Source organism: Emys orbicularis, chromosome 2, assembly GCF_028017835.1.
Source record: "Emys orbicularis isolate rEmyOrb1 chromosome 2, rEmyOrb1.hap1, whole genome shotgun sequence".
Lineage (NCBI taxonomy): Eukaryota > Metazoa > Chordata > Testudines > Emydidae > Emys > Emys orbicularis.
In genome coordinates, this window is record NC_088684.1 from 217,746,884 (window position 1) to 217,879,796 (window position 132,913).

General features: G+C 42.0%; 1 protein-coding gene across 1 annotated transcript; it reads right to left on the minus strand.

Moving 5' to 3' along the window:
* Positions 1 to 27,291: 27,291 nt before the first annotated feature.
* On the minus strand, positions 27,292 to 120,728 carry LOC135873280 (collagen alpha-6(VI) chain-like). The gene is made up of 39 exons (XM_065397679.1): positions 120,662 to 120,728; positions 118,566 to 119,171; positions 117,559 to 118,146; positions 114,720 to 115,325; positions 113,328 to 113,951; positions 111,468 to 112,019; positions 109,841 to 110,398; positions 108,801 to 109,385; positions 104,839 to 105,414; positions 99,328 to 99,677; positions 96,793 to 96,871; positions 94,628 to 94,773; positions 94,445 to 94,537; positions 89,358 to 89,411; positions 86,545 to 86,616; positions 85,999 to 86,025; positions 83,004 to 83,048; positions 82,863 to 82,916; positions 82,498 to 82,560; positions 80,454 to 80,519; positions 79,065 to 79,118; positions 78,057 to 78,092; positions 69,236 to 69,298; positions 68,989 to 69,051; positions 68,011 to 68,073; positions 66,732 to 66,794; positions 65,948 to 65,998; positions 62,320 to 62,355; positions 62,141 to 62,203; positions 61,701 to 61,763; positions 58,198 to 58,233; positions 56,910 to 56,946; positions 54,340 to 54,351; positions 53,751 to 54,244; positions 39,665 to 39,755; positions 38,338 to 39,009; positions 29,756 to 29,849; positions 29,259 to 29,521; positions 27,292 to 27,464 (listed from the first exon to the last, which is right to left on the minus strand). The coding sequence occupies exons 1-39, from the start codon at positions 120,726 to 120,728 to the stop codon at positions 27,292 to 27,294; spliced, it is 8,238 nt and encodes a 2,745-aa protein (XP_065253751.1).
* Between the last annotated feature and the right edge of the window lie 12,185 nt (positions 120,729 to 132,913).

Sequence of the window (132,913 nt, forward strand, 5' to 3'; positions counted from 1 at the left end):
GGCCATTTCCTGAGTGCTTTGGTGGGAAACTCGTTTCTTTTCTCTGACTATTGGTAGCAAACGCAGTAAGTTTGGCCGTTGGTTTGCAAGAAATTAGATTTGCATAAGGGAAAGGAATGAAAGAGCAATCCAAGAACGATGGGCAGCTGGACTAGAAAAAAAAATCACGTAGTTAATAATGCAATCTGAGCCCCTGCATCTCTGCACCATCAAACAAGCAGCCCATTTACGTCCCCAAATCACCTTCACAGGGTCCTTGCCACTGGGCCACCTAATCGATCTGTCACTCAGAACAGCACTGAAAAAACTGATGATTAGAAGCATGTGAAGGAATTAATACAGACAAGAGAGAAAAACATCAGCACCCTTCCTAAAAGCCACTGAGAGCAAAACCTTGCCAGGGGTTGCTACCCGGCTATAAGCTGCAGAGTTTGTGTGATACTAATTTTTCTCTAAAGTCTATTGGACTGGTTTGGCTTTTATCCTTCTCTCTGTGTATTATGCAATGCATACATGTACACAAGTTTAATTGAGAACACCCACACACAAATACATGTATACACAGACATATATACTATTCATTCAGAATATCAAAAGGTGATGGTCTGCAAATGAAGGTAATATATAGACACATACACAAAGACTTGATCTGCCTGATATTTCACAAGCTCCAGCATTTAGAATTTATTTTTTTAACAAATTGACTTAACATAGGAGATGAAAAATATCCATTAAGATTATTTTTTATATTCTATGCTTTTTAATATTTATGCTTACTACTTGAGACCTGGTGGTAATGAAAACCTGGGCAACTATTTCACTAAAAAATAGAAATATGTAAAACAAATGTAATGGAAGGTTATTTCAACCTCTTGTGACAAACAGATATGTTTTAGCTGTGTGACTGTGAAAAACAGGGATTACTTGGCTTCTCAACTGCAGTAGGACCTGATAGGCAGTGACAAGTGCTTCAGTTTTCAAGATGCTTGGAGTAGCCCTAAGTAAATACATATTGTGAGCCTAAAAATAAAAAATGTTGCTGGAAAGCAATTAATTTAGATCAACCACATGCAGTGGAATACAGGTGAAGATAGGAAGGCACCTCTTTCATTACAAATTAAGCACTAGTCACCTGCAACTGAACTGCACTCCCTAAGCAGGAGGTTTGGATGCCATATCCTAGTGAAAAGAGAGAAAGAGGGTGGGGCACAGGTATTTTGCTTGGTGGTGTGGGCTCTGCCTATGAGACCTACCCCTCTCTCCTGTTTAGAGATAGAGCTGATTAGGCTCCATAGAGAGTCTTTTTTTTTTTTAATGACCACTAGAGCTGAAATCACTGATAATCAGATCTAAGTGCTTAGACCTGCTGTGGGACAGTGTTTCTGTGGAAGAGACAGCCCAGTCTGCACTAGCACTGAGGTTCCCCCATTGAGAGCTGAAATCACTGAGAGCTGGGTGGAACCTCGAGAGACCGACTCGCAGAGGTCACAGTGGCAGGTGGCAGCAGAAGGTGACAGTGCAGGGCCATTGGGGACAGAGTGGTAGAGTGAACAGTGGCATGACAAACAACAGCGGTCAGAGCATTGGACTATGTTTTAGTGACTTCGCTACAGAATGCTAGATTTGTGACTGGGAAATTATATAAATATATGTTTCCTAGTAGGCCAAGATTTTTAAAATGCATTATTTGCCAAGGTCATTATCTTACATTATCGCTATCTCAAGAGGTCATTAACTTGGGGAGTTTCTTTACTAAACTTTTTTTTATTATAATTATTTTAATGTAAGAATGGCCATATTGGGTCAGACCAATGGTACATCTATCCCAGTTACCTGTCTTTCGACAGTGACTATTCCAGGTGCTCCAGAGGGAATGAACAGAACATGGAATCATTGAGTGATCCATCCCCTGTCGTTCATTCCCAGCTACTGTTGAAACCACTTGGGTCATTAAACAATGTCATCCAGGCATCTGCTGCAACAGTAGTAGATCTTTGTCCAGCAATAGAAGCTACCCTTGAATCAATCAAAGATATCCATTGAAAATGTACTGGAAGAAGCAAAGACTTCAGTCAAGAAGTTGACTAATGAAAGTACTTAGATTGACTCCTTAAGTGAGGAGGACAAGAAGTGTTTGTTAATCCAGCTAAAAAAATACAGACTTGATTCTTACAAATCTACAATAGCTATTTCTCGATTCTGCTCAACCTCCACGTAGCTTTCACAGATGCCTGTCTTATAAAACACCTATAGTTGAGTGGAGTGAGGCACTACCAGCAACAAGGCTGCTATGTGATCAGGACAGAGTAGAGAATTTTGAACACAGAGTGGAATATCAGACGACGAACGAATGAAGATTTAACTTCAACTTCTTAATCATCACTAGTGGTTCGACCCAATCTTTTTGCTATGTTTCCCGGGATGAAAGAAGTAGGAATTCATCTCTTGCTACTCCCAGTCACAACAGCTACAGTTGAGCGTTCTTTTTCCTCATTGAATAGAATTTTGTGATCTGAAAGAAGTGGCCTTCTGCCTGATCATGAGCATATCATGAAGAACTGGAAGTAATGAACACACAAGAAAACACCAATGAGTGTAAAATTACAAGAAACCAAGAAGGATGTAGATGTAGTGCTTCATAGTAGGCTTGAGAAGCCAACTTTAATTTTTGTGATGATTTTAAAACATGAGTTAAATCTAATAAAATGGTCATGAAATATTTTTCAATTTTTACTATGGTGCCATACAGCCCACCTTTGCCCTCATGGTCTCAATCCTCGTCGGCCCTCACCCTCCCCTGAATATTCCAACGCTTCCTCCCCCCCACCCCACCCCACCCTTCAATTTCAATTCCTGGGGGAAACACTGCTCCCACTTCTAATAGTGGAATTATATTGGTCTAACCAAGAGCATAATTTGCCCTGGGAAGGATAAACTTTAAGGAACAGGCAGAACCTGTTGAAAAGTGAGGTTTGAGACTTCGTTGTGCTAAATAGGGCAAACAGCATGAAGTTTATAGTCATTCTGAAAAAACAACTCCACCCAAGTGCTCAATGTGCTTTAGGAGTCTAAACAGTTTGTTCTATTCTGGATGACCCTTCTTCATTCAACTATCTTGTTCAAGCACATTTCATATAGCTTTATGTCTTTCATCTTGGACTCTTATATGAATGCAGCCCTATTTAAAGGGCTTAGATAGTAAGCCTTATATTGGCCCCCTGTACAGGAGATAAAGGATCACATTCTAAAATCAATGCAAATTGGATAGGGAGAATTTACCCTGCAAGTCTATGATGTTCCTTCTCTCTCTCAAACTTTGGATTATAGATTATAAACTAATTTTGACTACCTCTAAGTTTCTAGTGACTTGATACACAAACAAGGCAAAATATTAGAGAAAAGGTTCTGAAGAGAACGAGCTCTCTGCATCCTGACAAGTTATAAAAACAAAAATTAAACAGCATCTTACCCCAACGGAACTGAATCTCCTTCAAAACCCAAACCAAGATATTCCCCTCCCCCATACAGATTGAACCCACTTAAATAGATACACCTGACCTTGCAGCAAGCCCTGAAGGCCAACAGCTCAGGGCTATTTGAGGCCAAGTGGTGAAGCTTGTTTCAGAACACAGGGCTCTGAAAGGAGATTGCTCTATCACCAGCCGTCTCTCCTTTAAAGTGCTTGGGATACAGCTGAAGTGTCATCTCTGTGTGCAGCTGTGACCGTGTGGCATAATGAGAGGCTGTCTTCCAAATAGGAAGGTCTCAAGCCCTTGAGTGCTTTATAGGCCAACATTAACACTTTAAATTCAATCCTGAAAACAGGCAACCAGTGCCAGTCTTGAAGTCCAGTTTTGGTTCATTTCTTGATGAGGCTCTCCTCTGATTTATTGATTAAGTGTAACACCCTTTAAGGCTATCAAAGTGGCAGCAGGAAAATAATCAACAGGGGACAGAGAAGGGATGTGTGACAAGGGAAATAATCACGAGCCATCAGGTTGAAGGAAAATGTGTTTCCTGAATGTCAGGCACAGGCTCTCTGTTCATTAAACTAAGGCTATGTCTACATTGCCCTGCAGTTTGTAGAGGACTAAGGGTACGTCTACACTTACCTCCGGGTCCGACGGCAGGCAATCGATGTTCTGGGATCGATCCCGGAAGTGCTCGCCGTCGACACTGGTACTCCAGCTCAGCGAGAGGAGTACGCGGCATCGACGGGGGAGCCTTCCTGCCGCATCTGGACCCGCAGTAAGTTCGGACTAAGGTACTTCGAATTCAGCTACGTTATTAACGTAGCTGAATTTGCGTACCTTAGTCCGAAGTGGGGGGGGGGGGTAGTGTGGACCAGGCCTATGTTAACATGAACTAGGAACCCTTTAGTTCATGCCCTCAGTTTCCTCACGGGGGAGTTCCAGTGCAGCACTCTGGTGTGCATTGCTACTCACACCTCCATATTCCAAACTGCAGACAGTATAGACAAGCCATGACTGCTGCCAGTCCACTTGTTTCTGACCACAGCATCTGTTTGATCTCCCTAGCAAAATATTTAGTAATGATGATATTTTTTCTAGTAAGACCTAACCTCCCCTATTCAAATGTGAACTCTCCTTGGCTATTTTTCATCTTCAGCCAGCCCAATATATCGGCAATTCACTCCAGTGCAGAGGAAGCTCATGAGATCTATGCAATACTCAAAATAGGGTTTAAATGATGCCTAGGCCTTGTGCATGGGTTGAATTTCACCCTCGGAGTAACATTTTGATGAGCAGGGTTCCTTTGTCATTAAAACTTTTGTCAAACTTGGGTTATGGAGCCAGATACTGAAACAAAGTCCGGAAAACACACATGGGTCAGTCAACCTGATATGTTCTACCCCGCAACTGTGCAGTGCTATTCCCTCCATTCTGGCCTCATTAAAATTAATGGGATATGTATAATTTACTTTAATGACCCCATTATTTAGGGCTTGTCTACACTTACATTTTATAGCGCTCTAACTTGCTGGCTCAGGGGTGTGAAAAATCACCCCCCTTAGCGCAGCAAGTCTGAGCACTTTAAAGTGCTAGTGTAAACAGGTTCCGAGTGCTGGGAGCTAATCCCCTCGTGGAGGTGGATTACCGGGAGCGCTGAGAGAGCTCTCTCCCAGCGCTCGCACATGACCACACTCGCACTTCAAAGTGCTGCCGCGGAGCGTTCCCGCGGGAGCGCTTTGAAGTTTCCAGTGTAGCCATGCCCTTAGTGACATGCCTCTTAATCCAGGAATATGTGACTTGTTTATGTTTCCACGTTTCTTTTTAATCCAGAACATTTAACTTTTTCTCTTTTGGTCAGTGGCACCTGGTTACAGTGCTTTGATTCGAGCTGTAATTGTTCAGTTCCAGAGAAAGATGCTTCACAAGTTCACTGGTCCTAATCATAGTTAGATGAATATCGAAATTTGGGTTCACATGACCACATTGGCATAGGCCTGCTCTACACACACTTTTGCATGGATTAAACTAAAGGTAAACTTTTGTGGGTTTAAACCTCAGAGTATTTACACAGGGGTGGGATTGGTTTACCTAAAGTGGCTTTTAAATAGTTTTGGTTTTTTTTAAACTGGCGTAACTTCTGCATTTAGACACGCCCACATATATGTCCCCAAATGTAATTTACCAAGGTTTCATATTTCAAATATGCTTCTTATTCCAGCATGAATTTTTAAGTTTACTTTATAAATCTTCCTCAGATGAGGCTAATATGCTTTTGCCCACAATACCACTAGGGTCCTTGCAGAAGGAGCATTGCCTCCTTCATAAATATTTTCCAGATGCCTAACATGCCAACTGGTACAGGATTTTAACATCTTGCCTACAGCAACTTTAAAGCCCTAAGGCCCTGGCATTTCTCATAGCAAGAGATGAACAGGGTACAACTGATGTGTGTACACCATCAGCTTGAGATATATCTTTAGAGCAGTGGTTCTTAACCTGTTTAAGATTTCCAAAAGGATCCATACCTCCGGTTCAAATTTTAAGGGTCCACAAATGAAAAAAGGTTGAGAACCACTGCTTTAAAGTATTAGGAATGCCTGTTTAAGCCACAACCATCCAAAGGAGTGCTAAGGATTTCTGGACCTAAAAGGATAACTTTTTCCTCCCAAGCAGAGCAGTATGGTTCATATATATATATATATATATATATATATATATATATATATATGCACACACACAGCGGTACTAATTACAAAACCTGTCTTTCAGAGATAATGGTAGTTAGAAAAGTCAGTCATAGGAATGTCTAATATGGCCCTTCTTATGAATTGACACCTGATAATACTCAGATGGGGAGACCAGGGTGCCTCCGTAGGGAACAATGGTAAGGCTGGTTGTAGAACCCCAAACAACCATCCAGGAGAAATTCTAGCACAGCTGAGATTACCAGAACTCTGCATTATGGTAGCATCTAGAGGCCAAGCCCCCATTGTGCTAGGCTTTATACAAACATAAAGGCAGTGCCTGCTCAGAAGAGCTTGCTGTTTCCCCTCATACCAGAAATTAACCTTTTGACCGGATCGAAGAATGAAGTTTTCCAGCTGAGTTCTACTGGTACCAAAATGCCTCACTTAGGCTAGCAGAGGACTCCTGCCAAACTACACTTCTTTTTTTGATATCCAGGCTGTTAACTATAGGTGGTTCAGAATCTGCTTTGGGTCAGGATTCAAACTTGGGTCTCCCCCAGGAGAGGTGTGTGTGCCTTAACCACTGGGCTAAGGGTGATAAGCAGAATGGTGGTGCTAGAGGGGGCAGTGGTGGTGATGCCCCTGCTCACCGTTTTGTAAATATCCAAAACTACTAGTATTCAATTTGTATAGTTGAGTCAACTGAAACTGCTCTTCAACAAACTATTCAAAAAAATTCACCTGCCTCTACTCAAACAAGTGTTGTTGTTGCTTTTTAACACCACCTGCTCCTGAATGGTATGAATTACTCCCTTGAGACGGGACTGCCTGCTTTTAGCTGTTTGGGACCCAGAGCTTCTGGAGTTCACAAGTCTTATCCCTGAACAGGCAGGCTGTGAAGCGTTCTCATCTCCTTGGGAATCCTCATGCTCTTGATTGAGTGTGTGTGTTCCCCCCCCCCCCCCCCCCAGTGGAATTGCAGCTTCAAGGAGGCAGGAGAGTGTAACGCTATGTGCCTGTCCAACTCAAAGCCCAAGGCAAGGGTTAGTGGCTTATGGCAGCATGTTACAGCTTGCCTTTGAGGCTCCTGAAAAGCTGCTTGCAGGACATTGCTGCTGCTGTGGTGGAAGGCAGAGGGAGCGCCTCGAGAGGCCATGGAACAGAAGGTTAGTATCTCAACGCTTCCTCAGATGAGGAAAGGGAGAGTGGAGCTAGAAGTTGATATGAAGTTGCAACTGCACAAAAAACATGGGTATACAAAATTGGAGAGGTGGGGGGGTGCCCTTAGGGCCTCACCCCCAAAAATATTAAGGGTTGCCTTAATCAAGGAAACACTGATTTTGGAACAGAAGCTTGTTTCTCACTTTATTAAAGGTGTACACATTCAGTCATGGTACAAAACTACTCATTAGAGCATCACTTTTTAAACCTGAGTAAACGGAATGACTTACAAATCTTGAAAAGGTTCCGTACAATGATCTTCACCCTGGTTTTCTTGAACTGAATTCTCCTGCTACATCTGTAAGTCATCAGTTTTGTCCTTGTGTACATGTGAAATCATACACCAGTTGAGCTGTGACCATCCCATTATGGATCAAAGCCATGTTCTAATACCATGTAGACCACTTAAACTGCACTCACTTACAGCATTAGTTTCTGGTACTACCAAAATCATCTGTTTCACCACTTTGGCAAACAGCTGATGTTTTGTTTGGCTGTGCAAACTGTGACACATTTCTGAACTGACTTCAACATATGCTTCGGGTGCATGGTTCCAATTTCAGTCATGATTGCCTGATTATTCAGCTTCATCTGTTACAAGTCAATTTTCAATTATCTTTCAGTAAACTGACCTCACACTTGTTTCATAACTCCAAATGTAAGTTTCAAGATTTTGAATAATTGTGTAACCGCTCTGGTTAAATCTTAGTTGAATATTGACACTGTAAAAATCAATTACTTCCAAGAAGATATACTTAAAAAAATTACCTTGCTAAATTTTGGTAGCTAGGTACACGTCACTATTTGCATTTTCTTGGGAACCTCTCTTGCTTGGAAGCTAAGGCATTCAGACCATCTTCAGTCTGAAACTTAGTTCAGTGTGCAAATCTAACAAGAAAATTGTAGCTTTTATCTGACCAGATGGGCTGAAGTGAAGTCAACCAAAACTAGGTGTTCACTAATTTGTGTCAAGTTTGCGGAATAGCTTTGACTGAACTGAAAAAATCAAAATGTTTCAAAAATGTTGAAATGAACCAGTGCAGCTGCTATGCTTATAAAGCTTCTGGCCCGATGGCTAGGCACTCAACTGGGATGTGGGAAACCCAGATTCATTTCCTCCTGATGTGGAGAGAGGATTTCAACTTGAGGTTCCCACATTGCAAATGAGTACACCTGGCTTTGCTGATCTGGGACTCCCCTCTTGAAGCTTTTCTACTATGCTATTTAACGTGCTAAGGAAATAACGGAATAACAAAAGAACCTGAGTATAATAGTAAGCCATGTTGTAAGTCAGTTTAAAACCAGGCAGAACCAAGGTCAGCTGCTACCAGCTGCAAGGGTTGATTCTCACAGATTAAGGTAACGTATATCCCTTTCTGTTATGCACTGATTAACAGATGTTAATTAATAATTGTTTAATAAATCCAGTCAAGCTGACTTATCTGAGGTCTGTGTTTAATAAATTTGAACCAATCAAATATCACTAATTAGATAAGACCGACATATAAATATCCGTCGTTAAATCCATTGTGTGCAGTGTAGCTGTAGCCATGTCAGTCCCAAGATATTAGAGAGACAAAGCGGGTGATATATCTTTTATTGGACCAACTTCTGTTGGTGAGAGAGACTTCTGAAGGCCTTTCTCTTTCACCAACAAAAGTTGCTCCAATAAAAGATATTCTCTCCCCCATCTTGTCTTTATCATTAAATCATTGATTACTGATGTTAGGTTATTGACTGTTACTGCAGACCCTGGTGAACAGTGCCTTAATCACCAGGATATAGTCTCTCTCTTCCCTCTGCCCCCCTATTCATGGTGACAATTCATAATGACAGTGAACAGTTGTTAGGACCCAGAAAATGCCTGGGTTCAGTTTCTTATAAGAAGGCATTCAAGGAGCTGTCTGAGACAGGCAAACTAATGAATATTCAGAATCTTAAATTCAAATGGGCTTTTTTGTTTCTTGGTTTCTTGGTTTACCAATGTTAGATTGTTTAAGTTATTCCTGGAAAGAAAACAATCTGGTGTTTAACAAGAGATGCTATTACTATCTTAAATTATAATAGCAGGTCAATATCCCATTAAAATCATTACAGGAATAATTTAAATCGAATTCTTTGGCAGATTTCCTCTCCCCATGGGGCTGAACAAACAGTGCTGAACTGGAAAGTTGCTTCTTGATGCTGTTTCACTGCTTCTTTCTTCTTAGCTGTGCTGTTGTTGGATGCTTGCACAGGTGTCTTAAAAGGCTGAGCTGAGAGTGCTGCATGGATTAAGCTACTGATGAGTGTTGCCTGCCAAAGCGGAGATGTGAGCAGAGAGTTTGCTTATTGCTCTCTTAATTCAGAGAGTTTTATACCCCTTCCTTCCTACAGCTCGGGGTGGCCAAACTTACTGACCCTCTGAGCCACATAGGACAATCTTAAAAGTTCAAGAGTGGGGGTGCACCTGCTGGGGTTTGGGGCTTCAGCCTTGAGCTCCAGCAAGTACACCCCCTGGGGCTGAAGCCCCGAGACCCCCCTCCCCACTGCCAGAGGCGATACCTGGGGGAGGCACATGGGGTCACATGTCCCCCCAGATTTTTGCCAGGGTTTGCTGGCCCCACTCAGTCACATGGTGCTGCTGGGCCCGGCCAGCTGGGAGCTGTGGCGGTGAGGCGAGGCAGCAGCAAACAGCTGGGAGCTGCAGGGAGGGGCCACTGAAGGTAAGGTGGGGCTGAACCTTTAAATTGTGCCCCCCTGCTCTCCGGCACCAGTTGTCTCTGGCAGAAGCCCCTAGCCCCACCACCCCGCTGCAGGGCAGAAGCCCCGAGCTCCCCCCACCCCTCCCGCCTCCAAGTCTGGTAGGCAGAGAATGGGGAGATGTGGGTGGCTCTGTAAGCCACACTTTAACTGTAAAAGAGCTGCAGTTTGGCCACCCCCGCTATGGAGCTTTTGAAGGCGGAAGGCACACCTATTTCAGGACCTGGCTCGATTAAAAATTGACTGCTGTCATTGTTTTATTGGCTCAGTGCCTTCAAAGGTTGACGCAAGGGCATGTCTACATAGGAAATAGTCTGGAATAGCAAATTCCACAGTAGCTCCCCATGGACACTTTTATTCTGCACTAAAGAATGCCTTTTTGTGGTTTACCTTAATCCACATCCCAACTTGTGCTTTAAATTCACAATTTCTTCCCCATGTAGACAAGACCTTAGTAACACCTTCGTTCATGAATATGTAATTTACTACTTGACAGACAGTAATGTTCTAATTCTTTGTTCACGTGGTTTGAACTTTTCAGAGCATCTTTAAAGTTAGTTTTAACTTTTTTCTGAAATACCCTTTTGGTTCCATTAGGGTTTAAGAGGAGCTGAAATTCTGTTTTTAAACACACTTACCTTCTATACAGGTCTTTTAGCTTTAAAATGGTCTTTTAAAAAAGAATCTCTTTAAATCATGTAAATTTTTTAACTTAATTAGTCCTCAGTAAGGAGACAATGCCTTCTTTAACAACTCTTGGAGAGCTGGTTCTTGTATGTTTTTTGAATTTATCAATGAAATTGCATAAGCACTGCCAGAACCCTAGTCAATCCCCCAGTTCATATAAACATTCTGTATTTACAATGGCTTTTTATACTAGTAACCAGTTACAATAGCAAATGACCTTGCTATAGGTGAACATTACATTGTCGTGGCTAGTAAAATGTGTATCAGGAAGTTTATATGAAGACTTGTATTTAGATATAAAACATTTGCACATAAACATTTCAAAAGAAGCTTTAAGACATTTTAAGTATCTAAGGGATAAAAGGTTTTCTACAAAACTTTTCCCAATTATACATGTTTTCCTTAAAGTTAAATCAAGGCTTTAGAATGTTTTTATAAAAGAAACAAACTTCATTGGTGATAATTCTGGAATTTCTTATGTGGTTTTAAATGGATGTTTTACATTCTTGTGTGGATGGAGGGGTGATAAGAGGCGCCTGGCCTAGCTTTTGTGGTCTTGATAACCCAAGTGCTACACATTGCTTCTTTTTGTAATCCTAGAAAAATATTTTTGTATTTCTTATCAGGGGACAAGTGTCTTGTTCTTTGAGATGACACTCCTGTTGGGTGTTTGCCTTTTAACCAGTTCCCAAGCTTACAACCTACAGTAGCTTCACCCCAAATTCACAATTAAAAACTTCAGTCAAATACTCAATTAAAAAAATCACAGTAACTACTATTCAATAACTCTTAACATCACATAAAATAACCTATATAGAATATAACAAAATAGAAGTTATAAAAGTCTATTCCAGAGTCTGCAATTGGAGCTGGACGTAATTGGTAAAGATTTATGGATAGATAGAAATCTCTGTCACTTATTGGGAGAAAGCAGAAATCTCCTGGAAGTTTTTTATTGGCTTGAATATTTCATTTAATAAAATAACCAAAAAATTAGCATAGGAGCTATTATTCTCCAAGTCCCACATGTATGACAGTAATACTTATAAAATTCAGTGAAAGCAAAGGATTTTTATAATCTAAAATTACCACAATATATCATTTATTAATCATTTTTGCATCAATATTGTGACTTAGCCCCCCCCACACACACTTAATAGAGAATACTAACCTTTCTATTGCAGATACTTCTCAATTAAATTCAATAAGATAGTGCAGGAGTCGGCAACCTTTCAGAAGTGGTGTGCCAAGTCATTATTTATTCACTCTAATTTAAGGTTTCGCGTGCCGGTAATACATTTTAACATTTTTAGAAGGTCTCTCTCTATGTCTATATTAAAGAACTAAACTATTGTTGTATGTAAAGTAAACAAGGTTTTTAAAATGTTTAAGAAGCATCATTTAAAATTAAATTAAAATGCAGATCTTATCAGTTTAGTGCAAGTGGTTCTTAACCTGGGGTGCACGAACTCCCTGGGGGTGAGAGATGCCCTTTCTGGGGGTGTAAGACATGCCACATTTTTTTAGAAGGTAAATCATCGAAGACACAAATTAAGCACAGGCACATAAATACAACTATTTTGTTTCATGAAACCTATGTATTTATTAACATTATACATGTTTTAACGATTACTCTAATATACAAAGTTTTTAAGTTTTTAAGATAATTGTAGTGTAATTTTTTATAAGGGCTGCAGAGCGCTGGGACCAGGCCAGGAGCAGAGCCCTGGGCTGGCTGCCAGTACCCCAGGCTGGCAGGAGGGCTGAGCAGGGCCGGAGGCCCGGACCCCAGATGGCAGGGGGCCGGGCGGCTGGATCCCCAGACCAGCAGCGAGTTGAGCGGGGCCGGAAGCTGAGTGGGGCCAATGGCCAGGACCCCAGCTGGCAAGGGGCCGGCAGCTGGAACCCCAGACCGGCAGCAGGCTAAGTGGCTCAGCCCACTGCTGGTCTGGGGTTCTGTCCGCCAGCTCCTGCCAGCCGGGGTGCTGGCCGCCGGCCCCACTCAGCCCACTGCTGGTCTGGGGTTCCGTCCACCGGCTCCTGCCAGCCAGGGTGCTGGCCACCGGCCCCGCTCAGCCTGCTGCCGGCCAGGGGTTCCATTCACCCAAGTCGGCAGTGGGCTGAGCAGGACCGGCAGCCGGGATCCCAGCTGGCAGCAGCATGGCAGTAAAAATCGGTTTGCGTGCCACCTTTTGGCACGCGTGCCGCAGGTTGCCGACCCCTAGGATAGTGTGAGGTCTCTAGAATAGATGTTTTAGAAGTAGCTTCATATTCTTTCTATTTAGTAATAATTTTGAAGAGTGGTTTGTTATTGTATATATTTGTTAATGGTGATATAAATTATAATAGAAATGGACCTGCCCCTTTAAGAATAAGGTGGGGGCACACTGAGTGAGGTACTGCAGGGGCTAGAGCAGTGGTTCCCAACCTTTTCTCTGCCACAGCACATCTTGATACCTTGAATTATTTTGAGGCATGCCACAATATTGTCTCCAAATGTACTCATGAATATTCATGAGCCAATCCAGAATGAGGCTAATAGGGTTAAAATCAAAACAACCGTGGAGGCTAACATTAGATTGTGATCTGTCTTTTGTGCCAGAATTAACATTTTCAACAGTGGAAACTAACATTAAAGCTAAATATAAGAATTCTGGACAAAAGCATGCTCAGTGGAGAAAGTGACGCACCTGAGAAGAAGAAGAATAAATAATTTCTTCTCACTGACAAAATAGTCTTCCCAAATGTGGGTAACTTTTTTTTTTAAATGCAATATAATTGTCCCACTCAGTCTTGCCAACCTCAAAAGAGCAACAAATGAGTCCGACCCAACGGATCAGGAGCTTAGGTCCCAAAATATGTGGTTATTCACACAGATGATTGGTGAAGTGCCTCTGCCCAGAGAGAGAGTGTTAGTGCTGCCTGGGCTCCCAAATGTACTGGGTATGAGGATTTTGACCCTCTGCTGCAGGAGTTCTCAGCCTCACATCTACCCATCCCCTGCACAGCAATGAATTCTGCCCCCAAGCTCCAAATCATAGAATCATAGAATATCAGGGTTGGAAGGGACCTCAGGAGGTCATTTAGTCCAACCTCCTGCTCAAAGCAGGATCAATTCCCAACTAAATCATCCCAGCCAGGGCTTTGTCAAGCCTGACCTTAAAAACCTCTAAAGAAGGAGATTCCACCACATCCCTAGGTAACCCATTCCAGTGCTTCAGCACCCTCCTAGTGAAAAAGTTTTTCCTAATATCCAACCTAAACCTCCCCCACTGCAACTTGAGACCATTACTCCTTGTTCTGTCATCTGGTTTCACTGAGAACAGTCTAGATCCATCCTCTTTGGAACCCCCTGCTAGCCGATCTGCTGGCAATGCCCCTATATACAGCCCAAAATGCCGTTAGCCTTTTTGGCAACAAGGGCACACTGTTGACTCATATCCAGCTTCTCGTCCACCGTAACCCCTAGGTCCTAGCCATTCGGTCCCTAGTCTGTAACAGTGAATGGGATTCTTTCATCCTAAGTGCAGGACTCTGCACTTGTCCTTGTTGAACCTCATCAGGTTTCTTTTGGCCCAATCCTCTAATTTGTCTAGGTCCCTCTGTATCCTATCCCTACCCTCCAGCGTATCTACCACTCCTCCCAGTTTAGTGTCATCTGCAAACTTGCTGAGAGTGCAGTCCACGCCATCCTCCAGATCATTAAATGAAGATATTGAACAAAACCGGCCCCAGGACCGACCCTTGGGGCACTCCGCTTGATACTGGCTGCCAACTAGACATGGAGCCATTGATCACTACCCGTTGAGTCCGACGATCTAGCCAGCTTTATATCCACCTTATAGTCCATTCATCCAGACCATACTTCTTTAACTTGCTGGCAAGAATACTGTGGGAGACCGTATCAAAAGCTTTGCTAAAGTCAAGGAATAACACATCCACTGCTTTCCCCTCATCCACAGACCCAGTTATCTCCTCATAGAAGGCAGTTAGGTTAGTCAGGCATGACTTGCCCTTGGTGAATCCATGCTGACTGTTCCTGATCACTTTCCTCTCCTCTAAGTGCTTCAGAATTGATTCCTTGAGGACCTGCTCCATGATTTTTCCAGGGACTGAGGTGAGGCTGACTGGCCTGTAGTTCCCCAGATCAATTCTGTGCTCCTAGTCTCCAAATCAGTTCTGCTCCCAGCTCCCATCAGTTCTGTCCTCACCATCCACCAGTCCAGTCTCTCACCAATTCTACTCCCCCAACTCCCCTCCCCCCACCTCACCTCTGCTTCTTCTAAGGTTTCCCCCCCCTCCCAACTCTGGGAGTACTGCAGCAGGGTCCCTGTTCCCTTCCAGGCTGGTGGGGAACCTCCCCATATGCTCTTCCCCCTGCCTCTGGCCAGTGGCTACAGGTGAGGTGGGTGGCACAGCAGCCAACTTGTTGCTCACAGAAGGGGAGGGGGAGAAGGAGATTGAGCTCTGATTGGTTGCTCTGCCCTGGAGTGTTGGACCATATCAGGGAATTTCTGTATTAGAACCATAAAGTGTATGTGTATAACAAGTCTGAGGCCAACAGAGACAAGGGGTAAGATTGAATTCCCTACAGCTTAAACTTCAAGATATTGGTAACAGAACAGGCCTCTTTTTCATTTCTGTGTCTCTCCCTCTCTGTGAGAAACATGCAAATAGAAACTGCTAATTGTGTTAACACATCCTAAGACAGAAAGTCTGTTCTCAAAGAGTGATAAGGCTTTGTAAAAACAACTGTGCTCTGGAATTGGTCTTGCAGAAATCCCTTACCCCCTTCGTTTATTATCCTGATTGTTTTCTACTATTGTATCAAAGAAGCTAAATAGATCGATGAAAGTCTGTCACATCTGGAGAACAGAATTGTAAAATAAGGATGTCAGGAAGAGGAGGTAGTAAAACATAAGTGCAAGATGTGACTTAAAGATAAAGAATGAATGTGAATGAATGCGTGTGATGCAAATAAATAATTAGCAAATCAAAGGTGCCAGCCTAAGAGTCATAACTGTGATCTCCCATGGCCGAAGAATGCGTAGCACGGAGATAACCGGATAACCCTGCAGGGCAAGTCGGAATCCACCCAAGTACCCCTCCCCTCCCACACCCCCCCCAATGGAGGGCTGAAGACTCCGAAGAACAAGATAACACTCAGCCGTCAGGGATGTGCCACCTGCTGATTGATAATCAGTTCAAACAAACATCAGCATGATGAAGTGATTCCCACAGACTTGTATAAGGATAAAATCCTATAAGAACAGAACCAAAAACTCAGGGACTTTGAGTCTGGTTCTGCAACCACCCTCCAGGAGCATCGGATGCGCATCTGACAAGGACTCGGCTCCACCCTCATGTGCAGGCTACCTGGCCAGTACTCTGCCACGAGCAACCTCTAGGCTGGTAACTATAACAACTCTGCAGAACTTGTATGAATGAGTGTGTGAATAAATAAGGAGTGGTAGTGAAATAATATTGAACTGCATATCCTGATTTCTCTCTTTCTCTGTATTTACAATAAACCTGGCATTTTGCCTCATCCCTCTTATAAGATCCTGTTGGTATTATTTTATTAGTGTAACAGGAGGAGGCGGAGCAGTGAGCAGTGAGATGACCAATCAGAAGGCAGCTTCCTCCTCCTGTTCCCATTCTGCAGGACTCAAATTTGCTCTCTGAACCTCGCTTTAGGGAATGGAATGTGACACATGTATAATATTTGAAAGGGGCCTCGTCCAGGAGAGCAAAAGTACCGACTGCGATCCGGCTCTGATACTAATTAAAACAAAGGAAGGGTTTTTGTGCTCACATGGAGTTTTTCCAAAAAATTCCGCAGCAACCTGTTTGGGCCGACGGCACACGGGTTGGAAAACACGGGGCTAGAGCGTCCTCAGAACCCCTGCCATTGCTGCAAGAGAAGGCTGGCCTGTAGCTGGATGGTGAGGAAGTCTCTCCTTTAGGAGCCTCTTGCAGACATAAGGTTTGAACTTCCAGAACAATGTTCTCTCTGAAAGCTGAGTCTTTTGATTAAGAATGTTAATATCATAAAAATATTATGGAAAGGTTATTTCACTATAGGTCTAAGAATAGCTTATATAGAATCCTAGTGGTTGCATATAGAATAGGTAGAATAGCTACAGAACATTTCTTTAAGTGTTCCATTGAAGTCAATGGGCGTTTAAACAAAGGACTTAGAATATGGTCTTGTGATTACAGGACAGCAGCCACACAGCGTGGAACTTCTTGGGTTACTTTTTACAGAGTCAGAGTAGGTTATTATGCTCATAGACTCATAGACTTTAAGGTCAGAAGGGACCAATATGGTCATCTAGTCTGACCTCCCGCATGATGCAGGCCACAAAAGCTGACCCACCCACAACAGAATCTTCCAGCCTGCGACCCCTGCCCTATGCTGCAGAGGAAGGCGAAAAACCTCCAGGGCCTCTGCCAATCTACCCTGGAGGAAAATTCCTTCCCGACCCCAAAAATGGCGATCAGCAGAACCCCGAGCATACAGGCAAGATTCTACAGCCGGACCCTCATTTTACCCGCGATGGCCCGTTAATGCCTAATTGACTAAAATCACATTATCCCATCAAACCATTCCCTCCATAAACTTATCAAGCCTAATCTTGAAGCCAGAGAGGTCCTTCGCCCCCACCGTTTCCCTCGGAAGGCTGTTCCAAAATTTTACCCCTCTGACGGTTAGAAACCTTCGTCTAATTTCAAGCCTAAACTTCCCCACGGCCAGTTTATATCCATTCGTTCTCGTATCCACATTACTACTAAGCTGAAATAATTCCTCTCCCTCCTTGGTATTAATCCCTTTGATATATTTAAAGAGAGCAATCATATCCCCCCTCAGCCTTCTTTTGGTTAGGCTAAACAAACCGAGCTCCTCGAGTCTCCTTTCATAGGAAAGGTTTTCCATTCCTCGGATCATTCTAGTGGCCCTTCTCTGTACCCGTTCCAGTTTGAGTTCATCCTTTTTAAACATAGGAGACCAGAACTGCACACAGTACTCCAAATGAGGTCTCACCAGCGCCTTGTATAACGGAAGCAGCACCTCCCTGTCCCTACTAGAAATACCTCGCCTAACGCATCCCAAGATCGCATTAGCTTTTTTCACAGCCACGTCACATTGCCGACTCATAGTCATCCTGCGATCAACCAGGACTCCGAGGTCCTTCTCCTCCTCCGTCACTTCCAACCTATGCGTCCCTAACTTATAACTAAAATTCTTGTTAGTCATCCCTAAATGCATCACCTTACACTTCCCACTATTAAATCTCATCCTATTATTGTTACTCCAATTTACAAGGTCATCCAAGTCTCCCTGCAAAATATCCCGATCCTTCTCCGAATTGGCAATACCTCCCAACTTTGTGTCATCCGCAAACTTTATCAGCCCACTCCTACATTCGGTTCCGAGGTCAGTAACGAATAGATTAAATAAAATCGGACCCAAAACCGAACCTTGAGGAACCCCACTGGTGACCTCCCTCCAACCCGACAGTTCCCCTTTCAGTACTACCCGTTGCAGTCTCCCCTTTAACCAGTTCTTTATCCACCTCTGGATTTTCATATCGATCCCCATCTTTTCTAATTTAACCAGTAATTCCTCGTGCGGCACAGTATCAAACGCTTTACTAAAATCAAGGTAAATTAGATCCACCGCATTTCCTTTATCTAGAAGGTCTGTTACTTTCTCAAAAAAGGAGATCAAGTTGGTTTGGCACGATCTTCCTTTCGTAAACCCATGTTGTAATTTGTCCCAATTGCCATTCACCTCAAGGTCCTTAACTACTTTTTCCTTCAAAATTTTTTCCAAGACCTTGCATACTACAGAAGTTAAACTAACAGGCCTGTAGTTACCCGGGTCACTTTTTATCCCCTTCTTGAAAATAGGAACCACATTAGCTATTTTCCAGTCCATCGGTACCACCCCTGAGTTTACAGATTTATTAAAAATTATCGCCAAGGGGCTTGCAATTTCTCGCGCCAGCTCCTTCAATATTCTAGGATGAAGATCATCCGGTCCACCCGATTTAGTCCCATTTAGCTGGTCAAGTTTGGCTTCCACCTCTGATACTTTAATGTCAATTGCCCCTCCTTTATTCCCCTCTGTCCCGCTCCCTCTATTCCTAAGCCCTTCATTAGCCTTATTAAAGACCGATGCAAAATATTCATTTAGATATTGTGCCATGCTTAGATTGTCCTTAATCTCCACTCCATCTGCAAGCTTCAGTGGCCCCACTTCCTCTTTCTTTGTTTTCTTCCTATTTATATGGCTATAAAACCTCTTACTATTGGATTTAATTCCCCTCGCGAGGTCCAACTCTACACGGCTTTTGGCCTTTCTCACCGCATCCCTACATGCTCTGACCTCAATAAGGTAGGTTTCTTTGCCGATCTCTCCTCTCTTCCATTCTTTGTACGCTTTCTGTTTTTTTCTTAATCGCCCCTTTGAGACGCCCGCTCATCCAGCTGGGTCTAATTCCCCTGCCTACTGACCGTTTCCCCTTTCTCGGGATACAGGCCTCGGACAGCTCGTGCAACTTCAGCTTGAAATAATCCCAGGCCTCATCTGCCTTTAGCTCTCTAAGTATGTTAGCCCAATCCACTTCCCTAAGTAGTTGCCTTAATTTATTAAAGTTGGCCTTTTTTAAATCGTAAACCTTAGTCACAGTCATAGTTTTATTTCTGTTAACCCTTCCATTTAGTTTAAACCAAATTAGCTCATGGTCACTCGAGCCAAGGTTGTCCCCTACAACCATTTCCTCAACGAGGTCCTCACTACTCACCAGCACCAAATCTAAAATGGCATCCCCCCTCGTCGGTTCAGCTACTACTTGATGAAGGAATTCATCTGCTAGCACGTCTAGAAACATCTGAGCCCTATTATTGTTACTAGCATTTGTTCCCCAATCTATGTCTGGGAAGTTAAAGTCCCCCATGATCACACAGCTCTTATTAGTTTTTACTTCCTTAAAAACATTAAATAGTTCTCTGTCCGCATCCAGGCTAGATCCCGGCGGTCTATAGCACACCCCAAGCAGTATCTCAGGGGAGGCTCTAGTAGTTCTTTTACCCAGTGTAATTGTTGCCCAGACAGACTCCGTCTTATCCATTCCATCACTTATTATTTCTTTACATTTTAGCTCATTATTGACATACAATGCCACACCCCCACCTTTACCTTTTTTCCGGTCATTCCTAAACAGCCCATACCCTTCCATACCTGTACTCCAGTCATGACTACCATTCCACCACGTTTCGGTTATTCCTACGATATCAGGTTTCATTTCTTGGACCAGGAGCTCCAATTCCTCCATTTTGTTACCTAGGCTTCTCGCATTTGTGTATAAACATCTTACCGTATGCTGTCTATCCTTTCTCCCATTAGTTATGCACTTTGGTACGGACCCCGTAGTGTCCATCTGCCCCCTCCTTCTTATGTCCAATTCCCTACCCCTACCTATATCTGTGCTTTTCTCCTCGCCCTCTTTTTCAGTGTTGGAATCTGGCGTGGAGATCAACTGGACATCTCCCAACCGTCTCCCCCAAGTTCCTAGTTTAAAGCCCTTTTGATGAGATGAGCCAGCCTCCCTCCCAGAAGTCTATTTCCTTCCCTACTCAGGTGAAGTCCATCCCGCGAGAACAGCTGTCTGTCCCCGAAAGCCTCCCAGTGGCCATACATCCCAAAGCCCTCCTTATAGCACCACTCCCTTAGCCAGCTATTTATCCTCACAATCCTGTCTGCCCTTTGCTGTCCTTCTCTAGGAACAGGGAGAATCCCACTGAAGATAATCTGAGCCTCGACTTCCTTAAGCGTCTTCCCCAGCCTGGCATAATCTCCCTTGATTCTCTCTAGCGAGAACCTAGCCGTGTCATTCGTTCCTACATGAAGGACGATCAAGGGGTTCTTACCCGCTCCTTTTAGGATCCTTTTCAACCGCAGGTCCACATCCCGTATCTTAGCGCCCGGCAGACAGCACACCCTTCTGTTTTCTGGGTCCGCCCTGGTCACAGGCCTGTCTAACCTCCTCAGTAAGGAGTCCCCAATCACATAAACCTGCCTTTGCCTGGGGGCAGCGCAATCTACCAATCTATCCCCTGTTCCCTGCGGCCGTAACTCCTGTCTGTCTCTATTTTCCCTTATAGTCCCCCTATTGCCATCCTGTATCCTCCCGGGGCCAAGTGTTGATGCTACTTCCATCAACTCCTCCCCCCTGTGTATTGGACTAGCTGCCCTTCTTTTCTTCCTCTGCCTCCCACCATCAGGTACCACCTGCTGCGTCCCCTCCTCGTTAGCCAAACACCCAAACCTGTTCCTGAGTTCTATTTCCCCCTCACTAGCCCTCCTTTTCCTTGGCCTGCTTCTCACGGTCACATGCTTCCACTGCTCTTGTTCTCCCCCCGACATTCCCCCCTCACAGACCATAGCCCCCGCTTCCATCTGCACCCCTGAGCATGCCCCTTCAGCCACCCCTTGCCTTTGCTCCATTAGCTGCTCAAACCCCCTTCTAAACTCTACCAGGGTCTCTACCTGCATCTCCAACCCCCGAACCTTTTCCTCTAACAGGGCAAGTAGGCGGCATTTCATACAGACATACCTCTGATCAGGTGCACCTGCTAGGACCATATACATACCGCAGCTGCTACATGCTTTCATCTGCATTGTGTCCCCTGCTGCTTGGCTCATGGCTGCTGTGGTCTCTGCCTGCAGCCTCTGAGGGACCAAAGCACACCGGCCACCGCGCCCGCCTGCCTCCCCTTCCACCTCCCCCTGTAAACTCCCACTTAAACTCCCCTGTTAGCAGCCCTGTTGGCCGGCTCCTGGGGGCCGCTGCTCGCTGCTGTTTTCTAATTGAATGATACTCTAGGGTTTGCAGTGGGACACCCTGCTGATGGTGCTGATGTCACTTGAATTTGGTCTTATGCCTAGCTATGCAACTAGGGTGAGATCTTTCATGTGTCTTAACGTTTGGTGCCCAACCGCCTTAGGCACTTTTGAAAACTTTGCCTCTTCTGGCTTGTATGTACCTCACAACAGTCACATATCGTATTGATATGTTACATACCAAACTGTGGTAAGTGTATGCAGTGAATTGACGGAACATTTTTTTTTAAGTAGGTGGTAAGTGAACCAATGAAGTTTGGGAACTGCTAGATTACACAAGTCTTTTGAGAAGTTTATATCACTATCAATGAATTAACTGGAGAACCATAAACTGCAGCTTGTAAATTATATTGTGTTTGCATTGCAGCACTCGATCAACATACAAACACTCCCCACACCCATGCATCTGCCCTTTGTCAACAGGAATTCTATTGGGTTGTAGATTTTCAAACAGGTGAGGGGGAACCACTAAATTAAACGTGGGTAACTCTTGTGGAATTTTTGTGACAATATATCTAGTAATCAGATCATTAACTTTCAGCCTATTGCATAATATAAAGAAAATCTGCAATGAAATACACACAGCTAGATGGAAAGTGAAAGGTTATCATTGGCAGGGTATGATGAGCCTCTGTTTGGATGGAGTCATACCTGATGGATGACTCAGGCCCTTGTGCAAGAATGGGCGATAGTGGAATCACGGATGTACTGTCCCCCATGTTAAGGCCCATCGTCCCAGGAAAGGTTAGTGTTCAGAAGAAGCAGCCCTGTTAGCTCACTAATAATAGAGCAATTTGCTGAGAGTGTCAATATCCTCTGCATCGTCCTCTGTGAAATACTCCTCCTCAAAATCATATTTTTCTTTTGTCCGACATCTACAGGTTCCTGAGTGGCTTCTGTAATATCCATATGTTGCATATGAGCACCTCTATCCCATCAGTCAGTATACATAGAATTGTTTCCAATGAATTTGGAAACTAGCACAAAGTGCCTTTATCTATCAGAGGTAATAACATGGCAAACTGTGAGCGTGCATTTTGTAAACTCTGTTAGAACCTGTGTCAGGGCCAAATCTGGAGAAATCAGTGGGGAAAACTTCCAGGATCAAGCTCACAGTAAATATAGTAGACTGCTGTTCAGTAACAATAGAGGAGAATAATATAAGGGGTTTTTTTTTAATTCTTTATTTTTAGGAAGGTTTTGGTATATTTTCCTGGTTATTACACTTCAAGACATTTTCTGCTATCAGTTATATCAATACAATTCCACTGTTCCTTTTATATTCAAGTTCTTATGCCACATCAGTTGCTGTATTATCTGAGCCCATCCGTTTCAGTGCAGTTGCACTTAAGTAACTGATATCAGAGTTTGGCTCTGTGTGTTAACCAGATTTAGTCAAATCTAAGCACAAAAGGATAATAGCCAATTCAAAGAGAATGCTGGCACCCTGATATTAACTGAGGAACTGCACATAACATTGCCAGAATCTTCTAAGAGAACTTGCACCAAAGTTTTCCAGTTTAAATATATCTGTAGACATTGCATGTAAATATATAACTTGGAGGAAACTGTCTGATTTGTCTCCTTCTCTCATCACCTACATTTCAAGCTTTCAAGTGGCAGTGTTTTTATACTGAAACTGTTATTGCTGATTTTAAGATGGGGAAAAGAGCCAGCGAACTGGATACTTCTGCAGAGAGACACACATGGCCAATTTATTTGCCAGCATAAGCAAACAACTATTTTGAGTTCAGTGGACATGACAGCAATCTCTGGAATTAAACTCTACTGAAACCAACCCATGAACCCAATTTGAATCAACTGAGTTGCATTCTTTTATGCTAGTGTTTAACTTGGCTCCTAAACTAGATCATGTTTCTGACACTGTTTGGTCCCGTCAGCACTGGTTGGCCAATTTATGCTAAAAAATTTTTTAGCAATCTATGTATGTGAGATGTTAGTCATAGGTTGATAATGCCTATGTAACCCCTACCACCACCAAACTGACAGTCTCAGAAAGGCCCAGGGGTGATTTAACTGCCTTTTTACCTCACAAGATAACTCTCCAGAAACTGATTCTTAGCATAACAGGGAGTACCATGTATGACTGTTTACACTGGCATTTCTTGTAATGGATACAGAACTTAATTTCCCAATCTGTCAGTTTGGTACATATCACAAGTATTACATTAATTAAATAAAAAGGATTGTTAAAATATGTACTTCAGTTCTCACAGTCAAAGGAAACAGAAAGATTGTGTGGCTTCTTTGTGCTTGGACAGCTTGGTAACACATGCACATTTATTTTTATTCTACAAACTAAATTCCAGTTCTGCAAATGAACATTTGTAGTGGTTTCAGGCTCCCATCTGTACTATTAACATTTAATAGTAAGTAATGTTTAATAGTAAAATCTTTCACTGAGGGTTTGATGCTGATCCCACTTTTATAAGGGTAGTCTTGGCAGAATTCAATCTGTATTGTTCTGTAATATGATGGATCTGTCTAAGCATTTTTCCCCAATTTTTTATTTAAATATTCATAATAAATGGGGTGGGGTCAGGCAATTATTTCATGAGACATTGAGATTCAAAAAGTCAAAGCTGCACACCTGTTAAAACATGGTCAACACCACCTGTCAAGATATACAAAGTAAATATCCTTAAATCAAACTCTAGTTCTCAAGTAGCATTTTTCTTGCTTATCTGTAAACTTTGATTATTACCAGTGGAAATATTTTTTTCATCTGTTTGTGTGCATGTTGAAACTGACATTTACTAATTTAAAATCAAATCTTTCCAAGCCTACATGGGGTAACTCCTTTGACATCAATGAACATACATATGACTCACACCATTTTCAGGGGGGAAATCAGGCTCTTTAGACCCCAATCCTTGCTTGGGGTTTGCTACCATGGATTTCTGGCTGCCTTACTGGAAGGTCTGCTTTAACCAAACAAGATAGGGATTCAGTTATACACAATTACTGGGCTTAATACAGGGTAGTCTGGGTGAAAGTGAATGGCCTGTGATATACAGACGGTCAGACTAGATGATCTACTGTTCCCTTCTCACCTTGAACTCTATGAATATCCTGCTGCAACCCTGACCCATTTCAGTGGCCTTACTGACTTTCACCATAGGAGATCAGGAGGCCTTGAGGCTTTAAGATAGGCCTGAATCTTTCAGCGGGGTAGGCTTTAGAATATGTTTGCATCAGGTTTTTAAATAGAGAAATAGTTTGTTGATTTCTTAATCAACACAGAGTATCAGGCCCCCTCCCCCCACACAGAGTATCAGGTCCCCTCCCCCCACACACAATCCAATCCCACAATCCAATACTCTCCAGCTGCAGACAAATGGATACCATTTGGTGGGTGATATCACTGTGCCACCTCCTCCAGGAGGGAGACTAGATTGCATAATAAGTGCTATATGGCCACCACTGATGTGGGGCAAGCTACATACTGTCTCAAATAGGATGCTACGGGCAAGAGCCACAAAAAGTGGATTTAGGCTTTGTGTTGCCTCACTTTCTTGCAGGTGCCTTGCTGCCTAATGAAAGTCAGCCTCAAACTGAGCGCCCAGACTCCCAATACACTGCAAGGGGAGAGTTAGGCACCGAAGAATAGGATGCATGCTGAGTGGGGAGCCACCTAAGCTAGCCAAGAGGAAATGCTGAGCAGAGGAGTGTGGCCTACACCCAGCCCCTCAAAGACCTGATTCCTTTCCTAGAGTTGGGCGCCTAAGCCCTTTCTTGCAAAAAAATGGTGGTGGTATTGCCACTGCCTCTCCCCACCCCTTAACCTTTAGCCCGGTGGCTAAAGCACTCACTGAGGATATGGAAAATCAAGGTGCAGATCCCCTTCTGCCTGATATGGAGCAAGGATTGGAACCCACCTCTCCAGAGAGTGCCAATACCACTAGGATATAGGGTATTCTGGGTCAGGTCTCTCTCTGTCTGTCCTGTTGAAGCTGTTCCACTTTGTGTAAGTAATTAAATATCCATTGGGCCAGAAAAAGAGTGCGAGTGACTCTATAGCCCAATGGCTAGGATGCTCACCTGGGATGTCAGAGACTCAAATCCAATGACCATTTATTTAATTATTTACACAACATGGCACCACTTGAGCAGGAGGGATTGGAAGAGCCCCACCCAAGAATTTTCCGTAGTCCAGCGGTTAGGGCACACTCCTGCCAGGTGGAAGATAGGGATTCCAATCCCTGCTCCAAATCAGGCAAAGGGATGATTTGAACCTGGGGCTCCCACATTCTGGGGAGTGCTCTACCCACTGCATTAAAGGTCATAAGGGAACCATATCTTCCTCTGATATTTTGTGCATGGCCTGATCTGTTAGGTGTCCTCTGAGAACACCGACCTGATTAGGCCCCACAGGTGAGCCTGACAGGAAATTCCCTGTCTGAGCATCCTGCTGGGCCTTAGGTATGAGCCGGGTGTCCAGGTGTCGGGACAGTGGCACTGTGTGCATGCTGAATGGCAAAATTTAAGGTGCCTAAGGACCTTGTCACCTGTCCTTGAAGGTGTCTAGTGAGTTAGGGTTTTGAGGACCTAAATTCTGGATTTAGGAGGCTAAAATGGCAGTTAGGCACATAAATCCCTTTGTGCATCTAGCACCTATAGCTGCAAAGCCACATCGTTCCACTGGGCAATAAAACTCAGTGCCAGGTAGCATCATGAACAGGCTCTAAAAGTCGTAGCATGTGCACTTAAAAACCAAAAACAAACCCTACCTGAAATTCTTTGTACTTTAAAGAAAAATACATGGCTTTCACAGCAGTACCAAACACTAATGACCTAACTCTTCTGTACTTGTCCTACACAATCATTGGCATTTCATCTGTGTATTGATCCCTCAGTGAAAGGAATTTGAGCTATGCTGATTTATATGCGCTGAGAAGCCAATCTACAAGGCTGTCAAAATCAATTTTAACAAACACAGTGGCACACACCTTAATATTTTAGGCAGAATGAATTTATTCATATTGGGTTCTTTAAAAAAAGGCTAAGAATGAGGCTACATTAGACACAGACCAGAGAGACCAGTCATAGTTCTACATCTTTTGAGAGCTAAAATGTTGGTTTGGTCCATTCTTTAAGTAAGATAAATTCATACCAATGAACCAAAACACTTTGACATCAACAACTCACCTCCAGTATTATTTTATAAAAATGTCTGAAGTATTGATTTATTTTCTTCAGTACATTTAAAAAGTGCACATTTTGGTGATATGGAGCAATATCAAGTGTTAGTATTAATTTTTACCTTACCCTTTTAAATAATGCACTGTTGGCTAAGAAAATAATATTTCCTAGATCAGTTCTTCCTAAATCAGGCCAACTGAACAATTTTTGTAACTCCATTTTCATTATTCAGTTAGCAGGTAAGAAACAAGTAAAAATGCCCTCTTGCCACATGGATTTTAATAAGGATGTATTTGTTTTACCTGAAATTTAGAAGCAGTATTGTTAACTTAGAGCTTTTTCTTTTAATCTCTTTTCCCCCATTGTCCTTACAGCATAGTTGAAGTGAAGTGGTTTGACTGTCTCCACTCTAGGAAGATGCTATGCACAAGGCTTCACATTCCTCTTGAGTTTCAAATCTGTTTTTGTTGCCTCCACAGCCGCCATACCAGAATGGACTGCAGACTTTCTGCTCTTTGTCATAATACCACTTCAGATCGTAATCTTGACACTCTCCTCCATCATGATCCACTGCACAAGCATCTAAAAAAGGCAAATAAAGGTTATGGTTAAAGTTTGTGAGGGAGAGAACCAAAATCATCAGAGCTGGTACTTCAGAGGCAAAGAATATTCTATTCAAGCTGGCAGACAAAAGAATTAGTAAGCTTTCTCGGGTCTTACTAGAGAACATGTTGTCTCTCTAGAACATGGTTGGTTGGAGGGGACACGATTCTACTCTCACTTCAACTAATGAGGTTTTGAAATGAGCGGAGCTAGGAAAACAGAAGTGAAGGGAGAAAAGTAAGGCCAAATGGTTTTAGTGTCTAGGCTGGTTTATACTTGGTCTATAGTGATCAGGCAAATCATGTTAGCATGAACTGTCTTAACTATGTAAAAACTGTTCTTATTTTATCCTATTGTAGATGTGTTCATAAAGAGGTGTTACCAACACATCTTCCTTCCAGAAAAGGACACTAAAGGCCATGCTTAACAGGAGAAATCCATGAAAGTCTCTGATCCAAGTTCAGTGGTGATAAGTTAGATTGGGTATACGCTGTTCAGAAAATAGGTATAAGTAGTGTAACCTGCAGCAATTTAGTATGCAGCAGACCAGTTTTTGATCACATTTACACCAGTGTAAATTCAGACTCACTCGGCTGAAGTCAAAGGAGTGACTCCAAATTTTCACAAGTCATGAAATTAGAATCTGGCACAGCAGGAAAGCCAGGTATGAGGAAAGCAAACAGGAGGATGTAAAATAGTGTGGGACAATAACTTTATCTCATACTCTCCATCCTACCTTTCTTCCTCATCAGCATGGATATGTTGAATTGCAAATCAGTGCCAGGTACAGCTCCTTACAGCAGGGAATCCCAAACTGTGGTAAGTGTATGCAATGAATTGACGGAACATTTTTTTTTAAGTAGGTGGTAAGTGAACCAATGAAGTTTGGGAACTGCTAGATTACACAAGTCTTTTGAGAAGTTTATATCACTATCAATGAATTAACTGGAGAACCATAAACTGCAGCTTGTAAATTATATTGTATTTGCATTGCAGCACTCGATCAACATACAAACACTCCCCACACCCATGCATCTGCCCTTTGTCAACAGGAATTCTATTGGGTTGTAGATTTTCAAACAGGTGAGGGGGAACCACTAAATTAAACGTGGGTAACTCTTGTGGAATTTTTGTGACAATATATCTAGTAATCAGATCATTAACTTTCAGCCTATTGCATAATATAAAGAAAATCTGCAATGAAATACACACAGCTAGATGGAAAGTGAAAGGTTATCATTGGCAGGGTATGATGAGCCTCTGTTTGGATGGAGTCATACCTGATGGATGACTCAAGCCCTTGTGCAAGAATGGGCGATAGTGGAATCACGGATGTACTGTCCCCCATGTTAAGGCCCGTCGTCCCAGGAAAGGTTAGTGTTCAGAAGAAGCAGCCCTGTTAGCTCACTAATAATAGAGCAATTTGCTGAGAGTGTCAATATCCTAGCAGGCTTTGAGGATTCAGTTTAATCTGGACTGACAAGAATTAGCTGCCAGTTTATTTTGTTTTACTAGAACTGCAGTTTTATTTCTCTAATAAAACATTCTAGATCCAAGTTAAAGACTAAATGACAGCACCAGTTCTGCCCTCTGTTACACACATGGAAATTGCACAAAGCAAATTAGGCTGTGTTTCATTTGTATGGCCAACAAAAAGCTTAAGAAGCCAGGGAACTGACTAAATACTATGAGTCTGAGCCAAAGCCCATTGCAAGCAACAGCAGTCTTTCCACTGACTTCAAAGGGCTTTGCCTCAGGACCTAGAAACCATACCATAGTTAGCATATGCAGCTCCAGTTTCTATTGTCTCCTCTAAGTTTTCTTCATTCTTTTCTGGGGCTTCTCCATATTCCTCTAGCTTGGCCTCTTCAGCATTGTCCTCTGTGAAATACTCCTCCTCAAAATCATATTTTTCTTCTTGTCCGACGTCTACAGGTTCCTGAGTGGCTTCTGTAATTTCTTCTATCACTCTGATTTTCATTAGCTCTTCCAAATTCCCACCACCGTCAATTCCACCAAATCCAGGGAAAGGCATCCTGCGGGGGAAATACCCCACTTTAGCAATAGTTTGTATGTGAAGAAGGTGCAAAAGGTTCATTCACTCAAGTTATTGCTAATGGAGAACTTTGGGCCTGAACCTGTTTCCATGAAAGCTAATGGGAATTTTGCCATTGCCTTCAAGGGGACAGGTCCTTTATTAGGAGAACAGGCTGTACATATGCAATTGTACTCCCCACACCACTGCAACAATTCAGAAGGAGTTACCCTACCTCTCTAGAACAGCTACTTGCTGTTGTGCATCTCCTCGATTTAAGGTTTTACACTCTCCTTGCAGTTCTGGAGAAGGATAACTGTTCAGTCCCCCTGTAGGAAGAGCAGAGGTAGCAAAGTCTAAGGAAATGCATGAAATTATTCTTGTGAATTCAAGTAAGCACCTTCCAATAAATAAGCATAGCACAACTAGAGAGACTGCAACCAAAAAACAGGACAAAGAGGAAATAAGTCCACAGAAAATAGCACTGGAGATCACCCATATAGCCTGTCCAATAACAGAGGCTCAGGAGACTCCAGATTCACCTTGTGTAGATGCATCTGATTCTCTAATATACTGAATATCTTTTTATAGAAGCTGGAGCTTCTATTACATGTATTCCTGGTGTGGCTTGAAATTATACTTGGTGCTTCTATATTGCTTATCTCAAAATGCTTATGAACATTAATAAATTATTCCTCATATCTGTGAAAATCGGGAAGTATTATCCCCACTTCACAGAGGTGGGGAGGAAATGAGATAGAGAGTAAGTGATTTGCCAATAGTCACAGAGGAAGTCTGTGGTAAAACCAGGAATAGAACTTAGTTCTTCCTTGACTGCACACCTGATCCTCTTCTTTAGGGAAGAGGGAAGTCAAGGGGATTGCATGTGTAAAAATGTACCTCAGAATTTGACCCAAGACATCATTAGAATGTAATGTTTTGTATTATAGGTATTTCTATGGTGCTCATCACTATAGTATCAGAATGGAGTTTACCTTCTTTTGTATACTAAGTGTAGTGCCCCTTCTCCACCCAGTTACCTTCTTTAATGCCAATCTGTTTACAGGTTTTGATAGACAGGTCTGGGTTCTTTTTGATCTCGCCACCCACTCAGCAGAGTGTATCTTCTTTATTTTTTCCTATGAATTTATTTGGCAGTGCCTCCACCCCTCTCGTTCCTTCCTGGCAGGGTCACTAGGGCAGCTTGGGAGGAAAATTCTAACCACAGGGTAATTCCCACTTACTTGCCAGATAGCTGGAGACTTCCAAGAAATAACACAAACACATAGAATATATTCAACACAATAATTAAACAGGAGACAAATATAACATAACAGGGTAAAACACTATTGTTAGGTTCACCGGTGCCCACGCTGCTAATACCTGGGACTTTCCGCAGTCACATGACTTGATGTAGCAAATGTAAGATCAGTGTCCCATTGGTATGCGTACTTTGTTGGGGACCTTGATGACCTATGACCACAAAATTCTTCTCTGCAGTGGTTTAGCAATGTGGCTGACTGGGTTCAGTACAGCCCAAAGGACTCACAAAGGGGAGAAGGTGGTAAATCCAACCACAGGTTTAATATGCAGCAGGTTATAAAATCCCCAAACCCTCACTCCCTGGCTTGAGGACACAGTTCAGGGAGTAGGGAGTTCCCAAAACAAATTCCCTGACTGACTAACTCAAAGATGGTGCACTCACAAACTCCACGAATGATCCTCAGGTTCAGAGATGACTCTGGACTCCTCAGTCACTGCAGAGAGGCTGATCTCTGCTGGCAGGGATCCTCTTCAGGCAGGAATCAGGCTGCTTCGGTCCCAGGATTTCCCCTCACCACAAAGGGGTGCAGGGCTCAAGGTGTAGATTACACAACCGTACTAAAATCCAAACTGTAGTCTCCTAGCCCAGTATCCAGACACACACATAGCAGGCAACAGTCCTGAACTAGCAGACAGAGCAGAGCTGACCATGTGGTGACTGGTCTCACCTAGGGAGCTGGAGGGCTAAGTCAGCCTGGCTGGGGGAGTTTCCCAGTAAAACTCTACAAACTGGGAAACATCAGTGGAGAAGGAAAAGCCCAGCTGAGGGATTTTGCTTTCAGGTCCCTAGAGGCCAGTTCTCAGGGGGAACCCTGCATGTAGGCCTGGGACTTACTTAGGGTGACCAGACGCCCCGATAAAATCGGGACTGTCCCAATTTTGAGGTGTTTGTCCCACGTCCCGACCGAAGTACGGTAGGGACGCCATGTGTCCCGATATTTTGTTTCGGGGTTTTTTTTTGTTTTGTTTTTTTTACACTCACCCGTCCAGTGGCAATTCGGTGGAGGGTCCTTCAGTCACTGACGGTCTTCAGCAGCATTTCGGCGGCGGGGGCTTCTGTCTTTGGCGGCTTATTACTCGCCGCCGAAATGCCACCGAAGACCGTCAGCGACTGAAGGACCCTCTGCTGAATTACAGCCAAAGACCCGGACGGGTGCGTAACAATTAAAAAGGCGCCCCCCCCCCCCCCCCCGCAGCGGTCCCGATATTTTCCACTTAGCATCTGGTCACCCTAGACTTACTAGTTCCCCACACAGACAGTCCTGCCCTTGCCCTGGCTGGCTGCAGACTGACTCAAAAATGGCTTCTTCCCTTTCCTGAACTCCCTGGGAGGGACATCTCACTCCCTATTGGTTGCCGGGCAGACTCTGAGTTTGCCTTGGCTTCCCCTCCCTACCAGGGACAGTGTGCCTTTCCCTGAGCTGCCAGCAGGCAGAGCCCCAGGAATCCAGGTAATCTCCTTGGGGGTTACATAAGTGTAGTAAGATGAGGCATAAACCCTTGTATCAGAGGCCTGAGGCCTTAACTAAAGAAATGGTCAAGACTTTGCTAATGTAAAGCAAAGTTAAACTGTGAGCCAGAGGCAGGCCCTGCTCACAGAAGTTGGCAAGAAGAAGGCTGCTAATTGCACATATACACATATCTAAAAGGTATCAAGTACTAGTAGGATGAACATGTGCCAGGATGGCACCAGAACATTCTGGTACGAACACATTCCACAGAGATAATGAGGAACAGGCTGACCCATCCTAAAGACAGGGTCCAAAGGATAATATGATGGATAGAGTTGTTTGTTCGAACCAACGTGTACCAGGAGAGAGGCAGCACCCCAACACGCAGAGGGGTTGTACCTCAATGCGTCAGGAGTGATGTGTAACTTGTTTGTACCTGTGTATAAGAATGCATCCCTGAGTGGATATCTTTGTCTGGCCTAGGGGGCAGTGGAGAGTCCCGCCACTGACTGAGCCGGTCCATTGTCGGGGGCACATATTCGTAGTATGTCCTGTAGAGTCTGTGGGAAACTATTACTGTGCTTCATTTGACAATAAACCTGGCTGGGTGCCTTCGTACCTTATCAGAGTCTGTGGTCATTGGGGGTTCTCTCAGGTCTGCTGTGTCAGCTATCTGCGCAGAGCCAGGACAGCACACAGAGGGAACACACACACGCAGCCGACTGTTATCAACATTGAACAGAGCAGAGCACCACACTGGTGACGTCTGACGACATTGGTGACCCCGACCGCTGATCTGGTGAGTAAGCGAGTTGTCCGCTATGGGAATCGTGATCTAACCACAAGCTAGGGAGCCCCCTTAATCCCTCCCTGCAAATCCCCACAGAGTTTAAAAAATATAATGGGGAAGAAACATGTAATGTAAGTTGTAAGGCTAGGGCAGAGACTATAGCCTTAAAATATAAAATACTGCAAACTATAACCATGGCTGTTAAATGGTTAAAGCAGCACGCCACAAAATTGGTGGGGCAAGTAACAGTAACAAAGAAAGAGTTACAAGAATCAAAATAAGCTACAAAGCCCTGGAATGCTCCCACCCCCCTTACAGGGAGGCAAGCAGCCCAGAGACAACCAGCACAGGAACAGAATAAAACATTGGAAACAGCTGCAAGGAACCTACAAAAAATACATGTGCCGTCCCCTGTTATAAATATTGATGGTAAACAGCAGGCTTCAGATAGCTACCATGTGCCTGAAGAATGGGGAGAGAAGTGGAAAAAGGTGGCCCTAGTAAAATTAAAAGATGAAACAGGGTCCACTGCAGTACAACCACTACCTTATGATAAAAGCCAGGTTCTGGTAAAACATAAACCGGGACCTAGACTCGTGCACAAATGGAAAAAGTAGCACACAATACTTTCACTGAATTGGTAAATCAAATGAAGGAAAAAATGGAACAGTTCACAGAGCACATTACAAGACAGGAGCTGCGACTCACTCGCAGGGGAGTGAATAAAAAGGAATTTCAAAGTCAAAAACCAAAATTGAGCAGGTTAACACCTAAAATTGATGCATTAACATATGGAGTTGCCCAACAACAGTTAACTGCAGGAAAAAAAGGGCATTCCTTCAATCTGTTTGGCATGCAGACAAAAGCAACAGCCACTGGGGGAACAAATTCAGGTTTTACAAGAGCAGATAATTACCCCCACTCTCATCTCAGAACCAGGATAAAAAGCCAAAGTGCAGTTTCCCAACTGCTTTCACACACGGAACCACACTCCACACTCAGCTAAAAATATAACCTGCTTTCTCAAATATTTTTACATATCAGTATGTTTTCTTTTATATCCTTTATCAGTTTGCTACACTTGCTGCTGCTGCCTGTACCTTAAGAGTTAATCTCTCTTGGCTCAAGTCTCACTACCTTCCTAGGTAGCTCTTCACCCCCCCACCCCCTCTTTTTCCCTGCCTCTCCTTACTTCGACTCTTTCTCTGTGTTAAAAGTTATAGTTTTTACAGAAACCTCAAAAAGATAAAGCAATTGAAAACAGAAGAAAACAAGAAATACAAAGAAAACGATAAAAACTTTACTTTAAATAAATCCAGTAAATTAATTATTTTAACCCTTCAGGAATGCAACAGCTGGAATTATTCCTAACTTTCTTGAAGATATGGTTGCCAAGCAACAGAAATGGACATTGCTTCTAATCCTAGCCACTCACTAATATTTGAAACATGGGCTTTTCTTATTTCCATATAGCAGAGTTTTAAAATAATGTAAAATATGAAGTAATGCAAAATTCCTTGTTACCAAATTAATACAATACATTTGGCAAATATTAATATATTTTTATCAGTTTCTGTTAAAAGTTTTAAATGAAGTAATAACTTGTATATTCAAATGTTTAACCATTTTTATTTTTGTTTGCCTTATTTTGTATAGTTATGAATAGAATTCTGGCGCCATTTGTTTTTAATTTAAGTTTGTCGTGTATATCATGTGTGTTCTCCTGTGTTGTATGTTGTGTGTGTCACGTGATTTTTTTTATTTTTATTTTGTTGCAACAAAAGTCAATTTTATTCCATTTTAAAAATATATGTATATGTGGTACTACACTATTATAAGATCATGGTTGGGGTATAATCATAGTATTATTAACACCAATTTTTTTTTGCAAATTTCAAAAAGGTTTCAGTTACAAATATATGTACATATATTTCTGCCTCAACAAATAATGCAATTGCAAACAAAAATAATTATTTTATTAATCACATTTTTGTTTTGGTTTTAAAGTTTTTTTTATTTGTTATTCAAAGAAAAAATGAAGGGGAAACCTCAACATTAAGGTAAAGATAATATTAACAAAATGTCAATTTCTTGTTTGGGTTTTTATAAACTTGTTTGCACTTTTAAATATAGTTATAAGAATGTGATAGCAAAAATGTTTAAAAATAACAATTTATGCATAAAGCTAACCAAACAATTTCAACAGGTTTCCACATTTTCAACAGGTTTCCACCTTTGGCTCCTAAACACAACAAGCATCATGAAAGTTTAATACCCTCAAAGTATTTGCATGGACCTGTATTTAAAATTTATTTTGGTTTAATGTTATAGTTGGTTTAATTTTATACGCTTTTCTTTTGTTATGTTATGTTAATGGGAAGCCGTGGTTGTTAAAGTTTGTGCTTCTAAACAGTTAACAAGAGTGAAATTGGTATCACAAGCAAATTAACTCCAAAAAGCTTGGTGAAAATTATGTTATTAACTCTTTTACTAACACAGAATGTTCAGCAGGAAAAAAAGCAATACACCTTCTCACAGAAGATTGTGAGCATTTATTTTAGCAGTTAAGCATTACATTTAGTATAAAATATTAGTAATGCAGCTCAAATGAAAATGAATGTCTACACAACAATTGCAAAAGTATAGCTTGTGTTATAAAAGACTCGGTCCCTATTACATAGTTTGTTTACAATGTAATATGGACAAAGTTAAACTTTGTATTAAGTTTGGATTACTGAAAACAAAAACAAACAAAAAACTTTACTATGTTAACTAACAAAAGTTGTTGCATCCCATAGACCAAAGACACCAGAAAATATCACAACCTGAAGACACCAGAAAATATTAGTATACAGTGAAGAAACCCCCAAGCATCAAGAAAAGAAAAATGAAGTGCTGCATAAATAAGAGACTGGTCAAATACACCTCTATCTACCATATATGAACAATTAAGTTAACAATCAGCTAAAAACCACTTGCTGGACCGGGATAAACTGTCATTTAATTTCAACTTGGTTACTGGGTAAAAACAACTATATTATCGTTGTACTGTTGTATTATTGCTGTACAACATTTACAATGTGCATAACCTTGCTAAACTGTTGAACCAACACACAGGTAAAAATCAACAAAGGAATGGCAGCAAACAACATGAAGGCCAGGAGAAACAAATTGGTTAAAAAAAATTGTTACACAGTAACTACAAATGAGGTATATAAAATTCCCCGTTAGTACTGGTCACAATTTGGGATCAGTAACACTGCATCCTAACTGAGGCACATGTTATTCAAAACAATTTTGTTCAGTGTCTGGGTACCAATACTACATCCTGACAAAGCAATATTTGAGGAATTGGTTATTGTCCACTCAGTAGGTTTTCTGAAAAACAACATCCATAAAAATAACTGGATCTACGTCAACTACTGGTGTACCACAGGGCAATGCAATCCGTGGAACAGAGGAGCTAGCCATTCCTGCTTCCTGCCCAGCAAAGCTTACCAGAGGGTGACAACCAGCAGTAAGTTAAACCCATAATATGAATGCACAGTACTGGGTAGAAACTAATTACAGGACATTTATATATAAAGGCCTCATTTGTAGTGTCACTACTCCAAATTTCTGTTTTACTTCTCATATACATAATACTGTGGAACACATATAACAATGCCTATTTCAAAAACACTCAGCCTACTATAGGGTGACCAGATGTCCCGATTTTATAGGGACAGTCCTGATTTTTGGGTCTTTTTCTTATATAGGCTCCTATTACCCCCCACCCCCGTCCTGATTTTTCACATTTACTGTCTGGTTACCCTAGCCTACTACTAATGATGATACAGGTGATAACTGCAATTACCCTAATAGGAGTGTGTTTCTATCTGTGTCACCAAAGTAAAAGGGATAGAGTACAACACCAGACTGGAAAAACATGGTTATGCTTGGATATAAGGCGGTGTCATATGTACACATACATAGTATACATATATACCCATATATGCTACAAATATATATGCCATATCCATATTACTCATATATATTAATTATTTGGAATTACCTCTAAGGCTCAATCATACTACTACATTCCTCAGTCATGGTCTCGGGCCTAATATTCCCATGCCCACTATAAGGGACTACAATCAATTGGAAAATAAAATCTGTCCATCAGTTGTACGAGGGAATGTGCAGTCTAAAGACAGGTGGGGCATGAGTGTATGGATGGTAAAATAAGGTAACCACATAACAGTGTTTAGCCCACTGGGTTATCCTGAGTCCATGCATTATGCTTTTCTGGGACAATGGGTAAACATCCTCCCCATAAAAAGACAAAAAGTGGGGGAATGTAGTAAGATGAGGCCCTGAAACATAAACCCTTGTATCGGAGGCCTGGTATGAGGCCTGAGGCCTGAACTAAAGTAATGGTCAAGACTTTGCTAATGTAAAGCAAAGTTAAGCTGTGAGCCAGAGGCAGGCCCTGCTCACAGAAGTTGGCAATAGGAAGGCTGCTAATTGCACATATACACATATCTAAAAGGTATCAAGTACTAGTAGGATGAACATGTGCCAGGATGGCACCAGAACATTCTGGTACGAACACATTCCACAGAGATAATGAGGAACAGGCTGACCCATCCTAAAGACAGGGTCCAAAGGATAATATGATGGATAGAGTTGTTTGTTCGAACCAACGTGTACCAGGAGAGAGGCAGCACCCCAACAGGCAGAGGGGTTGTACCTCGATGCGTCAGGAGTGATGTATAACTTGTTTGTACCGGTGTATAAGAATGCATCCCTGAGTGGGTATCTTTGTCTGGCCTAGGGGGCAGTGGAGAGTCCCGCCACTGACTGAGCCGGTCCATTGTCGGGGGCACATATTCGTAGTATGTCCTGTAGAGTCTGCGGGAAACTATTACTGTGCTTCATTTGACAATAAACCTGGCTGGGTGCCTTCGTACCTTATCAGAGTCTGTGGTCATTGGGGGTTCTCTCAGGTCTGCTGTGTCAGCTATCTGCACAGAGCCAGGACAGCACACAGAGGGAACACACATACGCAGCCGACTGTTATCAACATTGAACAGAGCAGAGCACCACACTGTGATGTCTGACGACACTAAGCATGACACTATAAAAGCTCAAAAACTTCTTTTACTAGAAATTCTTGCGCTTCTCATGACTGATGGTGAATGTGCATGACTAATAGTGAAGCATTTCTCACTGCTTCAGTAACAGAAGTAAGTTGGATTGTGTGCTACTTACGTTTTAGGAGGTTTAGGAAGACACGACTAAACTTCTGAGCGTATGCCATTTCAAGTTTCAGAACCCTGCCCAGCTGCACTAGATGTTGTTCTGCTGGGAAGCTCGAAAGCTCTGTCAGCTCGCTGCTGGTAATATCATTTCCAAGTGCTAGGGTGAACATGATGAATCCTTGGCACTTGGCTTGCAGTGAGACCTCTCTCAGTTTCTGTCTGTCCCACGAACTCGTCTTACTTCCAAGTATTGTAAATATGACCCTGTGTTGTCTCGGATTGGGGGCTTTGAAAAATATATTGTCAATTGTCCATTGCAGAGCATGACCAATGGCAGATGGCCCTTCCAGCTGGTGAGCAGATTCTTGGATATGTCTCTTCATCAAATTTTTACCACTGTACGTGATCAGATCAAACTCTTTGTTCACTGGGCTTGTGTTTCTGTTGGAGATAAAGCTTCGAGGAGCCTGCTGCACCAGTGCCACCCTCGCCCCTTCATCCGATCCCCTCGGCTGTGAGGTGATAACAAAGTGATCGAGCATGGTACTCACAAAGTCTTTGGCTCTCTCAAACTCATCACTGTCAATGCTGTCAGAGCTGTCCATGACATAAGTGATGTCCATGTTCACCATGACTGGTGGGGGAATGGTCACTTCACAGTTTGTATCTGGTTTGCATTTATCTAGGCAGGAAGCATTGAACTATAAGCTATTTTACAGTGTAACAAAAGCAATCACTTTAAAACTGAAGTGAGACTATCTTTTATTTCATTTAAAACGTTTGTCTTAAAAATTATTTTGAAAGCTCTTATAAATTGGTCTGATAAACTATACTGACGGACTCCCTCTAAATTATGTTCTGAGATCTCATGGGACATAACACAGCAGTGGTAAAAGAAAATAGCCAACATGTGTTGAAGAACTCATCTGTTTTTTCTTTCCTTGAAACCTAAACAAAATAAACGATACTGGAGCAAACTCTATTTTTTAATCTGACTGTTGGCTGTCATTCCTAAATATATCTGTCCATCAACTCCCTCTTCCTTCTCCCTGCTTGAAATGTGGAAGTTACAGTAAACGAGCCTCCTTTCCCAGAAGCATAACTCTATTTTGAGTAACTTCCACTAGAAGGAAAATGCCAAATTTAATCATTTCTTTCACCACGCAGAGGACAACTAAACAGCATTTTTCTTCTTATCTCTAATTCTTACTATCTATCTTGGCTAGAAAATTATTGCACTAATATCCGGAGGATTTGTTGCTGTGAACATCAGCGCATGGATACAACAACAGGCACAACTAGCACTGATTTTGGTTAAGTGAAATGAGCAGCCTTACCATAGCAGAGTGTGCAATATGTGATGCTTTCCAAGCGCTCATCCTGCTGCCTTTCCCAAATAAGCAGTTGAAATCTTCTAGTGTCATCCATCTGTTTTAAAGCAAACATGTAAGTAGCTTAAACAAGAAGAACTGCACTCAAAGACTAGATCGCTTTTCTGAACTAAGGGTATTTCTCTGCTGCAACAAACGCCGTCCATAACTGAACGGGTTAATGGTTATAACACTGAACAGGCCCAAGCGAGAAATTGCATAACTTCTTGGGTGCTGTGCCAGTTGCCCATAAGCCCCTGCAGTTGCTGTCCATAGTTAGGACAATTAACATCTGGAGGAGACAAAACACTCAGAATGGAAGGAAAAGTTAGCAAAAAATAACAAAAATCAACCCCCACTCTGATAAAGTACATCTGAAATAAAACTTTATATAAATACTGGATCCAAGTAAGAAGGTCTTGTAGGTAAAGTGTTGTACTAAGATTCAAGATCAGCTTTCAGTTCTGGCTCTGCCACAGTCATTCTATGTGACTTTAGGCAAGTTGCTAAACCTCTCTGTGCTAAGTTCCTGTCTGCAAAATGGAGATAATAATGCTTCATTTCTCCAACATTTTGTCTGCCTTGTCTAGATCTTTAGGGCAGGTACTGACTTCTCACTCTGCATTTGCAGAGCACTAGGCAAAACAGGCTTCAGATCGTGGTTGGGACTGTTAGGTGCTACTGCAAACAAATAACATAGTTAAACACCACAGAATCTGATACCATGCTAACTTGTGGAGAACTAAAAGAATTCTTCCACTGTCTCCGCCTCAAAGAATTCTTTCACAAGAATGATGACACCACTCACAATTGCCATGTCCTCACCGACAATTTAAGAAAAAAGAATCTTCTGACTGGATAGCTCAGAGTGCAGAAACCCACACTCTTGATCATTACAGTGATTGCTTCAGGAAAAAAAATTAACTGCAAAATCCTTGACAAACATCACATCCTCCATAATCTCTCCACCCACCAAAAGAACAGCCATACAGTACCCAAAATCTGAGCACCAGATAGTGATCAAACTGGCAAACAAAAAGTGCGCCACTGTAGTCCTCAACCATGAGGTCAACTGACAACTCTCCTACACCACCTACTATAAAGACCCCACACCACAATTTACTCAGGAATTTAAGGATACCATCAAATCTTCTCCATACAACTCCAAGAGAAACTCCACAATCTCACCCACCCACCCAAGCAACCTTCTACATGCTTCCAAGATACACAAACAAGGGAACCCAGGAAGACCCATCATATCTGGCCACAGCACCCTTAGTGAAGGAATATCGGGACTCATAAAACCCATCCTCAAATCACTCATCACACAAAGGGCCAGCTTCATCCAGGACACAACTGACTTCCTCCACAAAGTCCGCAACATTAACAGCCTCCCTCAGAACACCAGCCTCGTCATCATGGATGTCACTTCCTTATACACCAACATCCCTCACAATGATGGCATAGTTGCCTACCTCAAATATTTAGAAGACAATGGACAGTCCTCAGATATCCATTCCAAACACATTATCAAACTCATCCATTTCATCCTCACTCATAACAATTTTGCATTCAATAACAAACATTTTGTTCAAACCATGGGAACAGCCATGGGTACTAGGATGGCTCCCCAATATGCCAATCTCTTCATGGGCCACCTTTGAAGAACTACTGCTGGACCAATGCACCATGAAACCAATAATACATCAATGATATTTTTCATCCTCTGGACAGACAGCTTAAACTCCCTAATAGATTTTCACCAAAACTTCAACAACCACCACCCACCCATTAAACTCTCTCTGGAACACTCCCATGCTAGCATCAACTTCCTGGACACCACAATCAGTTTCAACAATGGAACCCTACAGACAACCATGTACAAGAAACCCCCAGATCACCACACCTACTCTTCATAGATCCAGTAACCACCCCAAACACACCAATAAATCTGTTATCTACAGCCAGGCACTCAGATACCACAGAATACGCTCCAAGGAGAAAGTTCAGGATATATAGTTTAATACACTTAAAATTGCCTTCGCCAAACAAGGACACTGCACCAGAGAAGTAAATTGTGTCATGGAACCTGCCGCCCAAATGCCCCCAAGAGAACCTGCTTCAATTCAGAAATAAACCCCCCTCTGACTGCACACCCATAGCTGTCACCTACCACCCCACACTGGAACTCATACAGGATATCAAACTACCACCCATATTCAATTGGGACCCCATCCTTAAAACAATCTTTCCTGAACCTCCCAATCCTGACCTTCAAACAACGTCCCCCCCAACATCACAAGCTCATCATCAGGAGCAAGCTCCCCACAGACCAGGACACACCAACTCAAAGTGGCACCTGACCCTGCCAGAACAACAGATGCAAAACCGGAAGACATATCTCCACTGCTACAATGAGCAACACCCCCCACAACACACCTTTCAAGATCTATGGATCGTACGCAGGCCTATCACAACATGTGGTATGTCTCATCCAGTGCACTAAATGCCCCAATAACAAATATGTGGGTGAAACCAGACCCTCGCTATGCTCTCAAATGAACTCACACAGGAAAATGATAGATAAAAACAACCTATTACCTATGGGTGAACACTTTTCAGAAAGCACTCACTCTATATCTGACCTATCTGTCCTCATCCTCAAAGAAACCTGCACAACACTTTCAAAAGATGAGCCTGAGTGCTTAAATTCATAACTTTCCTAGACACTAAAAATCTGGACATAAGAACGGCCATACTGGGTCAGACCAATGGTCCATCTAGCCCAGTATCCTGTCTTCCAACGCTGGCCAATGCCAGGTGCTTCCTAGGGATAGGCAATCATCGAGTGATCCATCCCCTGTTGTCCACTCCCAGCTTCTGGCAATCAGAGGCTAGGGATACTCAGAACATAGGGTTGCATCCCTGATCATCTTGCATCTTGGCCAATGGCCATTGATGGACCTAACCTCCATTAGTTCTTTTTTTAACCCTGTTACAGTTTTGGCCTTCACAACATCCCGACAATGAGTTCCATTGTATTGTGTGAAGAAGTACTTCCTTGTGTGTGTTTTTAAACCTGCCGCGTATTAATTTTATTGGGTGACCCCTGGTTCTTGTGTTTAGCTGAAGGAGTAAATAACACTTTCCATATTCACTTTCTCTACACCAGTCACGATTTTATTTACTTCTATGATATCTCTCTGAGTCGTCTCTTTTCCAAGCTGAAAAGTCCCAGTCTTTTTAATGTCTCCTCATACAGAAGCTGTTCCATGCCCCTAATCATCCTCCCCCCCCCCCGCCTTCTCAGTAGCTGTTCCAGTTCTAATAGATCTTTTTTGTGATGGGGCGATTTTGTTCCCCAGTCACCCAGTTCTGTGAGATCCCATTGTAACTCTTTGCAGTCAGCTTTGGAGAAGGCAGCATGGACCAGGGGAGCTGAGGGTTGTGGGGGAGATGGGGGGGAATACAAGAGCAGTTCCCCTGAAACTGTGACAATATTTTATTTCATTTTTTCTAGAGGCCCTACTCTAGCACAGTACTTAAACATGCTTAAGTTCAAGCACTTGAGCAGTTGCACTGATTTCAATGGGACTACTCAGATGCTTATAAGTGAGCATATGATTAAGAGTTTGCTGGATTGGGGCCTCAAAGACAGAATATATTTAATCAGAACTGGAAAGTCACACTGTTAAACTTTATAATGTTAATAGCAAAAGTGGGACAGTTGTGAGGCTTCCATCCAAATTCAAGTTTCTAAACTTCAGATCCAAACCCAAGCCACATCACAAGAGTGTTGGGATTCGGAATTCTGAACTGGCCATTCATAAAAATAAACTTGAGCTGTGAAGGTGAAATCTGGGCCTAGATCTGATCTTCCTCATGTTTCTGAGTTGTTTGGATTCTGTGTCCTAGTTTTTGGTCCATCTCTAGTTAAAAGTGAACTGTAAAGAAAAAATGGAATGGCAGGCAAGCTGAGAAATGTGACTTGACCATCCCTGCTAACTGGGCTGGGCACAGGAGATTGAGCACAGAAATCCGTTTTAATTTACTTTCCAAAAATTCTTTCAAATCACTATCCTCCTGCCATGAAATCTGTTTTTACAGGTTTGCTAATGATGCCCCATATTCATCATTCTGTGATACTACAGATACCAGAAGAGTCAGATGTCAGATGAGACCTTATAGCCACCAGGAGGGTTAGCATGAGATTTCTGGTAATTGTGGTGCCAAAGAGAGCCAATGTGTCTCCTTGTAAACCCAGAAGAGAGCAGATTTAAATGGTGAGGGGAAATAATTGTATATGGTTACACTAGAACTGATTCCTGACATAATTATTGGGTGCTGATATTATCACAAGAGCTTTAAAAGATCACATCAAAGGACTGGTTTACAAATATCTCTGTTCTTCATATCAGTGGTTCTCAACCTTTCCAGACTACTTTACCCCTATCAGGAGTTTGATTTTAGCCCCGAGTGGCGGGGCTCGGGCTTTGACTTAAGCATGTATATCTTAGCTTCGCAGGGGCCCTGCTTGCCACCCCCTAATGCTGGCCCTGCACTTGCAACTCCCCCACTCAAACCCATCCCACAACCCCATGGGGGTCACCAACACCCAGATTGAGAAATACCGATCTAGTATATAGAGCAGTATAAACACATCAATGTCTGTATGAAATTACAGTTTGTACTGATTTTGCTAGTGCTTTTTACGTAGCCTGTTGTAAAACTAGGCAAATATCTAGATGAGTTGAAAACTAGGCAAATATCTAGAGGGTCTATCCCATGGAAGACGTCTACGTACATCCAGGGGTACGTGTATCCCTGGTTGAGAACCACTGCTTCCAATTGATAAAATACATTGTAGTAAAAAGAGGCCCTGAGACATAAACCCTTGGTATCAGAGGCCCGGTATGAGGCCTGAACTGAAGTAATAGTCAAGGCATTGCTAACATAAAGCAAAGTTAGGCTGTGAGTCAGAGGCAGGCCCTGCTCACAGAAGTTGGCAAGAGGAAGGCTGCTAAAAGCATGTATACACATATAAGCAATAATAAGATGAACGTATGCCAGGATGGCATCAGAACAGCCTGGTATGAACATTTCCCACACAGATAACAAGGAACAGGCAGACCCAGCCTAAAGACAGTATAAAAGGATAATATGATGGATAGGCAATAAGAAAGGACAATACGATGGATAGACAATATGAAAGGACGATATGATGGATAGACAGCATGTTTAATAGACTTATTTGGTCGAACCAACCTGTACCAGGAGAAAGGCAACACTCTAATGCATAGAAGGGCTGTACCTCAGTGCCTTCAATGATGCGTAACCTGTTTGTACCTGGGTATAAGAATGCATCCCTGAGTGGACGTCTTTGTCTGGCCTAGGGGGTAGTGGCAAATCCCGCGACTGACTGAGCCAGTACATTGTCAGGGCACACATATGTACTAGCAGAACTGTAGACATCTGATCCGGGGAGCTAGAGACTGTGTTTCGTTTGACAGTAAACCTGGCCGGGTGCCTTCGTACCTTATCAGAGTCTGTGGTCATTGGGGATTCTCTCGGGGTCTGCTGTGTCAGCAATCTGCAGAGCCAGGGCAGCACACAGAGGGAACACATGCATGCAGCCGACTGATATCAACATTGAACAGAGCAAAGCACCAAACCGGTGACGTCTGACGACATTGGTGACCCCGACCGCTGATCTGGTGAGTAAGCGAGCTGTCCACTGTAGGAATCATGATCTAACATGACAGAAAACCACGAGCTAGGGAACCCCTTTAGCCCTTTCCTGCAAATCCCCACAGAGTTTAAAAAATATAATAGGGAAGAAACATGTAATGTAATTTGTAAGGCCAGGGCAGAGACTGTAGCCTTAAAATGTAAAATATTGCAAACTATAACCATGGCTGTTAAATGGTTAATACAGCATACCACAAAATTGGTGGGGCAAATAACAGTAACAAAGAAAGAGTTACAAGAATCAAAAGAAGCTATAAAGCCCTGGAATGCTCCCACCCCCCTTGCAGGGAGGCAAGCAGCCCAGAGACAACCAGCACAGGAACAGAATAAAACATTGGAAACAGCTGCAAGGAACCTACAAAAAATACATGTCCCGTCCCCTGTTATAAATATTTGTGGTCAACAGCAGGCTTCAGGTAGCTACATGAAGAATGGGGACAGAAGAATGTGCCTGAAGAATGGGGACAGAAGTGGAAAAAGGTGGCCCTAGTAAAATTAAAAGATGAAAGGGGGTCCACTGCAGTGCAACCACTACCTTATGATAAAAGCAGGTTCTGGTACAACCTAGACTGGTGCCTGTCAGATCGGGACAAGTAAGTGCACAGATGGAAAAAGTAGCACACAATACTTTCACTGAATTGGTAAATCAAATGAAGGGAAATATGGAACAGTTCACAGATCACATTAGGAGACAGGAGCTGTGACTCGATCGCAGGGGAGTGAATAAAAAGGAATTTCAAAGAAAAAAAACCAAAATTAAGCAGGTTAACACCTAGAATTGATGTATTAACACATGGAGTTGCCCCAAAACAGTTAACTGCAGCAAAAAAAGGGCACTCCCACCATCCATTTGGCATGCAGACAAAAGCAACAGGCACTGGAGGAACAAATTCAGGTCTTACAAGAGCAGGTAACTACCCCCACTCTCCTCTCAAAGCCAGGATAAAAACCAGGAGCGCAGTTCCCAACCATGCAGGTTCCCAACTGCTTTGACCCACGGAACCACACTCTGCACTCTTATCTAAAAATATAACCTGCTTTCTCAAATATTTTTCCATGCCGGTTAAGTTTTTTCCTTTATATGCTTTCTCAGTTTGCTAAACTCGCCGCCGCTGCTGCCCGTACTTTCAAATACTTTGATAGAGTTAATCTGTCTTGGCTCAGGTCTCACTACCTTCCTAGTTGCTCTTCACCCCCCACTTTTTCCCCAGCTCTCCTCACTTTGGCTCTCTCTCTTTGTTTAAAAGTTAAACGTTATAGTTTTTACAGAAACCTCCAAAAGATAAAGTAATTGAAAACAGAACAAAACAAACTAAAAGAAAACAAGGTAAAAACTTTAAATAAATCCAGTAAATTAATTATTTTAACCTTCAGGAATGCAACAGCTGGGATTATTCCTAACTTTCTTGAAGATATGGTTGCCAAGCAACAGAAATGCACACTCTGCTTCTAATTCTAACCACTAACTAATATTTGAAACATGGGCTTTTCTTTTTTCCATATAGCAGAGTTTTAAAATAATGCTAAATATAAAATAATGCAAAATTCCTTGTTACCAAATTAATACAATAAATTTGGCAAATATTAATATATTTTTATCAATTTTTGTTAAAAGTTTTAAATAAGGTAATAACTTGTTTATTCAAATGTTTAACCCTTTTAATTTTTTGTTTTTGTTTGTCTTATTTTGTATAGTTATGAATAGAATTCTGGCGCCATTTGTTTTTAATTGTAAGTTTGTCCTGTATGTCATGTGTGTTGTCCTGTGTTGTATGTTGTATGTGTCACATGACTATTTATTATTTTTATTTTGTTGCAACAAAAGTCAATTTTATACCCTTTTAAAATATATGTATATGTGGTACCACACTATTTTAATATTATGGTTGGTGTATAACCATCATATTATTATTATTACCATTTTTTCCCCCAACGTTCAACAAGGTCTCAGTTATAAATATATGTACATAGATTTCTGCCTCAACAAATAATGAAATTGCAAACAAAAATAATTCTCTTTTATTAATCACAGTTTTGTTTTGTTTTTTAAGGGTTTTTTTTATTTTTTATTCAAAGAAAAAATGTAAGGGAAAACCTCAACATTAAGGTAAAGATAATATTAACAAAAGGTCAATTTCTTGTTTGGGTTTTTATAAACTAGTTTGGTTTTTTTTTTAAAACTTGTTTGCACTTTTAAATATAGTTATAAGAATGCGATAGCAAAAATGTTTTAAAATAACAATTTATGCATAATGCTAACCAAACAATTTCAACAGGTTTCCATGTTTTCAACAGGTTTTCACCTTCGGCTCCCAAACATAACAAAGCATCATGAAAGTTTAATATCCTCAAAGTATTTTCATGGACCTGTATTTAAAATTTATTTTGGTTTAATTTTATAGTTGGTTTAATTTTATACACTTTTCTTCTATTATGTTATGTTAATGGGAAGCAGTGGTTGTTAAAGTTTGTGCTTCTAAACAGTTAACAAGAGTGAAGTTGGTATCACAAGCAAAGTAACTCTAAAAAACTTGTTAAAATTATGTTACTAACTCTATTGCTGAAACAAAGTGTTCAGCAAGGGAAAGCAATACACCTTCTCATGGAAGATTGTGAGCATCTATTTTAGCCATTAAGCATTACATTTAGTATGAAATATTAGTAATGCACCTCAAGTGAAAATGAATGTCTATACAACAATTGCAAAAGTATAGCTTGTGTATAAAAGACTTGGTCTGTATTACATTGTAAACACTAAATTAATCTGTGTATTAAATTTGGGTTACTAAAAACAAGAGAAATGTAAAAACAAACAAACAAAAACTTTATTATATTAACTAACTTAAGAACAAAGACACCAGAAGATATCTGTATACAGTGAAGAAATCCCGAAGCATCAAGAAAAGAAAAATGAAGTGCTGCATAAATAAGAGACTGGTCAAATACACTTCTATCTACCCTATATGGACAATTAATTTAACATTCAGCTAAAAACCACTAGCTGGACCAGGATAAACTGTCATTTAATTTCAACTTGGTTACTGTGTAAAAACAACTGCATTATTGCTGCGCTACTATATTATCATTGTACTATTGCTGTATTGTATTATTGCTATACAACATTTACAATGTGCATAACTTTGCTAAACTGTTTAACCAACACACAGGTAAAAATCAACAAATGAATGGCGGCAAACAACATGAAGGCAAGGAAAAAAACAAATTGGTAAAGAAATTAAGTTACACAGTAACTACAATTGGGTAAACAAAGGGAACACACGCACGCAGACTGTTATCAACATTGAACAGAGCAGAGAACCACACCGGTGGCATCTGACGACATACATCAGTGCAATCGAGAGCTTTTTCATGTGTAGCTCTCTTTTAGAACAGTCTCCATGTGCTATTACATAGTATCATAAAATATGACATCAAAAGCAGCTCTAGAAATCATAACTCCTTTGTCTCTTGAGTACTTGCCCTAAATGCTGCTGCATACCATCAGCACCTTTAAATTGTGCCCCCCCCCCCCACTATCAGCAGTTACCAGTCGCCTCTTGTTTGAACTTTCAAGAAATGTCAAGAACCCTCCAGGCAAGAAAATGAATTTGCAACCCGGGGAATAAATAACAAGACTGAAATGTAGACAATAAATTAAAGTAAATCTGAGGCTTCACAATAGTCTTATTTTGTTTGGATTACAGTTCTGTATGGTCTTGCCCTTTGGAAAGCATTTGTTAGAGCAAGAATAAAATATATGGTCCTGAAATGTGTTGCTTTAGCTTGCTAGTGTGACCTTCCTCTGTGGTGGCCAGACATATGGCTTTTATTCATCCCGTTGATTTTAATATATTGCTACATAGCAGGCTGATTAGCTGTGTTTAACAATGGAAAACAGAATCTGATCCTTAATTTCCTAATGGCAAAATTCCTTGTGGCGCTGGTGGTAATAAGGACTGCCTCTTAAAATGTACTGTGAATACATGTAACATGGTGTTCATTATGAGATTTTTGTTACTGCAGTTATCTGGTGTTGTTAACTTCACTTACAGTGCTAGGGTACACAAGCTGTTTATGCCAGAAGGTAGATATCTGTGCTTCTGTTTTTTTTTCCCCCTTGCATAATTTGAGGCAACAGTGGGATAAACCCTACAGTCTTATTTTGAATCTATATTTTATTTATCAATTTTGTTTTGAATCTGTGTTTATGACACCAGTGGGACTTTTGCTTGAGTAAAGAATGCAAGATTTGGCCCTATACATTCTAGTTGAGAGGAAAGAGGATGAGGAGCCCTGGTTAACATTATTTTCTAATTACTGCAAATAGATGATTTATTCTATTCAGGTTCTTATACTACATGTATTACTCTGGTACCTGAGCACTAATTGGTTGTTTCACTTTGCACCTCTCCAAGTTGGGGCCAGAGTGATTTCAGAGTCACAGTACTTGAGCCAGTTCTGGGAATTTATAGACTAGAAACAAATCTCAGGTTGTCCTGTTTATTTTTTTTATATCCATGTAATATAAAAGAAAACTGATAAAGATACAAGGCCTAATTCTCCTCTCAGGGGTTGCACAGGTGCAATTGGAGAATTTGGTCCATTTTCTTTAGCCATAAAAATAAGAAGAAAACAAGGAGAGAAGAAGTGGAACCACTAAGCATTGAGGTTGAGGTGGAGATTAAAGATAATCTAGGTATGGACTAACACCTAAATGAATACTTTGCCTCAGTTTTTAATGAGGAGGTTGGGGGCAGTAGCAGGGTGGCTAATGGGAACAAGGATATGGAAGTAGAAACTACCACATCCAAGGTGGAAGCCAGACTCAAACATTTTAATGGGATAAATCAGGGGTCCTGGCTAATCTTTATCCAAGAATATTAAAGGAACTGGCACATGAAATTGCAAGCCCAATAGTGAGTGATTTTCATGAATCTGTGGACTCGGGTTGTAACCTAGGAAAGGAGAATTGCGCATATCGAGTACCTATATTTAAGAAAGAAATAAAAGAGATCTGGGAAACTGCAGACCCGTTAGTTGGACCACAAGTGAATCAAAGGTCTTAAAACAAATTTTGAAAGAGAGAGTAGTTAAGGATATCGAGATAAATGGTAATTGGGATAAAATACAACATGGTTTTACAAAAGGTTGATCATGCCAGACCAACCTGATCTTTCTTTGAGAAGATAACCAATTTTTTAAACAAAGGAAATGCATTAGATCTAACATACCCGGATTTCAGTAAAGCATTTGATACAGTTCCACATGGGAAATTATTAGTTAAATTGGAGAAGAGGGGGATGAATAAGAGAATTGAAAGGTGGGTATGGAACTGGTTAAAGGGGAGACTACAGAGGGTCATACTGAAAGGTGAACTGGCAAGCTGGAGGGAAGTTACTAATGCAGCTCCTCAAAGACCAGTCTTATTTAATGACCTTGGCACAAAAAGTGGGAGTGTGCTAATAAAATCTGCAGATGACACGAAGTTGGAAGATATTCCCAATATGGAGGAGGACCGGAATACCATACAAGAAGATTTGGACAACCTTGAAAACTGGAGTAATGGAAATGGGATGAAATTTAATTGTGCTAAGTGTAGTGTCATAGATTTAAGGACTAACAACAAGAATTTTGCTATAAATTATGGATGTATCAGCTGGAAGCAACAGAGGAGGAGACAGATCTGGGCGTATACGTCAATCACACAATAACTATGAACCGCCAACATGATGAGGCCATGAAAAAAGCTAATGCAAATCTAGGATGCATGAGGCAAGGAATTTCCAGTAGAGATAGGGAAGTGTTATTACCATTATACAAGGCACTGGTAAGATCTCATCTGGAACACTGTATGCAATTCTGGTCTCCCTTGTTTAAGAAAGATTAATTCAAATTGGAACAGGTGCAGAGAAGGGCTACTAGGATGATCAGATAAATGGCAAACCTACCTTACAAGACTTACAGAGCTTGGCTTGCTTAGCCTAACAAGTACAAAGGCTGAGGGGAGATATGATTGCTCTTTATAAATACATCAGAAGGATAAACACCTGGAAGGAAGAGGAGTTATTTAAGTTAAGGGCCAATTTTGGCACAAGAACAAATGAATATAAACTGGCCATCAATAAGTTTAAGCTTGAAATTAGATGAAGGTTTCTAACCATCCGAGGTGTGAAGTTCTGGAACAGCCTTCCAAGGGGAGTAGTGGTGGCAAAAAGACCCAACTTGTTTAAAGACTGAGCTTGATAATTTATGGAGGATGGCATGATGAGATTGCCTAGAATGGTATCTGGCCTATCCGCGACTGCTATTAGCAAATATCTCTAACAACTGGCGATGGGACATTAGATGGGGAGGACTCTGAGTTACTACAGAGAATTCTTTTCCAGGTGTCTGGCTGGTGGGTCTTCCTGAGCTGCTCCGGGTCTAACTGATTGCCATGTTTGGGATCGGGATGGAATTTTTCCCCAGGTCAGAGACTCTAGGTTGTTGTTGTTGTTGTTGTTGTTGTTGTTTTGCCTTCCTCTGCAGGGTGGGGCACAGGGTCATTTACTGGTTTGAACAAGAATAAATAAATAGTGGAGTCTCTGTAACTTTAAATCAAGTCTTGAAAGCATGATTTGAGGACTTCAGTAACTCAGTTTAGAGGTTATGGGTCCCCTACTACCAGAGTGGGTGGATGGGGTTCTGTGGCCTGCAGTGTGCAGGAGGTCAGACTAGATGATCATGATAGTTCCCTTCTGGCCTTTGAGTTTGAGACTTTGGCCTACTAGGGCCCCATAAGACTGGTGGGTGACTGCTGGTATGGTTAGTGTGTGTTTAAATCTGTTTAATTTGTTTTTAATATGTTTTGGGAATGCTTTGACCTTAAGAATAAATATGCCTGTCTAGAAATTGCTGTGTGGTAACTTGTAACTGCTGGCAGTACACTGTTCATAGCCCTCGAAGAGAAAGCAGCACACAGGCAGGCACGGGCCATTAGGCAGATTGGCTTGCTGGGGATATCACAGTATGTGGCAGGGAGCTGTGCAGCTTTAAAACCCCCTGGGCAGAACTTCAGAAGGGTCAAGTGATGGCTGGAGAGCTGAGACCCAACTGGGCATTTCTGGAGTCGACCACAGAGGAGGGGATAGAGGTGCAGTTACCCTGAAACTGTGACAGTAGCTAAGGCAGCATTTAGCCTCAAAGCCTGCTATTGCTGATGATACAGAAGGAGGAGAGAACTCAGCTTGCATCTTAGGTTGAATTTGAAGGGCTGGCAACAAGAAAAAACTTTTTTGTTTAACTTAAAACTGAGCACAGTTGATATAGAAATTATTCACAGATAAGGAATACGGAACCCCTGGTCCCATTTGTGGAGGGTTTCTTTGCAGAGCAGAACCAAAAACTTTAAACAACCCCTGAAATGTTTCCTTTAAGGTTTGGTAGCTTATGGTATGCAATATTTATTTTTCTATTTACTGTCCTTTAGTCTAAAATCATATTTTAAGACAAAAGCTTTCTTCTCTGTTGTAGCTAATGGCAATGCATTTATTAAAATGTTTCACTGAATTCAGTTTTCTTTGGGGAAAATAGAGTGGTTTTTCCGAAGTCTTCTGCATTTGAATTCTCCAGAAAATATGGCCCCAGGTTTGTACATAAACCAAGCTGTATGTGTTCCCTGACAAATGCTTAGCAAATGTCAATGTTAGAATGGAACATTCTATGAAACAGCAAGTGAAAGGAGCATGGTGTAATCTGGATTTACACCATGACAGACAATAACAGAAGTGAGTCAGTTGTTTGTTATTCATGGTCATGAAATAAATCAGGATTAATTTTAATTCAGCTGTCACTAAAATATTCCCTTCTTAAAAGCTGTTATGATCTAAACCAGCGGTTCTCAAACTGTGGGTCGGGACCCCAAAGTGGGTCGGGACCACATTTTAATGGGGTCGCCACGACTGGCTTAGACTTGCTGGGCATGGGGACCAAAGCCAGAAGGCTTCAGCCCTGGGCAGTGGGACTCAGGTTACAGGCCTCCTGCCTGGGGCTGAGGCCCTTGGGCTTCAGCTTTGCCCCCTCCCCATCCACTAGGAGCTCGGGCTGGCTCAGGATTTTTTCCCCCTCCTGGGGTTGCGTAGTAATTTTTATTGCCCAAAGGGGGTCACAGTGCAATGAAGTTTGAGAACCCCTGATCTAAACCTTCCTTTTATAAGTTATTAACTTGAGTGCATAAATATTCTCATGAATTAGCAAAGCAACTGTTAATCAAAAGGATGATCACTTCTCACTGAGATTTCCCATTTGCTGTAGGCAGCCAGCTTACCGAGAAGGCACGTCTGACATTAGGGACTTCGCTGAAGGCAATCACCACAGGAGTGATATCCAAGGCACCGAACTCCAGCACTGCTGTGTTGATGGAGGTAGCATCCTGTGATGGGCCACTGGTGAAAAATATGGCAACTTTTCTTACGAGAACACCCTGACGAACCCGCTTGAACACATTCCTTTCAATGAATCTCATGGCCGCTCCAATATTGCGTCTGCCCGAGGACCTCTCCAGCGGTATTCTCTGGACTGCTTCCAGCAGCAAGTTGTGCCTCTGGAATTCCGAGAATCGGATGAGGTACCTTGTGTTGGTATTGTATGAAACTATGGAGATGCGGGCACCAGTCGGACAGTTGCTTTCGCTGAGCTTGATGACCCGCAGCAAAGATATCACAATATCCCTCATTCTTTCAAATGCTGCTAGGGTAACATCTTCAGACATATCGAGGGCAAACACCAATTCAGTGGGATATACTGGACATTTGGCTGTACCTTGAAATAAACGTACTGTGTGAAAGGGTATCCATAAACCAATGTTGTCATAGTTTCTACAGTCTAAGGAAGAAACTGAGTATAAAGCTATTTACCTGATAAGCAAGCTAGAAGGGAGAGATGGGAGAGGAAAAAAAAAGAGAATTATTTTATTTTACAATTACCTTGATTCGATTGTATCCATTCATACAGTGGCTAGAAATTACTATAAGGTGGGTGCACAACTGGTTGAAGGACCAAACTCAAAGAATAGTTATCAATGATTTGCTGTCACATTGGGAGGACATATCTAGGCATCCTGCAAGGGTCAGTCCAGAGCTATTTAATGTTTTCATTAATGACTTGGATAATGGAGTAGAGCATATGCTTATAAAATTTGTATATGACACCAGGCTGGGAGGGGTTGCAAGCATTTTGGAGAACAGATTTAAAATTCAAAATGACCTTGACAAATTGGAGAATTGATATGAAATCAACAAGATGAAATTCAATAAAGACAAGTGCAAAGTACTACAGTTAGGGGAAAAAATCAAATGCACAACTACAAAATGGGGAATAACTATCTAGGTGGTAGTACTGCTGAAGAGGAACCTGGGGGTTATAGTGGACTACAGACTGAATGTGTCGTCAATGTGATACAGCTGCAAAAAAAGCCTCACATGATTCTGGAGTGTATTAACAGAAGTGTTGTATGTAAGACACAGGAGGTAATTGTCCCGCTCTATTTGGCACTGCTGAGGCCCCACTTGGAGTACTGTGTCCAATTCTGGGTGCCACAATTTATCTTAGAAAGATGTGGACAAATTGGAAAGAGTCCAGAGAAGAGCAACAAAAATGATAAAAAGCTTAGAAAACCTGCCCTATGAGGAAAAGTTAAAAAAACTGGACATGTTTAGTCTTGAGAAAAGAAGACTGAGGGGGGACCTGAGAACAGTCTTCCAATATGTTAAGGGCTGTTATAAAGAGGACAGTGATCAACTGTTATCCATGACCACTGAAGGTAGGACAAGTAATGGGCTCAATCTGCAGCAAGGGAGATTTAGGTTAGATATTAGGAAAAAATTTAAACCTATAAGGGTAGTTAAGCTCTGGAATAGGCTTCCAAGTGAGGTCATAGAGTCCCCATCATTGGAAGCTTTTAAAAACAAACTGGACAAGCTGGTCAGGGATGCTCTAGGTTTACTTGGTCCTGCTGCAGCACAGCAGGCTGGACTTGATGACTTCTTGAGGTCCCTTCCAGCCCTATATTTCTATGATTCTATGTTCTACTCTTGCTTTGAATAAAGCGCCTGATTCAAAGCTGCTTGAACCTTTGGATGAGCCCCAGAATCTATATTATTTGCTTCTGTCATCAAGGGGGAAATTCTCCTATCCACTGGTGCAGAGGACCCTACAGCAGTCAAACGGGTGCAGTTCTGCTGAGTAGAATTTAAGGAGGCCATGCTTAGGGTATTTACCTCCTACATGGCCCGGAGCCCAGAGGTGTGGAGGTTGTGTGTGTTCTATTGCACAGGAGGGTGGGGGCTCCATGGCTGAGGGGCAGGGGATAGGAAGGTACTTTCCCCTCTCCAGCACAGAGTTCCTCAGTACCCAGTTGAGTTACTTGGGCAAGGTGCTTTGGAGAGCAGGTTAGCCCAAATGAGAAGACACACAAAGAGGAAGGAAATATTAATGAGAGCCAGTTAAGGGACAGCTTGTGCTTTCAAGCCAGTACAGCTTGCAAAGTCAAAAGTTCAGCCACTGTAGAGGGGTGATCACCTGCCACTACCACTAACATAAGCGTAGCGGTGGCCGCTAGTGAGAATGGGGGTTTGGTTTTTATACAAAGGAAATGAATGTTGGGCTTGCAGGTAAAATTGAACATAAGAACAGCCATACTGGGTCAGACCAAAGGTCTATCTAGCCCAGTATCCTGTCTTCCAACAGTGGCCAAGGCCAGGTGCCCCAGAGGGAATGAACAGAGAACTATCCCATGTTGCCAATTCCCAGTTTCAAAAGTGGGTGGGACACGACATGAATATATATATATATATTTTTTTTCAAAGGCATAGTTGAAATGATACATTTCTATAGCTTTACTTTTTCCCTGATGAGTTTGACAGTGTTATCAAATGTAAAACGGATGGGCTGAAATCTATATTGACGCTGTGTGTATCTCATTTATATTTTTAAAATGAGTATAGTACATGCAAGTGCAAGGTAGCCCTGGAGACTAATGCATTGTATTTATCCATGGAATGGGTACAGCACAGGCAGTGGCAGTGCAAGATTCCCTGAACTGTCCATCAAGGTGACCCAGCCTGTACCTGGGAGGGTCAGCTCTCTGGGGGAGATGGTAGCTCAGTTTCCACAGCGTATTCAGTCCATGGCCTCTATGCTGAGTTTACCAACAAGGTTGCTCATTAACGAGGACTGTGACCGTGGTTAATGATTCAGACACAGAAAAAATAAACAGGGAATACAAATTTGTTTCTCATACATTGCTGAATAGCCACCAGAGGTAACAACTTTCAGTCACTACCAGCTTGTGCCAGACTGATACCAGCCACCTAGAGACGTCAAAGCCTCAGATCCATCCCGAGCCATTGACTTGCCAGTATGTTTCCATTTAAAAAATATGGCTACGCAAATTCCAATGGGGAAAAGAAATAAACCCAGTACTTACGGCAGTTTTCCCGTGTGAAATTAACAAGTCTACAAGGCTGCGGAGGGAAAAATGAAAAGATGGTTAAGGGCCAAGAGCCAGAGCCAGCTCCCACTGGAAAATCCATGGGACTCTTTCCATTGACTCCCGTGGGAACTGGATCAGGTCCCAAGTCCTGAGCTAACTTAATCCTGCATAAATCCAAAGTAACAATCTTACAGTCCGTGCAGTTACTCATGATGTACACTGGTGTACTTGACAGCAGGATCTTACCCTAACATTATAGTAGAAGTTGCCTATGTTTCATTGGACACTTAACCTTTCTCAAATGTCTGAAATAGATACATTCTGAACTGTTCATTTTGTATAATGTATCTGTGCATTAAGATCTATAAGATCATGGGACAGTCATTGGCCTGGCCAGTGCTGCTGGAGGAATGGAGAGGGTGACAGGGGGGAAACCTGATAGTCTCGGCAGGATTCTACAAGATGAGGAGAGCACTATTCTGTGAAGGGCATATTTCTGCACCTTGGAAAAGGAGCAGCAGGTGCCTCCTAGTTAGCTCATGCTATTGACTGCTGAGTGACCTTGCCTGAGTTGGACATGTGAATGTGTCACAGACTTGTGACAGACCTGCAATAATTCCATAAGCTTTGTCCAGGTTAAGATAAACATTATTGATTTAAGTTTAATAATTTGAGGGTCCATTGTATTAAAAAGGTAATTGTGTATGTGTTGTTGTGAAATTGTATGTAACTGCTCCAGGAGACGGACTAGTGCAATCTCTGGAAAGTATTAGGAACGTCAAAGGGCTTTGTGGGAATAATATGTGTGAGGTCGATTTTCTAGCCAGTACTTGGGAGGAAGGAAATGCAAAGGGAGGGGAGAATTTGCATTTCCCTCCTCCCAAGTTACTTTGCTGTTTACCCTGGAAAAGTGTGTGTTTGGGTCAAGGCTCCTTTTACCCTCTTTCCTCAGTCTAGCACACCCATATAAGAGGGCAGGGTCTAGCCCTAAGTCCCTTTTGAGGTTCTGTAAACTAGTCCAAATCACATAACTGAGAAAAGAGTTTTAATGTTTAAATTGTTTGCAAAACTTTTGCCTGGTTTTTAAAAAATGTTTCTAAGTCCTTGGTTATTTATTTCACACAGGACTGTAATTGTTATACTGCAACAAGTACATGAAGGAAGCTTTCCTTCAATGGCTATTAGAAAACTCTGTACAGTCAATGCTTCTTAAATGGAAAAAACTGAAACTGTTAACTACATGTAGCATGCACTTAGTTTTAGAGATGAGATGATTGCATACCGCCATGGCTATGGTGCCCATTGGTCCTTTGGTGCCCTGGAACAAATTTAACAGCGAGTTAGAAAATCACTCTCATGTTAAGAGCAGGAACATATTTAATATATATTTAATGATGACAAAGGCCATAGAAAAAAATCAGGCATTTCTGTGTTAGTGCACACGTGTTGTTTTCTTGACAACTATTTATGACTTTCCAATGTGATTGTCCAGACTATTTCCCGAAATGGATGTCTGTAGACTGTTGCATAGTTGAGATGAAGACTGACACTTTGACGTACTTTCTCCAAAGAGTTTTTCCTGCATGTTACCTAAATTCAGCATTTGCTGCTGCTGTGAAGTGGCATCACTGAGGATTATATTAATTTCCAAAGTTCTTGCTAGAAGAGGGTGTCACGGTTTAGATATAACTGCACATTTGACCTCTCTCGGTATCCGAGTGCAACCCCGCCAGGTGACAGACCTCGTGCCTTCGCCTCTCTGGGGTGGAATCCCATGATTCTCCCCTTCTCAGACCGGGTGCTGGGGTACAGCACCTTGTGTACCAATCCTGATTGTTCAGCAGGCCCAACTGTATTTTGCTGCCCTGCAAGACTCCCCTTGGGGAACTCTGACTAGTGTGTGAAATAGGGACCCAAACAGCCTTTTCAAAACAAAGTATTGTTTAATCTTATCTGTAGGAACGCAGCATAATAAGAAAAAGGATTTAACAGAACAGTCTGCATGCTTCTGTCTTACCTAAAGTGTAGGCAGGCCTACATATCCAAACATTCCTATCTCTGGGACTGGGTGGACAGTCTGTATCCCTGCAGTCTCTGCCTCTCTTTCTCCTCATTTTCAGGGGCTCATATTTTTCTCCACTCTGAAGTTCTTTGTTTCAACATCTGAATGGAATTCCCCCTCCTCTGTGTCAAGCCAAGAGTGTTGAACCCAGCATGTCAGAAGTAATCTTTAATGGGATCAACACCTGTATTGTCTCTAAGTATCAGTGAATGTGTAGCTATCAGCAATGTTTGCCCACTTTCCTGTCTAACTAACCCATGCCTCAATTTACCCATAAGTAATTATATAGCAAACACCATAGGACAGTGTTTCTCAAACTGGGGTCGCCGCTTGTGTAGGGAAAGCCCCTGGCGGGCCGGGCCGGTTTGTTTACCTGTTATGTCGGCAGGTCCGGCCGATCGCAGCTCCCACTGGCCATGGTTCGCTGCTCCAGGCCAATGAGGGCTGCTGGAAGCGGCGCAGGCCAAGGGACATACTGGCTGCCGCTTCCAGCAGCTCCCATTGGCCTACAGCGGCGAACCGCGGCCAGTGGGAACTGAGATCGGCCGGACCTGCAGACGCAGCAGGTAAACAAACCGGCCCAGCCCACCAGGGGCTTTCCCTACACAAGCGGCGACCCCAGTTTGAGAAACACTGCATAGGAACTATAAAACTAGCAGATGGAACATATAATATTCAGAAAATATTACAGGCAGCTCCCTTCCTTCATAGAGGGACCCCCCTGTCCTGGGTCCCCACAAGGATCCTGCTCCAGTGTGAGGCAGCAGACTTCCCTTAAGGACAAAGCAGGGAGGACTGATTGAAATAAAAGTGATTTAAGTCACCAATTTTAGTCATTATCTGAAATCATCAAGGAGGAAACCTTAACTTAAATAACTGATTTAAAGCAAACTGGATTTGCAACTGTATTTAAAGAAAGGTTCATTTAGTTGGTTGGTAACCATTACAACATGTTGCTTTGCAACTCAGGATAGCCTTTACACTACATTTGGTACTTCCCTTTGCTCACCAGGAGGATACACAATTGCTACACACATTTTTAAGCAATTATACTGATTAACATACATTTATTCAGATCTTTAATTTTTGCATTTCTCATTATTTTTTAAAATGGTGAATGATAGAATTCTTAGTTCCTAAAGTAAATTAATTCTTTCTTTAGGGAGGCACTGTGGGGTAGTGACGAGAGCACCAGACTAGGACTCAAGAAACCTGTGTTCTATTCCTAGCTCAGCAACTCGTCCTGCTGGGTGACCTCCAGGTCTCAGTCCCCTCAGTGACGTTGCACTTCATATGTTTTATGGAAATATGCTTATGAGTGTGAATAGGATGTAACTGGAATATGCTTTATGCAAAAGGCCTCTTGTAAGGTATCATTACAAAGCTTATAATCTACTGAGTGTGTTCATCCTATTTGTATGAATGTATCTAAAACAAAAAATATGAAATATTACTCTGAGGTCCTATTGTAATTATGCAACGTGTGGGCCATTAATGGTGGCTTAGGATCTTGATGGCTCCCATTAACTAGAACAATTGGTTGTAAATGGCTCTGTTTACTTGTAAGCCTTCCTGTGTCCCTGTAAGCCAGGCTGGAAAGAATGGAGGCTTGAGGTCTCACAGGACATGTGACCATGTCACCTGGTACTGGAATCCATCTTAAACCTGGTGCTTTTCCATTTAGAAGGAGGGGTGGGGACCCAGAGAGACAAAAGATTCCTGCCGTGTGCCAAAGCTATAAAAGGGGGTGGAACAGAACAAAGGGGGCTGCAGTCATGAGAAATCCCCTAGGTACCACCTGAGCTGGAACTAATAAGAACTGTACCAGGGGAAAGGATTGGGCCCAGACTAAGAAGGAGTCTAGTCTGTGAAAGATGCTTATTGGAACATCTCTGAGGGTGAGATTTACCTGTATTCAGTTTCTTTAATGTATTAGGCTTAGACTTGCATGTTTTCTTTTATTTTGCTTGGTAACTTACCTTGTTCTGTCTGTTATTACTTTAAACCACTTAAATCCTACTTTTTATACTTATCAAAATATTTTACATGTAAACTAATAGAGTTATTACACAAAGGTGGTATTAATTTAGTCAGTAAATTCACAGATTGATTTGGGTTATCACAGACCAGATTTTCAAAGGTATTTAGGTGCTTAAAGATGCAGATAGTCACTTTTGAAAATCCCACTAGACACCTAAGGAGATTATAATATTCATAAAATATTACAGACGGTAAAGAGCTAATTAAGTACCTAACTCCCATTGAAATCAATGATATTCCCCCCAATTGTGTAGATAATTAAAAAAGCAGCACTCTTTAATATTTGAGGTGGCCTCATTGATGCCGCATTGTATGTATTTATTTAAACAATTTCAGTAGACTATAGTAAATTTTGGCCTTAACACAAGTTGTCATAATTTCAAATTTAATTTTAAACAGGTTTGTTTTTAAAAAGAAAAATGTATTTAAATTAAATAAAAATCCAATTTTGAAAATTTTTAAATCAATTTTTATCTTCCCTGGGAGAGAAAAGAATGGGGAAGGTACAATTCTCTCCTCAGTTAAACCCATGCCATTCCAGGTTTTCTTGGGCATAGCTGAGGGCAGGATACATCTGTCTATGCATGCCTGATTAGTGAACTACATTTTATTGTAAGCAGCATTGTCAAATGCATGATTAATCCCAAATCCCAAGGTTAATATTCAGTTTTTAAATGTGGTACCTGTGGTCCTGGTGGCCCTCGGTCCCCTGGATTTCCCTTTGAACCTGGAAAGCCAGCACTGCCCTAAAAATAGAAACTCAAGAATAGTTACCAAGTCAAATTTTCAGTTTTTTGATTCAGTGTTTATAAGGACAGACATGGGAGCAGATCCATCACTGACGAAAATCTCCATAGCTTCATTGAACTCCAGTTGAGGAGCTGGCTACTGCAATTTAAATAAAGATAGAGTAATATACAATATAGAACAGCCCTCATAAGTAATGGAAATCAGTGAAGAATATTAATGACTGAGATCATCATACCTCTGAGACCTTGAAGCAATAAAGTAATGAGACTGATTTTCAATCCTTTTCTGACTAGGGACTAAACTCTAGAAACTTTATTCAAGGCCCCCTTCACATGTACTTATCAGAAAGAGTAAGAGTGTTTATTATTCTTACCCTTTGTCCTCTAATTCCTTTGGACCCTCTATCTCCTTGACTACCTGGATCACCATCTTCTCCCTACAAGTTAATCAAAACCAGAATCTCTGTAGTGAAGGACACGCACACAAAAAATATAGACACACACAGTGCAAAGCAATATATACCAAAAGCAGAAAATATCCATTTTATTGTACCTGTGGACCAGGGTATGCTGGTAATCCAGATTCTCCCTGGTATTGGGGAAAAAGAGAAACAGACCTTAAAATTTTATTAACCTTTTCACTGCTCCTTATTTGAAGAAGATATTTTGTTTTTAATCAGAAAAAATGTAAGGATTTCTTAGTTACAGTCAATTTAAGTTACAGCAGCCATTTCTCAGCCTCAAATGGCACCATTCCATTCTGCCCATTTAAAGCTACAGCAATTTAAATATTTCCAACAGTTTTTATTTCTCTTCTAAATACTATTTTATTAAATTTGTTTCCTTTTTAGTGAAATAAAGTGGAATTCTATTTTAGTGATCATGTGACCATAGTATATGGTTCAAAGCTCACTTTCCAGGAGTTGTTTCCTAATGGTACCAATGTGTTGGCCCCTCCCTTATATCAATCAATGGGGCATTCAGGTTCAAGTGTTAGATCGGAAGTAGGGTTGTGTTGTTGTCGTGTTTATGTTTTTTCAAAGGAAGGAAATTATTTCACAATCTTTTGTGTGCTATTTGGCTGCAGGTAAGAAATGTTAATAGCTTCTGTGAGTACCAGTCAGAGCTAAAGTACATCCTTTCCCGACAAAGAAACTAGCAGAATTCGCTCTGTGTCTTTGTAAGATTGTCCCATGCATGTGTCTGATTTAGGAAGCTCACTCTTCTGAATCTGAACATAGTGATTGTTCTCACACAACCATCAAAATGAGATTGTGTGAGAACAAGAGATCTTTCAAACATGATTCTACCATAATGATTTATTCCCATTTGCATGGTAGGCTTGTTTTCCTAGGACATTGCATTTAATGAAGTGTAAGTTAGCTAGTGAACCTATACAATTTATAGTAACCTTTGTAGATGACTATATTTAAGGTTGTTCCCTTTGTTGTTAGGAGGATCCCAACCTTTTTTGGATTAGATTCTGCCTCAGCTTTGGCCAGGCACATTGTGAGGGAGAAGGGAAATAAGGAACCTTGTATGGCTCACATAAGGCTTAGAACTGGCCAAGCTCACCTAGCAATTAGGCAGATTGCTATCCATTTACTCTCCCAAAGGGTGGGAAAGGGTAGGGAGTGGATGGAGCCCTGGGTCCCCCTTCTGCTGTGGAACTCATGGCCACAGGAAGTTGTTGAGGGCAAGAACTGTTCAAAAAGGGACTGGATATTTACACGGGTAACAAGAATATCCGGAGTTAACATATTTAATAACATTTTTGCAAGGGATATTAAACCTCATGCTTCAGAACTAATCTCTAGTGCTTAGAGAAATGGATATGATGTATGGGCAGATTACCTCACTTCTGCCTACTGCAGGGCTTAAACCAGTGGTTCTCAAACTTTTTTACTGGTGACCCATTTCACATAGCAAGCCTCTGAGTGCGACCCCCCCCCCCTTCTAAATTACGTTTTTATATATTTAACACCATTATAAATGCTGGAGGCAAAGCGGGGTTTGGGGTGGATGCTGACAGGTTGCGACCCCCCATTTAATAGCCTCGTGACCCCCTGAGGGGTCCCGACCCCCAGTTTGAGAGCCCCTGGCTTAAACTTTCCTATGGAGCATTTGGTGCTGGTCACAGTCAGGGATAGGACACTGGACTAGATGGACCTTGGGTCTGATCCAGTCTGGCAATTCCTCTATTCCTTGTTTCATGTACAGCATGCTGGGTCATAACATGAAAGGATTCCATGCTTGTAAAAACTACACTGGCTCTTTATTAAGAGAACTGTTTACAGTGATATTGCAACTGCAGCTAGAATTCTAGCCATGAGCACAGCAACTGACTTCCAGTGCCTCCTCCAAACTCTTCCCTCCCGCAACCTGTGCTCCTCCCTCCAAGCAGGTTGCTATTTTACTGACGAAAGCTAAATTGCAATAAGCATGTCCACATGAGGTTTTGAACCAGTTTAAATCTTTTTAAAACAGATTTAAGTTCAATAACAGAGATTCTCATATAGACAAGGCCCAAGGTAGCTATCAAGGGGTTAAGTGATTTAACCAATAGAAATGTATTCAGAACATCCAGGGAGCAATTTCTATTGAAGCTGCCATTATCACCCTTAAGAGAGCTCAGGCTAACTGCAGCAGTCTGGTAAAAACAGGTAAGTATCAATATTAACAGCTAACGTGGGTATGCTTGCAGGTTCTTTCTATATTTTTGAAAAACTTCCTTCCATTTGTCCTTCCTTTTGTCTCTTTTTTGCTTATGACCTTTAAATAGAACAGTTGTTGGGGATTAACTAGAGAAAATTTTTACACAGAAGACAGCAGATGCAGTGGAGCAAGTTCTGAGATTGACACTCATCTATTCCCCTCAGATTTATTTTTGGAAAAGATTTTTATAATATTGTCTGTTGATAGACTCTCTTATTTCTTAAATCCAGTTTTCAGTGGATGGTGTCCAGAAATCTTTTATGATCATTTGTTGTATGCAGGGTTTTCTCTTTATTCCGAGTGATAAATATTCAAAATGATTGGGATGAATATTATGGGATTTTTGAATTATTATTGTTGTAAAATTTTATGGTTGGATTATTTTTCAAATGGTTCCTTGCAATGTGTTACACATTTTTTGTTAGCAAATCAATGCTATCTCTCCGTTTACTCAGGAAAGGGAATTGAGCGAGAGCGTCACAAGCTGTTTTTGCTCAAATGTCCCCCTTCCTGTGTCCACACCCAAAACAAAACAAAAACACAACTACTAAATACAAATATCTGGGGAAAAGTTCACAGATTAGAGGGCCGGATCCTCAACTAGTGGAGAGGAGTTATCCATTGATTCCAATGGAGCTACACAGAATTATACCAACTTTGGACTTGGCCCTTACTTTGGATCTTTTATTGTAAATGCTTTCTATATTTTTAGAAGAGATTATTTAATTATTTTTGTAAATAAATATTAACTTAGGGCTAGATGGTCCCTACTCTTCCTTGCTGAGCATAAGCGCATGGGGATGTAAGTTCCCTCTCCCTCTCTGCTCTGATACCCTTGCTCAACCAAGTAATGGCTCCTCAGATAGCTACTGCTCTCCGGCCACCACAGACAGGGAAGCAGCTTCACCAGTACTTCCCTCAATGAACAAATCAGTTGGATGGGGCAGGAAATGGGAAGACCTTTGGCTCTGCCCTCCACATACCAGCTAGAGTAGCTGGTTGGGTGCACTTGGGGGAGGGGAAATAAGCTGTATCCCCAAAGTCAGTACAATAAACTGAATCCCCCACTTTACCTCCACAACAAGGAAGGAATGGCACCTCTTTGAGCAACAGTTCCCTCCCAGGACTCCTCCTGCAGGGACACAGATACATGCCACCACTTACTTGGGGCTGAGAGACAGCTCTCCTTCTAACCCTTACTGACTGCTGGAGTCTGTGAATGGTGTCTGCACCAAGGCAATGTCCCAGGAGCCACTGAGCCAGAACTGGAGGTAACTACCACTACTGCAGCTCCAAATTCAGAAAGCCTGATACACAGGTACACACAACCGGGGATGGGATTAGCTTCTCACATTCTGGGGAGGGACTCGGACAGTGTCTGAAATTTCCTTGGTCACGACAAACAAATCTGACTGGTATCTTATTAGGCGTGACATTCCATGACTGAGACCTCTGCTTGATCTCACCTTTGCTCCTTTGCTTCCTGCAGGACCATAGCCATCATTGCCATCTGGGCCCTGCATGGGTTGGAAAAGATACTGTCGGTTAGTTTCAAATGTAGAATTAGCTGTACATTCAATACTCCACTGGCCTAAAGGAGCGCTCATGATTTTGGCCCCTTAGCAGCTCTGGCTGATTATGTAGTGGAGGGTGTCACAGACACAGTCTAGCAGCTATGGCAAAAGCCATCAAGAGAGGATACAGCCTAAAGCCAATATCCTCTTCTCCAATCTACAGGGCACCTCACTTATATTTTCTCTCTTCCTCCAGGGGTCTGAGGGCAAAATTCTTCTCTCCAATCCATGACGAGAGAAATTTTCCCTGGAGCTCTTGAAAGGAGAAGAGGATAGGTCCTGTACAGAGAAGGCATCTTGACTGGCATATTCATTTGCCTGGACTCCATAACAAATAAATATGATTGTAAGATAGTGGCTTGAAGGTGAGAATAAGTTGTTCTGCTCTTCTGTCTGATGGGTGGCTGAAAAAGCACAAGTGTCTTCCTTGCAACAAACTAAAGATACATAGACACTAAGACCAGAACACACCACTGATGATCATCTAGTCTGACCTCCAGCATAACACAGGCAAGAGGGCTGTGATGTTAGTGGGAAGACTGAAAACTGAGCAAAAAGATTTTAAAATATCCCAAATGGACAAAAATAGAATGAAAAAGAAAATGAGATGAACTGCAAGGCCTCATAACTCACAGCAGTTAACACAGAGAACCCGAATTGGAAGAGCAAAACTTACAGGCACGCCTCTTGGGCCAGTGGGTCCCAGCAGACCCGTCTCACCAGGATCTCCAGGTTCACCCTATTATAATTTAAATACAAAAGATATTACACTTTTTATATTTGGCTTACCAGGGAGCATTTTGTTTTTAGTACAAGGGGTTTGGTCACTGAGGTAAGAGTTGCGCTTGCATTTTCTGCAGATTAAAAGATGCAAGTCATAAAAGTTCAATAGCAGACCAGACTCAAAGCTTTTACAGGGGCTTTGTATCATAGTAACTGGAAGGCAATGCTGTGTGGACACGTGCAGCCAAATCCCACAGGCCTTACTCTGGCAAAATTCCCATTGTTACCAAACTGAGGAGACTGAGTGTGGCACAGAACTTCTTAGATGGTGACTTATTCCGGTAGGAATCAGCATTATCTGGTGGCTACAGGCTGGAGACAGGGAGTTAAAATTCCTAGGTTTTATTCCCAGCTTTGGTCTTCTCACTTCCACTATCTTTACCTCAGTCTACCTCTGTACACATTGAGTTTAACAGTACCTACTTCAGAGAAGTTGGGAGGCTGAGTTAAGTAATATTGGTAAAGCACTTTGAAATCCTTGGATGAAACACCATGTATAAATGATACTGTTGCTTTTCTTTAATAGATTTAGACTACATATCAAAGATACTACCACAGGTAATTCAGTGAAAGAAAAGGAGGGGCTAAAAAAGTCTTACAAAGAAACAAATCATAAATCAAAACCTCCTAACGTGATATCAGACCAAAAATGTGGATTTCAACCCATTTGATCTAATATCCGCTTGACCTAATCATCCCCACAGTACGCATGCTTGGTGGATTCCGATGTGATGGCCACTGTCTTGCTTGATTGGGCACAGAGGGAGAACTGTAACACACTCATCTATGGGTTACACCTGCACCCCAGCACGCAGGAGCTTTTTGTGAGTGACCCAGGCCAGGATGGGAACCAAGGTATCTAGTGATTAGAACAAGAAATGGGAAGTCAGGTTCCACATGTATCATCCTACTGTAGCTCTGCCACTGATTGGGGAACCTCGAATAAGTCACTTAGGCCCTGATCCTCAAAGACGTTTAGGTACCTAACTCCTATTGAAATCAGAGAGTTAAGTACCTAAATACACTGGGCCTAAGCTTCACTGCCCGTATTTATCCATATGTAAACTATAATAATACTTACCTTTATCAGAGGGGTTTTGTGTTTGTAAGTTCAATGAGATCACTGAATGAAAGGTGCTGCAGAAGTGCAATGTACTTCTTAAAATGCTTACCTTTGGTCCTCTAGGCCCTGGATTCCCAGGAGAGCCTGCTGCACCTGGTGCTCCTGGATTAACCTACAATCAGAACACAAATTAAAGGGTGCATTAGAGAAAAGCTAATGTTCACCAGAGCTTGGAATGGCTCTAGAAGTATTCATTACATTTGGCCCATCTAGTGGCATTTCTCAGAGCTTCCAGGAACCACAGTAATAGTGATGTGCAAAAGATAACCATGCAAATTCTTTTCTCTTTTCCATGTAAACACTTTGAGATTTCCAATATTCCTAAGATATTATTTGTTAAAGCATCATAGAGGCTATACATACACAAAGTAACTGGATCTGAAAGCACGAGTCTCATCACACAATTGAAGTTTATGCCTAAATCTTGATATATTGGTCCAGATCCTGACTGAGTTACACTGGTGTAACTCCACAGTAACACTGTTGAAGTCAATGGTGTTACACCAGTGTAAGCGAGAACAGAATTCAGCCCACAGCATCTATGCTGTCCCCGATTCTTTCATCAGATTCCAGGCTTGACTCTCATGGGCAAGTCTCTATAGCCACTCCCAAACGAAAACTCTTACTAACTAAGGGTCAGATTCTGCCTTTAGTTACACTGGTGTATGCCCAGAGCAAGCAATGGAGTTACTCCAGTATACACCAGTATAACTGAGAGCAGAATCTGGACGTAAGTGTTTACACTGTAACCATGAAAGAGCTCAGTAACACAAAGTTTCACTTCTCTCCTGATTTACAAACCAACATTTGCTTTTCAAGTCCATTATTTTGGCACCATATAATCAAGGTCTAAAATGACTAGTGTAACTCTCTCATTTGGATGTTCATTACTAGGCGTTATAGCGAAAAAATCCGCCACTTACATAGCCCTTATTTACAAAGGTCCAAATATAATTTTGAAAATCCACACTGTCGAGAAGTTGACAAGCAAAAGGTGCAAAATAAGGATATATTCTTTAAAACTAACCTGAGGGCCTGGTATTCCTTGTGGTCCTGGAGGGCCTCTGACCCCTTGTGGTCCTCTTAGACCCTGGTGGATAAAGGACATTTTAAAAAAAATTATAATGTTGCTAATGTGCCAGAGCAGAATTTCACCCAGGATATTTGAAATTGGTGTGAACAAAATATTCCAAAAGGAAAATAGAAAATTGAACCTAACGGCATGCTTTCTCCATACATGTCATGTAAAATAACTCAGCCTTTCTTTCTGCTACCTGTGAGCCTTGTAGGCCAGGATCTCCTGGATAACCGGGTTCACCACGATCTCCTTGCCCACCCTGCAAGAAAGTGAGAGAAAAAAACCACTTTACTTCATGACACGTTTACATCTACAAATAAACTGATCAAGCAATATTGCTGCCATTTCCAGAAGGCTACAGTGATTTGCAAGCAGCAACCACCACTGAAGAAACATCAGCTGTTTGGGGGTCTGAGATGGATGGAGGAGAGGGAGTGGGAAAGGCTAGTTGTATTTGCTTCACATGGTGATGAATTCATTTCAACAGTGTCAATGTCTGCACTAATCTAGTGGAGCCCACTCAGTCAGTGCAAGAATTATCACTAGCCACAGTATAGAGGTGACAAGGGTGGTGGGAGTGGAGAGTTTCTTGAGCCTTCTTCCCTCTCCACATGCACACCTATATCAGACTGCTCATTATCTAGCCCAGCACTGAGAGTTTTCCCAGAGATGGACACCGGTATATGCCTCCCATTTTAATTCCGGCTGCTCAGAAAACTGCACCCCAAATCTTTGTGGAAAAATTAAGTTGTTAGTTTTTAAGATCAGCAGCAGAGTATCACTCACACAAAGCTGTCATCTGCACATGAGTCAGTCCAACTGACATCCGTGAGAAAGATCTCTTCATATTGTCTCTGTTGGACTGAGTCAAATGTATGAATTAGCTCTAGGCAGTTCTGGGGAACACTGGGGGTGTTCTTTCATTGGGGAAATTATAAACACATGTCCAAGGATTCTTTGGAACTCAGGCAATTCCAAAAAACAAAGTCATGGGGAAAATTGGATTTAAAATACTATATTCCTCAGTTCTGAAGAATTCTGCCCTCTTCGTACTATGATTGAACTGGGACAGAAATCAAATGAAAAGAAAAAGAAAAAACACACATAGATTTGAACAAACCTAGCGGTAGCCAAAGTTAAGATACTGCAACATTGGACATCTGTTACAATGCCGGCTGTAGAAAAATGTATGTCTCTCTATATTTTGCAGTATATGTGATTTTCTCATACAAGGCTGCCTTGTATGAGAAAAGGCACATTGGAGTTGGACCCAAAGCCCATTGAAATCAATGGGAGTCTCTCTCTGACTTCAGTGGGCTTTGGATCAGGCCCAGAGATAACTCTCTTTTTCTTATGTGTTTCCCTTTTTTCTTTATTTCTCTTTTCTTCCTTACCACTTTCTCTTTTCCTTTGCAACCTTACCTAAAACTGGTAGTGTTGTTCATGTGTACAATACACACTTCTTCTCCTAGGCTCTAGCAGTCTTTCTGCCCAGTGGTTATCCCTGTCTCAGAATTGCTGCCTTTTGTACTTCTTGTATTCAAAAAGTCATTGTCACAGAGTATTTAAAGTCTGCCTTTTTTGTTTTCATGGAACGCAGAAGCTGATTGGAGGTGAAACTCCAAAACGTTTTCCTTTTCAGAAAATAGAAAAAAAAAGTGCCATGTTGCTGCTGCATGGCAAAGTACTTTATTTTTTTGTACCACTTTAACTCTAGTGTTGTCAGTTTAGCACCTTCTATAAGCCATTAAAAATAGTAAAACTGCATGGACATTAGTGAGTCGAGTTTTGGCCCTCTCTGTGCAATTAAAAGACATCAGAAGTTCTTTGTCAGCCCTGATCACAAAACACTAATATCTGTCTTCATTTGAACGGCATTGGTTTTTTGTTTGTTTGTTTTAAACACAAAATCCTCCAGGCTGCCTGATCTAGTAGGAGCCAAATCCTGTGGTCTAAAGAAGGGCTGCTGAAGACACTAGATGCGGAGGAGGCCAGGCGGTTCTGCTTGCTGTGTAGCGGGGACAGCATGTGGGTCCCCCAGCACTAGTGTGCGGTGGAGCTGTGTTCTCTGCATCCCGGCACACAGATGCTGTCTGGGGTGAGACGAGGCCAGTGGATCTATGACTACATAGAACCAGCAGCCAAACCTGCTGCGTAGGAGTGCAGCAGTCAGAGGGCTGCTGCTACCCTACAGTTGCAATGGCGCGCAAGGAGCATCTCCACTGTTGCTGGAAGCTGAGTCCAGGCAGAGGCCTTAGCCCTGAATGCCCATTAATTCACGCAGATGGCTATTCTATTTTGAAAAGCTGGGATGTAAGTAATTAAGAGGAATTTATGCCATTGTAATTCGTGTGGAAAGTTCTCAGTTGTGGGCCCAGCTTTGCCCCCTGACTTTCTGAAGGGATGGCCGTGCATTAGGGACCACTGCCCTAAAAGGACTTGTCCGTTTCTGCACCCAATGATTTTATGAAGGAAGGTCAACATTTTCTCTGACAACCACCTCAGAACTCCATTGCTTACTAGCACCACATACCACATAGTACAGCCAGACAAATGACAACTCCCCTGACCCCCCCGCCCCAACATTCTCCAGATCTGTGATGTGTAATGGTCTTAAAACTGGCCTGTTAATCTCACAGAGCATCAATTACTACTTTTTGGCTGAAGCCCTAGAGCAAGATGCAGTCCTAAATCGCTTAGATTTCCTGCAGTGACACCACCCCCACCCTACAAGTAGACATACCTGCCCTAGCTTGAACAATAGCATTGAAGCTGCAGCAGCATGGGCTAAGCCACTCAAGTACATCCCAGGATCCTGAGCGGGTTTGTACAGCCTGTACTGCTGCCCGTCTTATTCAGATCAAAGCTAGCTCAGGTATGTCTGCCCATGAGGCAGTCAGTGTAGACGTAGCCTTAGCGGGTAGGCAGACAAGATGGATGGAAATAGAAAGTGCAAATGAACGAACTCAGACGAGGGGTGGTGGCAGGAGCAGTAGCAAAGACCAGTGACAGCAATGAAAGGTAGAACTGATTAAGTGAGCAGCCTCAGGATGCATTGTAGGTAGATAAGTGACCATATCAGTAAGTACAGAGGAAAGGTCATGAAAGACAGAGAGAGAGGAGCCTTCAACACAACAAGGGAAAAGGGCTTAGAAGCTGGAAAAGATAGGGGACCCCAGAACCAAGGAGAAAAAAAAAGAGTAATGTAGAGCAAAAAATTGACCCTGAAAATGAAAAGAAAGGAATACTGTGGCACAGAGACCCCTTGGCAAAGAGTCCCCTGTTCTTAGCAAATAATTCTCACCTCAGATCTGACAAACTCACTACACCAAGCACATCTTACAGGATATTTATCCATAAAGCATAACATGTAAGGTATCTACAGAAGGCTTTCACTACATGCGTCTGACGAAGTGGGTATTCACCCATGAAAGCTTATGCTCCAATATGTCTGTTAAGTCTATAAGGTGCTTTTTACAGATCCAGACTAACACGGCTACCCCTCTGATACAGATGGTTTGTAACTTTTCAAGATTTATAATCATTGCAAGATGTGTGTACGGGTAATAGTTAAAGAATACTGTGTTTATATTGAAAATATGCTTTAGAGACTTGGAGTAAAAGTTGGTCACCAGGGGATAATGTGGCTGAGCGATGGCCCCATTGGGGCTGTCATCCCATCCTGTTTAGCTGGTGATGTAATGCAAAGCTCTATTGTTTAGCCTTTCACAATACTAAGACTTGCAATGTGAAATCATCAGAGGCAAAGCGTCAAAACCACTTAACGGTAAAAAAAAAACCATTATAACAAGACAGGGCTTTGCCCTGTCTGTGAATAGAAACAAAAGGCTGTTTTCAGTGTAACACGGGAGGGAGAAGCAGTCTATCCATTCACTGAGGACAACCCCATGTGGAGCTGGGATGTTTTCGTGAATGTTTGGGGCCTGCTTTTTGTGGAACCAGCCAGCTCTGCAACAGATTGAACTTTGGGAGATGGGGCAGGGGATAGGAAAGGTAACAATTAATAAGGGTAGAGTCAGGTTTGCATTTTATGATTTTGTTTTGTATTGTAGCCATTTCCATCACTGTCTCTCATTTCTAGTTAAGTCTTTACCCTTCTTAAATAGACCTATTTTTGTTTCATTATAACTGCTCAAAAGTGCTGTGTAGTTTACAGGAGCTGTAATTTAAGGTAACACTGGTAAACTGGGGACACTGCCTTTGGGAGCAGAAGATCTGGGATTTCTGTGAGTAGCTCGTGTCAGAGGCTGGATATCCAGGGAAATGATTCAAAGGGACTTAGGGACTGGGGTGCACTTACTTTTAACCTACAAAGTGAAGACAGAGCTGGCATAGCCCAGAGGAAAGTTCTCAAGTAGCTGAAGGGCTGGTGGTGTTACAGAGCTGACATCCAGCCAGGCACAAGAAAGACTCTCTCATGCTGGAGGTGAGGGCTATCAAGGTGTCTCACCGTTCTGGGTGCCCCAAGAACTGTCACAAACACATAGGATCAGATTCAACTCTGGTAATGAAAAAGGGCTGGACAGTGGCTGGATCTGGAATTGGATCCATGGCATACATCAGCTCCCATAATCAGCTCCTGTGCCACTCCCTCCAACCTACCCTGTAGGGGGTACATGCTGAGGGTGAGCAGGGCCAGTGCAAGGATGTTTCGCGCCCTAGGCGAAACTTCCACCTTGCACCCCCAACCCCCCCCCCGAGCCCTGCGGCAGCTCCCCACCCTCCCTGCACCATCACTGGAGACCAGACTGTAGCTGTCATTTTCCATTGGATACTGAATTTGAATCAGACAGCCCCTGATGTCACAAACTCGTGATGCCTCACAATAGCTCATAGCAAGCCAAAGATCAATGCAGAGCGTGAGATCCATCTCCACCAACAAAGAGACCCCATAAGCTACTGGGAAGTGCAGAAGGACAAAAACTCAATAGGACTGTATATCTATTCAAAGACTGGTTGGCTGAAGAAAGTGATATGCCAGTGAAGAGACTCTTCTGTAGCCTACATTTTCTTTGCATAAATTAATGTTTTATTCAATTTTGGATGCTATTGTTATTTATTAAGTTTCTCTTTGTGCTTGGCACTCAGTTTACATTTATTCATAGCATTCTTTTCCTTGTGTTGGAGAAACCCTGCAGCCGTTAGTCCTTTATCATGCTCCCTAATGGAAATGCTGCCAGAATAAGAAGGAAGTAAGCATTTCAGTGCATATCCTGTGCACATGGGGGGAAATGTGACAAACTCATGTACAACTCAGCAGCTATTTCCAGGTGAACTGCAATGGATTTTTGAGGGGCTAACTCCACACACACACACACACACACACACACACAACCTGAAGAAAAGCTATAGTGCTGTGGAACAATTGCTACTTGAGCCCAACGGCTGGAAGTGTGCTAACTGCTAACTGCCCCCCCACACCAAACCCACCTTCATGCAGTTCCCAATCACTGGAACCACATCTGCATGAATTGGAATGAAGGGGATTGCCCAGAATGTAAATCAGGAAAGAACCTGGCTCTTACCATTTTGTAAGAGATAGCAGCCATGTATAGCATCATGTATTCAATAAGGTGGTGGAGCTCTGCTCTCTCCCGCACTGTAGGGCAGGGCCCTAAAAGCACAATCTTAGCCTGAAGATAGTACCATAGAGCCAGAGGCAAAAGTGCAAAGCTTCTCTACATTTAATTTTTGTTAAGGCAAACAAGCGAACAGCTCTGGGAAATTGCTTAGTGAGATCTAGAGAAAGATGCAGACTAGTAAAAGGAGAAATGAAAAATCAGAAAAATTAATATTATCCAAAACATATGAAGAATCAGAACACATCAAGACATGCTTATTGAGGCACTATATTTTACCAAGTGACTGGTCATACATCACCAACATCATTATTTGTACTGAAGGAGCACCTAGAGGTCAACCAAGAACGGGACCTTACTGTGCTAGGTGCTCTACAGAGTAATATGATGTCTGCCCTTAAGAGCATAAAACCTAAGCAGACAAGACAGAAGACGGGTAGGGTAAAGGGATATAACACACAAGCAGAATAAGCAAAGTCCTGCTTTATAAACATCATCACAGGCCCACCATATTTTCTTAAGGTACAAGGGAGAGGGTTTGTTTCCCGGCTTTTAAAAATCACAGAACCTTCTTGAATTTCTTCAATGTTATTTTACTTTTGCCAGCTCATTATTGGATCCATCTGCTTTCAGATTTTCTTTGGTAACTGCATTGTTGAAGTGACTCCTGAGACAAACAATTCTTTTTCCAGTACACTACCTAAAACTTAACCGGCGATAAAATGGAGACAGAAACATCTTCATCAGTTAAATCTCTCTACAGTGTTTCTCTTCTTTGTTGCATCGCAGGGGTTAAACAGTGCAGTTCTTTCCCGGCACCTCCAATCAGTAGTAATTACTGTGGTACAATTGTGTTCAATCTATTCCTGTAACATGTCTGGGCCCAATAGTTTGGAAGTTATTTTTTCCCATAAATGCCACTAGTTCTGGAATTCTCTGAGTGTTGTAATTCACAGAATTCTATATTCAATATCTTGGAGCTGATTTGCTAGTTCTGTTTGCAATCAGAACACAGCTGTTGGTTTTGGGGTCAGGGGATATTTTTGTTTGTTTGTTAGTTTTAAATGAAGCTGCCTTAAAAACTAACAACCAGTTTGAAGAACAAATTATTATAAACTTGCCCTGAATCAATTTAGGCTGGAAATCAGAAAAAGGTTTCTAACCATCAGAGGAATGAGGTTCTGGAACAACCTTCCAATAGAAGTAGTGGGGTCAAACAACCTACCTAGCTTTAAGATGAAGCTTGATAAATTTACGAATGGGATTGTATGATGGGTCACCTGTGATAGCAGTGGACTGGACTCAGTGACCCAGGTGGTCCATTCCCGTCCTATATTTTTGTGTCTCAGATGCATATCTACTATCCCTAATCAAGACCATCAGCGTTCCAGCACTTGCAATTTCTCTTCCTGGGCCGACTACAATCCTGTGTGTTATTTTTGTGAGAGCCAGAAGCAGTTCATGTGTTGCTGGTGCTAGAGCTGGATGAAATTTGGAATTCTCAGTTCATGGGGAAATTCTGCCATTTCAAAATTTCCTGCAAACTGGAGAGTCCAAACATTTCCATTTTGGAAACACAGTCTTTCCAAAATCAAATATGCTCCCCAGATTCCACTGTCCCCCAGCTCCAGGGCAGACCACAGGGCCCAGTGGGCTTCCAAACTCCCAGGCCAGCTGTCTGCCCAACTTCTGCAGCTTGGGCAGCAAGCTGACCCGAGAGTCAGGCAGCCTGGGGAACCAGCTGGCCCAGGTGTCTTGCTCTGTGGCTGGGAGTCTGGAACCCTGAGAGCCACAGCTTGAGTCAGGCCTCTTACTGCTTCCAGGCTCTCTGATGCAATGCCAGGTACCTAGACCCTGAGAGCCAGGGCTTGAGCTGGGGCTCACAAGGCTCCCTGGGCTGCTACACTCCTGGTTCCAGTGGCAGGAACCTGGAACCCACACTGAGCTCGGAGCCAGGGCTCCCAGGGCTTTCAGGTTCCCAGCTCAGCAGGAGAGAGCCTGGATGTCCTGAGAGCTGACATTTTCAGGACTTCCAGGCCACAGAGCTAGAAGACAAGCCACAGTCAGAACCAAGGCTCCCAGGGTTTCCAGGCTCCTCATTCTGATACTGGGAGCCGGGAAACCTTGGGGTCCCTGGCCCCGGGGCAGACTGTCCCCAACAGCCCACTAGGTGAGCTGGCAAGGAAATAACAGGGTTCTGTTGGAACTCTGCTTGTGACTCAATGAAACTTCATTTAACCTAAAGTGTTGTCACAAAACTTCTCAGGTTTGACTCATTGCCATTTTGCAACAAAACTCTGTTCTGTTGGAAAATTTCCAATCAGGTCTCATTGTTGGTATCCCTGTAGTGGAAGAAGAGGGAGCCCTGGTTGTGCGTGTGTGTGTGTGTGTATACGCGCGCGCACACACACACACACCTGGCAGACATAGAAGGCTTGAAGGAATCACTCACCTGTCTTGCCTTGTCAACTGTAGTGCAGATATTTATGAACCTTCAGCCGAGTTTTGTGTTGGTTTTAAGGAGGCTTAATATACTGGATCTGCACCAGCCTGCCTCCCTCCTTCTCAGTGGTCAGCTCTTGCCCTTCACTAACCTTTTAATTTTTAAATGGTTGAAAAATATGTGTAAGCCTTAGAGGCTAGACAATTCTCACATTCTTATCTAGCAGTGATTATAGCCCCATTATTTGATAGCAATGGCACGAGTCCCTTGGCTTAGCACCAGAGGCAAAATTCTGACTTTGGCTATCCATATGCAAATTTCATCAGTTCAAATGGAAGTTCCACTTGCATATCCCAATGGGAAATTTGGAGATCTACTTTCTGGTTTGATTCTGAAACCAGAGCCAACCTAAGCATTTGTTAAGCAAGCCTGCAAGATGGCATTTTGTTGCTTTACACCAAACATGACCAATCCCAGTTCTCTGTTATCACATCGCTATACACAGGGCTGGCGTAAGGATTCTTTGGACATACCCCACATTTAATGAGGTTATTTTACGTAGAAGTCTGTGTTTTCAGGTAAGGACTGGAGAGAAAATCATCAGGTCCCTCAGCCTTGTGTTGCAGGAATGAGCCCAGCTGCTCACTCCTTATAACCTAATTAATTGACTTACCTCAGCTGATGTCAGTTTGACAAGGCTACCGTCGCAAAAAAATGAGCTAGAAACAGACTTTTATTTCAGGGAAAGCTAAGATTCTCCTTTACATTTTTGGCCCCTCCAAATCAAAAAGACCTCTGGTCGGGTGTTTCCTGGGACCTAAAGGCTGAGTAGGCTTGCAATGGACTTCCTGATTATTAAATACTTGTGTTCAGTTTCTGTGGTATCACTGAAAATATCCCCTCTAAGACAGGCAAAAGCTCAGACTTGAGAGATAGCTATGTACACACAGCATATACTAGTAATCATCACTGACCTTTAATCCCTGGGGGCCTCGCCGACCTCCTGCACCCTAAGAGGGAAAGACAAGTGCAATTTATCCAGAACTATGACCAGTAAATGAAAAATAATGGCCCTGGAGCCAAACATGGTACATTAATGGGGAGGAAATGGCTATTCCCAGACAAAAAACCTTGGTTAAGGTGAAATTGAGGTTGAGTGTTCGTATCAGTAAATTAAGGGTAGAAACTTTACAAGAGTATTACATTTATCAAAATACAGTCATTAGAACGGTAGGAAATTCAGAAGGAAGGTATCTAAACTGCCTTCTCCAGGATGACTTTCCCATTCCCCATCCCCACTGCTAAGGTCAGCAGAAGGAGAGTCCTGGTTCCATGCATGTTAGGCAGTGGGGACTGTGTTACTCCCCTAAGTACTCTGCTCTCCCTAGCTTCCTTCATGACCATAGTGACACTGTTAAACATCATGCAGGCCTTTTGGGAGCTAACCCAAGTCCAGGATAGGAGGGACCAGTAAGCAGTCCATTCCTGAGCATTAGCAGGGCCATTGCCTTCATTTCCTGGGAGACGAAGGAGGTTCAGCAAATGTCCCCTCAGCCTTAATAGGCTCCTCCGACTCCAATGAGTCAAAATAGGCTTGTCAGCTCCCAGTGAGCTTATATAGGCTTGTGGGGGAGTAAGAAGCTTACTAAGGCTTATGGGTTGGCGGGGAGGGATTAGGCTTGTCTTTGGTGACTTTCCCAAGTTTCTAAGGCTCATGGAGGGTCCAAGGTCCCCAATGAGCACAAGGCTCAAGGGTGGTCATAAATCAGGAATTCCTTGTATGATATATTTAAAATTTGGTAGAAAACTGTTACCTCCATCACAGACCGACCCTTCCAAACTTAAGGCCAATATTCCTTTGGTGTAGATTTTTTGTGGGGATAAAAAGGTGGGGAGCAAAATTGGGCTTATAAATGGGAACATCATTGCATCCTCAGCTATGGATCAGCTACTTCCAGTCCATAAGGGATAACTGCTCTTACATCAGTGCCCTCTGCACCCGACTCTCCTGGCACTCCATCTGTTCCTGGTTCTCCCTGCAAAACGAAAAGTCAGCCTTTTTTTAAAAGATATCAAGTACACGTGTTTCTTTTTATAGCCCTTCTTTGATATTTTTCCTGGAAAATGTTTTCTTCTAATTGCATTGAAATCATTCAAACCACAGCATGTGTTAGACCTAGTTCTGTGAAAAGTGTGTTTAATTAAAAGTATCTAGCCAGAAGGAACTGGTCTGCTTTTGGGTTCCAACCCTTCAACCATAACCATCTGAGATTAGATAAAGGCTTTTGTGGGATCTTTTTTCTGTCTCTGTCTTCCAAAGAAAGCAGATGGTGGGGATTCTGAGGAAAGATTAATCAGAAAGCAGTGACTTTTGTTGCCAGAAATTCATTAAAGTCCAGCTTTTCTCTGAAAAGCAATTATGCAAAAAGGGCAACTTCTTAAGGTCTGGGGCCTGATCCAAAGCCCACTGAAGTTAACAGGGGGGTTTCCATTGATTTTAATGGTATTTGGATTAGAACCTAGATATATTTTTACACAGTCGGTCAATCAGCTTCCTGTAGACAAAGGAGTTTTTGAGATGTGACCAGATTTCATATGGATATGCCTATACCCACTGTACTCTAACTTTGGTATTTGAGTAGAACGTAGATAAACCCTTCCTTACAGCTTGGAAATCAAGAAATGAGGAAATATGGGCAGAGCTCCTTTGGTTACTGCCGATCAGGATCAGCTCCACTGTACACACATATACTAAGTTTCAAGTTCCTGCCCCATGCGCTTACAGCAAATCTAATTTAACCAGAAAGGATTCAGAAGACATTTTGTACGCATGTATCCAAATCTGAAGAGACAGGTCAGAAAGGAGTTCAGTCTACTCTTAAGGAATAAATATTTTTTAGCAAGCTGACAAGGATGTTTTTGGTATTCAGAATGCTGGATTTATTTTTTTTTCTAAGCAATGTAGTACGAGAAATCCATGGTATTTCATTGATTAGAGGCCTATGAGAAATGAAGTTGGTGGTCTCAATCCACCCTGAGAAGTCTTCTGTAGAAATATATTCATGCTAAATCCAGGTAACAAATTACAAATGATCTTCCTTCTGGTCAAACTGCATTCGACATCCATCAGCAAGCACAAAAATATTACCAGCTGTAGGCACAGCGTGGCATTTCTATGGATTGATACAATAAGAAAAAAGGGGCACACCTCTCCAAAGCCCTACGTGCTGCAGACACAGGTTATAAAGCAAAATATAAAATTAAATAGCAGCTCACCCCCAAAAACTGATAGAACTCAACCCTCTAAGAAACACACCGTTTTCCTCCCTACATAGCCCTGTTAGCCCTTAATAGTGCAAAGCTGTGTTTACCTGCTGCCCTGGCTTTCCTTTTTCACCCTCTGGACCAGAGACATTATTGTTAATTCCAGGATCCCCCTGAAAAAGTCAAGATGACGTTAACCATTTTTGGTCATTTACTCTTTGCTAGTGTAGCTGCAAAGGCAGGATATGGAAATAGGAGCAGAGTAATAATAATTTAAAAAAGGATTAATTCAGAAGATGATGGTGGCAAGAGGCCTCTGCAGATGCAGTTCCACAATCAAAAACTAAGAGCTCTTTGCCCAAAGAGATGAAAAGAAAGTATCTGGATGGGCAATGAATTCAAGCTTGTAATTAAATGGTTGATCTGTCTGTTTAGGTATAATTACCCAGGGTCTATATAATAAGATTCCAGGATTGTCACTCTGTGTGTCACTCTGAAGCCTAAAATGCCTATTGAGTCAGTGGGAAGTGATGGAAACAGCTACATGCATGGCTGAGAGCTCTTTTTTGTTAAGAATATCATCATGTTCATTCATCACTGGGATTCACAGTCTGTTACCACACAATTTGTAAGTTCTCAGCCATTTTGCCTTTAAAAACAACACCTGTGCAGTGTACAGCTACAGTAGCTCAGTGTCTATGACATGCCAAGAGTCCCAGACCATTGTGATATAAGAGGTAACTCAACCAATCTTACCATTACCCTACAGCTAATTTGGATGCAACAGTTTCATTGGTTACATAAGGGAGACTGCTCAGATGGTGGATTAACTGGCCCAACAGCCAAACCCATGCAAAAGCAGGGGTTTACATGTGCTGGTAAGAACATAATCAGTGATCTTCAGCAAGATTTTATCCTGAAATGAATTGAATTATGCATGGATATTGTCCTCTTTGAATACAATACAGTTGGACTCAGGGAATGAAATCCTGACCCACTGAACTCATGACAATGGCTAAATTCTTATTTGCTTCAATGGGGCCAGGACACCTGATTGTTACTAGGACACCTGACAGTGTTAACTGAGCATTAGAAACTAGCAGGAGCCACATGATACCCTTTGCTATTTGGAGAAAAGGGCTGCAAAATGCACCTGAAAAGGTCCTTAACCAATGGTGTGGAGAGAGCAGAGCCTCCACTGCATTCTAACTTCTGGTCCTCAGATGCTGCTGAAGCCCCGCCATAAGATTAGGGTTCTGCAGTTCATAACAAGGAGGGGTGGAGTCAAAAAGCAGCTGCTCTCTCCATCGTTGTCCATTTCCAACCAGACATCAGCCCCCGAGTTTCTTCTAATGGAATCAGCAGTAACTCCTCCAGATGGCTGCAAATCTTTTTAGAGGATGGGGTTCAGTTCAGCCAGCAGTAGGGATTGCATGCCAGAATGGTTCCAGAAAGGGCTGTGTTACCATGGATAAGGAACCAGTGAGGCCTGTGCTGCTGCCCCTCTCTGGTATTATTAAGATGGGTATGTATCTTGGGACATCCATAGATTTCAGGTGCCAAACCTCCAGCCATTAATGAGAGGGGAACTCTCAAAATTCCCTTTCAGAGACAGGCAGGAAATAGTTTTCCCATCCAGCAAAAATCCCATCAGAGAGAGAAAGAGAGAGACCCCTCCCCCCCTGGAATAGCCAGAAGTCCCCGCTCTGTCTGAGTCATAGCAAGGAACTAAACCTGCGTCTTCCGCATCCCAACTGAGTTCCCTAACCACAGGTCTGTTGGAAATTCTGGCGTGGGGATTTCTCTCTCTGACCAGAAATTCCACCCTAGACCTGAGAAACTGATACATTTCCACAAAATGTTTCAGTTTTATCAAACTGGCATTTTCCAACCAGAAGCCATTTAATCATAAAAATTCCTGACCAGTTCTATTCCCGATTTCCTCGGCAGGGTAGTGCATGGTCCAGGATTATTAGGATGCCCTCAAACATTACAACAAAATTGACATTTGAGGCAACTTCATCACAAAATCTGGACATTATATGACAAATCTGGATTCAAAGATGAAGATTAAAAGCTCTATTGCTATTCACTTCACTGAAAGTCTTTTCAGTCTGTCAAAAGTTAAAAGATACCATAGACTTTACTTACATGGTTTCCTCTTAGACCAGGCTCTCCACGCTCACCCAGTTCTCCTCTAGGTCCTTTTTTACCCTTAAGTCATGAAGAAAGCACATACAATTAGAATACAGGTAGAAAGCTACAGTATTAATGTCATCGTTAGAGCTTTAGGGCCAGATCCTCACTGCCATAAATTTGCATAACTCTATTAAGTCAATGGAGCTATGCTGATTTACACCAGCTGAGAATCTGGCTTTTACAGTTTAATTATATCTACCCAGTTTATATCAAATAATTCAAGAATGTGCAGCTGTTAAGAGGTCACAGAGGTTGCAGATTTGGCAGTAAAGTCGGAAAGGTGACAGAAGCTTCCGTCAGGGCTAAATACACTTTACCCGTCTTCCTGCGCTGCCTTTTTCTCCAGAAGATCCAGGAGATCCTTGTTTTCCCTAGAAAAATAAAAATACAAACAAACAATGTTCTTTCTTTCAGGTGAACCTCATTAATTTAATTCAGTACATGTGAATAAAGGTTACCTCTGCTCCATCAATCCCATCAATTCCATTTTCACCGCCTTTGCCCTGTTGGTAGAAATAAAAATCCACATTAGCACACTAGTGAGCATTTTGGGGCAAGGAATCTGTCTTTCTATATGTACCGTAAAGCACCTAACATGCTTTTGAATACTTTCAAAAGTAAGAATAATAGTTATTAAAAATATGAACTTCAAGAATAAGAACTCTCTTTACTTTGCCATCAGTCATTTTTTCACATCTCCTTTACCACCGGCAGCATCCTTAAAATCTCTCAGCTTCCAGGATATAATCAGTTCGCATTTGATCTAGCATTTAGGTTCTCTTGTATTTTTGGTGCTCAATTGTTTTACTTATTTACAGTGTACTGGGTTCTTTTTAGGGCATTTTATATTGTGGTTGTTATACTTAACAGCTGGTAATAATTCATAGATTTATGGATTCAAAGGCCAGAAAGAACCTAGGCTGACCTCCTGTATAACACAGACTAGGAAACTTCCCAAAAATAATTCCTAGAGCATCTCTCTTAGAAAAACATTGCTTTACTGGAAGTAGAAGTAACTATGTAAGAGTTTTGTAGACTTTGGGACAAATAAAGGCACAGAACCATTATTTTAATGGATTGTTTTAATAGAATTGTGCTTATTGGCATCAGGGTGGATTTTGATACTTTGACTCTAAACCAGCTTCACTCAAAACTGTGAATATCTCCATGTTGTGTTAAAGATGTCATTTATTCAAACATTCTTAGAGCCAATCTGATGGGTGCGTAATTAGTGTTGAGACACCTGCTTTTGATTACTCCTTTCCCAGGTAGCAAGAGCTAAGAGCTCTGAGAGGGTGACCTAGTCAGCTCCAGGGGAAAGCCAATGATTTCTCTGGTTGATCTAGAAAAAGGGTTAATGGGATCTGAAAGTAGTCCATTCAGTCCTTCATAACTGAAATTCTTCAACCAGGTTTTTGGGTTTTGTTTTGGTGTTTTTTTTACAGAACTGGTAGGACTAATACATTACACCATCTACAGTCTCCTTTTTGTATTGCAGCTGAGATCATATCACTAAAAAAATCAGAACAAATATCAGCCATTTCTGGAAGACAATGTCTTATAAAATAGCAACCCAAATCTCAAAAGCTTGTAATGTGAATTTGCTGTTCAGATGAAGAATGTGACTTTTGAATGTAATTGTCCTGAAGATTTACAGCTACAAGACATTAATTTCAGTGAGGGAACTCCTGAAATGTTTTAGAATTGCCCAAGTAGTTTTCTTTTAATTGAAAACTAAATGGTACTTGGAGTGCTCGTCTTTTCCTTTTGTTTACCCTTTACAAAAAGAAGGAATTTACTCTGATGCTCAGCTGGAATAAAGAAAGAGATGAAAAGGGACCATACATTGTTTTGTTACCTTGAGAATTGAAATGGGTAATACACAAATACCTTGAAAGTGACTTTAAGGGCCTCTTCTAAAGACCACTGAAGTCAATGGGACTCATAATCTGATAGCTTTCATATCTTTGTAAATGGTTGTTAGCTTGGTCTTGGCAGTAATTAACACTATATATTACATGCTTATGAGGCAAATTGCATTAGTTAGTGAAGGAGAAAAAAGTAGACTGTTCCAAATCTATTAGTTCACAAATCAGTGTTTACTGTATAAATATTCCACAGCCACATCCTAAGAGATCACCACTTTTGCTTTTGCGTTTTTTTTATTTTTCTTTCCTGTGTTAACAGATTTGAGCCCAAGTTTATAGTATCATATACTAAGTACTGCTGTTTCTGAATAACTGTCTCTAAATGGCTTGCATGAGACCAAAGTTCTGATTCTCTTGAGCTTACTGAGTTACCAGTATTGAATCCTTTCTTTGGAGTGGAGAGTTTCATTTTTAAATAACTTAAGTGGACACAATGAGCAGAGTGACTGAAGCATGTGTTATGGCTGAGTTGGAGATGCACATCCCAGAAGACAATGTTAGCAATGAAAGATATATGCTCTCCAAATGAAGTTTCGTAATGGTAGCCAAAAAAGGTGAAGGAGTCTTTGTTTATCAACAGGGTGGGCTTTGATTCAAGGACTGCACTAGTTTTTAGACTGCACTTTGTCTACGGAGCACACATTAAAGCTGACATGTTCCTAAGGCAATTAGACACTCTACTATCATTGAATTTCAGTGTGATTTGGATACCTAACTCCACTAGGCTCTTCTGAAAATCCCACCTTAGATTTCAATCTATTTGAGCCAAAATCAGCAATGGTTTTTAAATCAATCGTCAGGGCTGAATTGACTCTTCTTTTACTGTCATGGGTTTTAGATCTTTAGAAAAAGAGAAAGGTAAAGGAATTCAGGAAACAGACTTACCCACTCCTGGCACCTTTGCATTACCTCCTAGAACCAGCTAACCAGAGCTAGGGGAAGTTCTGGCAACCCTCTCTTTTGCCCCCAATAGCCATAATTTGGCCCTTGGAATAGTGTCACATTGGTAACTAGTATCAGAGGGGTAGCCATGTTTGTTGCTTTTTACAGATCCAGACTAAGAGTCCTGTGGCACCTTATGGACTAACAGACGTATTGGAGCATAAGCTTTCGTGGGTGAATACCCACTTCATCACATGCGTCTGACGAAGTGGGTATTCACCCACGAAAGCTTATATTCCAATACGTCTGTTAGTCTATAAGGTGCCACAGGACTCTTTGTTGCTTTTTATTGGTAACTAGTGCTGACTTTTTCACTGTGAGCAATTTAGGTCAAATTTCTGCAGTCGTTCAGTTCAAATGAATCACACGTCCATTGTCTCTTAATAGTCTAGGAGCAGTTCCCAACCCAGCATACATTATATTGCAAATCCACACAATGTTTTTAAACTCAATTTTTGATACCCTTTGCCTTTGCTCTTTAGCTAGCTTTCATACTTTCATCCTACAACATGAAGTAAAGATGACAGGATTGTGTATAACCAAGAGCGGTTTTACTGGAAGAAACTATAGAAAGAACACATACCCGGCTTCCTCGATAGCCTCTTGCTCCCTGAAATTAAAAATAAGTTGTGTTAAAATTTAAACTATACCAAAAAGCAGCGGAAGTGTTTTCTAGAGCTGGTGCAGGAGCAAGAAGCAGCTTGCTGAATTGATCACAGGCAGATACCAATGAGGGATCGAGTTTCAGAATCTACACCATGAAAGCTCCTTGGTGCCCCAGGGCAGATTGACATTTCTGTTCCTGTCCTAGCAATCAGGTTGGTTCAACTTTAACTCCTCACTAGGGCTCTGTAGCAGTTCCGCGGGTGGGAGATTCATTGGAGAGCTGCTGAATCAGCAGACTCTCCAGCCACCATTGCAATGCTCCTGTCCTGGCCAGAGCCACTAAGACTAGATACAAGCCCAGCACACCCAAAAGCTACAGGGTCACTCTGGTATTCTGAAAACAGGGCATAGCCATCCACAAGTCCTTAAAGAATGCACAGAAGGGAATTCTTCTAGGTGCAAAATAGGTATATGGAAAGTAAAAATAAAAGGGGGGGGGATAAAGAATGCTTCTAACACTTGCCTTAGGACCTCTAATGCCTGGGCATCCTCCTTCTCCTTGAGTTCCATTGAAGCCCATTCGACCTCTCTCCCCCTACAAAGCAAGGCAGAGTGTTAAAATTCATGCATTAAAAATTGGTCACTGGTTATTTAAAAATCTACAGTTAAAGCAAGCCAGGGTTCTTTAACTATCACCATCCACTGCATTAGGGACCTGACTAGGGCCCACTGAAGTCAATGGGAAGCCAAAGGGCTTTGAGTCAGTCCCTGCAAAGTTTGGGCTGTATCACTGTTCTAAGCATTTACTGTCATGTTATGTTTTGTCCCCACACCACCACACAGAAAAAACTTCCTGACTCTGAAATCTTGATATTGGAAGATTGATTCTTTTTATAACTTGTCCTGAACTGAATACCCCTTTCCTCTCATATGGACATCTAGTCCTGGAAGGATTATTCTACGGGTCTCTTAGGGATGACATGTAGACTGAAAAGACACAGATATTTTGATTGCAGTGTTGTTGTAGCCGTGTTGGGCCCAGGGTATTAGAGAGACTAGGTGAGTGAGATAATATCTTGTATTGGACCAACTTCTGTTGGTGAAAGAGACAAGCTTTTAAGCTTACACAGAGCTCTTCTTCAGGTCTGGGAAAGAAACTCAGAGTGTCACAGCTAAATACAAGGTGGAAGAATCTTTAGCAACAATCTTGTCTGAGAGATCATATCTGCAATCTTTGAAAAAACTGGAGACAACTTTAGGAGCATCCAGGAGCGGCCGCCAAAGACAGCAGCAAAATCTTTCACCAAGACTCTTTAGAATATTGTATTAATAAAAAAATCAAATTCAGGGTAAGAGAGAGAGAGATCATTTTGGGTCTGATTGTGAGAGACAGTTGCAAAGACATATAAGGGAGGAGGAGGGCACAAGGAGCCTTGTACCTCTTGTGCAATCCCTGGGCCCTCTTCTCCACCAGTGTAATTACTCCAGATTTACACTAGTGCAAATGGGATCAGAATCTGGTTCCAAGTATAAAGTAGTGATATACTGGCACAACACTATATAAAAGTGTGTTGTAGAAAGATTTCTGGGCCTAAACTTAGATTGGATCAGGTAGGCCTATATTTTGGCTTGGGCCTGAACATTAGTCGAGTTAACTGAAAAAGAGGGGGTTTTTGAAGAAAAGGGGCTTTTTGAAGGCAGGGTGAAGGAAAAGTACAGAAGAGGAACTACCTGTAATCACAAGGCTGGTGATTCATAACTGCCCACTGTTAGTTTTTAGGGAAGCATGTAACCGCAAAGGGCAAACTAAGAATAACAGGAAAGCTTGCTATGCTATATTCCCTTTTAAGGATATTGAATTCCAAATATGGCAATAATGTTGATAAGAAAGTACGTATTACTAATTGTGGTTTTATCCTATATAAGCTCTCGTATTTTATCTGTCAGGCAGGTGTTCGGCTGCCTTAGCTGACTCCCCCGTGCATGCATGTTTAATTAATCAATAAAGGAGCCTCAGGCTGTCTGATCCAAAATCAACCGTGTGGTCAATTTTCCACAACAAGTGCAAGGGCAATAATGCAGCTGCATTCTGGGCCTTACGCATAGCCCCATGTCCTATTTGACACATTACACCTAAATTATGAGCTGGGTATCATGGAATAATAAAGCAGGGAGCCTGTAGTTATGTGGTACTGCCCTTCAAGTTCTCCCCTCCTCAATGCACCACCCACCTCAGTCCAATACAGTATAATCAGCACAGTATACCTTGTGTTCGTTATTTTATTACATTCAATTGTTTTGGCTTCCTCAAATTCTCAATGTGCTGCAGATTTTTATATTGAAGTCAGGAAAAGCTGGAGGGCTTAGCAGCTAATAGGGGAAAGTGGGGGCATGGGAGTTGCTTTTAGGTTATAGCATCCACAAGACAATGAGGAATTGATGGATCTCCTTTTTCTCTCCCCCTTCTGGGCAGGAATGGAGGTGACCTGAAATTTGGGAAAGTTGATTTCTTCCATCTATCTGCTGCTTAACGTGAGTCATGGCCTCTGGGGTTGGAGGGCACAGCAACAGAGAGTGCTTTCTCCACAATCCCAGTTCGGAGGCGTTCTCTCTCACTGCCGGCTCCACCCGGGCTGTCTTCTGGCCAGCCCCAGACAGCATCTCCAGCGGCAAGGTCAAGCTAGCCAAGCACACGCCGAGAGCAGAAATTACTCCAATGGGGCTTGCATGCTTGTATATAGTTATCTCAGAATGGGTTTTTGGTGTGCAGCCTTCCTGCCATCAATAAAGTCTTTTAGGAGAGATGTCCAAGTGACAGGGCTGCAACACTATAAAACTAGTTCTGTGTTTATACTGGTAAAGAAATTAATTTTTGTTGGCCTTCTCTGGGTGATGTCTCGACAGAATTTATGATTTTAAAAGTGGGGGGGAAGAACATTTCTAGCCTTGTGTATGTTATGCTGAAGTCTACAGCAGTAATAAATAACTCATTGCAAAGCCGTTGGTAAATGCACCAAAAATAATAATCTTATGCTGCTTTATACTTACGATTGGCTTTTCTTATGATATGCTGGCTTATGCTGAGAGGGAAAGGATGGGCTTGTGTGAGAGGCACATGACTGTAAATCAGGAGATCTGAGTTCTACTCCGAGTTCCGCAACAACCACCCTGTGATGTTGGCAAATCATTTGGTGCTACATTCACCAAAAACTAAGTGCAGTAGAAGTCGTAGGCAATCCCCTTTCTGTGTACAAGCAGTGGTGGTACATTTTCCAAGGTCTGTGGGGGGTTCCCAACATCCCCCTTAAAATGAAGGCAGGCAAAATGTTTACTTACAATTCCACCTTCCTCACCAGGATGGCCAGGAGATCCCCTGAAGCCTACACCTCCCTGAAAGAAACAAATGAATAAGATAAAACTGTCTCAGATTTCCTTTTCCTCAACAGAGTGCTCCTTCACATTTGATTACACTGGTCTACAATTTTTGAGAAGTCGTCTGCTTCAGAGATAAAATGTGCTATTTATTATGTATTTTGATGTGCTGAATTCAAATATGACAATTAAAACAACTGATTGGCTACTGTTTCTAAGATATTTAAGTTTTTACATTTTTGTCTATGTATATTGTGTAGATAGTAGAGTTTTAATCATAAATTGTAAACCTAGGTCTTTTCATGTGTTTATGGTTGCTTTACATGATAATATTTCACCTGTCCTGTTTATGTAACACTTTAAAAATCAGCAAAAGGGTTATATAAATACAATTTATTATGAAACAAAAGGCAAAAAACTATTATGTACATAGTTTAGTCCTATTCAGTGTCTACTCGGCGCTTCTTGGCTTGTCTCTTGTATTCATTAAATGGAGCATCTCTTGTCACTGTCCAGCAATAGTCTGCAAGCATTGATGAGCTCCATTTGCCCTGATAGCGTTTCTCCATTGTTGCAATGTCCTGGTGAAATCGCTCGCCGTGCTCGTCGCTCACTGCTCTGCAGTTTGGTGGAAAAAAATCTAGATGAGAGTGCAAAAAATGTATCTTTAGTGACATGTTGCAACCAAGGCTTTTGTATGCCTTGAGGAGGTTTTCCACCAACAACCTGTAGTTGTCTGCCTTGTTGTTTCCGAGAAAATTTATTGCCACTAACTGGAAGGCTTTCCATGCCGTCTTTTCCTTGCCGCGCAGTGCATGGTCAAATGCATCATCTCGAAGAAGTTCACGAATCTGAGGACCAATAAAGACACCTTCCTTTATCTTAGCTTCACTTAACCTTGGAAATTTTCCACGGAGGTACTTGAAAGCTGCTTGTGTTTTGTCAATGGCCTTGACAAAGTTCTTCATCAGACCCAGCTTGATGTGTAAGGGTGGTAACAAAATCTTCCTTGATTCAACAAGTGGTGGATGCTGAACACTTTTCTTCCCAGGCTCCAATGACTGTCGGAGTGGCCAATCTTTCTTGATTTAGTGGGAATCTCTTGCACGACTATCCCATTCGCAGAGAAAACAGCAGTATTTTGTGTATCCAGTCTGCAGACCAAGCAAGAGAGCAACAACCTTCAAATCGCCACAAAGCTGCCACTGATGTTGGTCATAGTTTATGCACCTCAAAAGTTGTTTCATGTTGTCATAGGTTTCCTTCATATGGACTGCATGACCAACTGGAATTGATGGCAAAACATTGCCATTATGCAGTAAAACAGCTTTAAGACTCGTCTTCGATGAATCAATGAACCATCTCCACTCATCTGGATCGTGAACCATGTTGAGGGCTGCCATCACACCATCGATGTTGTTGCAGGCTACAAGATCACCTTCCATGAAGAAGAATGGGACAAGATCCTTTTGACGGTCATGGAACATGGAAACCCTAACATCACCTGCCAGGAGATTCCACTGCTGTAGTCTGGAGCCCAACAGCTCTGCCTTACTCTTGGGTAGTTCCAAATCCCTGACAAGGTCATTCAGTTCACCTTGTGTTATGAGGTGTGGTTCAGAGGAGGAGGATGGGAGAAAATGTGGGTCCTGTGACATTGATGGTTCAGGACCAGAAGTTTCATCCTCTTCCTCTTCCTCGTCTGACTCAAGTGAGAATGATTCTGGTGCATCAGGAACCGGCAGTCCTTCTCTGTGGGGTACTGGGCGTATAGCTGATGGAATGTTTGGATAATGCACAGTCCACTTTTTCTTCTTTGACACACCTTTCCCAACTGGAGGCACCATGCAGAAGTAACAATTGCTGGTATGATCTGTTGGCTCTCTCCAAATCATTGGCACTGCAAAAGGCATAGATTTCCTTTTCCTGTTCAACCACTGGCGAAGATTTGTTGCACAAGTGTTGCAGCATATGTGTGGGGCCCACCTCTTGTCCTGATCTCCAATTTTGCAGCCAAAAGAAAGGTGATAGGCTTTCTTAACCATAGTGGTTATACTGCGCTTTTGCAAAAGTCACTTCACCACAAACATAGCAGAAGTTATCTGCACTGTTCACACAAGTACGAGGCATCTCTGCTCACTTTGGCTAAACAGAAATGTGTCCCTTTGCAAAATCAAACACTGACAAATAAGAGAGTACGACACTATGATTTCTAGAGCTGATATAGGGCAATTTGTTCAGCAGAGTGATGTAAGCTTCGTTATGATTGCATCATCCATGACTTCTAGGAATAACATGATGCAATTCATATCATGTGTGATGCAATACCAGCTTCAGATTGCATCATTCATTGTTTTGCCTAAAAAGCAAGTACTGTCCAAACCCAGTCATAGATTTATTCATAGATCCAGTCAAAGATGTATTTTAGTCATTTCTGGTTTAAATTGAGATCCCTTCCCTTTATAACTCACTTATCCTCCGCCATTCCCAAGTCAAGGGTCGTATATACTGACCCAATAGCATATCTTGAAAACTAGAGCCAATCAACAATTTTAAGCATCATTTTCATTCTCAGTGACCCAGAATTAGTAAAGTTTGACTACATTTATTTCAGAAGCATTTTGGCTGTAGAGCAGTGGGAGGGTGGCTGCAAAACTCTGCATGTGCAGAGAGAAAACATACCTTTCAAACCAGAGTCGATTATAAAGGGGAGAAAAAAAGCTGCATCTTGGAATTTCCACAGCCACTACTAAAAGTCGTATAAACTTGAGAAATAATAATTAGAACAGTGTTCAGTATACAGTTTCAGGATAAGCCTTTGGTGTGCTCTCTGGCTGTCACCAGAGAGATCAATGGTAGGTTTCATTTTATTCAATATCTTCATTAATCATCTGGAATAGGAAATAATAAGCATGCTAACAAAGTTCACAGAGGGTACTATATTGTAAGGAGTTAAATACTATTGAGAACAGAGAAATAATATATTACAAAGAGACCCAGAGATATTAAAGATATATGCAAAGACTAAATTTATATTTGATTTGGAATGATGAAAAACTCATCCTCTCTTGGGAAAAATAACCCAAAATGCAAACATTCCGTGTGCAGGAGAAGCCTGGAAAACCAAAATGCTGAAAAAGAACTAGGAATGGCAGTGGACAGGCAATTAGTCATGAATTCTCAATATAATACGGCACCAACGTTTGCTTGAATGATTGTCGGCTGCAGTTTCAAAGGCTTCATGTCACAGGACAAGGAATGTCTACACAGGCCTGCTGAAAGTGTGTCTTGCATATTGCTTTTATCATCTGGGCACCATATTGCTAGAAAGAAATTGACAAAATAGAGGGATTCATAGAAGAGCAGCAAAAATAAACAAGGAGCTGACAGGAGTGATTTATGAGGAAAAATAAGAACTGCGTATATACATATTGCCTAAGTGAGGACTAAGATGGGATATGATAACAGTGAACAGATATCTGAAGAGGGTGTTTAAATTTTCTGTGACTATTAAAAATAAGCCAAGAAACTGTCTTTCAGAAACCCTGGCTGTTTGCCATAAAAGAGTGGTTTTTACATCTGTCTTTCCTTTCCTTCCTACAAAGTCTACACTGTCAAGATGATGACTTATTTATAGGAAATAGTTAATTAACCTCTTTGGATGGCAAATTATCCATGAACAGGCTAATTTTGTCTGCTACTGGAAATTGTTTGACCATTATACAGGAGCATATTCCAACATATGGGTTATTTACAAATTATTTGCTTCAACTATTCATTATTTGTGATGTCAGACAATTCACTCTAATCACATGATAAAGTTTCACCTTCCTGAGTGGATGACAATTTTTTTATAAACAGCAAAACGGAAAACAAATCCAGATCAAACAGATTGACCAGTGCACAGATTTGCACAAAAGTCTTTGGTTTCTAAGAATATACTTGTAACTAAAAGAATGTTAGCCTAGAATGAAAGAAAAGGGTTGTGAATGTCAAAGATAATTCATGGCCCTTGTTTGAATCAATGTTTGCAAATACTTCCCCCTCCCTCCTCTCCAGTCCATATTCATTCAGCAATAGTGTATTATAATCAATTTTTGTCTCTCTTCTAAGTGAGACATATTTTTCACTCTGCGTTTTATTAAAGAAGCAGATAGAATGGAGTGGGACAGATCCTTCCATGCTCTGTGACCAGAAAAAGAAAGAAGGCCAGAGCTGAAATATCTGGAACTTAATCTCTGGGCCTCAGTTTACTCATATGTAAAATGGTTAGAACAACAATACAGGGGTATTACAAAGCAAAGCTTAATTTATTTAATTAATTAATAACAAGTATCTCAGATAAATGGCACTATAGCAACTCAAAGTATTATTATTAAATATTATACAAGAAAAATGGCTACAGTTTGTTTTATAAACCAGCATTTGTGTGGGGTGGCTGGCATGCTCCATGTTATAGCACCATTCCAAGTGGGAAAACTTCAACCAATAGAGCCCCCCATAACCCAATCTGATGGATTTCAGGAAAATATCCGAGAAAGCAACATGAGTAACAAGATTTTTTTTAAACAGGAAGTTTTGGAAGGACAGGTGTGGCAACTCCTGCATGTGGATGCAGAGGTGGGATGAGAAAGAAGAACAAGAAAGCACAAGAGAGGGGTGATGTTGGTGACTGGTGGGAAGACGGCTAGCGTTCAAATTGCTAATACAGCAGCAGTAAGCTACCAAAGGCAATTAGCCATAATTGTCATGGTCAAGTGAGGAAGGGACAGGGTTACTTCCGATTACTGAATTGGCCCAAGGAGTGTGTCCAATGGCCATTAGTGTCAAAAGTCACCAAGGCCACCTATTTTTCTGTGTGTTTTACTGGTCTATATTTTTATAAGAAAAACTTATACTAGAATAAAATTTACACTAGAGAAATGATCAAGCTTTTGTTTCCTGTTGTACTGGCAAGATTTGCAGGTATTTTATGTGTATAGCACTGAACTACTTTAAAAAAAGACTGGCAAAACAAAATAACTAACCAGTAGACACTTTTGTAGACTTACCTTCCTCCCAGGAGGTCCAGTTACACCACGAAAACCATGTTCGCCAACACACTTAGCAAGAACATTGCAGCATTTTCTTTCAGCAACCATTTCCTGCAAAACAATTCGTGATATACTAGCTTATCTATCAGATTGTCAAAATATGATGGGTTTTGTCTTTGTTCATATCACAAAGGGACTTACAAGTTCTTTCCGTAAGATGTTTGGAAGTTCTGGAAATCCAATGCTCAGAGGTTGCTTGTATCCAAATCCTCTGCCAAACTCTATTTCCTGAAGTTCATTCAAATCCTGCATATTTTCCAGGCCAACCATTAAAAGCGCATCAAGGCCTTAAAAAAGAAATATGTTAAAACTGTTGTTTATCTGATCTGCTTTAATAATTAGAATAATGACCGTAAATGATTTGGTTTTTGAAGTGACCCATAGATAGAGCTGGTCAGGAATTTTTCAATTAATCTGTTTTGTCAAAAAAATGTGGATTCGTCAAAACCGAAACCATTTGCAGAACAGGGTTGGGTTCGACAAATTTACCGACTCAAAAAAATGTTGAGGAAAGGATTTTGAAAATGTCCGTTTCATTTTGATATTTTCAAAATGAAAAGTGCTGCTTTTCCTGTTCATAATGACTTTTTGTTTCAAAATTTGAGCTAACTGGAGATTAAAAAAGAAAGAAGGTCGAAACCAAAATGAAACATTTCAAAAGGTTTCATCTGACCTGAAATGAAAAATGTCGACTTGAATATTTTCAAGATCAGACAGCTACTTTCTGGAGTAGAATTCCTTCCAAAGTTATGTTGCCTCCTGAAATGCAGTGTCTTAGGCAGCCATCTATTTACTCTGTGCTTACATCTACTCCTTGCTATTACAGCAAGGTGAGAGATCATCATACAGTCTCTGCTCTTAGACTTAGAAAGGAAAATAGAGGAATCTGGACATTTAAATCACACTAAAAGTGGCAGAAACAAAAACAGTCAGCCCTCTTGGTTTAATAAAAAGATTATTGTTAGGATATAGATATTCAAGCCTGTCTGTAAAGGCCTATACTTTAAGAATTTAGGTATATGTTTATCATTTAGCTAGTTATAGAGGTATAAAAGAAAGAATCTGTGTAAGGGCCTTCTCTCACTGTGACAATCTGAGGCCCTGTTCTTAGGCCAATGCCTTTGGCTAAGAGGCAGCCATATGCTGGGAAGTGTGTGGTCACATCCTCACATTCCAAACTAGCCATATTGAAATAAGGCAATCTGGGGCTGTTAGGAAGGTGATCTGATCTATCACCTCCAGAGAAAGGGAAAAGCCTAGAAGATGTAAAAGGAAATTTAGTTTCATAGTTTTCTGTCTGGTAAGAACTCACTTATCAATAGACACAGCTGGGAAATCCTTATGTCTGTATAGATGTAGTTGTAAAATCCTCACTTCTGTATTGTTTTGTCATTATAGTTCCCACTTTGCTATGTTTATTTGCATGGTCTCTGTCTGGTTCTGTGATTGTTTCTGTCTGCTGTATAATTAATTTTGCTGGGTGTAAACTAATTAAGGTGGTGGGATATAATTGGTTAGCTAATCATGTTACAATATGTTAGGATTGGTTAGGTAAATTTCAGTAGAATGATTGGTTAAGGTATAGCTGTGAATATTACTATATAAATTAGGGGCAAACCGGAAGTAAATTGGGATTCGAAAATAAAGAAAAAGGGACTTGGATTTAAGCTTGCTGGAAGTTCACCCCAATAAACATCGAATTGTTTGCACCTTTGGACTTCGGGTATTGTTGCTTTCTGTTCATGCGAGAAGGACCAGGGAAGTGGGAGAGTGAAGGAATAAGCTCTCTAACAATTATTATCCTAGAGTGAAAATGGAGCTGGTGGCGGAAACCCTCATGATCATACTGGGAGAGGTAAAGTCTACAAATCATTCAGGGAATTGAGAGCCCTGGCTCACCCAGAGAAGGGAGGGTGCTCACCAAGAATTCTCGGGCAGATCAGCATGAGTATGTGGAAGGTCTGCAGTGGGAGAGGAATGTAGCACTCTTTGGGTATGTCTACATTGCAAAATAAACCAAAAAACCCACAGCAGCAAATCTCAGAGTCCAGGTTGACTTACTCAAGCTTGCAGAGGTAAAAATAGCAATGTAAACATTTCCTTTTGGGCTGGAGCTCAGCCTCTGAAACCCAGCAAAAGGTGTGCGTCTCAGAGCCTAAGCGAGAACGTCTACACTGCTATTTTTGGCCCCATTATGTGGGCCTGAGTCAGTTGACCCAGGCTCTGAGACTCAATGCTTGTGAGGCTCTTTTCGCATTGTAGCTTTATCTTCTGATGCAATGCTGGACCGTCATAACAGGCCATACCTTTAATGCGAAGGGAGTCTGCTGTTGTTCTGAGCATTTCTATAGTATCATCCAGCCCATCTGTAAACACTAAGAGAACCTATGAACAAAACACTGAATTACCAAGGTGGTTGGCAGAAAATATGAAAAAACAACCATAATAATACCACCCCCCGCTTTCCCTGGTAGTTCTCAAAGTGCTGTGCAATCTTTGATGAGTTTATATTCCAGGTTAACTTAAAAATTACAATTTAGTATTGAAAATTGGTGACAATGTAGCTTAAAAAGGACAGAGTCGTGGTAATTAAGCCCCAAAATATCTCTAGTTTGACAGTGGCTCCATTTGGAAGGATTTACCTTGTAGACTGCAACTTTTATTAGTACAACCAGTTCAGTTAAGTACCCAGGTGTGCTGGGCAAGGGGCCAATTCTATTCTTGTTTACAATTTGAAGGACTTTCACTGAAATCAGTGGAGTTCTCCAGATTGACCCTGGTGTAACTGAGAGAATTTAGAACAAGCAGTGTTTTTCCTTTGGGTGATGGCAGTCCAGGACTGGATTTGTCAGACTAACAACATAACAATGGTGGGCTGGGTTCCCTGGTCCATTCTGCCTACTTGATGCTTGATTCAGCCATAGGTGGACAGCAGAGAATTCCCCTAGCACACGGGAACTCTCCACTGGTGTAAGGCTGGCATAGGCGGCTAAGTCAGCTCCTGCGCCAGCCACTCCACAGCCCCAGGGTAGGAGGAGAGAGAGGGCATGTTGACACCAAGACAGCGGGTATGGTGAAGCAAAGCTTCACTACCCCATCCTCCAGTGGTATAAAGTCTCCAGTGGCATAAGTTAGATCAGGCCCCCCATCTGCCCTAGTGGAGCTCAGATGCAGTGGCAAATTGAGCCTCTGCTGTGCAAATAATCGATCACAAAGTGTTGGAAAGTACCTTTCTGTTCCCACTCTAAGCATGGTGGGATCAGTTTTTGATTGGAATAAATCCGAGCCTTGCTCAGTTAATGACTTCAAGATTGGGTCCAGTATTCCATACTCAAACATAACAACAAACAACAGATGAACGGCAAACCACAAAGAACCAGAATCTTTGTGTCTCATCCAACTAATGAGCAAAAATGTGTTGCTGTTCAGTGACCTATGAAAAATGAATTCATGATCTTAGTCCTATTCTAAGTAAATAGTCAGATGTTTAGGTCACGCACACAAGTGCCAGAACAAAGGGTAATAACGGGTGCCCTTTTGGCTGTCTCAGCAGTGTGGCCAAGAATTAAATGGGTTTGAAGTTTGAGCTACCTTCCGATTCCTAGAATGGTGATGGCAGTGGAGTTGTACAGATGTAGCTAAGAGCAGCATTAGATCTGCAGAATCTTTGTTACTGGTGATGATGCATTAGGAGGGAAGAACTCAGCTCAACTCTCAGATTCCACATTGCATTAGTAGAGTTGGCAGTTAGAAAAATAACATTTTTATATGTAAACTGAGCAAATTTGTTCAGAAATCATTGAGATGCAGTACAAGTGGGTCCTCATGATGCCATTTTATAGTCATCATTCAGAGAAGACCTGCACTTTACAGATTTTAACAGAAAAAGAAAAAAAAACCCAAAACATTAGATATGCACCACTCCATGCACCTATGTTGAGAAGAAAGAATTCTACAAATGCTGAATATGGAGTTTATATTCTTACCTGCCAGCATGGGGATTTGTGTCTGCTCCTCAGAATGGAAGTGAGAATACACTTTTCAGTGAGCACTCTAAATTAAGACCATTCTAAACTACCAATACTTTGTAAGAATTAAAATAAGCTCTCTCTAGAAGATACAGTTTATATCTTAGAGGGATGTTTTTCTGAATCAGTGCCTTAGTATGTAAAAAGTCTTTCCAGAACTAGTTTCTTAATCAGAAAAAAACATAAAAGGCACTGAATCTGAAATCCTAGGAGGTGTCTAATTTCTGTTCAAGTCAATGGAAAGGTTCCCCTTGACTTCAATAGGGATTGGATCAGCCCTTTAGATCTTTGCTTTCTCTTGGTCTCATTTCAACCTGGATGAACTATTTGCAGTGGACATGTTAGTCTACAAATATAGACACTTTTCTCTGTTTGTAAATTATCCACGGACAGACCTCGACTTTACTCATTTGTTATTTGAAAGTATTTAATGAGTGGTTTCTGTGAATATGTTTCTGCCATGAAACATTTGCGATGATGTTTGCTTTGAGTCATTACTACTCGGGTTGTGTGATTAGCCATCTATTACAGAGTACTGTTCTGCTCCTTAACCTACTAACTGCCTCCAAAATGGACATGTGAAAACTTCACATGTAAATACTTGTGAGCATATGGATTTGCCCAAGTATTGGAATTCCAGGAGCAAAAATTCACTTACACAATTGTTTGCAGCAAGGGGTCATGAATGCTGTCAAAATGAATCCAAGGATTTATCTAAAAGAACATTCATGAAGTCTTTATTTCCCATGCAATGTTCACCAGCACTAGACTTAATATACTTTGAAACAATATAATTTATTCAGTTTTATTTACCTTCACTTTAGCAGAGGCCGGTCTGAGGGATTTCTCCCAAAATGACTCTAAGAAGTCTGCATTCAGATAGGTGTCTACAATGGTCTGTACAACTAAGAATTTCTGGAGGATCTCTTCGTCATAGGCTTCAAAATCGGAGTCAAACAAGGACTGGCCGTTCTGTGCAAACACTTGGTACTTGAACCTGATGTTGATTTGAGACTCAACAGTACAACTGATTTTAGTCAAGGACTCCATCCGGTGCAGAAGTTTGGGCAGGTACTTTTGCAGTTTCTGCTTCTCGTTCAGTGCAGATATAGACTTCATGCGCCTCGAAATATCAATTCCTACAGAAACATCTATGTTGCAATCTGAGAAGGGGGCAAGGAAGAAAATCAGTCATCAAATCCAAGCACTATTTTATGATCTTGTTTTCTATCTGCACCAGTGACAAAACATGCTTAATTTAAAATTAGAAGAATTAGAGAGCCAGATCTTCAACTGGTGTAAATTGGTGTCACTCCATTGACTTGCACGGGGCTACGTCAATTTATCCCAGCTGAGGAGCTGGCTTATATTACTGCACATAGTTTCTCTCTCTCTCACACACACACACCCCTACCTCTAACTGGATGTAACTTTTGCGTCACCAAAAGCATAGCTAAAAAAATGAATTGATCATCAATATTATGTATTTAGTACCCTAAACATGAGGGGCACTTAACAGAACAAATGATAGAGATTGTCTCAGCTCCCGATTAGAATTTAAGGGCCTGATCCTGCAAACACTTACCACTGAGTGTTGGGCTTCCTGCTGTGAGTAGTGCAATTGGCTCCAATGCAATGTGGTTGGCAGTAATTATTCACAGAATCGAATTATACATTAGACATCAAACAGTGAGTAAGAGAAACACTCAGAAGGTGGGAAAGGAAGAGGGAAGGGAGGACATGGGAAATACATCTCCACAGTGAGTGATTAGTACTGTAAAGTATGGCATATACTGGTTATGGAAGAGTTCCTACAAAGTGTGATAAAAAATGGCCAATATTTTGTGATTTGGCTACTTTTTCCCAGCCATACCACCTGACGTATTGTTCTTTGTATCTTGTTGATCCCTTGATCCCTATATTGAAGTTTGTTCTGTCTCTCCTGACCACACTATCCACCTGTAGTTAAGTTTCCACTGTAGCCCACTTGTCAACAATTTCTACCTGATGCAATTATATCTTTAAAACAAAAGACCCCATTTCTTTTGTTTCCTCTCCAATTGTGACTCTCTGAAATGTTTTTAGAGGACAATGCGGTTGCCTAGTTTGCTATGAATGCATCCTGATGGGCTAAAGTCATTAACTATAATTGTTCCATTTAATCCCTTCCCTGCTCCTTCACGTTCCCTTTTCTCCTACGCTTTCACTCATTTGTGAAAGAAACTGCGGAGATGGGATAATGAGGTGGTTGGGGATGTCAGAGTACAGAGAATAGAATAGAAATTAAGAATGTTTGGGTTGAGGCATTCAGCTAGTCTTTACTCACCACCGATACAGAAAGCCAGGCACCAGAAAGTTGAGTTTGTGCTGTGTCACTTGTCACTTAAAAAAGTAAGTCAATTATACTGGGGTAGATGCTCCAGCAAACTGTTGCCTCATCCTTTTAAGGGTTAATAATAATTTTATTGATTGCCAATTGATACTAACTTCCTCACTCTCATAATAGTGGGGTGCACATATCCTGTAGTTAACAAAATACATTGCAGGCTTCTGGTGATTTCACTCCACTTGGCTATTATCCTTTATACCATTAAGGTTCAGTACTTCCTTTTAAAGTACAAAATGCCCTCTGGAGGAAACTATTTGTTACTAAGCTGAATTACAATCTTTTGGCTACGCATGCTGAATCAGAGTTTTAAAAGCTAGGAAATAGCACCAGCACTCAAGCCTATAAAACTATTTCTATGTGATATTATTTACTGCCGCATTTGTTCTTCTGGCAATGAAAAAACAACTTTCTCCAAAACAGCTAAATACACACACACTAACTCAGATTCTGAAATTACAGTCACAATATCAATGAATAATGCTAGATTTACAGTACACTTGTGTGCCAGAGAACGGCACAAGGCCATAGAACTGTGATTTAGTACTTCCATAAAATGTTTCTGATTAAACAGTTCCATGAAGAGATCACTTGTCTGATTCTAGTATGTGGTCCTTCCTAGCATACAGGATGCATGTTTTCATCAGGAGCTTTTTTCTGAGGCCTGACCTGAACTTGGACCACACTACTTGAAAAGAATTCAGGGGGCAGATCCTCAGTTGGTGTCAACTAGCATAGCCCAATTTATTTCAATAACAATTTACCCCATGCCCATGCAGCGCTTGTGGATTTCAATGAGAAGTCCACGGAAACTGAGCACATGTATCTGAGGGCATCTTTGTACTTGGGTCCAAGGATGGCACAGCATGTTACAGACATCAGTTAATCTTCACCAGATTCATGTGAGGTTGACAAGTATTTTACTGGTAGGGAAACAGTACGGAGAGGTAAAGTGGCTTGACTGAGTTCATACAATGAAGACATGAAGACTGAATTTTCACGACTGAAGTGAAAAGTAGCTCCCAAAGTGCCCACTAACAGTAAGTGACAATGTGAAGCACAGTGGAGTATTTTAGCTACCCCTTCCTTCCTGATGAGGTTCCTAAGGCCTGGCCTACACACAGTTTTTTACCAGCATAATGAAGAGGGTCAGGGGTTGGATTTTTTTACCGAACTAGCTATGCCAGTCAAACTCCTAATGTGGGCACAACTATACCAGTATAAAGGTGCCTTAAACAGCTATAGCTTATCCTCCTTATCCCCCTTCTCACGTGGGAATAAGCTATACCAGAATAAGCACCTTTATATGGCCTGGTCTACATTGAAAACTTATACCCGCATAGCTGTGTCCATCTATAGACACAGTTATACTGGCAAAAAAGGCCTTTTGCAGGAATAACTTATTTCATTCTAGGAACTGGTATAAATTATACTTGCAAAATAAGTCTTTTGTCAGTGTAAGCTGAATCTACATTAGGAGGGTTTATGGGTACAGCTATGCCAGTATAGCTAAATCAGCAAACTCTTTCTATTGTAGACAAGGCCAGCAGTATAACTGCATCCACACCAGGAGGGTTATACCACTTTAAACAATACCAGAATAGTTAAAGCAACGTAACTGTTGTGTATAGACAAGGCTGCTCAGCTCCTCTTAACACTATTCTGCTGTCAGAGCAGTATAGAGAAATAGAACCATAGTATTGAGAAAGGAAATCTGGTAACCTGTGCCTTTCCTCTATTTGCTGTACCAATAATTGAGAACATAAGTATTACGTTGCATTGTTTTGTTTACATATATCTATGGTTAACTCAGACAGACAGAGAATATATCCATTTTCTTTTCTTATTTTATTTTCTCATATATATTCAAATATACATGAGAAAAGAAGAAAAAGACACAAACACACATTCAGATATAGTATATATTACATCAGAAGAAACCTACAATAAGATTCATTCGAGTGCAAGTGAAGCACTCAAAAATTAGGAAATGCCAGAACAAAGGTTGCCTGTGCAACCTTAATTCAGCCCTCTTGTGCATATGCATTATGATGCATGATAATTACATGATCACATGCTATTTTTTCCACAGGACCCGTGCCTCATTCAGTACACACAATGGGTGGTGCTCACTAGGTGGGAAGTTATTGAATATTTCTTTTTATCCTCATCATTTAATTGTGTGCCCCCCATGCCTTATTTACTGCACTCCATCCAAACCCTGCGCTGCACGCAACATTATTAATTTCCTCACGGGCATTTCTATAATGCACTTATGATAGTATCTTAGTGCTTTACAAACATTAATGAAATTATCTTTACAACACCCTTGAGGTGGGAGGTGATACTATTACCTCCATTTTACATATGGGGAATAGAGGCACAGAAAGATTAAGGCCAAAATTGTTAGAAGTGTTGCTACCTGTGTCACCTTTTCCCAGTTCACTTAAATATATACATAGATATTAGTGTGTCTGTAGAATAATTTTATACATGTGTGTCTATACCTCACATACACTCACAGAACACACACATTTTATAGCTGTAACTGTGGGCCAGATTCATCCCTGGTGTAACTGAATTAACTATACCTGGTGTAACTGAATTCTCTATACCAAGGGTTAATTTAGCACTGCATTATGTACATTTTCAAAAATCATTATCCATATTGTGCTGCAAAATGCATATGTGAATCTGCAGCACATGTAGAGGTATTCATTTGCATGTAAAAATGCTTACTTTGTGAAATGATTTTTTTTAATCTATCTGTCCATGTATCCAGATTTCTATCTTGACCCCCTATCACTGTAGTATGAGTGCCCTCAGTATGTTTATATACATAAAATTATTGCGAACGAATGGAAATGCAAGGTTTTGGTCAGTCAGAGTGGGGGGGGGGAATTTTTGATGTCAGCAAAAAAGGTTTAAAGGACAAAAAATCAGGGAAAATAGAAGATGACAGAGATCAAGATAAAATTAGCTTATCAAATGTGTTTGGGTTGTTTTTTTGTTGTTGCTGTTGTTACAAAACAGTGAGATCAAATATTTTCTTCTCTCTCGCCTCTAAGAGAGTTTGCATTTTTATAATGTATTTACTATGTGGCTCTCTGCTGGTGAAGCTCACTGCTCTCTGGTGAAGGAACACCAGGAGGAGCTGCTGCATTAGACATCATCTCCCTGATGTGAACATGCTCCATTTCCACAGCAGTAATATTGGACTCTGGTGGGGGCAGTTTTTATTTCAGCACTGATCTGTTAAGCATCTAGGTATTGTCCTTGTGCACCCCACACCATGCAAGGCTTTAGCCACTGTCTGCTTAGTTGTGGGTGCACTGGTCATGCTCCACCAACCCAGCTTCCAAGCTGCAAGTCTCCCAAATCAGCTGTGGTGCTCAGAGCAAGGCGCCTGATTCTGTGTCAGTCTTCTAGCCTGACAGGGAGGTGGGAGTCTAGAAGCCCTGAAAGCCATGGCTGAGCTGTGAGCGTGAGAGCATGGGCTCTATTTCATTTCAAAAGTTTTCTAAATGAAACGTTTCAATCATTCCTAAAGAATTTTTGTTTCAGATTTTCCCTTCCACAGGAAGTTTCTAAAACTGTTACTTTTCATTCCAAAATGGAATGATTATTATGATTTTTTTTTTTTTTTTTAAGAATTCCCATGGAACAAAATTTCCAACTTTCACCCAGCTCTGCTACCGACTCTTGCATGAAAATAGGAGCTTTGTGTTTTTTATGAGTTAGTCTGCACCCGCTGCTTATGTCCTGCTGAAGTTCTAGGGCCAGATTTAGTAGCTTTGGTTGCTTTATGTCACTCCAAAACATGCTAAATTATCTGTGATCTACAGAAATGTGATTTCTTTCCTTTGACTAATCACAAAAGTGTGGAACACAGAGAATCTGTAGATAGATATACTCAATAAAAGATTTCTGTGACTTACCCTGGCTAGGACGATCTTCCAATTCACAGATTTCAGTGACAATCTTTCTCTCTATGGTTTTCAGCACTTCAAAATTCTCCAGCACATACACCCTGCGTGCATCACCAGCGATTCGAAGAAGCTCAAATGAGTTTGGAATCCCTAGGCCAATTGCAAAGACGTGTATCCCATCATTCCTCAGAGCAATAGCTGCCTCATCCACCACGTCATTAGACTGCCCATTAGTAATCACTACGAGGCTCTGCAAAACTCCTTGTTTTTTCCGGCCACCCTTGGCAGTCTCAAAAAAGCTCTTGACAAACCTCAGACCTTTGCCAGTAAAGGTGGAGGTCTTTAACTGGACAATGCTGTCAATCCGTTCCTTTATGGCTGTGTCAGAGTGGAATTCATTGAGATATATTTCCTTCTGGGGATCTTTGCTGTATTGGACCACGCCAACTTGGACTTTGTCCTGAGCAATAATAAAACCGTCCACGATTTCCTTCATGAATGTTTTCATGGCAGAAAAGTTACGTGCAGATATGCTTAATGACCCGTCAATCAAGAATATAAGATCTGCCTGTTGGTTGCCACAAGCTGCAGGGGAGGAAAAAATTTACTTAGCTATGCAAATCTGGGAATGCTCATCCATTTCACCTTTCCAATACCCTGCTCTCTTTGGGTGAAATTTCCCTCTGTGTAGAGGTGCCAGCACAAGGTCAATCCACCACATAAGTTCCACTTAAACCCTTAGGTCCTCTGTGCAGAAAGAAACTTCACCATGTATCAAGTAGCAAATGCTGGGAGAAACTAGCTCCTGGACACTTTATATACCATAACTATGACTTCTTGCAGAGAGGAGGTGAGACTAGGCTATGCAGAACTTGTGTCTGAAGTCAGGCTGTCAGTGGAATAAGGTTAATCTTTAATTCTCACTGAATGACAAGTGTTGGACAGTCAGCAGGTGTAATCAAGTAAAACACCATCCCTTTCTTGCCACAATTTGAAGTGTCATAATAAGAAAAATTGCTTGCATTCTAGAAGAAGAATGCTGAGCTTCCTGACTGCCTTGAATGGCATGGGAACCAGAAGGTCTGTTGGTTTACTGGAAGGTTGGGCAGTTTCTTGTTTGTGAACAAGTTTGTGCTGCAGGAGCTATCTCAGGTGCATGACATTTATTACAGGCAGCTTCTAGTCGGTGAGCTTGGTACTTCAAAATGAAAGTTTACATCAGAATTGTACAATGCTTGTATACTTCAGTGAACAGCCAATGGGAGCTGCAGGGGTGGCACCTGCGGACGGGGCAGCGCACAGAGCCGCCTGGCCATGCCTCCATGTAGGAGCCGGAGGGGGGGACATGCTGTTGCTTCTGGGAGCTGCTTGAGGTAAGCGCCGCCCAGAGCCTGCACCCCTGACTCCCTCCCGTGCCCCAACCCCCTGCCCCAGCCCTGATCCTCCTCCTGCACCTCCAACCCCTCATCCCCAGCCCCACCCCAGAGCCCGCACCCCCAGCCAAAGCCCTTACCCCCCAGCACCCCAACCCCCAATTTTGTGAACATTCATGGCCCACCGTACAATTTCCATACCCAGATGTGGCCCTCAGGCCAAAAAGTTTGCCCACCCCTGTGCTAGGAGAAGAGTGTGTAGAACAGTGGTAGGCAACCTGCGGCCCGTCAGGGTAATCCACTGGCAGGCTGCCAGACAGGTTGTTTACATTTCATGGCCGCCCGCAGCTCCCAGTGGCCGCGATTTGCCGTTACCGGCCAATGGGAGCTGTGGGAAGCAGCAGCCAGCATGTCCCTGCGGCCCACGCCACTTCCTGCAGCTCCCATTGGCTGGGAACAGAGAACCGCAGCCACTGGGAGCTGTGGGCAGCCGTGCAAATGTAAACAAACTACCTGGCAGCCCGCCAGCAGACTACCCTGATGGGCTGCGTGTGGCCCATGGGACGCAGGTTGCCCACCACTGGTGTAGAGAGTCTTTTTTCAAGAAATGTTTAAGGTGAATTGAGAAGTAGGATATCCAAATAATGTGGGTATTTTCCCCATGTCCCAGAAGCACTTTGGAAAGGGAGGACATTCTAGTGCTGGGAAAATCACCCATTTTGCAAGCCTACGTCCACACTCTCAGTGCATAAAAAGGCCCATTTGATTTTTCAGCAGACAGAACATTTGTGCATATATTTACCACAACTACAGACACTGTTACCACAAATGTGCACACAAATGGGTCTTTAGACACTTAAATACCCGTTTGCAGTTGTCCTGCTAAATATAGGTGTGTTATTGTGGTAAATTTCTACAAGCACAAGCGAGCCTCTACATGCTGAAAATTTGCTTCTCGTAGCTTAATTCTCACATAGTCAGAGATGAAAGAAAGCCGGTCCAGTCCGGTATGGCATACCAGTAAGAGCCGGTACACAGCTGATCGTACCAGCAGGGCTGATGATGAGGGGGGCCAAAAGGGGCAGCTTCCCCGGGGCCCAGCAATTTAAAAGGGCCTTGGCTCCCAGCAGTGGCCAGAGCCCCCAGCCCTTTAAATCACTGCCAGAGCCCTGGGGTAGTGGTAGCAGCCAGGAGCCCTGGGGCTCCAGCAGCAATTTAAAGGGCCCAGGGCTCTGGCTGCTGGCGTGGTAGCAGTAGCCGGGAGCCTCAGGCCCTTTAAATCACAGCCGGAGCCCTGGGGTAGCGGTAGCGGCAGTCAGGAGTCCCAGGGCTCCAGCAGTGATTTAAAGGGCCTGGGGCTCTGGCCCTTTAAATTACTGCTGGAGCCCCGGGGTAGCACTAGCGGGGGCAGCAGCCGGGAGCCCCGGGCCCTTTAAATCGCCGTCAGAGCCACGGGCGGCGCAGGCCAGGCGGTGCTGAAGGACTGGCTGGGGGAGTATGGCTCCAGCCCCACCCCTTCTGGGGGCCCAAAGCCGCCCCCTCACCTTGCTCAGGACCCGGGCCGCTCTGCATACCGGTAAGTCCCTTAAGTTACTTTCACCCCTCCACATAGTGTAAATTGTCCATTCATAGGAACATAGAAATTACCATAATGGTTCAGACCAAGGGACCAGATTCAAGGAAGCCTTATATAGGACAATTATGGAGTAAGGTGCCTGTAAGGGAAGTTTAAGCTAGCCCAAGCAATTGGTACTTACCTTATCTCTGGAAGTAAAAGGGTTTTTATGCTTTATACATTTTTATTGGCTGAGTGAAGTGAGGCCCTTTACCTCACTTTCATGGCATACCTCTGCCCGTCTGTGACCAATAAATAAGAAATAATGCAGGGAGAGGGTATGGGGGTGCACATAGAGCCCCTGGCGTGGAGAGGAAGAAAGGGAGACCCTGGCATAGGGCGAAGGGGGAACAGGCGGCACACAGAACCCTGGGGGTGGGAGGGAAATGGGGGAGGGAATGGAGTGAAAATGGAGGGAAAAGGGATATGGGGAAGGACATAGAGCCTCTGGCATGGGAAGGAGAAAGGGGGCCCTGGCATGAGGTGAAGGGAGAATGGAGGGACACACGGAATCCCTGGCATGGGGAGAGGGACATGGGGGGTCCTGGTATAGAAAGAAGGGGGATGGAGATCACACAGAACTGCTGGCAGGAGGAGGAGGAGGAGGAGGAGGAAAGGGGGGATGCTGGTATGAGAGAAAAGGGAAACAAAAGCCCTGATCCAGCAAAAGCACTTGAAGCAAACGAATGCTCCCATAAACGTCAATGGGATTAATCATGTGCTTAAAGTAAAGAACGTGCTTTGCTGGAAAAGTGCATAAGAAAACGATGGTGAAGGGATCTGATTTTGACATGTGCTGCAGTCCATACTGGAAATTGTCTCTGCGCTATTTCCAACCACCCCTTAACCTTGTCTCAATAGAACATTTTAAAAATGGATATTGCCTGTGACTGACATTGCCTGTGACTACCTAGATAATCTGGATAAATGGCAGAAAACATATAAGAACAAAACCAACAGCTCAATGTAAAGGTCTCACTTACCTGGCTTTGCCTCATCACATACTGTATGAGTGAGGTTTTCGTGTAAGCTTTCCAGTTCATTATAGCTCTGCACAAAGAACAATCTCTCTCGCTCTCCCACAATTTCTTCCAGCTCTGTTCTACTGGCTTCATCCACTCCAACAGCAAAGACATGGATACCATCTTGCTTCAAAGATTTTGCTGCTGCTGGAAGGTTGGGTCTATCCGAGGGTGAAGTTGGCTGATCAGTAATAAGCACAAGAATCCGGGTGACACTACGAGATGATGTACGACCACCATAAGCCATACCAAATCTCTCCCTGGCAAAGTTCAAAGCCCTTGCTGTGAAGGTTAGCCCCGGCATAGGTCTCAAGTAAGAGATTGCTTCTCTGACCTGCGATTTAGCCGAGTACGTATTCAGTGAGAAATGATCCTGAGGATTAGTGCTATAGACCACAGCCCCAAACTGAACATTGTCTTTTCCAACCAGAGAGTCATTCACCACAGCCTCCATGATCCTCTGAATGCCCTGGAACTGCAAGTCTGTGATGCTTCTTGATCCATGCACCACAAATATGATGTCTGCAACTTCAGTCCTTTTGCATGCTGTTGTTAACAAAACAAAGGAAACAAAGCTGTAATGTTATGATCAGGTCTCTCTCCTCCTTGCTCCCTCCCTGAGTAGTTCTTTTGATCCAACTGCTAACTGAAACCAAAAAGTGTAGGGACATTCCGAAAAGCAAGATACAAAGAAAAACAAAAAAGGAGGGTGGTGGGCATTTCTTTTTGTCCAAAAGAAAAATATACACCTGCCTGAAAGAAAATAAAATATGGCTCCTGAGGAAAAGCATGAGACTATGGTCTGTAAAAAGTGTGGTCTTATTTTCTGCTATTGCATTTCACTTTACTATCATTGCTTAATATCACAATGGAAGAAAAGCTGAAGATCTCTACTAGAAATATGTGGGTGGGGAGGAATCAAACCTTATAAAGGATTAACAGTAAACACAACAAAATAAAGAAGAATTAGAAAGACCCAACAGGTTATTACTATCACTTACAATCCTCCGGGTTGCAAATTTCAAAGAGAATCTCCTTTTCCAGAAAGGTAAGGGAATCAAAGTTATCCTCGAAGAACACTTTGTCTTGACTGCCGGCAATGTCCACAAGTTGGGAGTTGTTTGCGTGGAGAACACCAATGGCATAGATGGTGATACCTTTGCCCCTAATGGTCTCAGCAGGCTCTCTCACGATATCTTGGGCCTCCCCATCTGTGATCACTATGAGATACTGTTTTACTCTGGGTCGCCCTCCTTTGGGTTCATCAAAGTAAGGGGAGGCAAAAGTTAGTGCTTTCCCGGTCATCGTTCCGGATTTAATCTGCCTGATTCCCGAAATGGCTCTCCTTAGGTCAGCCTTGCTTCCGTATCGGTTGAGCTGGAACTCCTCTTGGGGCTCTGAACTGAACTGCAACAACCCAATCTGAACTTTATCAGCCCCAATATCAGACCTGTTCACAATCAGCTGCATGAAATCCTTCATCGTCTGAAAATCATCAGGGCGGATACTCTCAGAGCTGTCGACCAGCAAAATAATGTCGGCTTTCATATTCTTACAGGCTGGGAAAGAAAAGAAAAGAGAGAAGACACAATTCTGAATCTCCTCCTGAATGTATTTGCCAACTACTCAGACTGAAAACTACACAGAAAATCGTGTCCTCCGGAGCAGACATCAAGGAAAATAAAAGGCTGCTGTTTACTAACAGCTAACAGTTACTGTTAAAGTCTAAATAGTAAGGATTTATGTTCTGGTGCTGAAGATACTGAGTTTGATCTCCACTGATGACCAGGGCATGTATAAATATGTAACCACATCTTGTTACACAATCTTCTTCCCCCATCTTAGAATGCGGCACCGTATGGTTTATACATTGCCCTTGATCCACAGCCTCTCTGGATAAGGTCAGTAATGTGGTCCTAAAATGAGTACTTCATTTTTTTGACAAACTCATCTGCTCATGCTCAGATCCAAAATCAGAGCCTTAATCTATCTCCTTTAGAAGAGCAATGCGCTACAGTCACACGTTGTTCTGGACTGTACCAACAGTGCTGAAAATGTGCGTATGTTTAGGATCTCAAATAGCCTAGCATTAGATTATAGGCAATTCAGAGCAGTGAGCTGCTCTTTGTTCTGTATTTGTGCAGTATCTTGGGGTAGGAACCTTCAGGTGCTACCATACTGTAAATAGTAAATATCTATATCTATATCTATATCTATATCTATATCTATATAGATATCTATATAGATATAGATATAGATATATATATAGATATATATATATATATATATATATTTACATACATAAGGCCATCTTTAAGAATTTCAGCCTCTGGTGTCAGACTTCATTTTCTTTTGTGAGATGTTCAGTCAACGAAATTATACCCTCCTTGTGTCAGGAGGAGAAGGATAGCCTGGATTTCATCCGGCAAAGCGTGTTGCTTCTTCTGAGACAATTTACACAAAAGAATGAAGTTGATTATTCCTGTTTATTTAGCAAAGCTATCTTCAATGTGCACCACATCTGTGCTGGGCTAATGCAAATAGTAAATACTACTACTAATTATAATGAGCACATCCAGGTGCTCTCTACTGTCTAAGCGATTGGAGAGATTTAGGAAAACCTCTTACCGTCTGGGGAGCAGATATCCTGCACAATATCATGTTTGATGAGCTTTAAGGAATCAAAGTCGTTCACAAAAAACATTCGATCTTCTGTTCCTGCGATGTCTTTCAGTTCCTTTTTAACGGCATTCTTGACGCCAATGGCATATATAACAATCCCTTCTTGTCTCAGCTCTTCTGCTGCCTTTGTCACCTGATCCTGGGATTCGCCATCTGTAATGACTATCAGCAACTTGGGAACACTGTCCCTGGTGGCCTTTGCAAAAAGACTTTTCATATATCTTAAAGCATCTCCAGTATTGGTGCCACCTCCTAACTGCTGAATATCACGGACTGCTTCCTTTAACTGCTTCACGCTGTTGTATTGGCTAATCATGAATTCTGTTTGAGGAGTACTTTCGTACTGAACCACGCCAAAGCGAACTCCATTGGCACTGACCTGGAACGTGCTGAGCATCTCATTCATGAATACTTTCATGTCCTGGAAATCATTTGGGTATATACTGCCAGACCCATCAATCAGGAAATAAATATCAGCTTCCTCTGTGTCCACACAACCTAATTGAGAGGAAACAAAGGGAAAGGTGAAATATCTTTCAATTACTGCAGTGCTACAGTATGGTTTAATAGCAATCACAAAAAAAATGCTGGCTATAATATTTAGTGTTGGAAAAATTACTACATTTTCTAAGCCCAGGGCAGACAAAAATCATAGGAATTGGGATAACATATGGGACCAAATTTTGCCCCAATTTACATCCTATGCACACACATATAACTTAATCCAAGCACTTGGCATGTGGCCATAAGATGTTTACAAGCATTGCAGGACTTGCAATGCCAAAGTTCTCCAACATGAGCAAGGCTATTGACAACCTATTGTCTGCATCAGTGTGCACACACAGCCATGTGTAATATATATGTGTGCATTTATGTGTGTACAGGAGGAGGCACAACCAATTTTGTTTAGCTTAAAATGTGGCTGCTAAAACTATAGCAGAGCACTCTTTCAATGGGATCGTGCCGGCTGTAAATCAACACAGTACTTGTCCCGTACAGTTGAATTCTTTCTGAGCCACCATTAAGGCCCATTGCTGGGATCAAGGGGATACTGATTGTACTCTGAGGATGATGGTGATGGTTTGTCACCCCAAAGGAGGCTTGGCCAAACCTGAGGGCTGACCTAAATTGTGCTCCTTCCTACCACAGCCCCTATGGGTGTTGCAGTGGCATGGAATAGGTAGGGGGGAGGGACAGCCCAGCCACACCTGCTCCTAACCCAATATGCCCCCAGTGTCATGGTCTCCTGCAGAGCTGGCTCTGTGCCTGGCAGAGAGGTCCCTGCATTGGTGGTATTCACTGGTAGTGAGCCTTAAACCTGCCCTACAGCATCTTTGCATCAGCGGCATCACCATGCCTGTATATTTATCACTGTTGATGAATGGAGGGCAACAGTGCATGTCCCCTGGCTATGACTTCCAAGGCAGGGGACTCTGGAGAGAAATAGGGTCTTCCAGGGGGTCAAAGGCAAAGGGGGATGATACCAGAGGGCAAATGAACTCAGCCCTCCTTCTCTGTGTAGGTAGGGAGAAGATCCATGGAAGGTTCCTGAGTGGGAGAGAGTCCCACTCCAAGCTGTACATTCTGATACCATCACAAGTCCCATTTTTCAGTGATAATGTAAAAAGAATATGACTGAATTCTTGGCCCTGGATACTTTGTCTGGCAAAGATAGAGGGCCACAGTCTGCTCTCAGTTACACTGATGCAAATTCAGAGTATAGCCTTGAAAGCCAATAGACGTACTGAGTTTCCATCAATGAACCTGAGCAAGATTTTGGGCCAGATTTTCATATTTCTCTCTTACCTTCTTTCAGAGTCCGTGATCGCATTGGGACTACAAAGGTTTGTGACACAATCTCACTGCAAAGCCGTTTCTTTATTTTCCATTCAATATTTGACAGCTGCAGAAAAGATTCCAAGTTGGTGACGTGTTTCCTTGAAGGGTAAGATGCAATTTTATCCAGCTGGCTACTCTCTGAGATTTTCTTGGTGCCTACAGCGTAGACAGCAACTCCATGATGTCTCAGTTTAGAAGCAGGCTCAACAAAGTCATCGAAAGACTGGCCATCAGTGATAACCACAGCTAACTGCTGCACTCCTTGATTTTTCCTGCTACCTGCCTCTTGAGTAAAAACCTTCTTCCTGAGGAAATCTATGGCAGCACCCGTGTATGTTCTCCCACCTCGATATGGCAATTTTTTCAGGTAGTTCAAGATATCTGATTTGTCCTCAAATGTATCCAGGGTGAACTCTAGCCTCGGTTCATCACTGTACAACACCAAGCCAACTCTGATATTATTTGGGCCAATATCCAGAGCATTGACTATTTTGAGCAGAAATGTCCTGGTCAGCTGGAAGTTTCTTAACCCAATTCTGCTGGATTCATCCACAAGAAATACAATGTCTGCTACAGATGCACTGGAACATACTAAAAGCAAACCAACCAAAGGAAAAGGAAGATAACAAGGTTACTGTAGGTTAGACTGCAGGATCATTGAAGGATACAATTGGGATAGTTTATTAAAAGAAACCAACAGCTCACGTAATGAGCTAGATGGGAATGAAAGAGAAAACCCGCTCCAAAATCCTACAAACTTCAGAGAGTTCAGATTTAGATCTGAACTTCATGGTTCAGGCCCATTTTAAAATGAGTCTGAATCAGATATTAAACAGATATAAGGGGATATTAAACTCCTTTTTGTCCAAATTTTGGGGAAGTTTGCAGATTGAGTCTCTCTCTCTCTCTCTCGCAGCCAAACCAAGACACCTAATCAAACTACCACAGGACTTTAGGGAAGTTCTTCTTTGGATCTGAATCTGGAGCCTCTTGCTATGGACAATCTCTAGAAAAAAAGTGAACAGAAAAACACTGGGCAAAATCCTCCTCTTATTCACAATGGGCCACCCCTCTGAAATCAATAATAGGAACTCCTGGGTGTAACTGAGAGCAGAATTACACTGCATATAACCAATGCAGGTTAAGTATTAGCAACTTTATGTACACAGATGCCGCATCCTTACTGCCATGTGGCTACATAGGCGGTCCAACCTTTCACAAGCACTAAATTCAGTCATCTGCATTCTGCCCCCTTCTACCTAGTCCTTTGATATTTCTCTTGTTTATGGGTGAATTATAGAGTTTCTCTACCTACAAATATATTCAAGCGGCTGTTTTCACTCTGGTGACATACTATACCTGCTGGCACTTTTGCATCTAGGGCAGAGTCATACTGTTGTTGAACTGGTGCTTCCAAAACATTAGTAATGTCCTGGTGCAGCTGACTGATGCTCTGCCCTCCATTGACTTGGTAAACCAAGGGAGAGGTGGCTATCACCTCCATTTCTTCCCGATCAGAATTTTGGACACCGACCGAGATGACTTTCACTCCGATCTCTTTCAGCTCCTCTGCAGCTTCTGCGACGTCATCCTTTGATTTGGCAGAAGTGATGACCACTGCAAACTGGGGGGTGCCTTGGCTAATTCGGCTTCCAGCCTCTTCTTTGAAAAAGACTTCGTGCAGAAACTCCAGGGCACTTCCTGTCTGCAAAGGGCCCCCCAGGAACGTGACACGCCCCTGGATGTGATTGAGCACATCTTCCTTGCTCTTATAGGTGTTCAGTAAAAACTCCACACGGCCTTCCCTGCTGTACTGGGCTAGGCCAACCCTGTACTTGTCAATCCCAACATCGAGCTGGTCAACAATTTGGTAGATGAAATTTTTTATTTGCTCAAAGGTAGAAGACCCCATATTCACAGAAGAGTCAACGAGGAAAACAATGTCAGCATAGTGCTTTGTAAATGCTGAAGAGAAAGAAAAAGTGTGACAGATTAGTGAAAGGGGTGGCTGTCAACTTGGAATCACGTCTGGATTTGAATTGTAAACTGAACTGAAATTATAACTACTGCACTCATTGTTCTCTATTTTAAATTGAGAATTCTACAGCCTATAGCATGGATGGTGCTGAATTATGATGAAATAACATTATATGACCATTGTTCCTGCAGCTCTCTGGTATAGACAATCATCCCACGAAGCTATCCCTGTGAAACTTCCATGGGGAAAAAAAAATCCCGTTTTTGACCAAATCTACATCTGACTATATTTATATATGTGGGGTCCTAGTCTTGCTCCCACTGAATCTTCCATTTACTTCTACAGGAGAAGGATTGAGCCACTGATCTTTATGCTCTAGGGCTTCCCGTTCTGTTAAATCAAAGCTTGTATACCCATATACCAAACTGCACTTCTACTTTTGTTATTGAGATATCATTTCCATTGAAGGAGTTTATCTAGCTAAGGCTATGTCTATCTAAGGCTACACTTACAGCAACATGTAGCGTATAGGCACAACACGTGTAGCTGCACACTGAAGTGAAAGGCAGGCTGCATCCACACGTGTTACTGTGGTGTGTATATACACACTGCGGCGAAAGGCCTTTTCCCACTGCCTCCTCTCTGCCAGAGCTTTTCTCCATTGCTGGAGCCTTTCATTGTGGCAGTGAAAGGCTCCAGCAGCAGGGAGGCAGTGGGACACTACACTGCTAAAAATAGCTGTGTAGACATGGGAGGCACTGCTTGGGCATGTGGAGTACATACCCTGGGGGTTCAGGCATGCAGGCGTTCTCGTCTACTCGCTTAAGCCATGCTTCACTGTCTACACTGCTATTTATACGCTACCTGAGAGTGCAGTGTCTTTACTCTACATTCTGCCGTAAGCGTGGCTGTACCCGAAGGAGCTTACATGGGCCCATCCCTGTACTATCTGAGCTCCTTGTGATCTTTAATGCATTTATCCTCACAAGATTCCTGTGAGGTAGGGAAATGCTAATACCCCATTGTAAATACAGGGAACTGAGGCAGAGAGAGACTAAGTGACTTGCCCACGGTCACGCAGGCAGTCTGTGGCTGAGCAGGGAATAAAACCACTGTCTGAGTCCCAGGGTAGTATCCTTGCAACTGGATCACCTTTCCTCTCAGATATTTTTTGTGAGAAAAAAATCCCTACCGAAATGTGATTTTCCTTGGGAAACGTCAAATGGACACAAAAGTTTTCATTTAATATCACAATGCTATTTCAAACTAAAAATTGTTTCATTTTAAACTGAAAAAATGTTTTTTGTTTTTTTCAAATTTGGGGGGAAATCCCCTCATTTTTACTTTCCCTCCTTTTCCCCCATTGGAAAAAGGAAGGGGAATTGAGAAAGTAGAGAAAAAATGCTTTTCGTACATTTGACTGTTTAATCAACACAATTCAATGCTGTGAAAATATAGTTACTCCCCCCCCCCACACACACACACACTTTGTTTTCCAAATTCTTGAAAAGGGTTCAAAAGAGTTGGAAAATGGAGAAACCCCAATCTCGAAATGAAAAATGTTGGGAAAATAACAAGTGTTCATCGAAAACTACATTGATTTTATTTAAAGAAAAAACTTCATCAGAAAATTCTCGACCAGTTCTAGTCAGATTGAATTTTAGCTATTTCACCTAATCTGTGAGCCTGAGCCTGATTAGACTTAAGCCCTGACTTGGGAAAGCCCTTAAGCATGTGCTTAACTTTCAAGTATATACTTAAAACCCACTGACTTCAATGGAACTCACCTACATGCTTAAATTTAAGTACAGGCTAAAGCTCCCCTCCTCAATAGAGATGCTTTCCTGAATTGGGACCCAAATCAAGATTAACTCCATCAAAGCCAGTGGAGCTACACCAACTGGTGTAAATCAGATCAGAACCAGGATTGTTGCTTTGGTCAGGGCCGGCTCCAGGCACCAGCTTGTCAAGCAGGTGCTTGGGGCGGCCACTCCGGAGAGGGGCGGCACATCCAGGTATTCGGCGGCAATTCGGCGGACGGTCCCTCACTCCGCCTCAGAGCGAAGGACCTCCCGCTGAATTGCCGCCGCAGATCGCGATCGCGGCTTTTTTTTTTTTTTTTTTCCGGCTGCTTGGGGCGGCCAAAACCCTGGAGCCGGCCCTGGCTTTGGTGCACCAAAAGTGTCAGAAATGCCACCATTGTAAGGGCAAGTTATTTACCTTTAATCTGGCTCTCTACTGCAAAGCACATGGTTTGCAAAAGGCTTCTGGGGAGATCTTGAAGGACATCATAACTGTCAATACTAAACAGAAATTTATTTAAAGGCTTGTTGGCTATTTCCTGAAGCTCGGTTGTATTCTGGACATTGATTCCAACCACATAGACAGAGATGTCTCTGGCTTTCAATTTGTTGGCTGACATTTTGACCTCATCGCTGGATTCCCCATCAGTGACCAGGATGACTACCTGGGGGACGTTTTCCAGAGCTCTGCTACCAGCAGACTCAGTGAAATATGTTGTCCTGACAAAATCCAGAGCTGTGCCTGTGTAACTCCCTCCACTCCTATATGGCAAATTCTGTATCTGTTCCAGAATGTCAGTTTTCAGTGAATATTGATTCAGCAAGAACACCTTGAAGGTCTCATCGCTGTACTGGGCCAGTCCAACCCGGATCTGATCGCTGCTCACATTGAGGCTTGAAACCAGGGTGTAGAGGAAGTTCTTCACTTTCTGAAAGTTTTCTCGGCCAATACTTGTTGAAGTATCCACTAAAAATACGATGTCTGCCAAGGCGGCTTTTCTGCAAACTACATGAGAAAGGTGACACAAAAAATGAAAAGGCAAGTTGTTTCATTTCTTTCACAGTTGTGAGCTATCTTTATACTAAAGGATAAGTTGACTTTCCCCCTACCAACCAAAACTAACTGGTTTTCAAACTGATTTTTTTATTTTTGACTCAGCAAAGTAGGTTTGTGTTTAGAGTCTACCAACCCATGGTGCTGTTTTGGATATTTTAAGCTAAACAGATACTTGTAGGAACTTGTCACAGTAAGTGTATGTTAAAAGTTTGTTCCTCAGAGTGCCTGTATGAGATAGAGAAAGGGATAAGGAAGATGCATGAAGTTAAGACCCATGATTTGATTGCATGTCACAGTTTTAAACACTTCACCTATGAACATGGAAGAGAAAAGAGTGGGGGGAGGGGAACAGGGGCTTGTGGACATACCTTGGGAGACGTGGGCAATTTGGTTCACCTCTTCTACTGTGGTACAAAGCACCTGTAGCATATTATGAGAGATATCCTGCAGATCGGTGAAGTCTTCCACTTCATAGACGTGCTTGTCATCTGGATCACTAGCTATCTCTTGAAGCTCCACCAAACTAGCACCTTTGATGCCAATGGCATACAGTGTGATGCCTGCGTCCTTGATTTCCTTGGCCGGTTCTTGGATGTTATCCTGAGCCTGCCCATCTGTTATCACCACTGCAATCTGGGGAACGCCTTCCTCCCTTCGACTTCCAGCAGTTTCCTTGAAGTGATTCTCCAGCATGAACTGTAAGCTCTCCCCAGTTTTTGTGCCCCCTCCTTTGTAGGATAATTTCTGTATCTTCTCCAAGATGTCTTCCTTGCGGTGGTAAGTGTTCAAGAAGAACTCAGTGCGTGGAGCATCACTGTACTGAATCAGACCTATCCGGATTTTATCTTCCCCAACATCAAAGCTGCTGACCATGATGTACAAGAAGCCTTGAATGTTTTTGAAGTTCTCTTTTCCTATACTCCAGGATTCATCCACGAGGAATACAATGTCTGCAACAGAAGCTTCCCTGCAGACTGAAGAAACATAACTTTTTTCAATTCTTACTGGATGCATTATCTAATATTACAATCTCAGTTCCTGTTTGCTTCCAGGGGAAAAAATGGCTACTTAAAATAAAAATTCAGTAAAAATCCACCACTCCTGCCTGTTGAAATTCCAGCTATCAGTTCACCTGCAAACCCTACATACTGAAGCCAGTGGTCATGGATGTGCAAGTTCCTGGGATCACAAGAATGCAAAGGGATGATGCAATGTGCGTTTGCAGGTCCATTCTTATGAACAGACAGGATATTGAAATTCACACATACCTGACTTACTTATCTGTCCTGGTCACGAGAAAAGATGGTAAAGTATACACATGCATGCCTATTGATATATGCACTTAAGCATCTTCCACCACAATACCCAGTATTTGTGGTTTGGTGATGGTGTGTTGTCTTGCTGCAGTTTTAGATCACAGGGAAAGTTACTCACATGTGTTTTATGGGCCCAATACTACAATCATTTACTACGAGGCACAGTGTTTATTAGCATGGGACTATGGGCTTGTCTACACAGCAGGGTAATGCACACAGTCTGGCAGTGTGACTTCTAAAGCATTTCAAACAGTACTACGATAAAATGCACTAGACAACCTTTAGTGCCCACTAGCTGGGACCACACAGACCAATTAATGTGCAACACACCAGTGCACTTCAGAAATCACATCCCAGAGTGTGCATTATCCCAACAGGTAGACTAGCCTTTAGTCATATTGATTTAAACAGGAGTATCCATAATGTCATGCAATAAATACTTGCAGTATTAGGGCCTTGGGTTTTTAGTCATTCCAAAATGGCAGGTCACCACCTGACAAAAGGGTAAAATGGTTATGACCCCCTGAATTGTTAGACATAAGGAAGATGACCTGCATACTGAGAGATTGCCTTCCTCAATTCTTCCATCTCCCAAAGAGCTAAAGAGTTGATTACAATAGTCAAAATGTTGGAGTGCTATAACTTATCCAGCGTTGATAAGCTGGGCAGCCTTACAATTAGCAGTCAGTACTAGATCTGAACTGCATGTATTGATGGAATAATAGGCAAAGCTGGCATGAGTCTACTCCCAAATATAAATGTGCTAATTGTCAGCTCTTGCATGCTCATTTGTATTTAATAATAAGAGTTTTCCACTAAATTTTGAAAGCACTGAATATCAGTACACTTGAACTGAAAACAAACAAACAAAAACCCCAAAAAGAAAAAGAAAACCCACTGAATTATTTGCCTTAAATTTAATTTATGTGGAATTGTCTTTAATATCCTAATGCAAATGCACTCCTGGTGAAATTATGTTGCAAGAGCTGTCTGGAATTACACAAAGAATTAAATGGCACCAGGGTTTTGTTTTTTTACATATATTTGAATGGGTAAGAAGCACAAGGCTCAATCCTGCTTCCATTAAGGGCAAAGGGAGCTTTGCCGATGACTTCAATGGGAACAGGAGCAGGCACATATTGTATTACCAGTTGTCTGGTCAGTGGAGCAGAAGGTGGCTGCAAAAAGAAGAAGAAGTGTTTTCTGGTTGTCCATTATGAAAGCCTCCCTAGAAAAAAAAGAAAATAAAGCCATGAGAAACATACAGAACATCTGCCTGATAAAGAACTTGTTAGTTTTTAATAAGAAAGTTTCTATAGCATCTTAATGAATTTAAGGACAATAGCTTGTATGATGTTTCCTAGCTGCATAAAGGACTGCACTATACTTCACCATGCCTTGATCATTCAAAACGCTCCATCCACCATATGGACATTTGCATTCAGATGCAGACAGACTGATATTGGAATGAATATAGATAATCTGATAACCTAACTGGATCAGGAACAGTCAAATCCAATACATATAATTTGAGGGGACTCATACAAATCAGTGCTGACTCAGCAAATATTCCTAGTCCCAATCCTGTTGTCAGGTTTACATTTTAAATACTATGAACAGTATTTTATCATCATATTTTCCTCATTCACTATAGGGAATAAAGTGTTTGATCCTGGAGTGGATAAGAGTTAGTCTACTGACTTGAATGGGAACATGATCAGAGCCAAAATGAACTGGTGCTGATGTATGCATACACAATGAGCTTTTGTTTCTGCGTGAATCAAAATCTACCTTGAGCTAGGGTTAAGATGTTCAAAGATGAATAGGGGCTTAAAATTAAGAAAAATGGGAGCTGTGTCCCTAAATCCCTCATTTGGCTTTGAAAATCTCAACCATACGGATGTAAAATATTCAGATGTTACTTTGGTTAAAACGGACATCAATGAATAAAACAATAATGAATTTAGAAATGGAGCATGCCAATAGAGGTAAGACCAATAGTAACACAAACTGATATTACTGAATCTATGAGCAAATGCCACAAGTATGCTTCTCCCAATTCAATGTTCAGTTCCCACCTCCTTTCCACCTAGAGGCAGGGCAGCGGCGGGGGAAGGGTGTTCAGTTTTGTGTGATTAGAACATTGGTAACCCTATTTCCACCCCCTTTCCTGACCCATGAAAGGCACAAGTTTGAGCCATGTATTCAGCACAGGCAATGGATATTGTTGAAATGGGCAGAGACGTCTTTTTTTTAAATGTTTTAGCTTGTGTAAACTATGTGACAACAACCTATTGACCAGAAGAAAAAGATATGTTGAACCACAGCAACAGAGCCCAGGCCCATCTATTTTTGCAAGCTCAGATGGGAAGATTTCATATGTTGTTTTTGTGACATGGCTGAAGAGCCGCTTCTGCTCTTTCTGCCCGGTTCCCAGCTGCCCTCGAAACGCTGCCTGCTCTCTAATACTACCCTCAAGGTCTGGCCAGGATCGGAACTGAACTCCAGAGTACAAAGCACAGAATGTTAGCAGATGGAAGAAAATATATTTGGTAAACATTAGGACTAAAAGGGCTGGATGGCCCCCTGTACTGACAGGAGCAGAGGGGAGCCAGGTAGGTTGGTCCTGTGCAGAGGAGGGAATGAGAAAATGAGGGGCAGCAACTATTAATTCTATGGCCTGTGTTATGTAGGAGACCCGACTAGATGGATCCAATGTCCCTTCTGGTGTTTAAATTCCACGAATATATGAGCTCTGCTTCATGATTGCCTGCTGCATCAGAGCCTGTCAAAGTCCCTCCAACCCCTATGGCGTTGAGGCTCTGCTTGTCAGGAGAGAGGGGTGGGAGCCAATCGTTTCCATGGTTTGCTCCCCTCCAGATGCTGTAGGTGACTTAACATATATTGTTCACACACAAGTTAATGCTGCTCATTATCTCAGGCTTCCCCATGGCTTCTCAAGCACAACTCCTGGGCAAAGCAGTCGATAGCAGCACAGACTCTCCAAGAACCATGTTCAGGGAGGGGCAGAGGAATAGCTCATTACAGAGGTTAGGCCTTCCCTGCAAAATCCCGCAGATCTGCAAAGATGGGAGAGGAGTTTCCCACAGACACCTGGACACCTCAGGCTTGGATCCTTTGGCTTGAGCACTTCCACTGCCCCCAAGCCCTTCCACTTTTAGGGGAGCAGTAGAAAGAAACTCCATAAACTGAGCAGTATGAAGCTTTCTGGACCCTCTGTCCCCCTCCCTCAGTTTTTCTTCAGAAGAGTATAACATGGCCCAAATCAGTGCCTGAGATAAAAACGTATCTCTGTGCTTTACTGTCATTTTCAAATTGCTCTTTCTGAACACTACCTCCCCTACCACTGAAACGTCTTTGCTAAGACCAATTTTAAAACTTAAATACATTATCCTATGAGTTGGGGAGAAACTATATAAAGTACATAAAATGCATTGCAGAATGATCTTAATAAGACAAACCAGTTCTATTGATGCTGGGGTCCCAGGGAAGCCAGCTGAGGTCACTCCATTAGGGTGAACTGCAAAGAATGGGGTAGACAATCTCCAAAGCTGGTGGATATTCCAATACTTCTGTCAAGGCTGTATCCCCACTTTGAACTTTAGGTACAAATGTAGGGGCCTGCATGAGGACTTCTAAGCTTAACTACCAGCTTAGTTCTGGTCCGCTGCCACCATTCCCTTCCCTGGGAAGCTTTTAGAAACTTTTCACCAATTCCCTGGTGAATACAGATCCAAACTCCTTGGATCTTAAACAAGGAGAAATTGACCCTTCCCCCACCCTTCCTTTCACCAACTCCTGGTGAAAACAGATCCAAACCCCCTTGGATCTTAAAACAAGGAGAAATCAATCAGGTTCTTAAAAAGAAGGCTTTTAATTAAAGAAAAAGGTAAAAATCATCTCTGTAAAATCAGTATGGAAAATAGCTTTACAGGGTAATCAAACTTAAAGAGCTCAAAGGACCCCCCTCTGTCTTAGGTTCAAAGTACAGCAAACAAAGATAAACACTCTAATAAAAGGTACATTTACAAGTTGAGAAAATAAAGTAAAACCAAGACGCCTTGCCTGGCTTTTTACTTACAAGTTTGAAATAAGAGAGACTTGTTTAGAAAGATGGGGAGAACCTGGATTGATGTCTGGTCCCTCTCAGTCCCAAGAGTGAACAACCCCTTAAAACAAAGAGCACACACAAAAGCCTTCCCCCCCCCCCCCACGATTTGAAAGTATCTTGTCCCCTTATTGGTCCTTTGGGTCAGGTGTCAGCCAGGTTACCCGAGCTTCTTAACCCTTTACAGGTAAAAGGATTTTGGAGTCTCTGGCCAGGAGGGATTTTAGTACTGTACACAGGAGAGCTGTTACCCTTCCCTTTATAGTTATGACAACTTCGGTTTACCAAGCCAGCACAAAACAGCTTCTTCACTGGTTACTCAGAAGTCAACACCACAGTTCCCTTAAAGTAACCCAGCCTTGGGCTTCCACCTAGGCACCCAAGTCAGATATGATGAGGATCAGGGCCGCCCAGGGAGGGGAGCAAGTGGGGCAATTTGCCCCAGGCCCCACAGGGGCCCCCACGAGAGTTTTCAGGGGCCCCCACGAGGGTTTTCGGCAGGTCTTCAGCGGCAGGTCCTTCAGTGAGTGAAAGACTCGCTGCCAAAGACCCGGAGCTTCTTCCGCTCCGGGTCTTCAGCGGCAATTCGGTGGCGGATCCTTCACTTGCTCTGGGACCCGCCGCCGAAGTGCCCCAAAGACCCGGAGCGGAAGGACCCCTGTTGTCGAAGACCCCAGGCCCCCTGAATACTCTGGGCAGCCCTGATGAGGATTAATGAAAATCTTATTTCATCATATAAAAAAAGGTTCTACCAATCCCAAAGGATCTGACACATGTTACACTTTGTATAAAATTTGTTTCAATTATATAACAGTGGTAGAAATAATGATTTGCATGGTTATATTTTCATTAGACAATGTCACACCCCCAACGCGAGATTGGTGTAGAAGAGAGCAATTAGAGCTCCTGGATTCAACTTAAAGATCTTCCAACATTGTTATGAGCTGTGTTTATATTGAATTCCTTGCAAGGCTTTGGCCCAAGTTAAAAACCTTAGTCCATATTTTGTGAAACACTTTAGTGATTCCAGGGTTTGATCTATGTGTTGACTTAACATAGCCATTAATGTTCTTCAGAGAGCACTTACTCTGGCATTCAGCCACGAAGGCTGTGAGGTGTTGTACCTCAGTTTCCCTTTGTGCACAGCAGTTCAAGCTTGTAGTGGTTTTTCTGCTGTGGAAAGTTTTAGGATTGTGTACAGGCATTAGCTGTGAAACCTCAACATTATTAGGCCTTTTAATACGAAGTGTGTTCTTGTTAAACCAAAAACAGCATAATCATAAGGGTTTCTATTATGTACCACTCTTAACATGTTCAAAGGTTTTTCCAAAAGACCATGCACATTGTACATTTTTACAGTTTTTGGTATCAGCAACAAGTTAGTTACAATCATTAGCAATAACATCAGTTCTATCACAAGTGTACATTTACAAATATTTGTGTCATGCCAAGCCTTTTGTTTATATAAATTGTTCTTTAGGTCAGCTTGTTTAATATGCCTTTTGAACCTTTGTAGCTTTTCTTTACCTTAGGGTTTTCCTTAACATAGGCTTCCAGTTTAACCACTTTTGGGGTGGTTTTTTTTTTTTTTTTTTTTTTTTGGTATTTTTGAGATGAGTGAGGCAAGTCTGTAAGGGCACTTTGCCTTTCAAGGGTTAACTCACCTTTCTTTTTTGCCTTGTTAGCTAGGTAACTTGCCCGGACACCATCCTTAAAGTGACACAACCATTTTCTATCATTATGTTTGAACTACAGTTCTCCTGCTTTTCAACTACCAATTTCTGCATCCACAAGGCATCAGATACATTATAGCTTATTAAGAAATCACATGACAAATCCAAAGTGTCTATGGGTCTATTCACAAGGCTCCTGTGCTGTGTAAAGCCAGGAATCCAGCCTTTTCCTTGAACCTGAGACACAGATTGTTCACTTCCAATATTAGTTAACAAAGCCTCCTTTAAGCTATCCACACTAGATTTTTCCAAAGCAAATTCAATGGATTCATTTTTACTTGAAAGACTTTGGCCATTAAGCACCAACACACTTTCCTCAGAAGAGAGACTGTTTACTATCAACAATGGCCCATTAAGAGTTAACGGAAGTAATAATACCTTTTCACCCCCACTAGGCACAGCTATTGACTTTTTACAGACTTCAAAGACTCCACTAAGAAATTTCTTCCCTCCTGCAATATTATGAAATGCAACAGATTCTTTCTGAGCTTTATTTATATCCAGAACTGACTTTGGCACAACAGACAAATTACCAAACTCCTTCTGAGTTTCACTTACATCCAGAATCACCTCTGGCCCATCAGAAGGATTTTTACACAACTCCATTTCAGGCAAGCTACTAGACTCCATGTTCAAAAGGTTAAAAGCAGCCTCTTCCTTGTTACAGGTTTCCACACCGTCAGTGAGTAACATAGTCAAATCACCTTCATGCTTTCCTCCTGCCCTGGCTATGATATCAACCTGATCAGACAAGGTTGTCATATCTTTACTCAGCAACACAGTAGCAACAGGCAAAATAGAAGCATCAGAATTGCTTAGTCCCTGAGAGCTATTTATGCCATTAACTGGATGCAACCTAGTTACAATGTAATTCCCCCTAGTAGGCACAAATTTAGGAACATTCTGTCCTGGGCTTCAGTTAAATCCAGAATCAGCTCTGAGACAACTGACAAACTTTCAACCATCATAGGCTGACAGGCTTTTTCTGTCTCCTTTACAGACAGAGAAGAGCTGGAGAAACATTCTCATTTAACAGACAAACAGCTTTTGATATTGTTTCCCTTGTCCTGGCACACATGGCAGTTCACAGAAAATAGCTTGGAGAGTGGGACAGCTTCTTTAACAGGCAAGTTGCCACTTCCAACAAACACATTGCTGCTTTTCACAGACAGCAGCTCATCATACTGATCTACCTTAAGCAGATTACTTTTACATTGGTTAGGCTCACTTTCACAAGCTTTACTAGCCAACAATCCAACACTGACCAAGAATGTACCCCTTTCTTCCTCAGCTAGGGTTTTAACCTGATCACCAACTTTAATTTGCTCTAGAAAAACATTTCTCTGATCAATGAATACTTTCTGTGCTTTATCTAATTTCAAGAGTACTTGTGGCACCTTAGAGACTAACAAATTTATTTGAGCATAAGCTTTCGTGGGCTACAGCCCACTTCATCGGATGCATAGAATGGAACATATAGTGAGGAGATATATATACACATACAGAGAACATATCTCCTCACTATATGTTCCAGTCTATGCATCCGAAGAAGTGGGCTGTAGCCCACAAAAGCTTATGCTCAAATAAATTTGTTAGTCTCTAAGGTGCCACAAGTACTCCTGTTCTTTTTGCGGATACAGACTAACACGGCTGCTACTCTGAAACCTAAGTCCAGATTCACTTCTGAGATATTAGACAGACATTCAGAAACTTTATTCACAGACAAACAGCTATCTTCCTCAGACACATATTTGGAGAAACCCTCCATAGGTAAAGCATTGCCCCTATTAGACACAGGTTTAGGATAATTTCTTTTCTGTGACTGATTTATGATATCAACCTGACTGAACAAAGCTTTAATATCATCCCCAATCAAAAGATCATTAGGCAATAACTTTCTTACACCCACTATAATTTCATGTTTAATAGCATTTCATTCAAGGTGAATTCTGGCTAAAGGCACACTTACAGTAAACTCAGAGGATTACAATATTCACACTCTGATCTGGTAAGTAATCTTCCTCTTTGACAAGATCTGCATTAACAAGAGTGATATTAGAAGCTGTATTTTGCCCTAAACAGCTTTTACGATTGACTTTTACATTCTCTACGCAAGTTATGGGGTTACCTTCACCTGAGCTTACAGTAAAAGCATTTACATAAAAGATGGAAGCATTGGGGTATATTTGGTTACACACAGACAACTGCTTAGAGTCAAAGAACATAATAACATTGTTATAAACTGGATAGATTCTATCCATATCTTTGCTGTTGAAAGGAGTTCCTGTTGTTCCTTCATTCTCTTGAGTTTGAGCTTAAGTTTGTCCACTTTTGCCTTAGCTTCTAGTTCCTGCAATCGAATATATGCCATTCTTTGTTCATGTTCAAACTGCAGCTGGTTTCTTACGGCAAGCATTGTCGCTGGGTCTGCTTCCTGACCACTAGTCATTAGCAGATTTTTCAGTTCTTGCTCTGGAGCTTTTTTCTTAAAAGACAACCCCCTCTGTGAGCACAAATCTTCCAGGCTTTTTCTGGCAGGATCTTCATACGACCCTGGGTCACTCGCTGTAACTGATCTTTAACCCTTAAACTCTCCAATATCAAAATTAATTTTTACAACCATGTGGTTCCGATCCAAAAACCCAATTAACCTGTGATAATGTGTATCCAAGCCAGACTACACCACTGTAACCAGGGACCCAGCTGAGGTCACTCCATTAGGGTGAACTGCAAAGAGTGGGGTAGACAATCCCCAAAGCTGGTGGATATTCCAATACTTAGGTTTACCAAGCCAGCACAAAACAGCTTCTTTATTAAATCACTGGTTACTCAGAAGTCAACACCACAGTTCCCTTAAAGTAACCCAGCTTCAGACCTCCACCTAGGGACCCAAGTCAGATATAATGAGGATTAATGAAAATCTTATTTCATCATATAAGAAAGGTTCTACCAATCCCAAAGGATCTGACACATTACCTCCCAGGTTAATGAATATTCCAGATCTTGCCAAAATACACGCTTACAACCAATTCTTAACAACTAAATTAAAATTTATTAAAAAACAAAAGAGAGTATGGTTAAAAGATCAAAACAAATACAGGCATGAGTACAGTTTCTGAGATCATATTCACAGCAGAGATGGTGAGCTTTGTAGTTGCAAAGAGTTCTTTCAGAAATATTCCATAGGTTATAGTCCAATGTTTATATTTCATGACAGTCCAGTCAGAACTGGGATCTCAATTTTGTGACTCAAACTTCCCCTGATGAAGCTTAAGCAGATCTGAGATAAAAAGGATTGGGAACCAAGGGTCTTTTATACAGTTTTCTAGCATTCACTTGACCATACAGTCCTGGGTAAACAATTGGCTTTTGATGTAACCTTCTGTTTCCTAAATCCCACCAGTAATTAGTTACACAAATTAACATAGGGCAATTTATCCATTAGGCAATCTATCACAAACTTCAAAGAGACATATAGACAATGATATTATTTCACCCAAGATTCATCTAAATGTTAATATTCCCTTTTGATCTCTGAATTAATAGTTATAGTGACAGACAGAAACTGTCTGTTTACATGGCTAGCATCTAAGATACATGCACTTAGTATCACCTCTAATTCTCTAGCAATAGAGGTTTACATTTCAAAGTTCTAGCCAATCTAACATCGAATGGCTCTAATTAACAGCCGCATACTTTCTAACATGCCTCTAAAGGTTGGCTTTGGGTTAGTTGGCCTGCAAGCTGTTCAACCCTTTCTGGCCATGTGGTACATTTTGTATAAGATTCGTTGCAATTATATAACAGTGGTAGAAATAATGATTTGCATGGGTATATTTTAATTAGACAATGTCACAGATGCTATAGTACATTAGATGGAATATGATTTGTAAGCATCCTGTAGGTATCATGTTGCTCTATGCTAATACATGGTTAACCCTCTGAGCATGCACACACTGTGCACTCACTGTTTCAGATGCCTGAGCAGACTCAGGGCTAGTCTACACTAGAAGCACCTGGTGAAGACACTCTATGCCGATGGGAGAGAGCTTTCCCATCAGCATAATAAGACCATCTCTGCAAGAGGCAGTAGCTATGTCGGCAGGAGAAGCTCTCTTGCCTACATAGCACTGTCCACACCGGTGCTTAGGTTGGTGTAACTTATATCGCTCAGGGGGGTGGCTTATTCACACCCCTGAGAGACGTATGTTGTACCAACATAACTGTAATGTAGACGAGCCCCCAGTCTGAGCTCAGTGCTCATGCAGCTAATCAAAGTGCTGGGCCTTCCCTCTTGACACTCTTGTAGCCTGACATGAATTGGGTGAAACTTTTCTATCAGAACTTTTTTTTGCGGGGGAGGAGAGGAAATGCAGATTTAGTTTGACTCAAACATTTTGCGAATTCATGTCAAATTTAAATTGTTTTGGATAAAAAACAAACCAAAACAAAAAAATCCCCCTAAAATGAAACATTTTGTTTCAACATTTTTAAATTAAATGTTTTGATTTGAAACAACTTTTTGTTTAAAAATTTCCTTTGACTTTATTTATAAAAAATTCAATTACAAATCTTAAAAACAGTTTTAAGTCAAAACAAAACTTCTCATTTCAGATCAAACAAAACATTTTGTTTGACCCAAAATTAATTTTTTCAATTTTTTGGAACTGCCAGCTAGCCAAAAAAATCATTTATTCACACCACTCTACTCCTGAGCTCTTGCTAAATATAATATGCACCTTCTGCTTCATTTAGAAGAGAGGCTCTCAGCTTTTTCCCCACCTAGGACTCCAAAACTACCTGCAGCTTCTTGCCAAATCCCATAATCCTTTGCAGCTATAAATACTAGGCAAGTGTTTGTGGGATTGAGGTCTTGGCAAGAAACAATGGGTGACTTTTGGATGCCCGTGCCGCTTCCAGCAGCTCCCATTGGCCTGGAGCAGCGAACCGCAGCCAGTGGGAGCCGCGATTGGCCGGACCTGCGGACGCGGCAGGTAAACAAACCAACCCAGCCCACCAGGGGCTTTCCCTACACAAGTGGCGTCCCAAGTTTGGGAAACACTGCTCTACGGCTAAAGGAAACAAGAGAGGACGTTAAAAGGAAAGCCTTAATATTTTACATTTCAAATGTTTTAACTGTTCTTCCTTCTTTTCTGTGCCTTTAATAAAAGGTTGTTTAATGATGTGTTTGCCAGGGTACAAAGGAGGCCAAAGTCTCTGTATACCAAACCCCAAACCTTGTTTAACACTTTTTAATGTTGGACAGTTGCAGGGTTACGTTAACATCTTTGACTCTTCGTGGCCCATATATTGCATCTAAATTTATGTAACAGGAGCCAGCGCGGTGCTCTTTCCCTAGCCTACCCTGGGACTTAGCAAATGAAGAATTCTACTTCTCTTTCCCCCTTAGCCAGGGAGATGTGACCAGTGGATGCCTCCTCACAAGCCACTTGAAGATCACATCCCACTAAATAATGCAAAAACTTGACCACAGAAAACACACTAGGAACATCAGGAACAAACCAAATCTCAAATCAGCTGTTTAAGGAGGTTTGATCTCACACAGTAAGAAGCTCTTCTTATACAGTACATGTCAGGATAAGGTGTCAATGAAACATGGTTTAAATAGAATTGAGTCTTAATAAATTGCGACTCCCAGTTAAGCGTGAAGGTGTAGTGTGTAGAACGACAATGAAGAGGAGGAGAGACTGAAAGCTAGCTAACGCTTTCAAACAAAGGATTTATGGACTGAGGGCTGGTCTGCAAAAAAAGAAATGCTTTGAAAAGATTTGCATTGTACATGATGGCCTAGTCTTATACAAAGCAGAAAAAAAGGACATCCATCTGGAGATCAACTGAGGTCAACAAAGTACAGCGTGATTCACATGCAGAGAAAGACAGGAAGCAGACAATGTTTTCACTACCAGTGGACATACTGTCATCAGTATCCAATTTTCCTTTTCAATAATGGCAGGCCAGCTGGTGAATAAAATATTTGTGGCAAGTATCTGTGATGATTAAGATCATGGAAACTGCAACCTCAGATTTAGTAGTGACAGTCAGGCACAAATAAAGCCCAGCACATTAAGACAACATTGTTTATGGCAAACATATTAATCTTAATCTCTTTAGAAAGATAAATAATTTACTCTGACCATACAACTATAGCAGCTGTCCAGATCTGATATCAGTGGAATGAACGTGCAAGAAAGTTGGGTTTATCACAACTGCTCCCAGCCTGCGACCTTATGAAGCTGTTTTATACCCATCTGTAAAGCATTTTTTACAGGACCTGGAAAAACTGTTTCTAGCACTTAACAGGAAAAATGAAGCCAGACCAGAAAACAAAATTAGAACTGAAAAAGAAAATATGGAAACTTTAGGGGTGAGAGTCCCGATTTTGAGAGAGGTCACAAGGCCATGCAGTGGTAATTATCTTATCTATGTGTTTGAGCTCACCCTGTGAAATAATTAACAAGTACCAGAACTGAAGAGCTCTATAAAGCACTCCCCTCCCCTGTGCCTGGTAGACTTTTATATTTCAAAAGGCTTGCTGCATCCTGACAACACCACTCAAGCAAGACACCACTTCTCCCTCCCTAGTGAAGCTCAGGGTCATATTGGGAAGAACTGGTCCCTATTATTTTCATAAATAATTACCCAATAAACTATTTCTTAACTGTCAAGTAACTAATACTTGTGCATTTAAAGAACTGTTTGTTTCCACAATAGACTAGACTGGTTTCCCTGCAGCAGGGGCGGCTCTAGCTTTTTTGCCGCCCCAAGCACGGCAGGCAGGCTGCCTTCGGTGGCATGCCTGCGGGAGGTCCGCCGGTCCCACGGCTTCGGCGTACCTGCCGCCGCATTGCCGCCGAATCTGTGGGACCGGCGGACCTCCCGCAAGCATGCTGCCAAAGGCTGTCTGACTGCCGCCCTCGCAGGGACCGGCAGGGCGCCCCCCGCGGCTTGCCGGCCCAGGCATGCACTTGGAGTGCTGGTGCCTGGAGCCGCCGCTGCCCTGCAGCAGTTTGGTCTGCCATGATCATATGCTAAGCAAAACCAGAAAGGTCTGGAGTTTAGCCTAAATATAGAGGGGAATAAGCAATATGCACTTTACGGTGTTTTAAATTTGACCCATGATTGAGGAAAGCCTGTGTTTCTTCACATAGGAGTTCTCCTTCCCTTACTTGAGCCCTGTTTAGGATAATTGCAAGTTGGCCCTGCTCCAGTGATTTGCTGGAAGGAGCTCTTAGGAAGCCCATTTTAGAATCCTAGCAGCTGGAAAGAAGGTTGGGACTATTTCCCTGCCTCTGGTGAAATTCCACCATGATCTAGTGGCTAAGGTATTGCACTCGGACCCAGGAGATCTGGTTCTGTTCCTGGCTCTAGCACTGACCTGCCATGTCACCTTCAGTATGACGAGAAGTGATTTTATTTCTCTCTCACCCTTTGTCTATATAAATTGTAAACTCCTCAGGGCACAGGTTGTGTCTCTTACCTTATGTTTCTACCATGCCTAGCACAACGGGGCTCCAATC

Excerpts from the sequence above, each read along its gene's own strand:
- LOC135873280 (XM_065397679.1), bottom strand. The coding sequence starts at position 120,728 with ATGGACAACCAGAAAACACTTCTTCTTCTTTTTGCAGCCACCTTCTGC. Across the intron at positions 80,520-82,497 it reads CTGGTCTAAGAGGAAACCAT|GGGGATCCTGGAATTAACAA; the intron begins GTAAGTAAAGTC and ends TGACTTTTTCAG. Across the intron at positions 66,795-68,010 it reads CAGGGCCTAGAGGACCAAAG|GGTGAACCTGGAGATCCTGG; the intron begins GTAAGCATTTTA and ends AAATTATAATAG.